Raw genomic sequence first — 112,587 nt, 5'->3', positions numbered from 1 at the left:
GCCCCTCCCCTGAGCCTCCGGACCCCGCCCGCCCGTCACCCACACCCTGGCGGCCCCCAGTCTCGTTGCCAACGGCGCAGCGCCGGTGGATCAAGGCGGCCTGAGGAGGGAACAGACGCTGGGGACACCAGGAGAGACGCCGCGATGGGGGAGACAGACACAGGCTTCTGGAGGCAGAGGGAGCAGATGGAGGGAGACTGAGGCAAAGAAAGGCCTGGAGGGATCCAGATGAAAGCGACAGTCAGAGACGTGGACATACAGAGACGCCAAGACGAGGGGAGGGAGGGAGCAGAGGCAGAGAGCGCAGGGATTCCAAAGGAGCCCAGGCGGGGAGACACTTTCCAGAGTCAGATGGCCAACAGGGAGGAATGCGGGTGCTTCAGACACAGAGGCTGGGGCTTGAGGGGAAAAGGGGTTCCTGTCCCCGGGAAAAACAGCAAGGAGGGATTAAGAGAAGGGGGTTGGGTGGGGCAGGTGGGAGGTGAGGAGGGTTCGAGGAAGTGGCTGCCCTCCCTGTGGTCTTTCCCTAGCCCCTCTGGCCTGGGCCGCTCACCCTCACCAGCTGCCTGTCCCTCCTGTGGTTCCAGGGGCAGTGGGAAGGGGCCCTTCTCGGCCCACTGGCACCCCTTCCTCCACCAGAGCCCCTTCCTGCCCCACACTCAGCCTGCCGGCCTCCTCCATGGCCTCCCCTGCTCCGACCTCCTGCCCCCCAGACCCTTGCCCCTGCCCTGCCTGTCATCCCCGGGGCCACCCTCCCCACGGCAGCCCCCAGAGCAGGAGGGGTTGGCACAGGGGCTGTGCCCTAACTGCTGCTCCTGGACACCACCTGCTCCCGTGCACACCACCCCGCCTCACTGAACAAATACTTCCTGAGCACCCACTGTGTGGCAGGTCCCATACAAGGCCCCAGGGCACCACTGTGACTACAGCAGACCCTGTCCACATCTTTTGAGACCAGTCTCCGGGAGGGTGTGCCCTGGTGGGGCCAGAACTTCTCCTAGGCCACCCTGGTGGCTCCAGACCTCTCTGGACAGCTCTTTCTGAGGGCTTTTATCCAAGTGGCTTTTACCTTTTCTGTAAAGTGGGACCAATAACCACACCTGTCTCCTAAAGCCGGAGCTGGCTGAGCTCACACTCGGGTTGCAGTGAATGCGGAAGAGACACTTGTGGCTGTCGTGCCTATTTTTATCTCTTCCCCAAAGACCACTCCCATGTGTATGGGTGCTCTGGGGCCATCAAGAAATACCAGGGCTCCAGAGACCTGCAGGTGTGGGCCCAAGCCTGGCTCCAGCGGACAGGCTAGGAGCCAAGGCACCCACATCCTCTATCTGAGCCTCAGTTTGTTCATCGGCAAAATGGGGATAACAGTAGAGCCTGCACTGGGAGGGCTGTTGTAAGGGATAAAAGACACAATGCACGAAAAGCTCATAGCATAGGTTAGAGGATGTACTTGATATATGAAACTTATTAGCAACTTCATTCATTTAAAAATAACACATGGCCATGCTTGAAATTTTGGGAAATAGGGAAAGTACAAAAGTGAGTACCAAATGTCACCTACAAAGGGGCTTTGAAAGCAGAACCATGTGCTGAGAAAGCTGACCAGGCTGCCCAGGAGGCTGGATCCACACCTTACAAAGAGAGGTTGGCATGAAAAACAACAGCAAAATAAGTAACGTTTGCTGGGCACTCTTACCAGGTGTTCTTCTAGGTGCTTCACATGGATTGTGTCAATCTGTCCTCACCGCTGCACAGAGTTGTCCCTATAGTCTTCTCCAACGCCTAGAAGGGGAAACTGAGCTGTAGACAGAGAAGTTCAGTGTCTCAGCCAGGAACAGTGGCCCTGACCTCCACGGCTGCTGTCCTGTCCTGTCAAGGGGTCTATTTCCCCACATAACAGCGCAGAGGTAGATGCGTGTCTGCAGGACCCGGCTCAGCAGCTCAGGGATGTGAGTCTTGAGAGCCCCTCTGAGCTCATGGTTGCCAGGTGGCGGCTGCAGCCCTGCCATCACATCAGAGGCCAGAAGGAGAAAGGGCAGAGTTTCACGGACATGCCCACGGTCACACACAGTGGGCAAAGAGCAGAGCTGGGACTCAAATCCAGGCAGCCTGACTCCAGGGCTGAGGCCTTAAGCACAGCCTGCTGGCTAGGACTGCCCACGCCGGACAAGCAGTGACTCAGGGGGACCCGTGCACTGTCTGCCGACCCAAAAGGCTGTTCCAGGGGGCAGGGGGGCAGCTGTCACTTACTGCGCAGGAACTAGGCATGAGGTGTGCACAGGAGAACTCTGGGGTCCCTCTGACCCATCTCAGGACTGGGAGCTCATTGAGGGAGGGGACCTTGTCTGAATCTCTCTTAGTCTTCGGGGCCAGCAGCCTGGCACACGCAAATGCTCAGCCAGCGACCAACGCCAGGGCAGAGGCAACCATGATGGTATGAACAGGCTCGGGAAGGTCAGTGAGGCCTCTGGCCTCGCTGGCCTCCTCTGGATGGCATGAGGAAGCCTCTGCATGTGAGCAAGATGATTCCATTGTTCTAGAAGGTTCGGCACCTGCTTGCACAGCCAACAGCCAGGACAGCCCAGATCCTCAGAACCTGGGGGCCCAGTCAGGACGTGGGGCGAGGTGCTGAAGCCCTGTCACAAATGCACTGACCCCAGTAGACACGAGCACACGGGACATGTCCTCAGACCTGAGACCCAGAGCCGGAGAGGCGCTGCAGTGGGCTGGGCCTGCTCCAGGCCCCTTTCCCTCCCCTTATCCCCACCCAGGGCCTCAGTTTCCCCGTCCTCTGCCTCCAGCCTCCAGCCCACCTACACTATGAGCTGCCTCTCCCAGGACCACAGCACTTGTCACTGTCATTGCTCTAGTTCCCAAACTGTCAGCAGCAGCAAGAATAAAGTGCCAATGGCTGCTGCTCCCAACAGCTCCTTTTGGCTCCTGTGCCAAACACCATGTCCGGGACACACACAGGAGACTAGGGACAACGTACAGCAACTCTGTGAGAAATGGCCCAATGTTCACCCCCGTTTTACTAAGGGGAAACTGAGGCCTCAGCAAGAGTCACAAATGCCCTGTAAGCCTGTGCCCCACCCCTGCTGCCCTCTGCCAGCACTGGCTCTTTACAGCCCGGACAACAAAAGCCCCAGGGTGCCCCACAGGCTGGAGGTAGAGCCTGGGACATCTGAAGCCCTGAGTTTGGGGAAGGGGAGGGACAGGAGGGCCTTGGCGGGCCCAGCCCACTGCAGTGCACTTGGATCCATCAGGGAACCGAGTGTGCAGGGCAAAGCACCCCCAGGGCTGGAGAGACAGGAGAAGCCACAGAGTCACGGTGACATCCACTGGCCTGGAGCGGAAGCCCCGGAGCCCTAGCTGGCGGGAAAAGTCACACGGCGACTCGGACAACTGCTGGAGGCTGCGTGTGGACTGCATCGTGGTGAGAAAGTCCGGGGGTCTCCAGTCTAGGGGGTGCCCCACACTTTCCCGGGTTTCCCTCCAGGAACCCCACCTGGTTCTAGCTGAGAAAGACCCTGTAGGTGCCGGTGGGGGATGGGTAGAGAATTTTCCGGAAACACCCAGAAGCTTCTCCATAACCAAGCCTGGGCTCCAGGGGAAAGACTTTCCCAGAGCCCATCCCAGCCGGGGAAGGGACTCGTCTCCCTGCAGCCCCTACAGCCTTCCTGCCCCACCTAAGGTAAAGAACACACACACGCACACACACACACACACACACACACACACACGCACACGCACATGCACACGCACACGCGGTCTGCAGGGCCAGGCGGAGGGAGTTAGGCTGGGAAGTTCCCTGAGCCAGAGGAGGCAGCAGGAGGCCGGGGGACAAGGAACGGCCCTGTAGGGACCCTTGGGAAGGTCACAGCCCCAAGACCCAGGCCCAGGACTCAGACAGAGGCTCCCCATCCCCCACACCACACCCCAGGCTGCCAGCTCGCGGAGGCCCACAGTCGAAAGAGCTGGAGACTCTCCCGGAGGAGGAAACAAGGACAAGGACCCCAGAGAACGTGGAGCCACAGCGAACGCTAAACAGCGCCCGGCTCCTCGAGGGACTGAAACACAGCCGCCCACGGAGGCCTCTGGAGGGGCTCCGCCACCCGCGCCGCCCGGCTGCTTTTCAGCAGAAGCGGCAAGACCGGCCAACAGGCTCGGAAAGCACGACCCGAAGAGACAATGACCAGAATGAGACTCAGAGAGGGCAGACGCCCGAGCCACCAGACAGGGAACCGAAATGGCCGTGGCTAACACCGGGAGGGCTCTAGAGAGAGGGCGGGCAGCTGGCGAGAAGGCGGGCAACCAGGCGACGGCGACTCCAGGGAAGGATGGAAGGAAATGCTGGAACCAAACACTGTAAAACAGGCGAAGACCGCCTCGGCAGAGACCCGGCCCAGCTGAGGAAAGATTCCGTGAGCTTGAAGATCCGAGAATAGAAACTTCCCAAACCTAAGGGCGGAGAGAAAAAAGAAAGGCGTAGCGGGTGTGTCATCGAATACCAGAAGGACATGAGAGATGGAGCAGAAGACATATTTGAAGTAATGGTGGCTGAGAGTTTTCAAAAATTGGCCAGGTATACAAGGGCACACGCTTGCAGTCCCAGCTACTCGGGAGGCTGAGGCAGGAGGATCGCTTGAGCCCAGGAGTTGAAGGCTGCCGTGAGCTACGATTGCGCCTGTGAACAGCCACGGCACCCCAGCCCGGGCAACGTGGCAAAACTCTGCCTCTTAAAAAAAAAAAAAATTAATGACAGGCAGCAAACCACAGATCCGGGAAGCTCAGAGAACATCAAGCAGGATAAAAAGCAAGACAAAACAAACCACCAAAAATCCTCCAAATCTAAACAAACCAGAAAGACACACAAAACAAAAAAATCCCGACAAAAACCAAACACACACACACAGAAACCACACCCTGGCACAACACGGCATTTAAATAGCAACAGACCTGCAAGATCACATTTACGGAATCTATGCCACAGTCGGTGGCCGCAGTGAGGCTGTTCGCTGACGGCAGATTCCAAACAGGTGGATTTGGGATGACGGTGTCACGTGAGCCTCAGCAGCCAAGTTATTTGTGCATCGGTTGCACAGGGTGGGTCTGATCCCCTTGCAGACAAATAAGCAGGTGTCTGTCAAGGGTGACAGTTTTTGAACTGCTCACCTTGTTGTCTTGGATATTCTTTAATAAAACGGATTTGGAAGATTCAAAGACGTGTAGGAGGAACTTTTTGTGTCAAAGTTGAACTGCTAACTAACCACTGCTGAATATAAACGCATGCTTCTCCTAGACAGGCCCTTAGTGGCTTCACCTGAGCCCCCCAGGGCTGAGAACAGTGCCTTAAATGCCGCCGGTGCCAGCAGTGTTAGTTGTGGGTTTTAGCTGCACAAATGACCGCTGGCCGTGGGGAGATGACCTACTTGCTGGACCCTTGTCTGGCGTCTGAGCGTGGAATTCAGCAGTGAACTGAGAAATGAACTTTCAGGTGCAATTTTGCCAGAGCAGCTGCCCGAAGGCTTGAATTCAAAGACTGGGCCAGAGATAGAACGTTCCTCATCGGGATGTGCACAGCGATGGCATCATACCCACACGGAAATGAGTGAAGGAGTAGCACAAGTTGACATGTGACAGGTCTTCATGGGTTAAATATGGTATAAATTACAGACCAATAGCTTGCATGAATGTACACTCAATGATCCTAAACAAACAAAATCAAACCAATTATTATATAAAAAGGATAGATGATACCTCATGACTGTTACGAGGAATCCTGTTTATTCTAGGAATGCAAGGCTGGTTTAATGTTTGAAAAGTCAATCAATGTAAGTCACTAAATTAAAGTGAAAAAGGAGACAAATCACACGATGATCTCTATCAATGCCGTAAAGAGCATTTGAAAAATTCAACACCTATTCATGATAAACTCTCCACAGACTAGAAGCAGAAGGGGAACTTCCTCATCTGATAAAAGGTATGTACAACAAACACACGGCAAACAAAATTAATGGTGACTTTTTGAAAGCATTCCCACTGAGACTACAAACAACAGGGGAAAAAAGCCACTCTCACAGTCTCCTATCAACAATGTCCTGAAGGTCTTGGCTGGTGCAATAAAGCCATAAAAAGAACAAATGGCATAATGATTGGGAAGGAAAAAACACCACCACCATTAGTCATAAATGACATACAAAAAAAGAACCTACAAGCTATTGGAATTAACAAGTGAATTTAAGCAAGGCTATTAGAATCAAGGTCAATATGTAAAAAGAAATTGTATTTCTATAACTAGCAACAAAAAAATTAAAAATGAAATTAAAAGTATCTTTTTGAGACAGAGTCTCACTCTGTTGTCCAGGCTAGAGTGCTGTGGCGTCATCGTAGCTCACAGCAACCTGAAACTCCTGGGCTCTAGTGCACACGCTACCACATCCAGCTAATTTTTTCTATTTTTCAGTAGAGACAGGATCTCGCTTTTGCTCAGGCTGGTCTCCAACTCCTGAGCTCAAGTGATCCTCTCTCCTCGGCCTCCCAGAATGCTAAGATTACAGGCATGAACCACTGTGCCTAGCCAAAAATATAATTTTCAATACAGCAAAACATCAAAACTACAGGAATAAATGGAATGAAAGATGTGTAGCACCTCTACACTGAAAAGTACTAAAATTTATGGAGAAAAGCTGGGCGCGGTGGCTCACGCCTGTAATCCTAGCTCTCTGGGAGGCTGAGACGGGCGGATTGCTCAAAGTCAGGAGTTCGAAACTAGCCTGAGCAAGAGCAAGACCCCGTCTCTACTATAAATAGAAAGAAATTAATTGGCCAACTAATATATATAGAAAAAATTAGCCGGGCATGGTGGCACATGCCTGTAGTCCCAGCTACTCGGGAGACTGAGGCAGGAGGATCGCTTGAGCCCAGGAGTTTGAGGTTGCTGTGAGCTAGGCTGACGCCATGGCACTCACTCTAGCCTGGGCAACAAGTGAGACTCTGTCTCAAAAAAAAAAAAAAAAAAAAAAAATTTATGGAGAAAAATGAAAGAACTAAACAAAGGAAGGGATACACCATGATGAGGGACTGGGAAACTCAATGCTGTTAGGTTGTCAACTCTTTCCAAATTGATCTGTAGATTCAATGCAATCCCAATTAAGATCCCAGCAAGTTTTAAACATTTTTTTGTGGGGGCCAGGGGATTGATAAGCTAATTCTAAAATTTGTATAGAAATGCAAAGGGCTGAGCGTAGACAAGGCAATCTTGAAGAATAACAAAACCGAGGGACTTGCTATACATAAAGGTTCAGTAATCAAGACGGTTTTGAATTGGCACAGGATAGACGCACATTGATAAAACGAGAATGCAGCATATAATCTATTTGCATGCATGGTGATTTTTAAAAAGTTATAATCAAAAACGTTTAAATACGTTGAATACTTAATGTATTTACAGAAATCTGAAGCAAACAACTGTGGAACTCCTGACCCCAGCCTCATACAATTTGGAAACCACTGATGTGGCCTAATACCGAGGAAGGGAAACTGAAATCAAGAGAGGTGACTTATTCAAGTCACACAGCCAAGTCCCAGTTGGGGCAAAAGCCAGGTCTCTGGGCTCTACAGTTGATTGTCCTCTCCCTTTGACTGAAGAAGAGGCAGGGCCGGGGAAGAACCTTTCAAATACGCACTGGGACAGGTGACCTAGTGATGACAGCAGTACCAAGTACAAAGCCATTGCCCCCTTCCTGTCACTGCCCAGCCTTCATCATCCTCTTTCTCTCAAGCACAGAGCTGCAGCCTAGAGCGGCTGGCCGTGCCCAGAGAGTGGGAGGCACGTGGCTCTCTGGGGCTTGCTGTGACCTGGGCAGAATGGCTGGCAGCGAGTGACAGTCCCTGGAGCTGGGGGCCACGGCAACTGCTCCTCAGGGGAAGTGATGATCAGAGAATCTGATACAAGAGGGAGAGACCACAAGGATCGGACCTTTTCAATGTGCATGAAATGGGATTTCCTTCAATGTCATCTTGTGGGCCAGAACGGAGCAGCCTGACCCACCCATCGTCTGGCCCAAGATGCCACCCACACGTGTCACAAGCACGGCCCTGTGTATGGGCTCCTGGCTTCTCTCAGAGTTGTCTCACCCGGCCCTTAGGGGTTGCTCCTCCCCAGCAGCTCAGCTGATGTGACTCCGGGGGACCCCAGTGAGCTGGCCCTGGGGTTGTGCTGTCTTGGGGAGCCCAGGAAAAGCTAGCGGGTCAGTGCTGAGGCCAACATGCTTCTCACGTCACGGGCTGTCCCTGGCACCCATTGTGGAGCAGAAAAAGCCACCAAGGCAGCCAGAAGTCCTGGACTCCATCCTTCCTAGTAGTTGCTGTTCTTAGTGCTCACTGTGCGCTAAGTGCCAGGTGCTGTCCGCATGCGCTGCTGAGCCCTGCCTGGCCCTGCGAGCCACACCTGGCAGGAGGAAAGGGGCGGTTTGGTCACATGGCTGTTAAGGGCTGGAGGCGGGCTTAGACCCAGGTGCAAGCACCCACACAGCCAACCTACACCCCACTGCCCCAGGTGGGCTGGGGCCCCTCGGCGCCCTGACAGCCAGGTCAGCTGTCCCTTGCACTCAGGCCTGGCTCTGGCCCCTGTGGGCGTCGGACTGAGATCTGAGGCCTGGCTGTGCCTCCGGCAGGAACGTGCTCAAACCTGTTTCCTCACCAGAAAGTGAGATGCAGTGAATTCTACTCATCTGTGCCAGTGATGTTGCGTGACGTCTCTGCAGATCCCAAGTCAGCAAACACTGAAACACAGGGGAGGCTCCTGTGAGCCAGCGTCTACACCAATCCATACACAATCTTTTTTTTTTTTTTTTTGAGACAGAGTCTCACTCTGTTGCCCGGGCTAGAGTGCCGTGGCATCAGCCTAGCTCACAGCAACCTCAAACTCCTGGGCTCAAGCGATCCTCCTGCCTCAGCCTCCTGAGTAGCTGGGACTACAGGCATGCGCCACCATGCCCGGCTAATTTTTTTTTTTTTTTTGAGACAGAGTCTCACTTTGTTGCCCAGGCTAGAGTGCCGTGGCGTCAGCCTTGCTCACAGCAACCTCAAACTCCTGGGCTCAAGCAATCCTGCTGCCTCAGCCTCCCGAGTAGCTGGGACTACAGGCATGTGCCACCATGCCCGGCTAATTTTTTTCTATATATATTAGTCGGCCAATTAATTTCTTTTTATTTATAGTAGAGATGGGGTCTCGCTCTTGCTCAGGCTGGTTTTGAACTCCTGAGCTCAAACGATCCACCCGCCTCGGCCTCCCAGAGACCTAGGATTACAGGCGTGAGCCACCGCACCCGGCCTAATTTTTTTTTCTATATATTTTTAGTTGGGCAATTAATTTCTTTCTAACTTTTAGTAGAGACAGAGTCTCGATCTTGCTCAGGCTGGTTTTGAACTCCTGACCTTGAGCGATCTGCCTGCCTCAGCCTCCCAAAGTGCTAGGATTACAGGCGTGAGCCACCGCACCGGCCACAATCCTTTTTTTTTTTTTTAAGAGACAGGGTCTCACTCTGTTGCCCAGGCTGTGCTGTGGTCATAGCTCACTGTAACTTTGAACTCCTGGGCTCAATCGATCCTCTTGCCTCAGCCTCCTGAGTCACTGGGACTATAGGTGTGTGTCACTGTGCCCGGCAAATTAAAAACAATTTATTTTAGGGTTGGGGTCTCTCTATATTGCTCAGGATGGACTTGAATTCCTGGCCTCAAACGATCCTCCGGCCTGAGCCTCCTGAGTAGCTGGAACTACAGGCCTGCACCACTGTGCATGGGCCTGCCTCCATAATCTTGTTTTATGTGTTTCTGTGTAAAGATGCCTATATATATATATATATATATATATATACATATATATGTAATGTTCATTAACATAGAACTCACCGCCAACAGCAGTGTAACTCAGGCCGGAACGAAGCTTCTCTGACATGTCCTGTCTCCGCCCGGCACTGCACAGCCTTCTTGTGCTTAGGCACGAACACTAGACAGTCCTTCAGCTCTGTGCTCGGGGCTCACCTTAAAGAGAGAAACTGTCATTACAAAAGCACAAAAATGGAAAAAATGTGGCACTGAGTAGATTGCAAGCAGAGCACGGGTTTCCAGCGTAAGAGCTGAGACAAGAAGGCAGAGGGTCGCTGTGTTCCACCTCAGCTAGGGACATGTGCATCAGGCAACTCGAATTTCTCACCATTAATGATCGCAAAGGCACTCAAGTACAGATTTTGGGGTTGCGAATACATTTTCGTGAGTAGCGAGTCTGCAAACGGGGAATGGAGAAAGGCGATTGACTGCAACACACTGCCAGGGCCCATGGTTGGCGCTCGGCACTACCCTCTAAGACGGTCTCCTCGTCCCGTCAACTGCCCACTTGCTGGCGAGTGCACAGGACCGCGAGTCCCCCGCCGGCAGCGGCCCTGCTCTCCACAGAAGCCCAGGTGGGGTGCAGCGTGGACGTGGCGCAGCACCAGCCCCTCCGAGCTTGTGTGGACAAGGGCAGGTGGCAGCCCGGACGCTGAGCCCTCATCTGGGAAGTGGAGAGAGCTGTCTCCTCTGCCTCCCAGGTGTGCAGACCACCATCAAAGGAGATGTCTGGAGAGGCCGGGAGACAAAGGACAGCAAAGATGACCGCTGTTTCGGGAATGCTGAGGGCTATCTTCCCTTCCTCTTCCACCCACACAAGACACAGACCCAGGGCCAGCAGCCCCTGCGGAATTGAGTGGCAAGCCACTTTCTGGCCATTAATCTCCAAGCGCCTATCAGGCCCATTTGCTCTAGCCCATCTCAAAACCCCCAGCTGGGCCCCGCTGGACCAGAAGTGGGGCCTGGGAGGCAGCAGTGTCGGGGCCACTGAGAGGCGGCGGCTCCGTGGTGTCCCATGTTCTCCTGGACCAGGCCCTGCACCATGCTGCCTGGGCCCAGCCGACCCTGCTGTGGGGGTGCAGGACGTCATGGGTGGTCGCCACTTGAGAGGGACCCTAGAAATGCACAGCCTCCCACCTGCTGAGAGGCCAGGAGTAGCGATGGAGGCACGTTAGCCTGAGAACTCCCCGCTCCCAGCCCCAACTTCTGGGTGGGGCTGGGATCAGCTCACCAGGGTCCTTGAATCGCCAACTGGGCGGCTGGCAGACACCCAGGGTGTGCGTGTGCTGGTGGGCGGGGGTGGGGCAAGCGTTCTGAAGACAGACTGGGCACGCGCCCGTCCCTGCCCCCTCCCCCCCAGGCTGCCCTTTCCGTGATGACCAAGCAGCTTTTTTAATGGAATACAACCGCTGAACTTGGTACATTTCAAGCACTTTAGCCTTCCAGGACACCAGACTGCTGATGAAAACCATCTTCCTCGGGCGCCATGTTAATGAGAGGCCAAATTTCATATGCTTGCAAACTTTCCCCCCCGCCCCCGCCTCTTGCTGCACTGCACCCCCTCCCCCCCAATAAAAGATTGCATCAGAGAGAAAGAAAGAGAGATTTCCATAATTTATAGTATGGGCATTTCACTGGGGACAAGCGCTAATCTGTACTTACCGATACATTTAAGAAAATGCATCCTCCCACAAGCCTGCACCATTTATGACTCTTGGCACAAACCGCAATGCTCAGTCTTCAATTAAGGGACACCTTAGGGTTCATTATCACACAATCGCTCCCTGTGAACCATGCCAAATGCTGTTTTGGCACAGAGCTTGGAAGATGAATTAGAAGGAAGTCTTCTCTGTAATGCCCTCTCCGAAGTCCCATTACCGTCATCGGCCCTGCGCCCTCCTCCCGCCAGCCCCTCCCCCTTCTTTCCAAGTGCCTTTTACTATTCAATTTCTCAACGTCAAACTCGATTCTCTAGAGGTGTAGTTAAAGATGCCACATCTCCTTTTTGTCTTCCGGCTCTCAACAGGCCTGGAATGGCCGCAGATGGGCTGCTCTCCACACCCCTTTTCAGCCTAAAGGAGCTGCCGCAGATGCTTTTTTTCCCCCACCTCTCAGAGCCTGGGGTAGAGAAAAGACAGGGGCCAGGACTGGAAAGGCACACGCCAGCTCGGGTCCCACGGGTCTCCAACAGGGACCTCAGCAGGACCCTGTGCTGAGACACAACTCCCACAAGAGGGCAAAGGGAGGCTGGCACACTCAGTGCCAGCAGACAACCGTGTCCAAAGCCAGTCGCTCTGACCAGTGGGAAAGGAAAGGAGGACCAAAAGCAGAGTCAAGGGCTGATCTTAATGTCCCACACTGCTGCCACGTGTCCTGAATCCACAGGACCCTCTATGACTTAGCCCTATGGGGAAGGACACCTCCTTTGTTTCTTTAATGAAAACACCAACACAAAATGAGTACCTGGGCTGGCACTTCCCAGCTCTCTTGGAAACCCAGGGCGTACCAGGGGCATGGGGCTGAAAGAGTTAAGTGCCACCAGAGCCACAGGTGAGCAGAGGCCAGGGAGGAGAGGGTGACAGGCAGCAGCAGCAGGGAAACCCTACCAAGCCTTGGTGGGTAACCTGATTTCTCAGGTGAGGGAGTGTGCACGGGCAGGGAAGGGCCAGGGCGGGGAAGGGGATGCGGGGAGAGAGGCCTGATTTGGTGCGCACCCTTTGATGCATCTTCCAATCTTCCAGCTCTGCTCACGGATGACAGTGAGAGAAACTCCACTGACTGACTTCTTGGTGTCACCACCACTTAGAGACGCTTAGATGTGACAGGGAAATGGGGCTGAGCGTAAGTAACCAAAGCTCTCAAGTCAAGCTGTCAAATTATACAATGTCATTAAAATAAAATTAGCTTAACGAAGTAGCAAGACATCTAGGCTTGGCACCATCTAAGTCGGCTAGCCTAGCTGAGACATCAGGAGGATCCTCTTCCCGGTTCAGGCGCAGCGGCAGGGGCAGAGGCGGGGACAAGGGGACAAGCGAATGGAGCGCACACAGGCTGAAAATACTCTGCCCACAAGACGCCTTGTGGAAATTTTATTATATAGAGTGTAAAATGAATTGTCAGTCAAATAAAAAGAACACTTTTAAAACAACATGCATAACATTTTCCAATTGCCTTTTTTAATAGTTAGACATTTCAAGCATTATAAGAAAAATACAGAGCAAAAACCAGGAATTGTAACTTCAGTACATTTTAAACGGAATGTCCCTCAGGTCAATTAAAAATGCGAGAAAAAAATAGCTTCAATTCCGTTTTTTCCTTTAAAAATACACGTTATCTGTACAACATACACTACAGTAAACATTGAAAACCATATTATCCCTTTTATTAAATCAAAATTATTTAATTCATACTGTGGTTAATACTAGATTTATTTATTCATCTAGTTAATTTGACAAATATTAAGAAAATATTTAAAAGGAAAAAGCAAAAAACACCTTGGAATTAAAAAATAGTTACTACATTTTTATACGGTTTAATGTTCCACAGTGTTTGTTAAAAGTTATATTGAATTTCTTAATATTAAAAATAACAGTATTTATATTTCTGAGAGAATAGAGAAAGGTTTTTTGTTTTGTTTTTAAAACAAGCTTGGAGGTCTTAGATACACAGTTGCAACTGGTAATGGAGACATGAAAAAACGTATGCTAAACACATGAACACATTTTTATATTACCCCTTTAGAACTCTAGAAATTATACAAACCCTATAAAATTCCCCCCTCCCAATCCCTGTTGGACAGCAATACAATTATCTGTCTCAATTCAGAATTCACATAATTAATTACAATACATAATAGTTCAGTTTTTTAAAAAATGCAATAAAACCAGACAGCCAAGATACAAGAAATTAGAAGTAAAACATTTAATGAATTTACACATTTAAGAATACTTAAATACTGTTTAAAAATTTTAAAAAAGAATTTGTTACATACTACCTAAGACTTCCAAGCCACTTTCTGTTGCAACAGAAAAAACTGTAAATAAAAAGGACACAAAACGAAACGAAACAAAACAAAAAACACCATGTTGAAATGTCACTGCTCTGAGGCACGTTCTGGTGCCTGAATTTGCAGGTATTGCTCCAAAAAGAATCCCAGAGCTTACACAAGTAACAAATAAAAATAATGAAGCAAAAATGATCAGCAATTTTTAGTAACTAATTTCCCCGATTTTTAGAAAAATTCTGTTAATCTAAATATAGTGTTTCACAGAACAAAATAAAGGTTCTTCATCAAAAGGTTTGCAAATCTAAAAACCTGTTACAAATAGGTTTTCTTTCACAATGATTCGAGAGGAGAGGCGAGGCCAGCTGAGAGCACACTGTTCTACTGCTCCTGCGGGAGGAAGGGGAAGGAGTTAGTCTGTGGCGGCAAATTCTCAAGTCCGAGAGCGTGTCGGTGGGGAGGTGGCAGGTCACCCTCTCCCTCTAGCTCCTCAGCAGGCGCCAACACACAGAAGTCTAAGTAAGAACCGTCCCCAGGGCTCACGTGAGGGGATCCAGCCGGGACAAAACCTCTCTTGAAGAGGTGGTCCCAGGGCCTCTCTGCCCGCCAGAGACGCTGGGCAGGGCAAGGGGTGCGCATGAGTGGTTCCTCTCGGTTACCACCGGCCCTGCCGCGGTTCCCCAGGACTAGACGACAACTTGGCAGTGAGATGCCCAATCAGCTCTGAGTCCAGGGCTGGAGGTAACTGGCACGTTCTCCACAGGGACCCGACTGGCATCGGGTCACCTGAAATATGCTCTGGGGGAACATTTGGCCCTCCTCCCTTCTTTAATAAGAAATCCACTTTTGGCTTCTGGACAGAGCCCTCCCGGTTTCTGTGAGGACGGAGCCGGCGCTCACCCCGCCCGGCCTGCGGGGCGGAGATGCACCCCTTGCTGCCCAGGATGAGGCTGGTGGCCTGGCCACTCTGCCCTCACTGGGAACAGCAGCTGCACGTGCCCCAAACAGTCCCTACTTGTGGTGCCAGACTTGCTGTCTTCTAAGCCTCTCATTTACAATTAGGGAAACTGAGGCCCAGAGGAAGAAGGACTACTCAGCACTGAGGTCTGGTACATAGATTTGAGGGAAGATCAGACACTTCCTTGTGGGCTGCACAACCAACTCTCCGCCCACTTGGCCCAAACCCTCTGTCCCTGGAGCAAGGAGGGGAAGTCAGCGCTGCGGCTGGGGCTCTCACAGATGGTGAGGAGTGGTCCCTCCTCGGCCCAGCACTTTCTCCCTGGGGTAGGAAACACAGAGAGCTGGAGTGGGGGCTTGGGGTGGGCAGGGAGCAGCAGCAGCGCAGGGCAGGCTACAGACCTGGCTGTGGGCCTGAGCCTGGCCTAGTGTCTGCCCGTAGAAGGCCACCTGCTGCCTGTAGTACTCGGCCCAGGCCATGGTGTAGTCCGGTGGGGAGCTGGCCTGAGGGGCGGTGCTGGCGGCATGACCTGATTGATGAAGGAAGAAACACAGGTTAACGGCAGTGGGGATGCACTGAGGTGTGTATGGGGTTCCTTCCCAAAGGCCCTGGGTGTCTGCTTTCCCCCGGACGCTGGAAGGTAAGGCCACGTGCGAGGCCACCACCTGGGAACACCGGTGGTAGTACACAGTGCAGTCTGGCGCCACTGAAGTGCCGTTGCCCTTTTGTTGCCTGTCACTGCTATGTCCCACGTGAAGACAAACCTTTGCATCCGTCTTCTCTCACAAAGCACATTCCCTGCACCTGTCTGCCTGCCCCATCAGCGCCCAGTGCCCGACGATGGAGGGCCGGGGGTAAGAACGGAAGGGCTTAATCTGGGTGCCTGTGTTGGCGTCCAAATCCCTTGAGGAGCTTGAAACACAGACTGGTTTGTCTGGGAACCTGGATTTGGGAGGTCTCTGGCACACCTGGCCTGAGCTTTCACCAGGCTCCCCACAGGTCAGGGGACCCCAACACCCCCATCCTCAGCCCCAGCGATGATTCCAACACAAGGGCGAATGTTTCTCTGGCGGCCTCTGACCTGAGCCTTTCCAGCCAGCAGGTAACATCTCAGATTAGGCACAGGAAACATCCCTGTGAACACCCAGATGCCCTGGTCTAGTCGTTCTGGCACATACGAGTTCAGTGTGAGTTTTAAATGATCCACCATAGGTTTTGTTTTTCATTGTTAGATCCCCTCTCTCCCACTCGTAGAGATGGATTTTAATTTATGATTCAGTTAAATGGGCTTAGGAAGAAAAACTGACGACCCAGCACCTGCTCCAACTTTAGGCTTCTGTCCCTGAGTTTTGCTATCTTTCCTCTCTCCTGCCCTGAAACTGCCCCAAAGAGACGGCAGCACCGAGACAGACAACAGGACACTCTGGCGGTCCGTGTCCGGGCCCGGCAGCACCCAATAAGAATCATTCAGTTCCAAAGGGGACAGCCAGGGCCAGAAATGAGTGTGCACTTCCAGGTGCCACGCCCACCTCTAGGTCCTCTGAGTCCAGCAGGAAGAGACCAGAGAAGAGGAGGGTACGGCAGGCCTCTGCCAGGCAGAAATGCAGCACCACAGCCACTGACTACGCCCAGGCTCCTCTGACAGAGACAGACAGACAGACAGACAGACAGACAGACAGGCAGGCAGGCAGGCAGGCAGGAACGGAGGCGGCGGACAAAGCAAATATTGAGGTCATGGCACTTGGGGAAGGCATTAAAGGAAAAAAGACGACAGCAAGCCACGGACAATTAAGCCTCCAGGCTTGAGGGGACTCTGTCACTGGGGACCTGCTTGTCAGAAAGGCCATCGCACTCACTCTGTTTTTTGTAATAGTCTTCCCAGGCCTTGCTGTAGTCGGGCTGGCTGCTCTGCGGCTGGCTCTGCTGGCCTGTGCGGAGAACACAAAAGCAGTCAGGCCTGCCTGGTTTCCTCACCTCGGCACCTCAGCTCCCGGCCTGCAGCTGCAGGCCCTGCTCTGCGCTCACTCCTGGCCACACATGCTCCACAAGCCCCAGAAGGCGGCAGCGGGCTGGCCATGGGAGGTTACGGAACCCACAGTGGCACCTGATCTCCATCTAGACTCAGGCCTCTCCGGGGTGGGAGAAGAGAAGAGGGAAACAGAGTGTTCAGCACCTCCATTCTGTGCAGAATCCGGGCTGCATCCTCTGCCACGCTGGCAGTGGACTGGGGTCAGGGGAACGGAGCAGCAGTGCCTTGCCCAGGGGAGCAAGAGAGGATTAAAGGACTTGACCACGGCAACAGGTCAGGACCTTCCTTTCTGTGAGGTCAGGGCTAGCTCAAGTGTCCACCTGCCATGGCCCACAAAGACCCCCTTCAACGTCCCTGCTGCTGTGAGAACCACAGTTCAAAGCAGGCAGGATAGCCGGGCGTGGTGGCTCACGCCTGTAATCCTAGCACTTTGGGAGGCTGAGGCGGGCGGATTGCTCAAGGTCAGGAGTTCGAAACCAGCCTGAGCGAGACCCCGTCTAACCAAAAATAGAAATAAATTAATTGACCAACTAAAAATATATATACAAAAAATTAGCTGGGCATGGTGGCGCATGCCTGTAGTCCCAGCTACTCGGGAGGCTGAGGCAGTAGGATCGCTGAGCCCCGGAGTTTGAGGTTGCTGTGAGCCAGGCTGACGCCATGGCACTCACTCTAGCCTGGGCAACAAAGTGAGACTCTGTCCCCAAAAAAAAAAAAAAAAAAAAAAAAGCAGGCAGGATGAGCCCCTACACTCACAGCAGAACGTTTCTCTGCTAGTGAGTCCACTGCAGACTGAGGAGCACAAGAAGTGTGAAAGGGGCTGGAGAGAAGGTGGAAGATGCCCTGTTCTTCCTCCCACAGGGACAGGACAACAGAGACGGGAGGAGTGAGGAATGCAGGCAGTAAAAATTTCCTCAGACACAGAGGAGCGGGCAAGCAGGACTGCTTCCCAGCAAGATCTCACTGACCAAAACCAATTCCCAAATCCTCCTAATAGAATAAACAAATAGACTGGTCTCGATGGCTCACACCTGTAACCTCAGCACTTTCGGAGGCCAAGAAGAGGATCCGCTTGAGGCCAGGAGTTCAAGACCAGCCTGGGCAATCTAGGGAGACCCTATCTCTAAAAAAAAAAAAACATAATAATTAAAAAAAATTAGCCAGGTGTGGTGGTACACGCCTGTAGTCCCAGCTACTCGGGAGGCTGAGGTAGGAGGATTGCTTGAGCCCAGGAATTTGAGGTTGCTGTGTGCTATGACTGCCCACTGCACTCTAGCCTGGGTGGTAGAGGGAGAACCTGTCTCTTGAAAAAAAAAAAAGAAAGAAAGAAAGAAAGAAAGAAAGAAAGAAAGAAAACCCAACCAAAAAACAAAATAAGCCAAGCTCAACAACACGAGATGAAAGCTCTCAAACAGCGGCAAGATAACCAGGCTTCCTTGTGTAGAAGTTTTTTTTTTTTTTTTTTTTTACTCATCCCACAGGCCTTTGCCTTAGCCAGTCTGCCCGGCCCCGACGCCAGCAGGGTCGCCTCTGAAAACCACGGCCCGAGCCGTTTCTCCTGCAGGGGAAGGACATATCCCTTCTCAGGCCTCAACGTCTCCAGGGTCTGGGGTGCCCTCAGATGCAAAGGGCATGCGACACCCGGGCACCGTGGGACCGCCTCCCACTGCGAGGGGAGCAGACGGAGTCGGCAAGGGAGTCAGAAATGGAGAACAAAACATGACCAGGCTCCAGGACAAACAAGCACTGGGGACACGGGATCTAGATGGTGTGCTGGTGTTTCCTGTCGAGTCCTCTACAATGTCTGAAATGTTTCATAATAAAATATTGGGGGGAAAAGGGAAAAAAACCTACAACCATTTCAGCGCTTGCAAAAGTACTTTAGAAATCAAACCCAAACTCTTCGTTTAACATGTGACCAAAGTAGAGCCCCAGAAAAGGGAGAGGCGTGGCGGTGCCCAAGGCCACACGGCACTGGCCTCCAGACTAGCTCAAGGGAGAAGCGGAAGAACAGCCGAGAGCAGATGTCGTCCCTTGCGAGCGAGGCCACCACCCTGCTCCCGGAAGGCCCTCCACACACAAACAGATGGAGCCTTCAGAGGGGTTAGAAGAACCCGATTTTACTCAGGTAAGGGCTTGGTTTTGTTTAGGCTGGGCACGCACGGTGGGCCACGCCACGACAAAAGCCAAGAACGATTGCTGGCGTGGCAGGGGCAGAGTGGGCGGCGGCTATGACTCCTCCCGGGACCTGCTCCTTCAAAGCCAGTTTCCCTGGGGAGTGGTGCTCAGCAGAACTGATTCTCCACTGCTTGCTCCCCGACAAGTTTCAGGAGACAAGACCACTCACTCCTTGCTAAGAAGATGCTGGGGAGATGAGAGGAAGGAGGTCACCTGCGGCTGGAGGGGTGGGAAGGGTCCCCGGACGCAGAGCTCTGGGCCGCGAGCCAGTCGCCCTCAGAGCAGGAGGGAGGGCAGGGGAGGAGAGGCACCAAGCCAACCACACCTGTGGCCCACCCGCTTGTGGGGACAAAAGCACAGGTGCCCACAGATCTGAGAAGGCCGGGTGGGCCAAGGGAGCGCCAACTGCAAGTCCCCACCCAGGGGAGGCTTGAACCATTCCCTTTGCAAGCCCTCCCTGTGCTTGCAGGCGCCTTGGTACAGGCCTGCTGGTGGCTCCCAGTGCCCCAGGAGGCTCCCTGACCTCTCTGGGAGGGGCATCCTGGGCCTGCCGGCCAAGCGCCACAGCCTCCGGGAGCCCCAGCCTTTCTAGAGAGCGTGCACAATCCCCTCACCCCACAGTCACTTACTTGGGACCTGCTGTGTGGGCTGCTGCCATGCCTGGTAGGTGCTGCCCCAGCCCTGGGTCAAAAAGGCTGGAGGACCACTGTGGATGACAGAAGAGTCATTCGTTCCAGTGTGGGCCATGTCCCCCCATCGCCCCCTCTTCACGGCTTACCTCCCTCACCCCAGCCAAGCGCCATGGCCCCTGGCCCCCTTGTGTGGGCAGCACCCGAGTGATGACCCTAGTGCTGTCTGCCCCCTGGCTGGAGTAAGAGCAGGTCACCTACCTCACAGGGGCACTGTGGGGGTTCCCATTCACTTTAGCAGCCATGTTTGGGAAGCAGCCTGAGCTCCTCGAGGGAAAGGTGCTGTAACGAGGGACAGCCATAAACCACACAGGCTCTGCAAAACTGCCCTCCCGCCCAGGTGGCAAGCTCCCCTTGGGGACACTGGCAGTGACTGGGAGGCCCTCTGCCCTCTGGGGAGGGGCAAGTCAGTTAGTCCTGCCCATACCCTAGAACTTCAGGCCGTGGCCAGCACGCCCTAGAACAGCCGAGCAGGAGGAAAGGAGGCCCTCTTGGGAGCAGATGGATTCGCCCAAGCAAGACTGGCAGCAAACGACTCACTTTTGATGAGGTGCGGCAGGCTGGCTGAAGGGACTCTGTCCAAAGGCTCCAGGTGCTCCGAGACTGGTCCCCTGTGGTGGGCACAGAGGAAGCTCTCACCTCCTGTTGGCTGCACCTCTGTCCTCTGCCCAGACCCACCCCGAGGCAAACCCCAGCTTTTGAGGAGACGGAGTCAAGTGAAATAGAGACACCTACGGCACTCACACTAGCCTTCCTTCCCCACAGTGGCCTTCGCTTGCGGAAATGGCTTCGAGTGACCAATACCACACACAGCCGATACTGGCACAACCACAATTGCCCTGGCATGTCACACTGAGGGTAGGGACCAACCTGCTCGACTCTCCCGTCAACTTAGGCTGGCCCAAGGCTCTCTCTGCCATTCTACGTCCCCAATGAGGTGAGCAGTGGCCCATCTGTCCTCCATCAACACTCCCTTTCTTTATCTGCTTTGAGGTGCCTGAAACTAAAGCCAGAGTCAATGAAAACTGCCTGCGGGGCTGGCCGCCAGACAATGCAGCGCAGTCCGGGGGCAGTGCTGGGGGAGGCCGCCTCAGTGCTCATCTAAGCCTGCAGAGGACGGGGCTCTGGGGACTGAGCTGTGGTGGCCATGGGAGTTCTGCCCAAGGCTTCCTTCATTGCTTCTGGGCCTGGCCCTGGCATTCCCTGGGTCTCCGACCTTCCCCTTGGCAAAGAAGGAAGGGGCTGCCCCCATGTGACGTGTGGACCCAAAGGCACAGGAAGCACAAGGTTCTGGGGAATAACAGGTACCTTGGACATCCAAAAGAAAACCCAGCTATTATCAAGCTAGGTGGGAAAGAACCTGGTACGTACACCAACTTTCTCATCTATGAGATGCCTGGCCACCTCGATCTGCTGAGGAACGCCCCTGATGGTGAATATTCGCAGGTTGGGGTCGGTGTTGGGCGGGGGGTTCCGCTGAAGCTCCACATGTGCTCCTGACTGCTGATTTATGCTTTTGATGTTCTCACCCCCTGCAGGCAGAAGAAGGGAGACAGGAGAATGAATGGCAACTGCAGCAACCCAGAGGCTTCCTTCTGAAGAGGGTACAAGGGTATTTTCTGCACATTAGCACTTGCCCTGACAGTAGAGAAGTACTTTCTATTTACTTTATAATGGTTCTAACAAAATACAGTACTCTCTATTTGCAAAATCAGCTGTTTGGAGCCAGGCTAAGGCCACAGATACCATTTGGCACCTGCATGTAGAGGCCCCAAGTGGCCCAGGAACAAGGTAGGGGGCCGAGGCCTGCTGTCTGCATACAACAGAGTTCACCGCTAGGAGGCCTCCTGCAGTCCTCCTACTCCAGCCAGGCAGAGGCACTGTGCCCTTCTCAGTGCAAGAATGGCGACCCAACGGCCCCGCCATGGCACAACGGGGGCCTTCAGCCTGGGCGTGCGCCTCTACATTGCCTGCCTCCCTCCCTCCACAGGTCAAAGGCATGGCCACAGGCTCCAACAATGCCTGGACCCCACTCGGGCCTTTAATATCTCATCCTGTCACTCCTCAAGTTCTCACCTCCTCCATGGTGGGGATGGGTCTAGACAGAGGCAGTCCAAGCATGGGGGTCACAGAGGCTTGGGTGAAGAGGGACTAATGAAAATTTAGTTGGACTCTTTGAAAAACCTGTGAGAGTCCCAGTCTCTTAATGAAATCTGCATGACAAAAGGCTCACCAGTATAACAATAGTTGGATTCTTCTTTTGAAATTCCACAGAACTTATAGAACAGATCTGCTCCTCAATAGGGGTGGGAGGTGGCATGGGAGGTATGGTTAAAATGAGCCAGAATACAAGGAAAACTTAATGGCACAGAGTTCTGCAAAACTGGGAAAAGACAATCTACATCTGTTGAAAATCAGGGCAGCAGGGAGCCCCACAAGCAAAAGTAGGGCCTGAGGGCCAGAGTCTGCCACCTCCCCTGCCCACAGCCAGAACTGACCCCGAGTGACAGGTGCCACTTCACTGTGACAGTCTACAATTCTCCACACACTCCAGCCTTCCTTCCACTTCACTGCTGTAAAGCCACGTCTGAACAGCCTGCTAAGCGACAGGGAGGGGACACTAAGGGCAGAGGCAAGCTGCGGCCTGACAGGACCCTCAGCACCACAAACATGGAGCCTCAGGCTGGCAGTCCTTCCCGGGACTGCAGGAGCAGCCCTCACGCTGCAGGGAGGACACCAGGACACTGATGACGTGTGGCTAAATAAAGCTTTAGGTAAACGTCTGCTTGGGAAGGAGGTCAGTTAAGTTTAGGGTGGCGGAAAATCTCAACAAGATAATCTTATGTCCGTGACTTTCTTAAAGTACTCCTAGTGCTTCAGAAAAGCAGCCCTAATGTCTTCTAACCCAGCCAGGCCTACTTGTCTTGGGGACGCACGGGCCAGTGTGAGCAGCTGTGTGTGGCCTCCAGGCAGGCCCAAGCCCCTGCTGGACCTTTCGCCAGGCCCTTACTCAGAAGTCATGGATTCCATCTTCTTTGAACCTAAAAAAGCACGCAGCTTGGCTCCTGGGCAAAGGTTTTGGGGGAGCAATGAAGAGGAAAGATTAGGTGGAGGCCGTTTCCACAGGCCTACCTGGGACCCAAGGGATCCTACCAGCCGCCACCAAGACACCACTTGGTCTGGAGGCCGGAGTGCGAGAGGCCAGACGGCCAGGCCTCCAGCCCTCCCCATTGGGCCAGGGACCAGCAGCCCCAGAGAGCCCTGACCAGGGCCTTCGGAGCATGCTAATAAGGTGAGGAGGCGCCACAAAACTGCATGGGGCCGGAAGGAGTTAATTTAAGTTCATCTTTCTTTAAAATGAGGTCACCAGCTTGGCACATGGTGGCTGTCTATAGACTCATTCAGCAGTCCGTTCCATTCTTCCACCTGACGGGGGGCAGAAGCGACCCACCAGCGGCCCCCGGCTGGACGTGAAATCGTAAAGCAATTAATCAAACAGCCTAAAAGGCCTGGCTGACAAGAGCCGGCCAGCCTCGCTCTCTGCCAGTGCTGCCGTGTTTATCATGGAAATCCGGCAGGGGCCCGGGGAGGCCTGCGTCTGTCCAGAGCTGGAGCTGGGGACAGCAGGGGCTGGCTGCGTGGGGCCCTCTCCTCACCCAGGCACCAGGCCCAAGGGAGAGAGATGCCACACACCAGTCCCGAGGGTGCATGTGCGTGTGTGTCGGGGGTGACACAGACAGACCCTCCCTATGTCCAGTGAAATGTCTACCAGGTTTCCCTAGGCTGTTATTTGAACACAGGGATAAGCAGCAGTCGCTGCTTTGTTCTTTCGTGATTGTCTCTAGTGACTGTCCTCTAGGAGTCACTCAGGATGACTTTGTGGAGGGCAAGTTACAAGGAGCTGTTCTGTGAGCACCAGCCTGTGCCACGAGGACCTGCCACAGTGAGGACAGCAAGGCCAGGTCAGGGCTGGAGGAGACGCACATGCAAATGAAACCTCGCTGTTCAAAAGGCCAAGAAACCTAGGTCTACCTAATCCTCAACCGACAGGTGTCAAATGGACTCAGTGCAGTCAGATGGGCAGGCTGGGTGTACTTTGCGAGGCCAGCAGGACCCACGCGGCACACGACAGGTACGTCCCTCCAGAAACGTAAAACAATCTCCAGTGCTCCAACCAGCCCCCAGTGGCTAATAATCTAAAAGATGACATGGATACAGGAGACACACATTCTGACAGAGCACAAAACCCACGCTGGCCACAAGCAGGGACGAGTGCAGCTCCCGACAGGTAACCTGAGGGTGAGGACTCCCACCCACCCCAGTTCCTGCGCGCTGGGGTGAGGACACTCCCAAGTCACGCTCCCTGCAATGTGAGCTGCGATCAAACCGCTAAGAGGTATTTGGTGATCAAAGAAATTTGAGAAACTCTGGGGAAAAGACTATTTATTTCCTCCATATGCTGTCGAATACATAACAAAGGCAAATATAAAACCCGAAGACAAATGGGAATCTGCCGTTGGCAGTGAGGGGTGGCTCAGAGCCCCCTTGGAGCTATGCCCCGCTGGGGGAAGGGCCGCGAAGCCAGCCGTGCCCCTGCTCTTAGCCGCCTTCCTTGCTTCCAAGGCCGGCCGAGATGGCTCAGCACCGATGGCCCAGAAACCTGCCCGTTCTCTCTTGTTTCTCACTGAACGACGGGAAGGAGCTACATTAGCCATTAGTGAGGGTTTCTACCTAATGTTCTCTAAAATGCCTAGAAACAACTAACAAATCGATTTTTATTTCCCTCAACAGGGTGTCTGTTATTCACGGTGAATGTGCTGAAAGGACAAAACTATCTCACATGTCGTGTCAATAAAGACCAAATGCCCAAAACCCGTGAGGGAAAGAGGGACGCATGGTCAGAAAGCACCTTCATGCGGACTGGGTCTTAACTGTCCCCTCAGATCCCTGGAGGTGAGCTAATGACCAGTCGGTCAATCTACAGAGGTGCTGAGCCCCGTCTTGCGCAGGACATCCTTTCAGCAATCTGAGCTGCTTCAATAGGCTGCGGTCTTACTTCTCGTCTATTCACACTCAGTAATGAAAAATTTGCCTTCCCCTACCCACGACAGGCCCCCAGCGAGCTCAGAGAAGACCCACACAAAGCGGGGCTCAGCAAAACGCAGCTGCTGCCAGCCTTGGCAGCCTCAGCAAAGAGCCTTCACCTCAAGCTCCACGACCTGCCTCCCCCCAAGCACAAGGCTGGCGGGGGATGTGAAACTCCAGCATTTGCCTCTTACCTTTGCCTATAACGAGGCCACACTTATCTGCAGGCACCGTGTATGTTATCTCTTGGACGCCACCAGGGGTTCCCACGCTCCAGTCACCTCGGCCGCGGCCTCTTCCTCTGGCTACGGCCAGGCCTCCGAAACCATCTCTTTCCTGGGAAGGAAGCAAGCCTCTAGTGGTGATCTCTGCCACTGCTGCAGCACCGCCCATCTTCTCCAAGGAGCAGGGTAAGTGACAGGATGTAATCAATGTCACACATGAGAACCGAGCACCGTTCCACATTTCAGATTCTGAAGCACTCTTTCAAACCAGAATTAACACAATCACAGGTGCGTTCGAGGAAGTCGTGTGCAGATAAATCCATGTGGTTACATAAACAGTACAAATAAACCCAACTAAAACAGGCAGCCAGGTATAAACCCCAGGTCTGAAGCCCAATGGCCCTTTGCCTAGAGTTTTAATTACTGGGCCCTAATCTACAGGCATCAAGGGTTGGTTTTTCCTTAAAGAGAAGGCTGCTCTTTCCTGTGGCTGACACATGCTGGGCCAGATGTGAGGTACTAATGAGCGCTGGGCACTTGAAAGTGACAGGCGTGACAATGTGCCTGCCCCTCCCCGACCAGGCTGCAGGGAAGACCAATCCAGTCACTGCTCTGAGCCACCATACCTGGCAATCCCCAAGCAAAAAGGATTGTAAGAAAAACTGGTTGTCCTGGCCCCAAGAAAAGGCAGAGATATGTTCAAGAGTGATCACTCAGGGATGCTTCAGAAGGGAGGGACAGAGGCTGGAGGCAGCAAGTGCTGCCATCCGTGGTCAGGGGCCGGAGAAGTCTCCACATCTTTCTCACACTGCTCGCCTAGCACACAATAAAGCCTAAATCTAACACCTAACAGAGGACGATTCCTTTCATTCAGAGGGTAACAAATTTCATTCCAGCCTCTGTTCTGAGTCACTTTAGAGCTCCAGTATTTAAAATCTTTTAAATATCGAGGGCAAACTTGGTCTGGCCAAGAGCCATTTCATGGAAGGGATAAGCTGAACAGGTTTTCAACACAGTAAAGAAATGTTTGTCAAAACCTCCTCCTGTCGATTAAGAGTAAACTGAACATTTACCCAGAATCTGAACCAGCAGAAAGCTGAGATAACTGAAGTGCTTTTTTCCCTGCACTCTCCTTTTATGAGAGACAACTGACAAGTAAACAAGGCAATTTTAGGGATTTATGTTAAAACATACAAACACACGTATATATGCGTGCGCACATAGCCAATTTTTTATGGATCTTGAGGACAAGGCTCTTTCTCAAACATCTTAGAGCCTCTGCAGCACTGTTCATAAACTCTTACTATAAAAAATGATGTCAGAAATCATTTAGTGGCTTTTCCAAACTTATACAATCCTAAGAATTGCCTGGACTCTAGTTAAAACCTAAGATCTTCCAATGGATATTCTGATTCAGTAGATCTGGGATGGGCCTACAAACTTGCAGTCTTAGTGAGCACCCGCAGACAGCTCTGTGGGGAGCGCGTCCTGGTGCCATCCTCTGGAAGCTTGTCCAGGGTCGCATGGCTACTGGCAGAGCTGGGACTACAATTTCCAATCTAGCGCTTCTATTCTTTAGCTCTGCTCAGCCTCAAGTTTTTCTTAGTGCCACATGCTCAGAGGACACTGCCAATCCATCATCAGTTACAGAGGCTCCCCAAGGCAAGTCACAATGGGGGCAGGTAGAATTTTCGGTGCTCAAAAGGAGATGCTAACAATGTTGTGCAGCTGCTCACATTCCAAAGATGTGCAGGAAATCAAGTACATGCAGACAACCTTAGGACTTGAGGGTTCTGAAGTGCTTCCTAACACTAAGATTAGATTTCATTTAATATAGTTTTATATTATAATAAGTATACTGAATTGTTTGAAACGTGGCAATCTGCCTGGTATTTACCCAAATAGTTTAAACTGGTTAGAAACTCACTGTGTGAAGACAATCTGGATTCTGGAATAATACAGGGAGAAGAGTAATAAACTAGTAGGAAAAAGAGGTAGATGTAGAGAAGCCACTGGTTTCCAGTGTGATCTGAGAGGGGTCACTGCTCTGTGGTGCTGCCTTGAGAGCCCATGTAGCACTTTCTGTACCCAGTGTAGCACTATAGCCTGTGTAGCACTTTCTACTTTTTTGGGCGAGAGATCTGAACTCCAGAGAGCTGGACCCACCTGGGCTGTAAGAATCAGCTCATTGATGATGTGTGCTGCATGCTGACACCGATCTGGAGGGCCCATGACCTGTGCAGCTCTCTCTGGACTGATCCCATCATCTGCAGAACCAGGTGAGAGGTGGGATTAGGAAAAAGCCCGACATTACAAGGAAACAAAGGTCAACGTGATTCATAACCAATATTCTTACCAGCAGTACCAAAAGAGGAAGTAATAATATCACCAGCTCCAGGGACTCTTTTGGAGTGGTTTGACTGATAAAGAAATGTGTATGATTACATCTTTTTGTACGTTCTAGGTCAATATTCATTTCTTATATAATTACAGCCATCTAAAAAGATATTATTAAACAAATAAAACAAAACTTGAATTAAAAAAGCCAGAGAAAACAGAGTAAATGGCGATAATTTCCAGAATTTAGCCCATCATAGCTTTCTTGACTTCAGACAATGTAAAAAATTCTGCTCATAAAGGTAAATGTATACAATTTTAAAAATAGGCTTTATTCTAAGATATATATGTCCCTTTCTGGGTGGTTTTAAATGATTTCCAATTTTATAAAATCAAAATAATGGATGGCATTATTTTTTCGAAGGCTTTACTTGGCAAAATTCAAAAGCTGAAAATGCTATGCTTTTTACTAGTTCAAGAAAAAGGCCTGGAAACCATTCTGGAGAAAGGTGACTGAGCTAACATACATCCAAAGAGAGACATGAGGGCAGGAGAAGAAATTTAGATTGGTAATCTAGTAGCAGAAAGTTGCAAAGAAGAGAAACAAAGAGATCATAAACATGAGCTAATAACAATGTTAAGTGTTTTATAAATCTTCGTGGTACTAAAGATTTTTGAAAATAATCAAAACCAACCTGGTTTAAACTGAATCCTCACACCGGCATCATTCTGGATCTTTTTGATCATTTCCCCGTTTCTTCCTATAACAATCCCAACAGCAAACCTAGGCACGGACACCTAGGCACAGAGACAGCAAACCTCATCAGAGCTTTTTGTAAAGCTATCTTTTTTTAAAGGATTTTTTTTTTCTTCTTTTTTTGAGATAGAGTCTCACTCTGTCACCTGGGCTAGAGTGCCATGGTGTCAGCCTAGCTCACAGCAACCTCAAACTCCTGGGTGCAAGCAATCCTCCTGCCTCAGCCTCCTGGGTAGCTGGGACTACAGGCATGTGCCACTACACCTGGCTAATTTTTCTATTTTTAGTAAAGACGGGGTCTCATTCTTGTTCAGGCTAGTCTTGAACTCCTGACCTCAAGCAATCCTCCTGCCTCAGCCTCCCAGAGTGCTAGAATTACAGGCATGAGATACCACACCTGGCCAAGGACAGATTTTTTAAAATAGACAACTTGGTTTTTATTACAGTTCATTCCTGGAGGTGACATAATAAAGCATTTTTTTCCTTTATGCAATTGTAGTAGACAATTGCATTCTTGACCATTAAATGAATCCAATACGTCTGAGATTTGACCAAAATAGTTATAAAAATGAAGTAAAAATAAACCTTATAGACAGGTAAAAGATTAAAAATGGTAACTTTACCTTCCAAAGTCCATGAAATTAGCATAAATCTATCATATACATTGATTATACTAGTGGTTCTTTAAAATGTTTTTTCCATTTTTAAAAATTGTGGTAAAATATACATAATATTTATAGTTTAACCATTTGTAAGTATACAATTCAGTGGCACTAAATCATTCACAATGCTGTGTAACCATCTACACCCAAAATGTTTTTAGCACCCCAACAGTTCTGTATCCATTAAAGAGTAACTTCTCTTTCTCCCAGCATCTGATAACTTCTACTCTACTTTCTGTCTGTATGAATTCGCTTGTTCTAAGTACCCCTGGTAAGTGGAATCACACCGTTTGTTCTTCTATACCTGGCTCACTGTACTAAGCATATTGACTGCATGTTGCAGTACATACCAAAATTTCACTCTTAAGGATAGATTATGATCCCATTTCAACCTCATCAATAAAACAGGCCGCCAAGTTTGATACAATCACAACACAGATTGCCAAGAAAACCTGGACTTTGGTCTTCACCTAGGCAGCAGGCTAACCTTTAAAGAAAAAATTTGAAAATAGGGGGAACAGCCCCCATGCTCTGAAATGTTCCCTCAGTGTGGGCTGAATCTGTCCCAGTCTGTCCTCACGCTCACCCTGGGAGGTCAGCACATTCTAAAGGTTTCCTGGTTGAGACAGAAGTTAAATAACTTGCTCAGGTTAAAGAGCTAATAGAAATGTGACCTACAACTTGAACCCTAATCATCTGCCTACTAACCTGTAATTTAAGCATACCTCTATACTGCCTCCGCCCATTCGGGAGTTGAAATCACCACGTACACCTCGAAAGTCAGCCTGGTCTTTTTCCCGGATGATTTCCAGTACCATTTCTCTTGCTTGCTGTATAAACACAAATAAAAGGCATTATGGGAAAAAAATCCTAAAAAAAGACATGGTACTGGGTGAAATTTCAAGATCAAATCTTCCCACATGTGCTTAAAGATTCAGAAGGTGCTCAGCTGTGGGAGAACTCACTTGTTACTTATGGGGCATGGGAAAGGCTGCCACTGAGGGATATTTATATCAAATCTTAAATGATTTCTTCACACTGCCTGTCGCACATGGGAGTGTCTTGATGTCACTTCTTTCTAGCAGGGAGGGTGGTCTGAGAACTCCCACTGGGGTAGGTCCACAAGAGAGAGGTCCACTGTAGGTCCACTACTTTGCCAAGGCTGCACGTCACAGAGGCACTCCAGAGAAGTAAAGAGAAAAGACAAGCCAGCGAATGGGAACATAGCTCTGCTCTGACACTCAGAATTCTTATTTCTGCAACCGACTGGCAAGACTTGCTCAAGGATCTGACTGCACATGAGGCAGATTCAGCTGTCCTCTCCCAAAAGAAAGCACCTTGTCCAGTCTACCCTTGCATGCTGGCCAGCCCACAGCTGTACCAGCCTCCCAGGAGTCTGCACTGAAGACCTACTGTACCTAACAACTCAAGGTAATGTGGGAACAGATTGAATCCTGGGTCTGGGAAAAACAAAACCAACCCTGAAGAGCAATTAAAGTCTTAGGACATTTGGAGAAATGTGAGTATGGACTGGATATTAGACAATGTTATGACATTAGTTAGTTTTCTTAGGCCTGATTATTCTTAGGAGACACATGCTAAAGGATTTAGGGGTAGAAAGTTGTAACATCTGCCACTCACAAATAGTGAAGAAAAAAACACATGTGTGCACACACACGGCAAAATGTTAGGTGGAGGATATATATACAGGTGCTCATTATACTATCTTTTTAACTTTTCTGGATGTTCAAAGTTTTTCATAACAAAAAGTTGGGGAGAGGAAAAAAACCAACAATTTACCCCAAATATGACAGACTGCTTCTGTCAAGTAAATGTAGAATATACATAGTTTTTAAATTAAAATACTAAAAATTGTAAGTAAAAATTATTTTCCTGCAAATTTATGAAATATCAATGACACACTTTTTGCTTGTGGTTTTTTTTTTCCTACAAAAGACAACCTCTCACTATAGCCTGGGCAATAAAGTGAGACTCTGTCTCAAAAAAAAAAGACAACCTCAAAGGCTGCCATGGAAAAGACGGGGGTGGGGTGGGGTGGGTGGGTGTGGGTGCACTCTGTGCCCCACCCAGCCTTCCCAGGTTTGGAGTGTGATGCCATGGAGACCATGAGCTGGACCGCACGAGCTAAGTAAGGCAGGATGAGATGCAATCTGATTTTTAAAAAGCCTACACTGAAAGAAGGGTGGAAGCTTTGGGGGAGGCAGGCACACGAGGGACCCTGGCTTGAAGGAAGTAAAGGATCTGGGACACGATCATGTCTACTATTGCCCTCAATCCTGTTCTAAAACTATTATTTTACAGGTGTACCTTATCAGTTTAGCCGAATGATAGGGTTCAGACTTGGGGGAAATATTTTACCAGAGACTGGTAATCTTCACTGGACCAGAAACTAATGCTCCCAGAGAGGACTGGCTGTTGGTGGTGGTTTGGCTCACCAAGATGCGTCACCCTGGAGCTACTCTGAATGCAGCAATGGCAAAGCAGGCTGCAGGTGGCAGATAAAAATGCATTTCTATCTCACTGAGGACAGACATAATCCTACATACCCACAGCCCACTTGCATTCTGGTATCAGCAAGAGTTAGAAGGGTAGGACCACTCCAGGGCATTGAAAACTAAGCCCCTTACTGCTTTCAGCCAGTAGGGCTGTCTTCCCTGGGAGCTCAGGCCACAGGACGCCTGCTGTGAGGCCCCACATACACTTGTGTGGTTCTGGCACCAATGTGCACCTCCAACCCAGCTGAAGGGCTTGCAAAATGGGCCGAGAGAGAGAACAAGCAAATTAAAGCCAAATGGAGGCAGCATCTAAGCTGGCCACAGGTCAGCAAATCAAAATTGCACCTGATCAGCACTATCCAACAAAACCTTCTGCACCAATGGAAATGCTCTGTCCAAAACAATCACCACCAACCTCATGCTCATTGTTGAGCACCTACGTATGGCCAGTAAAAATGAGGCATTTTTATTTAATTTAAATAGCCACATGTAGCTAGTAGCTCCAGTTTTGAGCAGCACAACCCTAGATTCTTCTCATCACCAAACTTCATGCAGGGTAACAGCTTACCTTAATAAAGGAACATCAGTTTTACAATTACTTGAGTAAGATAAAGACTCTAGGTTATCACCAAGTGACAGCCCCACATCCAGGACTCCTCCAATCCATGGTTTCTGTCCTACCTGTACTTTGAATGGGTCCCCAGTAATGCGAAGAGGCTTGTCTGCTCCTGTGGGCAACGGGCCATCCTGGATCATAACCATCTTCACACCTGTCCGCTCCTGTGGGGAACACATCAGCAGGGCTCTCACTGTCATGAGTGAGAACACGGACAGCACAGGCGGCTAGACTGGGACATGCCCACAGTAAGCCCACGTGCTACCCGTCACCAGGCACTGCTGACCCTGACCATGAAGGTGGCTTCTGTGAAGGCAGACATACATGCCATGCGGATCACATCCAAATGGGATACATAAAACCATCTCCCCAACAGTCTTCTTTCCTCTTTTTCTAGCGCTTAGAATACCTAAGCATTAATGAGCTACACACTGAGCTAAGGATTCTAACATTATTTGATTAAAACTTTTGAAGAACTATGATGAAGTGTCACCATCTCCCCATTTCACAAATAAAGAGGGCTCTGAGAGTATGCTGCCCAAGGATCCAGAGCTGGGATCCCAAATCCTAAGCTCTTAGATTCTACACTAGGATGCCGTCCTCATAACAAGGATCTGAGGACTGGGTTATGAGAGCACACAAGGCAAGTCACAACCCCTTATTTGCAACTGCAAAAGCCCTACAGCTACTAAAATAAGAGTTTGTTCATAACTATTTGGCAGCAGAACTGAACTCATGTAAGTATATTTCTAGTCTTTCTGTCATTAAGTCTGACTACGGTTGTGTTTAGCTATAGAAATATGCATTTGATTTCAGGGTGCAGTCCTAGAACTTGCTGGGAGTATGAAATTCTGAAACATGTTTGGCCCTAAGTGTCTCAGATGAGGGCTTCTGTTCATGTAGCACTAAGTAACAGGCTCTATATAAAAAAATAGAAGAATGAATATTATTTTAGCTTCATTACAACAGTGAGGCCAGCACTTACCCTTTTTTACAGACAAGGACCCTGAGCCTTCGAAAAGTGACTGAGCATATTTATGATGACTCAGCTCATGCGTGGGAGTGCTGAGTCAGAGCCCGACGCCAGACACTACTTTGCTGTGAGCTGCTGTCCTCTGATGTAAGAAGCAGCTCACAGCGCTTCATCGCCACAGTGGTTGCAGAAAGTTCACGGGGACTCCTGCCAAGGCACACCTGCCCAGTACTTGGCATCAGGCCTGGTCTCAGTACATGTTCGGAATCTATCTATCCAACGCAGGAAGGAAGCCTCTCCTGGCTGGCCATGGAACCACGTGGGCAGAGGTTCAGACGGAGCCTCAGCACCACGGTGTGCAAAGCACGGCCCAGCTAGGGCAGGCCCACCCTGACCAAACCCCCAGACCGGGCAGCCACTCTGCTCTGCGCCGTTCCAGTCTCACGCACCTGCAACTGCTTTATTGTCTCCCCTCCTTTGCCGATGACCAGACCCACTTTAGACGCAGGAATAAGAATCTCCTGGATTGTGCTGTTGCCGTCTATGTCATTATGAAAGCCAGGTCCATTCCGACAGCGGTCCACAATCTGCCCCAGGAGCCGTTTGGCTTGTCTTTGGGAGGGAAAAGAACCATGAGAGAATCAGCATTAAACAAATGCTCTGAGTGCACAAGAAAGGGAAACAGCAGCAGGGGAAAGCCTGAAGGAGTCAAGGCAGCCCTCCATCCAGCTCCAGCTCCTGCCCCCACAGCCCGGGAGGTCTCTGTGCCATCCGCCAAGCTACTAGGCTGGAATTTAAAAACAACACAACACGATACCAGCATTCCAACACGGAGCCTCGATGAACAGGCTGCTGCCAGACACGATCCCTTTCAAGTCTGCCTCTGCTCACGCTTGTGTCTCTACAAACGTGTTGTCTCCAGTTACAGTGACAGCCGCTCTGGTAGCAGAGACCACATTTTATCCCTTAGCATCTCTCTCTGCTCCCCAATCCAGCATAAACCTTCTCACAGAGTACACGCTCAACACATGTTTGTTAAATATGGGCAGGAAAGAGAGAGCAATGAGAAAGTAGGGAAGCAAGAAAGCAAGGGTTAGTACTCGCCGGGACTCCCACCCTCCAGGGTTCTTCTCCACAGCCAACAACACTGCTCTGTGGCTTCTAAGCTAAGGCTGCGAACCACCAGTTTGGTTTCAAGAGGTGGGAAAAGGGGGAGGCAGTGTCAGATGCAGCTGTGCACTCAGACACCTGCTTTGTGCTTTTCATGTCAGCAACGTCGGGACCCTGTATTTCATGTGTCATGCTATTCATGCTGATTTACTTGGTGGTGAAGGAGGGAAACTGCAATGTTGTTACGGCACAACCTGGACCACCAAGGTCATCTGTTGGGCCACTTTCCTTTTCTGCACCAGAATCTCCTCTGGTTGTTATCTGCAGTACTTATTCTCTGTATCACCACACACAATCTATTTTTTGGTTCCTCTAATAGAGAAGAACTCAGCTACTAAACAGGCTGGCTGTACAGCTCACTGAAGAAAATGAAACAGTTTCCTCCTGAAGTTATGATCCCAGCGTCTCCAGTCCTTGGGTAGACACAAAGCAGGAATGGTTAGAAGAGTAGGAAGAAAGAAAAGAAAGGTAGGAAACGGATGTTGACTTTTGTAGTCTTGCGTCTTTGTGTACAGAATCAGCTTCATGTATCTTCTCGGTTATAGCAGCTTTTTAATATTTTGCTTGTGTACTAGATTAACCTGTGTTGGAAGAAAACTGCCTTGACTCCAGCAATACCATCCAGCTTGCCCTATAATGTACACCTGCCAGCAATATTTATTCTGGTTCACTGCTTGCAATGTTATAGCAGAACAAGAGAATTTAAACTCATCTAGACTCCCTGAGAAATGGAAACAATAAAACAACCCTACCTATTGAGCCAGACATAATCTTAGCACCCTGTTCCCAAATGCAACGCTACTCTGTAGAATGAAAAAGGAAAGTGAGCAACCAGACTAAGTCAGTATGCCCCTTTCCAGAGGGCCTGCATCTGGCACAAGGCTCTGAGCATGCGTGTACCAGGGTAGAAAAGCAATGCTGGTCTGAAGGCTGTTGCAAAGGCCCCAAAAGGCAAGACATCTTCTTGCTGGTCCAGACAGCCCTCTAAATTGAGCCAAGGCCATGAAGATTCTATTCATTTAGTTCACAAATATCAGAAGGGTTATGGGATCAGCCCCAGGCCAAAAACCCGGATACCCAGTAGGTACCAGTAGTTCACAGATAGACTTATTAATCCAGACCTGCTCAGGTAAAGGAGGTGTTAACAAGGAAGAAGCTATTTAGAGCATTCAGGTGGAGTGAATGTACTCTTTAAGACCTTGGTTTATGAAGATGTTATGACAGCTATGACAAATTCTGTAGGGTTTGGAAAAAAGGGGACACTCTGTGTATTTAAGGTAACAGAAAAAGTCCCCTGGTATAACAACCTCCCAGACTTTCTTCCTATAGAAGCATCTGCTTGTGTGGCCAGACTGCAGCATAGATCGACAGTGTTCAATAACAGTTTTGCCCTTCCATTTCTCCCCATGTGGGGAAGGAGGAAGAAGAGTGAAAGGAAAAAGTAAATAAAATAAACTTACTCAATACTTTCTGGGGTTCCGGTAAGTACACAGGGCCTCTCTGGAATCCCAGAACTCTCTATAAGAAGAATCAAGAAGACGAGGTGTGTTGGTGAGCACCAGGCAGCCGTGTGCCTTTGCCTCTGTGTACAGATTCTCTCTGGAGCGGGCTCCTACACTAGCCCCAAAGAAGCCCAGTCCCCAGAAAAAGACAGTTTGCTTCTGACTGTAGATAGACTATTAAGCTGGTAGTTGCACCCCCTGTTCTCAAAGTGGAAACGAGTCTGGCAGGGGAAGCGGGAAGGTCTGCGAGTGGTCCTCACTACCCGGATTCCGCTTCACTCTGACCCACTCACGTGCTAGGAACTGCCTGAGTTCCCTTTATCGTGCTGTTCTCCAGTTTCTCCATATATGGAGTAGTGTAATGGTCATTTGCACACAGCAAAAAGCCAGGTACACTGGTAAGGAATTTCATGATATGCACATTAGGATCATGACCAGTTACTGCACGAATATCCTAAGAGATCAGTGACATCTATGTGGAACTGGTTCTGGGCCATTTGACAAGAAAGGAAAATCTTACTTTCCAACACCACACATGATGCTTTGCTTTGTTCCTAAAAAAATTGCTTCTTAGCATTCCTCAAAAGTCATTCCTCAAAAAAATGAAAGAGAAATAGCTAACAGTAGTTACTGCCTTCAAGACACTATAATAAGTATCTTTTTAAATGATAAAACATTTCTCTAGTCAAATGTCCTTCAAACCTGTTACTCCACAATGAAAAGAGGTTGAGCTCAAATTAGACAACAAAACCAAAAAGAAAATAAAAATTATTCTTCAATCTCTTTCTCTAACGTATGGTCAAAATAGACTCAGCTCAGAAAGGTCCTGAAATGTGTTTAACACGTGCTAATTTTGTCAGAACCCCAGATGTCCTCTTTCCACACAGGGAAGGGATGGTCTAATCCAGGGGAATTGGCATGCAGTCCCTAAGAGTGACCCCAAAGCCCTAGGACTCCTGCAGGCATAACATTCTGGTGCAGAAAACTCAGGTCTTAGAGCAGGTGTTTGGGAAGGGGCCACACCTGGCCACAAAACTGCAGGAGAGTATACCCTAAAAGCCAGATTGGAGGCTGTGTTTCTTGGCCCACTTTTGCTCTGATCATTCTGGTTCTCATTTGGGAGTTCAACTCCAGAAGTGCAAAGAAAACACCAATCGCATATACTTACCCAAGCCCCTAAACTTCTAAGCAAGAGGCAAAGCTACTGAATGAATCTGGGAAATTTTGCAAAATATTATTTTCTATTAAATTGAGATCTATAAAAAAAAGAAGCCCTTACCTGAAGCAATCTGAATTTTGCAACCAGATTCTGCTTGAATCCGTGAAATCTGCTCACCTCCCCTGCCGATAACTGAAACAAATTGAACAAGGTCAGAATACGCCCCCCATCCCCTATTTAACCATGTACAAATGACCTAATTAATTCAACAAACCATTATACTTGGCTCACAGAACAACAAATTAAGATGGCCTCAGTGAGCCCATCTCAACTCTTTGGGCATTACAGCAGCAAAATTCTACGTGCAACATAGCAGACAGGCATAGGGTCTCCCAGCTAAAGCGAGGAGAGGTGGAGGGCTGGGGAGGGGGGAGATCCACAGCCCAAAGCTCTGGTTTCTCCCTCAGTCTAGAGAGAGAGCTGCAGGGAACACCACGTGAAAAACATTCTACTACAGGTGACACATGACAGAGATTAAAAGGGGGGGGGAAGGACAGCAATTAGGGGAAAAGTAGATGATGCAGGTACTTACTAAATCCAACCATTTTATCAGGCACTTTGAATTCCTCTGTTATTACTGCCCTAAAAACAAACAACATTTTGGAAAAAATGTAGAACACAGAATTTTGCAGCCATTATAAGTCCCCAAACTGCTCGTATTGGCAATGTTGTAGGACAAAAGCTTAAAATAAATCATGTCAATTTGGCCAACATACACAATCATCTACAAAGAGTGTCATTTAATGAACCCTTCGGTCAATCACTTCCGGAAGAGATTTGAGCCTCCCATCTCCTTATGTCAGAGAAAGAAACCTCTGGTTTTTCATTAAACCATCAACCCCTCTAATAACGGCCCTCTCTTCACACAGCTCCTCAGTGCTGCTCAACTTAGATCTTGTTAGGGTCTCTCCAACAAATAGGTCATTAATCCCAGGACACTTACAGAGCCTCTTGGGTTCTGGGAGATGTTTAGACTTCTAGTATGTGTCCTCTCTAGATGAAGAGATGCTCAACTTGCTGCAACACTCCTTGTTTCCCAATCTTTTTTATTGTTTTCTGGCCTCTCTCAAATTTATCTATGTCTTTTAAAGTGAGATGCTCCAAATGGAACCAGCAACCAACAGAGCCAAATCAGTGTTGACCAGGACAGAATAATGACTTCACTCACTCTTACAAGGTACTTCTGTTACATGCTATCCCATCCATTATGTGCTTTTTTTTTTTAAACAACCACTGTACTGGCTCTTTGAGACAAACCTTCATATTTACTATACAGTGTATTGTGGACAATATCCAATTTGCCCAACACCCCAGAAAGCAATTAAATCTGAACATTTACCTTAGGAGGAAGCTAAACGCAAGTAGTTGGGGGCGGGGGAGGCAAGCATTTTTAAACATCTCTCACACAGCTGGATTTTTTACCCATCATGGAAAGGATTGAATAAGTGCATGTTTTTAGGGAAAGTGCAGCACTTAGAAGAAATGCAGCAGCATAAATAGCACTTGCCACGGCATCACTGTGATGGGAGCGCAGTCTTCTCCTTGTGGGGCGTGCGTCCTCAGGCTCATGCATGAGGAGGGATTCTCTCTACCTATCGGGGTATATGTGGTCTCCCCCAAACCAGGCAACTCCCAGCTTCTTATCCGTAACTGCGGATGCTGATGCCAGGCCTCGCTGGTCTAACACATCCTGCAATAGATGCAGGGTCCCTGTCAGGGTGTGCGTCCCGATTCTGTGGGGAAGAGTGACAGCACTCACATGTGTGTTTGCCATGAGGTTGCTGCCCACATCCTGTGTAGCACCAGTTGTCTACTCTCAGAAAATGTTAGTTGGGAATTGACTAGAGCAGCTTCAACACTACTGTAATACAAAATGTCACAAAGCTCAGCCCTCAGAAACAATTTTAACAGACTCTGAGGAAGAAACATACCAAGACATACTGCTTTGGGATTCCTGGCAGAAAAGGTTCTATTCTAAATGCAAGGCTAAAACTTGTCTAATGCACAAAGTATAAATATTTTGAAAACTAAAATCCTGACTAATTATAGCTTAAAGCAAAAGTCAGCACTTGATATTAACAACCACCTCACTTAAATTGTTTTAATTCATTAACAAACAAAACAAAGCAAACAAACAGCAGCAAGGAAACCCAGGATAAGTCTTTTGGTTAACTAATGCATGGTGATTTCTAGAAACTCCCAAACATCTACACAGAATACAAAATGACAGAATTGTATCGCTGGTAGTGAAGGTTACTGGCTAATACGTTACAGTAACAGATAAACAGCACAAAATTTCATCTGGAAGAGAAACTGTGGCATAGAGTTTCCTGTGTATTTTTTTCCTTTTTGAAGGAACACACTGTGATCACAGATACCCTATCTTACAGACTGGACTTGGGAAAGCTCAGGTCTTCCTATCTTTCTAAATCCTCAACGTTTAACCAAAGGCTGTGAGAGGAAATGGGCAGAGAATCACCGGGGCACTTAGCCGAGGCTCAACGGTAAGTCCCTATCACCACGGCAGGGGTGGAACTCCGGCTTCTGCCTTCCCAGCCACTGGCTGCCTCCCACACTCCTTGAGCACCCAAAGCACTCCCTTGTGAGAGCCCAACACCTCACACTTTAGGACATTTTTTCTCAAGTGAAGGGGCTAAGGATTCATAAAACACAAGGAACATCATAAAACCAGGAAGAAAAATTTCACATTCTCTCCATTTAAAATAAATTACATCAGCAAAAAGAGCAACTCCAACATTCTAAAAGTCTTTTGAGTTATGAACAATAATGGATGATTTTTAATACCTTGTATCAGCTTATCCCTTGAGCTTATACTGTCTTGGAAAGGGCTAGCAAAAAACTTGAGTCTTAAAGAAATCTAGCCCATGGTTTTTCACATTCTCAACCTCTGACTTCCTAACACTCTAGTACAGATGGTGGATCAATAAACAATTAGAAATGATCAATAAATAATAAAACATAACCCACTGCTTACCTTTGATGTACCAAGGCCCCTAACTGGTTACCTACTGTGGCAAAGAGAAAGAGAAAAGAAAAATCAAAGCATTAGCACGGATAAACTAACTTCATCCTTATACGAGTTCTTACCATTTTGGGGGGTGGGGGGAAAGAAAGGCAGAAAGAAAGCAAACAGTAATTTAGGCTCAGTGGCTGAAATGAATGCGTTATATGATATGAAACAGGAGGGGACATCTTGATCAACACAGTCTCTAACCCAGTGTCCAGCTGAACACAGGATAAGAAATTGATCTGTGTGTCCACATGCTGAGAGGCCTGGGAGAAAATCCTGCTTGCCTAAATCCCTCTAACTTCCTACCTCCCTCCTGCTCTGGATCCAAACTCAATGCAAGGATGGAGAGGGTTCCTTCCCTGTCTTTTAAAAACAAATGAGAAGATTTAAACTCCTCAGAAGCATTGTTAAGGACTGCTCCACAGCAGCTGTATCACTAAGAACATGCACATATGTTCCTGCGGGCTACGGGGGAGGAGACCCCCCACGCCCCCATAAGCATCTCAAGGACAGAATCTGGCCTCCTCCCTCCCTGGGCCTCTTCACTGACTCACCACAGCAGTCCATATGCAATGGACACTAAGAATCAGCAACTGCCTTTCAAGCCCATTTCACAGAGACAACAGTGCCAAGCAGCCTCTTATTATTAAAACCAACTCCGTAATCACATTCCCACAAAACCACTTTAGCTACGCTTTTTGTTCCAGTTTCTCCTCTTTCAGCTATTGATGAGTGTCTCCTTCACCAGCCATCAGCAAAAATGATTCTGTGGTGTTTCTCTTTTGGAAAATGCAGCTCAGAAAATGTAGTCAGCAGACAAAAAAAATATATATATATAAATCTGAAACATTACAAAGAACTGAATGAATCTTACAAGATGCTAAAAGGAGCATTCAAAAATATGTCTTTGGGGAAAGTAATTATAAGGATAGATATGAGATAAGTGGCAAAGGATCGATTACATCAACTTTAGGACAAAGACTGAAATGGTTTGACATCTGAAATACACAAGTCCAACTGCTCTTCTTTCTGTTCAAACTTAGCCCTGCCATTCTCTGACTAGACAGTGAAGAGACAAAGGAAAAGAAACCAGATTCTGACATTTAAAAAGGAGAAGAAGGCATAGAGAAACAATGCAAGCAAAAAGTAAACGAAGCTCCTGAGTCAATACCATATTTCTTGTGGATCAATAGCAAGATAATGGTCTGCTGCCAAAATATTGACACTATATACTATTAATCTGCTTACCTCAGATAAGTAGAATAATAAGAGATTGGGGTAGGAGAACGGTCTTTATTAACTCTCACAATTTTCTGTTTATATATCTAGTTTGAATGTAACAAACGCTCTTGCTTGGGACAGGTAGTATTCATGATTCCCATTTCACATGAAAACTGGACAACCACCAGCTCAGGAAAGGCATCCTCATAGACTCACAGTCCCTGAAAGATGTGAGAGGAATGTCTGCCCCCCACCTAAGGCAGTGGGGAGAAAGAGAAACACACCAAAGGAGGATGCCAGTGGACAGTTTGCTTAGTTGTTCCTAATAATGGGCCAAGCTCAGGCCAAGCCCTGATTACCGTCAGAATTCCTTTGAGAGGGTAAAAAATCTACTGAAGACAGAGGAACTAAAATATGCTGAAATGATGAGAACACAGAGGAGAGGTGCTTATTCCTCCACCAGGGCAATGAAGCCAGACTGTGGCTCCTGGTCCACTGTGCTGTTTGGTAAGAGACATCAAAAAGCCAATGATCTTCAGATATTTCTGTCTCAGCCAGAAAAGCCACAGAAACAGAGTAAAGGGCCACGCTACTATAAAGAACTTTATGAGATTCCTAAGAACATTCAGAGGGCTCCTGTTCAAAGGCCACTGGAAATTTTGTGCCCATTGCAAAAATGACAATTCCTTTTTGCTAGCAAAGTACATGTCATAGGTGCCCCACAAACAACACCCCTTCTGCCAGCCGCAAATGGAGGCGCTCACAATGACTGGAGATGAAAGTGCACACGCTGTCATCCCACAAACGCATGGGCTGTTGAGAGCCGCGTCACCTGAGGGGAAATAGGGTCAACGCCAGAGTCAATTCTGACGGCCGGACGCTTAGCAGGAAGGATCTCCGTCCTCTATGCAAGTGCTGTGGTCCAAGGCTGAAACGTGTGATTTAAAGTTTCATTGCCTTCAAAAACATTCCCCTTTGGTGCCTAAAAATGAAAACCAGCAGCTAGAGAAGGGGCGTGGAATGCTCATATGGCAAACTGTTAGGCCCAAGTCCAGTACCGGGAAGGTCTCCTTAGTCTTCACAATACGGAGAGCAGATGGGAACAGCCATCACGTTCAGTGGAATGGAACTACAGTCATTTTACTGTGAAAAGGGGGAAATGCTAAATAAAATCGGCCTGCTTCCGCTAATGGCGCACGCTGGCCGACAATGCCTCATCTTGCCTCCAAAGCTCCCCTTAGCTCAATCCCAGCGCACACAGGGCACTTCTCACTTATCTTGCACGCCGTGTAATAGGAAGCCGCCTGGGCTATGCATGGAAAAATGAACTCCTCACAGTTCAAAGAAGTCATCCTACAATATACGAAATTCTTTATGAATAGTAATACTCTGCCAATTTCAAAAACAATTTTAAATAAAGTGGTCAGGCACATTTTTTCCCATTAGTGAGAAGGAAAAAAGACTTCATTCTTTTCCCCCAAAAGAAATGCTAACAAATTGTCCCTGGGAAATGCACCCAACTTTATGATATGCAGCAGTTTCAGCAATTCACCACCGCCCTAACGCCCAAGCGACAGAAGCACCAAATCCCCCTCGCAACAGCGCAGACAGCACGGGCCGGCCCCGCGTGGTGCTGGCCGCGGCAGGTGTGCGAGCTGGTCAGGAGCGAAAATGTCAGTAGCTGCTACATGACTGGCAAAAACAAATAAATACACCAAAACTTCCTCCCTGCCCCTTCCTTGGGTTCCTGGTTTCTTCTGAGTCTGGCCAGCGCCCTCCCAAGCCCAGCTCAGGTAGGTAACACTCACGGTGAGCTGTGCTGATTTAGGGACAATATAAAGGCTTCCCTTGCTCTAGGCAGCAACTCTCACCCCAGGGCCACAAAACACTGATAGCTGAGTTCAGCTGAAAGGCCCTTGGCAAGTAATTTGTTACTAATTATGCAAATTACTTTTTAAAGTGAGAGTAAATTCATCTCAAGCATATCACTCTTACCTGTAGTCTTCTATCATGTTTTCCCGAGCAGAAAAGAATACAAACACTAGCACACCAGGTGCTTTTCTAGGTGTCTCCCCTGCACAGATCCACTTACTCCTACAAGAGCCCTCCCCAGGAGGCAGATGCTGTCCCACTGTACGGAAGAGGAAGGCGCAGCCACACCCCAGCCCGAGTCCCCAGAACAGGGCATAAGGCAAGTTTTTGTGCTCATGGGCACTCTGCACCCATCATATTTCCCTGTTGTTTATGTCAGAGGGTTCTACACTATCACTATTTAATTCTGTGGTACTAACTCTCTTGGTCATTTTTCACCCCACAAGTCAGTGACTTTCAGGTGATGAACACTTTGCCAGGTCCCAGTGATAAAACGGTAATAAACAAGGTAATCTTTGCCCTCAAGGAGGTTGGAGTCTAGCTGGGAAGGCAGAGAGGGAGCTACCTGATCAGAGATCTAACCTTACCTCCCAGGGATGGGGATGCATTAGGACCCGCACCGCCTCCTCCCCAGAACAAGTGCCAATCCGAGGCCTGACCCAGGGAGCAATGGAGTGACATTAAGAGGAAAAACAATTCAATGATACTATACTCACAGCAGGAAGCTTTATTTTAAGCCAGTGGTCATGAAATCAATATGGGAGTCACTACAAGTTTTATTAAATGAAATAGAGACCGGGCGTGGTGGCGCACGCCTATAATCCTAGCACTCTGGGAGGCCGAGGCGGGCAGATTGCTTAAGGTCAGGAGTTCGAAACCAGCCTGAGCAAGAGCGAGACCCCGTCCCCACAATAAACAGAAAGAAATTAATTGACCAACTAATATATATAGAAAAAATTAGCCGGGCATGGTGGCGCATGCCTGTAGTCCCAGCTGCTCGGGAGGCTGAGGCAGGAGGATTGCTTGAGCCAAGGAGTTTGAGGTTGCTGTGAGCTAGGCTGATGTGGCACTCACTCTAGCCAGACTGACTGGGCAACAAAGCCAGACTGTCTCAAAAAAAAAAAAAGAAATAGAAACAGAATGTACCATATATAATAAGGGTATATATTTAATAGTTCATAAAAATTTTATTTCAATTACATGTCTTTTAATACATCTGTACTAACTGGTTCTGATGGAAATATATTTCTCACATTGTGGCATTTTTAAAACATTGAAAAAAACTTGATATAACCCTTATGATAAAATCATGAGGTAGGTATTAGCTCCATTTTACAGGTGAAGAAATAGAGGCTCAGAGACATTAAGCAATTTGCCCAGAGTTGCACAACCAACTGGCAAAACTGGGATTCAAACCTGGATCTATCAGACTTTGAAGTCTATATTTTCAAGCATTACATTATTACGGCATATAAGAAAGAGACCCAGGTTCAAGTCTTCCTTTCGTCATCTACCAGGTATCTGGCCTTGGTCAAAACACTTATTTCTCCAGACACTGGTTTTCTTGTCTATACAATAAGGAGTGTAAAAGCTTTAGGTTCCCTTTTAGCTGTAATCTTTTCTTATCCCCTTCACTGCTCTATCCCCAGCCCCTGGCAACCACTAATCTGTTCTGTATCCCAAAAATGTTACATAAAGGGAATCATACAGTGTGTAATCTTATGTAATTGACTTTTTACCCTCAGTATAAATCTCTGGAGATTCATCTGAGTTGTTGCATGTGCCAAGAGTTTGCTCCTTTTTATTGCTGAGTAATATTCCATAGTATGGATGTATCAGTTTGTTTTAACCATTTGCCTGCTAAAGGGCATCTGGGCTGTCTTCAGTTTGAGGGTACTGTGAATAAAGCTGCTATGAAGATTTGTGGACAGGTTTTTTATGTAAACATCAAGTTTTCTTTTCTTGGGAATAAATGCCCAGGAGTGCAACTGTGGATTGTATAGTAAATGCATGTTTAGTGTCACAAGACTGCAAAACTGTTTTCTAGAGAGGTTGAACCCTTAAGATGAACTCTGAAATACTATGAATCCTCTTTTAATATGACATCTAATTTTTTTTCTAGGTTAATAGCTGCAAAGAATATAATAGGCATAGTATATGAGCGCCAGTTATATTTTTATCCCAACACTGATGCTGCAGATTCAGCTCATTCATTTTTGTGGAAAATGTCTCCTATTTCACCTAGCTGGCTTAGCAAATTGTCAACCGACCAGTCAGATCATACTTTGCTAGGGGAAAAAATCTTATTCCCTTTTTCCAACTTACACATGCACCCATGTGACTAACACCTCAGATCTGAATTATAATTCTAAAATGGACTGATGGGTGAAGGGAGGGAGGGAAAAAGGAAAAAGGGTGACTGGAGTGGGGGCTGGGCATGGCACCTCTGCCATGAGTTGTAAGCTGGATACAATCAGACCCTGGCCCCTTCAGTACTTCTCACCAAGACTATACTTCACCTTGGCATTTCCCATCCAGAAACCTTGACTCACCCTCTGCTTGAGGATTTCACCACCCCTGATGATGTACCACTGCCAACCAAAAGCGGTAGATGTGAGGAGGGGTGCGGCGAGGACAAGGGCACAACCTTTGCAGGCAGACACAATTCTCAGGGTGGACAGAAGCTGAAGGAAGGGCTGGAAAAGGATTCCTTTAAGCCTGTCCACAGCCACCTAAGCCCTGGGAAGTCTTCATGCCCCTAGTGTGACAACTGCAGCCCAACATCCCTGACTCACTTTACCTACATCACAAAAGGCAGATCTCCCTCCCACTCTGTCCTACTATCAGTAACTGGGTTTTAGTGTTGGCTTTCCATCCTCCTCAGCACCTGTCACTGTCCTCTATTCAGGGAAAGTATCGGCACCTCTGAGATTCATTTTTCTCTCACTTTCCAAAGTGGAGAATTTGGTGCTTGCAGCTCCTGCCTGAGGGGGTGCAGGCCATAGGCAGCAGTCTGGGCAGCAGCAAGAACTGTGGCCCTCACCACCATCCAGCCCTTGTTTGTCTTTAAAGTCTGAAGATTTTAAATTCTTTTTCTCCTCATTGCTTTTTTTCCTCCTTCTCTTTGGCCTATGCTACAAGTGCTGAGACAAAATTTCATAAGGATCATAAAAATATTCTATTTCAATCCCATTATAGAAATAATTCATTTGATATCCAAGAATTCTTCCTTCATCCCATAAGAATACAGCAGTCCCCCCTTATCCATGAGGGGCACATTCTAAGACCCCCAATAAATGTCTAAAACTATGGATGGTACTAAACCCTAAATGTACTGTTTTTTTTTTTCCTATACAGTAGCAGGTGGGTAGCACATACAGAGTGGATACACTGGACAAAGAGATGGCTCAAGTCCCAGGTGGAATAGCATGAGATTTCATCATGCTACTCAGAATAGCATGCAATTTAAATATTATGAATTGTTTATTCTGGGATTTTCCATTTAATGTTTTTAGACAGTAGTTGACCATGGGTAACTTAAAATGCTGAAAGCAAACCATGGATAAGGGGGTACTACTGTATTATCAGAATAAAATTAGAAAGCACTATATAAAAAGGTGCTGTGCTATATAAATATCAAAGACTAGGCTTTGGTAGAAAAGGCAGGCATATTTTCAAAGTCATTTGCATGGCCTTCTCCCCCCTCTCCTCATGGTGAGAACAGGGCTTTATTCACCCAAAGTTCTAGTTTTGGTGCTGCCCTTTACATAGAGGGCAGGGAGAGCAGGGCATGTTTGGTTCAACTAAAAAAGTTCAAAGGGACATGACCCACTAAAACTCTTCCAGGGAAGAAAAGTGGAGAGGCCACACTCCTTGGCCAGCAGAGACACAAAGGGAAAGATGAGAACTGAGTTCTCCATCTGTTAGAGGCTTTGGTGAAGCACGAGAAACCATTTGTCTCAGGCAGTCAAGGCAGTTAGATAGTAGAACCCGAGACGGAGAGGTCTGTTTAAGGAAACTGAGGGAGGGATACTCCCTGTACAATTCCCCAGCTAAAGATCAAGAAAGTGTTAGAGACCGGGCACTGTGGCTCATGCCTGTAATCCTAGCACTCTGGGAGGCTGAGGTGGGTCGTTTGAGCTCAGGAGTTCGAGATCACCCTGAGCAAAAGCGAGACCCTGTCTCTACTAAAAATAGAAAGAAATTGGCCAACTAAAAATATACATAGAAAAAAATTAGCCGGGCATAGTGGCACATGCCTGTAGTCCCAACTACTCAGGAGGCTGAGGCAGAAGGATCACTCGAGCCCAGGAGTTTGAGGTTGCTATGAGCTAGGCTGATGCTATGGCACTCTAGCCCGGGCAACAGAGTGAGACTCTGTCTCAAAAAAGAAAAAAGAAAGTTAAGAGTTAATCATTTGATGATGAGGTTGATTTTAGACAGGGACTGGCAAACTATGCCCAAGGGCCAGCTGCCTGTTTTGTAAATAACATCCTACTGGAACACAGCCATGCTCCTCACATATCCTCTATGGCTGCTTTTGCACTGCAACGACACAGCTGGGGAGGTAGGACATAAGGCCTACAAGCCTAAAATATTTACTATCTGGTCCTTTAAAAAAAAGCTTGCCAATCTCTGATTTGGATGAAATTTAAATTTGTATTTCTAAACCATTAGTTATTATCATTCTCTTAAATGTGGAGCTTACTTTTCTTTCTTTCTTTTTCTTTTGGAGACAGTGTCTCACTCTGTTGCCCCGGCTAGAGTGCTGTGGCGTCAGCCTAGCTCACAGCAACCTCAAACTCCTGGGCTTGAGCGATCCTCCTGCCTCAGCCTTCCAAGTAGCTAGGACTACGGGCATGTGCCACCATGCCCGGCTAATTTTTTCTATGTATATATTTAGTTGGCCAATTAATTTCTTTCTATTTTTAGTAGAGACGGGGTCTCACTCTTGCTCGGGCTAGTCTTGAACTCCTGACCTTGAGCAATCCACCTGCCTCGGCCTCCCAGAGTGCTAGGATTACAGGTGTGAGCCATCACACTCGGCCTAAAGCTTATTTTTCAAAAAAATTTTAAAATCCCAATCATAGCAGAGAAGAGAGAACTTGAGCATGCAGAGTTTACTCATTCATGATGTAACATCTATAGGGAAAGGAAGACAGTCTCTATGACCACGGCACGTAGATTCCAGCAAGAGAGGTGCAGGACACACCCCAGTAACCACAGAATGAAGGAGTATACTATGTGCTCTGAGATGAGGGGACAAATGAACTGCTTTGGTAGTTCAGAGCAGAATGTGACTTAATCACTGGCGAGGCAGTTGTGGGAAAAAGGGAGGAGGAGGAGAAGCAGAAGGAAGGAAGGACAAAAGGGGGAAAGAAATCAGGTAGCTAGGCACTGAAGAAAGCCAAAAGATGAGGATGGGGACAAGTTTCTAGGAGGAAGCAGGCTGAACATGAGCTGGCCAGGTAAAGAGGTGGGTGGAGAGAGGTTCAGAAAAAATGAGAAGAGACAGATGATAAGGCTGTTGCAGAGAGTGCAGAATATGGATGAGCCTGGAAGGGCAGGCCAGGTTAGCAAGATCTGCACTGCAGTTACCGGCCACTGCCTTTGGTCTTGGAGAAGAGGAATGGAACTGGCTGGACGGCCTCTAGGAAGAGGCTTTAGCTGCAGTGAGGACAGTACTGGAGAGTATTTTACACAACTGAGACTAAAATGGACAGGAGGGGTTCCTGAATTGGTGGGGTACCAAGGGTGCACCTCAAAGACTGTCAGAACAAGTAGGTGTCAAGACTGAAGATGCTAAAGGTGAGAGTGACCGGGCCTGAAGCTGGGGCACAGTGGAATGACTGCTCTTCCGAGGGAGGAGCACCCAGGCAAGCTTTGAAATAGAGCTCCAAGTTCTGCGGGGTTTTAAGCGGGCTCATAAACCAGCAATCTGATAGGCAGCTCCAAATTACCACTGCCTGAAACACAACTAACCCAAATCCGTTTCTAAAACAGGAACAAACCTTTTCCCTTGTTCCACTGTCTAGTATATTTTTTTTCTTAAGATTATGGAGAAAAGTATGGAGGGGTTCCTCAAACAACTACAAATATCCGTCTGAATGGAATAGCATTGAAAAAAAAAAGAGAAAAAACTACAAATAGAACTATCATGTGATCCAGCAATCCCACTACTGAGAATTTATCCAAAGATAAGGAAATCACTGTATTGAAGAGACATTTGTACCCCTATGTTTTTTTGTTTTTTGTTTTGAGACACAGTCTCACTCTGTTGCCCTGGCTAGAGTGCCGTGGCATCAGCCTAGCTCACGGCAACCTCCAACTCCTGGGCTCAAGCAATCCTTCTGCCTCAGCCTTCCGAGTAGCTGGGACTACAGAAATGTGCCACCATGCCTGGCTAATTTTTTTCTATATATTTTTAGTTGACCAATTAATTACTTCTATTTTTAATAGAGACGGGGTCTCGCTCTTGCTCAGGCTGGTTTCGAACTCCTGACCTCAAGCAATCCGCCCGCCTCGGCCTCCCAGAGTGCTAGGATTACAGGCATGAGCCACTGCGCCCAGCCTGTACCCCCATGTTTATTGCAGCACTATTCAGAATAGTGATATAGAATCAACCTTGGTGTCCAACAGATGCATGGATATAGAAAATGTGGTATATATTAACAATGGAATACTATTCAGCCATAAAAAAGAGTGAAATCCTGTCATTTAGGATGCAACTGGAGGACATTATGTTAAATGAAATAAGCCAGGAACATAAAGTTAAACACCACATTTTCACTCACGTGGAAGTGAAAAAAAATTGACCTCATAGAAATAAAAACTAGACCAGAGGATACTAGATGATGGGATAGGCAGGGGGAAGGGAGGGATAAGGAAAGATTTGTTAAACTAAAAAATTATAGCTAGATAGGAGGAATCAGTTCTAGTGTTATATAGCACTGTGGGATTACTACAATGAACAGTAACATGTAGTTTCAAATAGTAGAAGGAGAATACTGAATGTTCCCAACACAAAGAAAAGGTAATGTTTGAGATGATGGAGGTACTAATTACCCTGATCTGATCACTAAACATTATATGCACTAAAACATCTATGTACCCCATGAATATGTACAATTATTAGTTATCAATTAAAAAAGAGACTAGTCAAGTGCAAGCAGTAAGAAGAGTAGAACAGAGTTTGATCTGTAACCAACTGTGATCAATTGAGATAAGTCTCTGCCTTCAGACCAGCCTGCCTAACTACATTCTTAAATCCTCCAATGTTTGCAAATCTCAATGTCCTGAATAAATTTTTTTTTTTTTTTTTTGAGTAAGAGTCTCACTTTGTTGCCCAGGCTAGAGTGAGTGCCATGGCATCAGCCTAGCTCACAGCAACCTCAAACTCCTGGGCTCAAGCAATCCTCCTGCCTCAGCCTCCTGAGTAGCTGGGACAACAGGCATGTGTCATCATGTCTGGCTAATTTTTTCAATATATTTTTAGTTGGCCAATTAATTTCTTTCTATTTATAGTAGAGACAGGGTCTTGCTCTTGCTCAGGCTGGTTTCGAACTCCTGACCTTGAGCAATCCTCCCGCCTCAGCCTCCCAGAGTGCTAGGATGACAGGCGTAAGCCACCACGCCCGGCCCTGAATAAATCCTATGTTAGTGCTATTTCTAGTTAACTTAAGAGTTCAAGTATCTTTAAATCGACCTGAATTAACACCTCCGAAAATTTCTAGAGGACTGAAATCTAACTCCCTAAAGGTTAAAGAACCCTGCTTCACAGGAAAGTTAGAAAGTTCATATTGCTAAAGAAGTGTTCCAGTGAGCTTCTGACAAAAAAACACCTAAGGCAAACCAAATAAACAAACAAACAACTGCAAAGCCTTTGGTAATCTTTATTGCTAAGAAAAAAAGCCAGAATTCCTGCTTCTTGTTCTGCCTCTGCTTTTCTAATCTTTTATTGCACCAACAGCAAGACTGTGAATCTTCAAAGGCTAAGTAAACATGAAACATCACTCTCCTTAACAGAATCTGTTTATTCATATATTTATTCTCTTTGGAGACTAGAACTGGCCCAATGACCTCACCCTCATCAGAAGATAACTGACAAGGGCCCATGGCAGGCCCCAAATACCCAGGGTTCTCACTGAGCTCAATGCAATCCTTAAATTCTACACCTGAAGACCAGCTTGGAGAAAAAAGCAATTTATGTAATTCTGTTATTTAAACAGCGCCCAACAGAAGAGAGGATTAATTTTATTAAACTCTAATGCAAAATGTGAAAAACCTGAGGCAAATGTCTTATTCTTCAAATACAGTCTGTTGAAACATAAGAAAAGGCATCCCGGGATGACAAGAGATCTGGCATGAGCCAGAAAGGTTCTTTCCTGTTATAAGAATGCTTAATATTGAGGAGGAAAAAGAGAAAACATGTTCATTTTCTGTCTATAAAGACTTAGTCCCCAAAAGGTAGACATGCAAAATATTATGGTTATCAAAAAAAGAAGTGAAAATATACAATAATGAACTAGGGTTTTAAATGAGATTCTGAACTTACTGGGTGATCTTGGTAGAGTCAGCTACATCCACCTGTGGCTTAGTTTTCTCTTTTTTTAAATTTTTAAAAATAAATAATAAAAAATAAGACTAGAAATTCATTTTTTATTTTTGAGACAGAGTCTCACTCTATTGCCTGGGCTAGAATGCCGTGGCATCAGCCTAGCTCACAGCAACCTCCAACTCTTGGGCTCAAGCGATCCTTCTGCTTCAGCCTCCCGAGTAGCTGGGACTACAGGCATGTGCCACCATGCCCGGCTAATTTTTTCTATGTATAATTTTAGTTGGCCAATTAATTTCTTTCTATTTTTAGTAGAGACAGGGTCTCACTGTTGCTCAGGCTGGTTTCGAACTCCTGACCTTGAACAATCCTCCTGCCTCAGCCTCCCAGAGTGCTAGGATTACAGGCGTGAGCCATCACGCCCGGCCTGCCCTAGTTCTCTTTATCAAAACTAATAATCTTTTTAGCAATACTAATTTCTCCTCCAGAACTAGGTATAACTGGAAAAAAAAAATACTGATTTCTTGCAAATGGGTATGCAAAGGATTGATTCGAGAAAAATGTCTGCAAAATGCCAAATGGTTTCATTTGCAAATATTTAGGTGTTCCTTATGCAAAAGACACAGGGGACAACTTGTTCACTGTGTACACAAGTTTTAACACTTGAACTCCATTCAGCAGGTGAAAAAACCAAGGCTGAATTGTGAAATTGTTGTGAAAGGCTGAAGGAGTTGTGAAATGTATTGATCTCGATTTCTGGAAACACTGGACCATAGAGACACTGTCCATTAACGAGACATGTGCACATAACCAGACAACTTAGTTCTATTTTTACAATGGATGTCCCATAGGAAGAACTAAAGCACAATTGTCTTGAAAAGGTAAAAGGTCACTTTGCATCACAGCTTTTTCACGAAGGCAAAAATGCAGATAACGTAATCAGTCATATTTAGTCTAAGAAATCACTAACACCAAATATAAAGATTGCAGGATGCCACGTTAGAGTAGCAGTTTAAATAGTTATCTCAGTTCCAATGGCCCTGGGTATATTTTCTGTGTTTCATGATCACGAACAGTTTTTAAAATAGACAAAAATTTTTACTCAAATGAATGTTGTCCCCTTAAAATCATCACAGTGTGAGTCTAAATAGTTATTCCAAAAATACTCCCACATTTAAAAACAATGGCCATCTCTTTTAGAATTCCTAGAGACCAAGAAATCATTGTCATATCCAATTTTCTTTTTCTTTCTTTCTTAGTTATTTATTTTTTAGAGACAGGGTCACTCTCTGTTGCCCAGACTGGAGTACAGTGGCACAATGATAGCTCACTGCAACTTCTACCTCCTGACTACAGGTGTGTGCCACCATGCCTGGTTAATATAAAAAAACTTTTTTATAAAAATAGGGTCTTGCTATGTTGCCCAGACTGGTCTCTAACTCCTGGCCTCAAGCAATTCTCCTACTTTGGCCTTCCAAAGTGCTGGGATTATAGGCGGGAGCCACCAAGCCTGGCCTCAATTTTCTTTTTCTGAGGCAGAATTTCACTCTGTTGCCCAGGCTAGAGTGAGTGCCATGGCATCAGCGTAGCTCACAGCAACCTCAATCTCCTGGGCTCAAGCGATCTTCCTGCCTCAGCCTCCCAAGTAGCTGGGACTACAGGCATGTGCTACCATGCTCAGCCAATTTTTTCTGTATATATTTTTAGTTGGCCAATTAATTTCTTTCTATTTTTAGTAGAGACGGGGCCTCACTCAGGCTGGTTTCAAACTCCTGACCTCAAGCAATCTGTCCGCCTCGGCCTCCCAGAGTGCTAGGATTACAGGCATGAGCCAGCACGCCCGGCCTATTTTTCTATGTACGTAAAAACATGCACTTTCTTGGAAAAGATTATATAATACATACTGTTCTATATCTTGATTTTTTCACTTAATAATACATCACAGAAATACATACACACACGATTGGGTGCCTATACAGATCCACAGAAAGAACAGCAGAGAAGACACTGACCTACCCAACCACATGTAAATTCACGTGCAATCTAGTGTATTTCACTATCCCTATTATAGTGATTTGTAGGACACAAAATATGATAAAGGAAGTCTGAGCTCTCTGCAGAAATACATCTGATAGATACTCTTTCCCAAAGTGGTGGTGATTGGGCACTTTTAAGGGGTCTCGAGTTCTTTTGGGAATGGAGGAGTGTGTACAAACAAACCAACAAAACAATAAATGAATGAATGAAAAATGGATGTTTCTAGAAAGAGTTTGTCACAAACGGGAATGGTGAAAAACCTGGCACATAGATTGTAGAAGGTCACCATCCTTCTTCTAATTCTTTAAGGTCAAGATGTAGCCACAGCTTCCTGAGAGCCATACACCAAATCCTAGCTTTTCTTTGGAGAAAAGTGGAAACTTCAATTCCCATATGTGCACTGGAAAAGCGGAGGACTAAATGAAACCAAATTTTCAAATAGGTCCAATTACTTCCAAGCTGATGCTCAGGGGCCAAGTCTTTACCTTAGAGCCCAGCTGAAAAGATTCCTACATTATCAAGGCAAATAGGAACTCAAATGCCTAAGAACTGCTGAGAAAAATCACCCTAAATACTTCCCCTCAACCATTCCTCTTAACAGAGTGACATTTGTAAGAGCCGTTAAGGAAATGGCTGACAGATTCAAACCTAACTGGCAGGTTCACTACTATCTGAAAGGCAAAGGTATTTACAGCAACTTACCTCCATCATCCAAGGGCCGTTTCTGTACTCCGTATCCATACACAGAGGGGTCCACTAGAGGTGTGGAATTATTCAAGTGAGGAATTGAATCAATTTTAGCAGCAATCTACAGAGAAAATCAGATTTAAATACTCAGAAACGGACCACAGCTCTATCGGAGGGAGAAAGACAAGAGTCCTCTTCAAAGGGCTGTTATCCCATTTCTCCCCAATCTAGATCACGCAGGGCAGTGTCATGATAAGACAAACAGTTTTCACTGTTGAGTTTTCTTTTGCTCTTAATAATAACGTGTCTTTGGAAATCAAATACTTCCAAATATGTGTCTTCTGCAAGCAAACTAGTGTTCTTGCCAACATATATAGGTATGTTGCTTCTTAAGAAAAAAAAAAAAAAGCAGGCCAACCATATGAAGAATTTTGTTCAAAAGGCTTTCTCACAGGGTTCCCTTATGCAACAAATTCCCCCAAGAATATTTAAAAGGCCTTGTCTGCTCAAATTTGACAACTCTTCAGAACTGTACCCATCCTATAAACTTTGTATATAAACTGACGATATGAGCTACAGGGATATAAAACAATAAGCTCCTTCTGTTCACTGGAAGCGTCCAAACAGTTTCAGAAGGGTTCCTGTACCGGAGAAAGGGAGGTAATCTCTGAGAGCTATTTCAACTTTTTTTTATTATTATTATCAGTGAAAGAACAGAACATAGCTATTAAATTTTTTCCCCAGAAACAAACGGCATGCAGAACTTCTTACTTATCTACTTTGTTCTCAGCAGGAAATTAAATGTGATCTTCATAATAAATCATTTCTTTCATTTAGCCAAAGGAATATTTACAGCAACTGCTCCTGAGATTAGTCCCTTAGTTTAAGAACAGGGCTGCATCGAGGGGCAGGGAGCACAGCTATCCTCCAGAGCAAAGCCTTTTCCTTTTTTATAATTTAAAGAGGTTTATTCTGAGTGTGTGTGACCATGGCCCGGAGAGCCACACCCAAGAAGCCTTGAGCTAGGGGTCTCCCAGAGCAAAGTCTTAAGCGGTAGTTCTGAGCTACTGCATTTTCCCAAAAATAAGCAGGGTCTTATATTTATTTTCCTCAAGAAGACGCCCTAGGGCTTATTTTCTGGGCATGTGTTATTTTCCCCTCAAAGCCTCAGCCTGCAGAATGCACAGGATGGCTGGGACCTGACAGGGGGAGCCAACCTGGTCGGTGGGGCTGCCCGCACCTTTCTGGTCACCTCTGGGATAGTAGCTGTCACAATGGGGCAGATGAGAAGGGCTGCTCGTCTTCTTTACCACTCCGGACGAAATGCATGGGTTGTGCAGATACACTGCATAGCCACGCCCATCACTAGGTCTTATTTCTGGGGTAGGGCTCATATTGCGCACATGCTTAGAAATCCTGCTAGGGCTTATTTTAAGGGTAGGTCTTATTTTCGGGGAAACACAGTAGTCTAAAGATGCCTAAAACTCTAAGACCTGGGACCAACAAAGATAAATTACCTGAAACAAACCAAAATCAAACACAACCATGATACTGTAAACCAAATGTAGGATTTAAATGTCAGGCATTCTAGTATTTATTAGTTTTGTGAAATTGGGCAAGTCTCTCTCCTCTCTGCATAAGATCCCCAGGGTATAATACCATTTGTTTCATAGTTCTTGAAAAGATAAGATATCCTGAAGGCAGAGAAGCTTTGAATACTAGAAAGCACTTCACAAATACCAGGGTTGTAAAACAAGGCAATTCACTCAACAAATGTTAAGCACCTACTGTGTGGCCTGGGGCATGGTGGCTCCCACCTGTAATCCTAGCACTCTGGGAGGCCAAGGCAGGAGGATCCCTTGAGGTCTGGAGTTTAAGACCAGTCTGAGCAAGAGTGAGACCCACCCCTACCAAAAATAGAAAAAAATCAGTCTCTACCAAAAATAGAAAAAAAAAATTTAGCGGGCGTGATGGTACGTGCCTGTAGTCCCAGCTACTCAGGAGGCTGAGGCAGAAGGATCACTCGAGCCCAGGAGTTTGAGGTTGCAGTGAGCTGTGATAATGCCACGGCACTCTACCCAGGGCAACAGAGTGAGACTCTGTAACAACAACAAAAAATGTACCTGCTGTGTGACGGGCTCTGTTCCAGGCACTGAGGAGGTCCCCGCTCTCCTGGAGTCAGCAGCCGGGGCAGAGTTACGAGGTAAACCAGATAATCAATAAACTGATCATTTCAGCTGGTGATGTGTATTATGATAGTAAAGAGAAGATAATAACTCAGAGTGCTTAGGAAAACGGCTTTAAACAGGATGATGGGAAGGCCGCTGTGAGGAGGTAACATCTGATCTGAGACCTAAATGATGAGGAGGAGCTAGCTACATGAAAATCTGAGGCAGAATATTCTATGTAGAGGAAACAGCTTGTACCAAGGCCCTGAGGCAGGAGCAAGCTTGGTAGGTATGAGCCTAGGAGAAGTCAACGGGTGCCAGCGTGGAGGGAACTAGATGTGTTCCAAGAAGTACAGGCAGTTCACACAGGGCCTTTCAGGTCATGATAAGGGGCTTGAATTTTATAGGAAGCTGATAGGAAGCTACTGTAAGTCTTAATCAGGGCAGCAACATAATGACTTGTTTTTAAAAGACACCTTGACTGCTAGGAAACAAGAGTAGAAGACCATTTAGGAGATACTACCATAGTCTGGGCCAGGGATAAGCAAACTAAGGCTGGTGAACCACCAGCCTTTGTAATTCACGTTTTGTTAGAACAGTACCATACTCAATTGTTTACGTATTGTCTGTGGCTGCTTATACACAACAACAGTGCAGCTGAGGATCTGCACAGAGACCATGCAGTGCGCAAAGCCTACAGAGAACATTTACTATACAGACCTTTAAATAAAAAATTTGCTGAGCCCTGCCTAGGCTACAGATGATGGTAGCCTGGATGAGTATTTGTTTTAAAACATTTTTTTAGGCCGGGTGTGGTGGCTCACTCCTGTAATCCTAGCACTCTGGGAGGCTGAGGGTCAGGAGTTCAAAACCAGCTTGAGCAAGAGTGAGACCCCCATCTCTACTATAAATAGAAAGAAATGAATGGGCCAACTAATATATACAGAAAAAATTAGCCGGGCATGGTGGCGGATGCCTGTAGTCCCAGCTACTTGGGAGGCTGAGGCAGCAGGATTGCTTGAGCCCAGGAGTTTGAGGTTGCTGTGAGCTAGGCTGACAGCCATGGCGCTCACTCTAGCCTGGGCAACAAAGTAAGACTGTCTCAAAAATAAATAAATACATAACATAATCTAGAATGTAACAAAAATAAAGATAAACAAACAAACAAAAAAAGACAGAATGCTCACAGGAACCCTACCTCCTATATCCAAGTCTCAAGGCAAGGGGTCGACTGCTCTAGAATAAAGGGCCATATAAATCTTACCTGGCACATTCTACCACCAACTTGAAATCTCACTTTCCATATTTGTTCTGGATAAGCTTGTAGAGGTTAGCTACTTACTAAAGATGCAAAAGCCACCTTTAAGGACTCAGCTGATGAACAGGTGGATTTAAAAGGTGAGAACACCACAGCAGCACAAACTTCACAAGGATCCTTTCATCTGCCACGATGAACTGAGCAGTAAATGCCCAGCGTGGGGACTCTCACGATTATTGACCCTGTTGTTTTTTAAAGATGGCCCAAAACATTGCCAGCCAATAGTGAAGATGAGTCCAAAACACAGAAGACAGGGGTAGAGAGGACTGTGATTCTCAGGAGTCCCCCAGCAGCACGTGCATGGAGTCACTTCAAAGACAGAACCCAAAACACAGCTCTACACACCAGACACGTGACACTGTGCCCATGCCCTTTTGATGATGCCTCTTGGCTTACAGATCTTTTCCCTTCCTTCTAAAGTAGCTAAAATGCATTCCTGAGTCCCTGGCCTTCCTTATAATTTACATAATAATTTCATATGTGGCTGGAATGTAATTTTTTTCCCCAAAGTTGACATGCTAAAAGTATTATAACAGTTGGCTATTCTCATTTTGATTAAATCAACAAGCATCCTTCTCAAATGACTGAAGCTTTGGATTTGTTCTCAATCCATGCTTGCTTCAGGTATCTATAATTTGGGAAGTTTCCACTAAAGGAGAAGCAGTGTAAGAATAGTTAAGAGGCAGAGCTTTGAAGTCAGTAGACTGCATTTTAAATCCTGGCTAAGCAAATGTTAGACATGAGTTCAACACTGTAATACAAAATTATAATTTACATTTATATACATTGTACATTATACTATAATATACTGTAAAAAAAATGTATTCTTTTATACACACACATAACCTTGTTCTAAGAAATGATTTTAAGTATCTAATAGAACAGTAAGAATTAAAAATGAGGCCAGGCCTGGTGGTTCACGCCTGTAATCCTAGCACTCTGGGAGGCCAAGGCAGGAGGACTGCTCAAGATCAGGAGTTTGAAACCAGCCTGAGCAACAGTGAGACCCTGCTTCTACTAAAAACAGAAAGAAATTAATTGGACAACTAAAAATATATATAAAAAATTAGCCGGGCATGGTGGTACATGCCTATAGTCTCAACTACTCAGGAGGCTGAGGCAGGAGGATTGCTTTAGCCCAGGAGTTTGGGGTTGCTGTGAGCTAGGCTGATGCCACGGCACTCTAGCCAGGCAACAGAGTGAGACTCTGTCTCCAAAAAAAAAAAAAAAAAAAAAAGAGTGCTTACTATGTGTGAGGTGTTCTAAGAACACTTTAAATATATGCTATTTCATTTATTCCTCACAATAACTCTCTATGAGGCTGGTATCATTATTTCCATTTTAGGACAAGAAAAACTGGGGCCCAAAGAAGCTGAGTGACCTGCCCACAGTCACCCACCTTACAAGAGGCAGCTAGGCCTCCCTGATAATACAGTCCATGCTCCTGACCACTTGGCTAATTCCCTTTCTTCCATGTAATACATATTTTAATTCTCAAGGACTTAAAACCTAATGACTTCCAGTGCACAGAGCTCAAGCAATTCTTCACATCATAATTGATCATTTTAAACAGTAGCTACTTAAGGGAAGTGAGGTACAGCCCTCAGTTCATAATGGTGTAGGCCAGGAGATAAGAGCCAGGATATTCCAACAAAACCAAGGCCACTCTAGTCCTTATCTGCAAGTATGACCTTGAGGGGACTCAGCTACTGATTTTCTACCACAGGAGTCATTTTCCCCCTTTCTGAGGGGAGGTAAATGGGTTATCTTACTACCTGAGCTATTTTAAGTGTAGTGATAGATGAAAAATAAAGTAACGTCATAGACAATTAGCCACTGCCAGTGGTTAGTGGAAACTTGGGGGAGGGGAGCACTGGACCAGGAATCCCTCAAGAGTCCCAGTTTTCCAGCCAGCTCTTTCAGTGTATGACCTTGGGTAAGGCCTTCAAGAGCCTTGCTCCTTGCTATCTTCACCTGTAAAATGCAGGGGAAGATTAAACTGGTATTCTCAAAGAGGAAGACACAAGGCGATTTGGGGAGGTATGTTTTGTTTTGGGAGGTTGAATGTTTTCAAACTTATACATATACTGTCCTTACAGTTACCTTCTATGCATGGCAAAGTTTTACATTTATGATAGGGATTTAGTTTCACTTTAAAAGATACTTTAAATAAATCTAAATTTAAGAATATTAAGCAAATAGTATACTGAGGGTTCAACGATAGGGCAAAAATCATAAAAGTGGTACACAAATCACTAAAGTTAGGAAACATGGCAATTAATTATTCCCACTGCACATTTTTGAGACTAAAATTCTGACAACAGGTTTGTTTCATAATCAAAGTAGTTCACCTTATAAATCCCAATTGGAAGCTGTAATTATCTTCACAACTTCACTTATTAGAACTTTATACTAACCAGAAATAGACAAAGCTACCTGAATGCCTGCATCCCACTACCTAATATGTTACAAAGAAGACAGTATATCAAATTTATTGCGTACTTACTAAGTGCCTGACAGTGACCTTATAAAGTAGCTACTACTCTCATTACTGTGGGATTTGGAGCCAGTCTGCCTGGAATCATGTCCACAGGGATAACAAGATAACAGATGTAAAGCACCCAGAACAATGCTGGGCACATAGTAAGTAATCAGAAATGTTTGCTATTTTAACATTTTATTGAAGCGTAATGCTAACACAAAGAGCACATCAATCCTAGGTTTATAGCTCGCTCAATTTTCATACTAAAATGCCTATGTAACTAGCACCCAAATCAAGAAACAGAACATGACCAGCACCCCATAAGCCAGCCTCACGTCCCCCTCCATTACTACTGACCCCAAGGTGACCCCCTAATTTTAATATTAGCTATTATTTTTTTAAACTATTACTACTAGCAACTAACATGTTTCCATGTCTCAGATGAAAAAAACTAAGGTTTGGAAAAAAAAAAGAGGAAAAAAAAAGAAGTTAAAATAACTTGTCCAAAGTCACCAAGCCAGTAAGTGGCAGAACGAGAACTTGAACTCATACAGTCTGAATCCAAAGTCTATCTCTTAATAATCACTTCACGATACTACCCCTGGGGATTTTGTGACCATCAAATAAAAGAACATATATAAGAATCCTTGCCTGGCACCCAGCACAACATGGACTCAATGAATGGTAGCTATTGTTGTCATCAGCGATGGGGCCCTGCCAATCCTGCCCTATTTACTGGCATTAACTAAAACAAGGAATTTTATGACAATTGAATAAGATGTCGGCTCTTCTCAGGCGCTTTCTCTGACAAACTCATCCCACCCACATTTGGGCAGAATTAAATACTTCCATATTTGCGTTTGCCAATCACTTTATAAACTACCTCTAAATAGTATAATCATACTAAGGAAGTTATTGGTTATACTCTCTCCCTATTATAGAGCGCTCTTTGAGGAGTGGACCCATCTCAATCATCTTGGTACAGGTACCCCCTAGGTCAAAGTTACCTTAACTGGGAGCCCTGTGGTTTAGCTTTAGAGAATTCATGAACTTCTTGAAATTACATAAAAACTAAACATTTCTAGGGAGAGGTTCAAAATTTTCGAGAATCTCAGAAAGGTCCATGTTCTGAAAAAGTAAAAGAACTTACTTAATGCATAACAAATGCTTGGCACATAGAAGGTGCTCATTAAACAACTACTAAATTTAAGAGGATATAGAAAAGTCCATCTGTAGGCACAATGCTAAAATGATCAGTAGAGGCTCTATGTTTACTATGTTACTCTATGTTGTCTATACTATTCCAGGTGGAGGTTTCCCCCACCAAGGGCCCTAAAGATAACATGCCTATTAGCTTTTTCCCCTGCATTCTTTTTTTTTTTTTTGAGACAAGAGTCTTGCTCTGTTGCCCTGGCTAGACTGCCGTGGCATCAGCCAAGCTCACAGCAACCTCAAACTTCTGGGCTCAAGCGTCCTCCTGCCTTAGCCTTCTGGGTACCCGGGACTACAGGCACATGCCACCATGCCCAGCTAATTTTTTCTATTTTTAGTAGAGATGGGGTCTTACTTTTGGTCAGGACTCAAGCTGGTCTCAAACCCCTGAACCTTAAGCAATCCTCCCTCCTCAGCCTCCCAGAGTGCTAGGATTACAGGCCACTACGTCTGGCCCCTCCGTTCTATTTAATTCCACCAGCATCCCTTCAAATGCTTCGTTCATCTGCTGTAAGCATCTTACTAAGATGGAAAACTATCCAACTATCTCTGCTAAGGAACCAAGTCCTTCTTAAAATGCCGAAAGCATGGGTCTAAGAACTACTGCATATACTATTTGTGTAGTTCTGAGAAAACTGCTTTATCTCCCTTTGGCTAAATATTTTCAAATATGAAACTCATCCTGACTACCTTACCTGGTTGTTGTGAGGATCCAATTCCACAATAAGATAAAACCAGCTACAAACTTGTCTTACTTATTTGTGCACTGGCCCCCCCCACCCAGCAAGAGCCACACTCAGCAGATCCTCAGTGAATGGTAAGTAATCTGAACCACATCACTACTTCCATTAACACTACTCCGTCTTGCAAGTGATTCATTACCATCTGGTATTAGAATAAAAGTGTAGTCCGTGTCTCCAAAAGAAGAATTGGCTATCCCTTCCCAAGTGTCTTTATAATAAGGCTCCAAATCCAAAACATTTTCAGTTGGGATGATTCTAAGGAAAAGCAACAGAATAAAAAGACCACATAGGAAAAAAAAAAGCAGGTAGAGAGGAATTTGAATAGATATCCAATACAACATGTGAGAAAACAAAAGAGCCAAAATAACACAGTCAAGATTGTTTTCAGATCCAGCTAGATGGAAGCTCTGAATGTTCATGAGTTTGAAGGGACTCTTAAGATTACCTAGTTCAGCCAGGTAAGGTGGCTCACGCCTGTAATCCTAGCACTCTGGGAGATCAAGGTGGCAGGATCACTCAAGCTTAGGAGTTTGAGACCAGCCTGAGCAAGAGAGACCCCGTCCCTACTAAAAATAGAAAAATTAGTCAGGTGTCATGAGGCTGAGGCAAGAAGTGAGGCTGAGGCAAGAAGATTGCTTGAATCCGGGAGTTTGAGGCTGCTGTGAGCTATGATGACACCATGGCAGCACTCTAGTATAGGTGACAGAGTAAGACTCTGTTTCCAGAAAGAAAAATATATATATATCTAGCTCAGCATTTCCTGAAGCTTGATCCACAGAATGTAATTTGGTTCCATGAGAAGAGGGCATGAATGATACAACTTTAAGGTATTTACAATACACACCCTACACCCTTATAGGAGTTAATGCACATAAGCATATTAAAGGCTCTGAGAAATCTCCAGTACGGAAGCCAATTCACCTTCGTTTAATCCTGTATTTCCCAAGAGCCCTTTTCCATGGAAGATCTATTAACAGCCTATAGCTCAAATGCTAGGAAAGACCAACCTAGCCCAAGGTCATGCAGCTACTTGCATGAGACTCAGATCTCCTAACTGGTCATCCAGAGCTCTTTCCATTAGGAATTTCAAATAAAATCCCGAGGTGATGGGCTAACAATGTGGAAAGGATCAGAAAAAAAGGTGTCATTTAGCCACCCCAATGGGCAATGTGAAACAGCAGCAAGGCGGCAAGAATGAAGACAACTCAGAGTGATGCCCCACATGAAGGGGCAGCAGCTACTGGCTCCTGATGATGGTGCTAGGACGTGGTTCCCATGCAGGACGTGGGAGCAGTGTGGCCAGATACTTTCTAGCGAAGACAGAAAACTTTTACATGAAAGTGCTGGCCCTGTGTAGGTCAAAGGAAGCAGGCCTGCAGGCCCACTATAAGCCTTCTCTAGCCCACAGGCTGCTAGTTTGGTAACTGTGATCTAGGCAAATTTTTATCTAAGAAGAAATCAAAGTTTTATTATACACACAGACTAGCAGATTTTTAAAATAAAGAAGTGTCAGTTGAAAACAAGAAAGGCTTTAGAGGCATACAGTGGAATGTATATCTATCTACTTTTTAATACCAAATATGAAGTTCAGCACTTCCCCGTTACCATGTGGTGACCCAAATGAGTGCAGTGTCATCACCAAAACCTTTTAATAAGGAATCATGCTTTGCAGGAGACTTTACTGGGTTCCATCAAAGCAAAGACACAGGAGTAGCCCATGGATTTCCTGCAGACATTGCTTTCCTTCAGATGTTTCAGAAAGCTACAATGAGTGTACCAGCAGGACTTAGTCCCTTGTGAAATGTTGATTTGCAATGTTCACCCATGTGTCCATGTCTTGGACATGTCCAAGATAGTCTCAGTGGAGTACAACTTAGACCTCCCCAACATTCAGCACACTTGACTTTGCCGTGAGTCAAAAACATATATTAAATGAGCAAAGGCATAATCTCACAAGCCATATCCAAAAGCCGATGAATGGAGGAATTTTTTTTTAATGGTAGATGTACAGTGTTCTCTTAAAGGAAATACACTGCTGTGTAAAAGTCAGGATCTCAAATCATTAAGCCCCAAATCAGCCCAGGGTATCCAGCACACATCCCAAATTATCTACTGCTCAGATTCAAAGTGTGAAACAGCAGCCCTAGGAGGCATTTTCTGGAGGTCTGTGGAATTTCTGAGGCCCCCACACCAATCAATATTTTCCAAAATAAGTGCTAGTAAAGAAGACGTTCCAGCTGTGGCTCACGCCTGTAATCCTAGCTCTTGGGAGGCCGAGGCGGGCGGATTGCTCAAGGTCAGGAGTTCAAAACCAGCCTGAGCAAGAGCGAGACCCCGTCTCTACTATAAATAGAAAGAAATTAATTGGCCAATTGATATATATATAAAAAAATTAGCCGGGCATGGTGGCGCATGCCTGTAGTCCCAGCTACTCGGGAGGCTGAGGCAGAAGGATCACTCAAGCCCAGGAGTTTGAGGTTGCTGTGAGCTAGGCTGACGCCACGGCACTCACTCTAGCCTGGACAACAAAGTAAGACTCTGTCTCAAAAAAAAAAAAACAAAAAAAAAAAACAAAAAAAAAAAGAAGACGTTCCAGGTCTAATCTGGTAAAATTTAGCAGCTAAATGGTTACTTTCAGGCCTGGTGCAGTGGCTCACGCCAGTAATCCTAGCACTGAGGGGCCAAGGTGAATCGCTTGAGCGCATGAGTTCAAGACCAGCCTGAGCAAGTGTGAGATTAGCCGAGTGTGATGGTTTATGCCGGTAATCCCAGCTACTCAGAAGGCTGAGGCAGGAAGATTGCTTGAGCCCAGGAGTTTGAGGTTGCAGTAAGATATGATGACACCACTGCACTCTAGCCTGGGGGATAGAGTGAGACTATGTCTTAAAAAAAAAAAAAAAAAAAAAAAAAAGGTTACTTTCTATTGATTCTACAAAGGTTTGGTCTCACTCATTTGGGTGTAGGGCCACCATGCTGCCAGCTCCATGAAGCACCATTCATACTATGTTCTATATGAATAGAATACTCTGGAGTTATACAATGCAGAGGCATTGACTGAGTCTATCTAGATCAAAAAAGGAGCTTAAAGTCTTAAAAAGCCTCAGCAGTTTCACAAGAGAGCTTCTACGAGGTGATGATTGACAGCTTGTAGAAGGCTGCTGGGAATCTGTAATACACTGACTGTGGTGTTCTACTATTCTGTTAACATACAGTTGCTTGCACTTGATGACAGATGCTACTAAACCCTCAGCAGTGAAATTTGGGGGACATTTTAAAATATCTTTGGGAAAACCAAACCAAACCAAACAGACTTGCATCTACTCATACAAATCTTGGTGAAGTCCCCTTGTAACCTAGACAGTCAGGATGAAGGTGCAGAGTATGACTATGGAACAGGATGCCCTACTCTGGCTTTCAGTCCACAGCCCACATTTATTAGGATGCTGCCTTCTCTAAACTAGTGAGGAAATATTTTAACCAGCCAATGATTTACGAAAACTAGACATGTTTTTTTAATATGCACCAGCTTCTAGGTCTTCATCAATGGGACTGAATCAGATCACATTTCTACTACCCTTCAGAATGGATGTAAATTACCTGGTTATGCCAACATTGTTAACTCTCTAGCCTTCACAGTGCCAGGGAAAATTTTAAATTTTATTTGACATCTTTAGAGATCCCTTTCCAATCTAAGAATACCATGCTCAGAGTGAACTAACAACGATTATTGGTTCACTTTGTTGGAAAGCGTCCAAAGGATATAAAAGGAGGCTTCAAGATGCCAGAAGGAAAGCTTAGTGGATTAGGTGCTGGACTCCACATACCAGACTTAACAGCAACTTCAGGTTCATATCCTAGCAAGGTCAACTCAGAGGGCCTCCCTCTATTATGATGTGCCAGAAAAACAGACAACTTATGGCACTCTGGCAAATTTAAGAGGGACTTACAGACTGTTGCTGGGGTTTATGAGGACACATAAGGCAGGGGGGGGGAGGGGAAGCTGTGCAATCATTTATGTAAAGAAATATACTGTTGGCTGGGTGTGGTGGCTCACGCCTGTAATCCTAGCACTCTGGGAGGCTGGGCAGGAGGATCACTCAAGATCAGGAGTTCAAGACCAGCCTGAGCAAAGAGTGAGACCCCATCTCTACTAAAAATAGAAAGAAATTACCTGGACAACTAAAAATATACAGAAAAAATTAGCTGGGCATGCCGGCTAATTAGGGTGGCGCATGCCTATAGTCCAAGATACTCAAGAGGCTGAGGCAGAATTGCTTAAGGCATGAGTTTGAGGTTGCTGTGAGATAGGCTGATACCGCAGCACCCTGGCCTGGGCAACAGAGTGAGACTCTGTCTCAAAAAAAAAAAAAAAAGAAAAAAAAGAAATATACTGTTTTTTTCTGGAGAAAAAAAAATCATATCTCTGCAATATGCTGTGTATAAAATGTAGAATTAGAACCATCACCATCCAGAGGCCCATATGAGATTCTTCAAGGTAAGCTTTACCATAAGTATGCAGTGTTATAGATTTCTAACATTCCACTCTTGCTCAATGTCAATTTATAAAATAAACCTAAAGTTACCCACAAACCTGTGTTTTCTTTAGCTTTTAAAGGCCATCAAATCCTTGGAGATAGTATGGACCTCCAGCTGTTAACACTCAGAAGGAACACACTTACAGCCCTGTCTCCATTGGGCTTATTACTGCTCCAGTCAATGGTGCATTTCAGAGCTGAGAACAATTCCAATGAAGTTTTCACTGCCAGTAGTAAACACCACTGCTTCAACAATCCACATTAGGTCAGCATTTAACAGAGGGTCTCCCTCTCGAGCAGGTTGTCCAAGGATATGAGTTCAACTACTGGCTCAAGAGAAGTGAAAAGTCTTCTCAATGGTTCAAAATTCATTTTACGTTCAACTACAGGCCTTCTGCCAACTGAGGATCTGAGCTCTTTAGGGTAGTGACTATAATTCTTCCTGTACACAAAAGGCCAACAAGGTGACTGTCACACATCAGCACAGAGTGAAAGCCATTATATGTATTAGTAGCCAGTGAGAAACAAGGTTCAGGACCCTGTACTGTAGAGTAGAGAGTACTGTAACACACCAAGCAGAATGGTGGAAGGGGAGCTGGGTGGCATGTTCATCCATACAGCCAGTGGGTGGCTTTGAAGTCTAAGTAAGATGGATACTCACTACTGTACTGGTTGGCACCTAGACAGTAAGTAACAATTCAATTCATCAGATAAAATTTTAGGTGGAACCACAGGTTTGGAAAGTTCTGGGATCCAGTATGTCTACAGATGCATCAGTATTAACATGAAAAGTCAGTATCTGGGAAACAGATAGGGGTCCCTCCCCTGGAATACTGGAAAGAGATGTAAAAACCATATCTTCAAGCGCCCAAGTGGAGACCTTCTTCTAACACAATGAGTCCTGTGGCTTTCTGTTAGGAATCAAGCAGTAATTAGTTATAGCTCAACTTTTAAAGTATCAGTTCACTTACAATTACATAGGAAGGGATGATGAACATAAGACATTCAACAGATAAGTTTAAGTGTTATGGCTAACTTGTCAGTATGTTTTAGACACAATACAAAAACACGTTCTGTTCTAAGCACCATTCCAGAAGCCAGCGAGTATTTTTGGCAGGTCCCATATTCATTCTCTAGGGAAGCTTGCAACCTCTTAAAAACCAGCTGACAAAATGCACGACACTGTCAGATGGTAAAGTTCCACCATCAGAACTAGTCCACATCACGTTACTCCCAGTAGAGGAAAACTACTGCCATAAGCAATTTCTACCTCTTGGGGACCATTCACTCCCATTTAACACCTCCCTCTCTCCCCTCTCCAAAGAGCACCCTCAAAAATAAGATGCCTTCACCGTCCTTCCACTCCACCCTCAAAATACAGAAAGTTTTAACAAGCTGCTGGACGTGAAACAGCTGCCTTGTGTTTCTATCCAAATCCACACCGTGAACTCCCTAGCCCTCTCCCCTCGCGAACCTCAGAACCCCACGCGGGCTACCCTGTGGGTCTGCTCCGGGCATAGGGGTGCTATGGGGCCAGGCGCTCTGGGCAAACCCTTTCCCAGCGGCTTCAGGCACCTGGAAGACCCGCCCGACAGGCTGGGCCCGGCCTCTCGCTGGCGCCTCATCCCAGGTTTCTCTCGGCTGCACGAGCCCCACGGAACTGGCCGGCCCAGCTGAGGCGTCGGCCCAGGCTGCCTCCCGCCCCCTGGCCCGACCCCCTCTTCCCCACCCGCCGGCCCCGCCTCGGGTTCCCGTACTCCTGCCAGCCGGCCGCGCCCGTACCTGCCGGACTCGGTGCAAGGCGTCCACGAAGCCCTCGGCCTTCATGCCCACCGGAGCGCTCTGCCCCTGCACCAGCTCCGCCATTGCCGGCCCCTCCGCCGCCGCCGCCGCCGCTCGGCTCCCCGGTCCGGCCTCCCGCTCCGCTTGGGGACCCGTAGCCGGAAAGGGAAAGTCGCCCTACTTCCGGCGGAAGGGAAGCCGGGACGCTCGAGGAGAGAGGAGCGGCGGCTGCGGGGGCGGAGTCAGGGCACGTGACCGCAGTCCGGCCGGAAGTGGGGGGCGGGGCCGCCGCGAGGGGCGGGCCCAGAGCGCAAGGCAGTCGTCTGGTTTTGAGGGCCGCGTCCACACGCCGCCGTTCCACGAGGCGGGTTGGTCCAGCGCCATCGAAGATGTGATGACAACTGGTCCTTGAGGCCCGAGTGTGGTCCCAAGGTGTCCGGCTGCCGGCCGTTTGGAGTCTCAGAGAGGAGTGACGTGGCTTTCCCAAGACGGCACCCCAGCTGTCATGGCTCACTAAGAGCCTGACCCTTGGCAGCCCTCCCTGAAACGGACTTTGGTTTGGAATATTGGGACGGTCGCTTTGTAATGGCACCGTGAGCACCAGAGTGAGGCATGGAGGGCAAGGGACCGCACCACAAAATGTCAGTGTCCCGCCTGTGCAGGGCGTCCCGGGCCCAAGTTCTGGCGCGACAAATCAGTTTACACGAGGATGGGCCCACGCCACTTCTCTCTGGGGCTGCCTGGTGACACCGCTCAGGAAGGACGCTCCCACTGGAAAGCCAGCGTGGTGTCTTACACATTCCTTCACCAACTCTGGGCTGCTGGGGGTGTAGCAAATACCACAGGACCATCATTGCTTCCTTGCCTGCTGAGTCAAAACTGTATTGCAAGAGGGCTTCTTGGAATGCTTAACTTTTTTTTCTTAATGACAGTTACTAGGTATAGTAACTGTCTATACTGTATCTATACCTATACTAGGTATAGATCTTCCAAGTAAATGAGTCTTGGTGCTGGAATACACCTGAGCCTTTGATGTGGCTCTTCTTACAAATGAGCAACCCCCTCGACACCCACAAAGTAACAAGGCTGAGGGCCTTCCACACACATCTTGTTAGTGGCAGATCCAAATCATCTGCCCATCTTTGGATTAACACGATTGCCCTTGTGTTTGATATTTCCCGAGCCCTGTGATGCCCAGGAGTTGGAGTTTAATGGAGAACCATGTTGTCGAGCATTTTACGCCCATCTTGAAGTTTTGAAGGAAGATAAGCACCAAGAAAAGAAAATAAATAAAATCTAATATGACTTCTCTTGATGATTTTCTCTACCCCCATGTCGGTATGCTAGGAAAGCCTTGGGTTTTGGAAAGAAGCATGAGGAATACCTGGCTAATAATCAAAGCATAGTTCTTATTTGTTAATGACTTCTCTCCTAGACTCTGAGTTCCTTTAGAGCAGAGACTTGTTTTTCTCGTATCCCTAGAGTTTGGTACATTGTAGGTGTTTAGTAAACTTACTTTGAATTGAATAATGCTAAATTGGAATAATTCCTAGATTATGACAAAATTGCAAGATTGAAGATGATCACTTTCAGAAAAAATGTTTCGGCTGGGCTCGGTAGCTCACGCCTGTAATCCTAGCACTCTGGGAGGCCGAGGCAGGAGGATTGCTTGAGGTCAGAAGTTTGAAACCAGCCTGAGCAAGAGCAAGACCCCATCTCTACTATAAATAGAAAGAAATTAATTGGCCAACTAATATATATAGAAAAAATTAGCCAGGCATGGTGGCACATGCCTGTAGTCCCAGCTACTTGGGAGGCTGAGGCAGGAGGATTGCTTGAGCCCAGGAGTTTGAGGTTACTGTGAGCTAGGCTGATGCCACGGCACTCACTCTAGCCTGGGCAACAAAGCTAGACTCTGTCTCAAAAAAAGAAAGAAAGAAAGAAAAAATGTTTCAGCTCATATTGGAAAGTACATGGTTGGCTATGTTGTTGTTGAAGTGCTGTCATGAAGCAGGACCATGCCAACACGTCTATTTGTTGCCCAGCCTGGGTGTGTTGAGTGTTTTAACTTTGCTATGCTTGTAAAAGTCAAGGATATGATGGAGTGGTGGTCTCAAAAAAAAGTCAAGGTTATGGCAATGGCATCAACCTTCATGAAAAGAGAGGGTTCAACTGAACCAAATATCAGTGATACTTCTATTTTGAGGTGTGTGTATGTGTGAATGGTGACAATGTTGACTGATCCATATTCCAGCTGGCTATCCCAATGAGTATGAATAGTGAAAACAGGGTTATTGGACCAAATATAAGTTACATTCCAAGGTTTGATCCCAAGACTAAAGAATGCCTAAGCAGGAAGGTAGGGTTCTGGTTCCCCTTCTTTTACTGGTTGAATAACTGTGATCAGTCCCTTGTTAATGGGAGTGCAGAAGAGGATAATGACCCTGAACTGGGCAGGTCCACTGTTAGATGTTTCACTAATATTCTGGACTTCATCATTTTAGCATTTACCACATTGCTTTTAAATCATCATGCAATTATTTGTTTATTGTCTCTCTTTCCCACTAGAATAAAACAGGGCTGGGACAGGGACGGCGATTACCTTGTTCACTGCTCTTCCCAGCACCTAGCATGATGCCTGGCATTTGGTTGGCTCTCAGTATTTGTGAAATGAATAAATGAGAATGATTTTGCCCATAGAGAATAAAGATTTTCTGAGGTTAAAAAAAATCTACATCCTGTGGTTGTTGACTAGCTTAGCATATGAGACTATCATCTAAATTAACCACCCCACTCTGAGATTTGGAGATACATGACTGATGACATTGAAATGCTTTTTCCTTAGATATTGCCAACTAGAAGCCGCCTTAAAATGAAAGTGTATCATTAAGGAGAGTCTAGGTTATGCTACAGCAACAAACCTTAAAATCTCTGTGGTTTACAACAACACAGTTTTTTTCTCTTTCATGCTACGTGAACGTAGCTGGTCAATTGGGCTTCTGCTACATGTCCTCGCTACTCCTCACCCAAGGCTGATGGAGCAGCCTCTGTCTGGAACATTAAACTTCGTCAAAGCAGAGGAAGAGGAGAGTGGCGCCAACTGACATTCATGCCGTCTGTAAATAGAGACATTTTATTTCTACCTTTGTAATACATGTGACTTCTTTTTCTTGCCTGTTGCCCTGGTTAGGACCTCCAATACAGTATCAAATAGGAGTGGTGAGAGCAGGGATCCTTGAAATGTTTCTGATCTTGAGGGGAAGGCATTCGCTCTTTTGCTATTATGTATGACTTAGCTGTAGGTTTTTGTGTGTGCCCTTTATCAAGTTGAGGAAGTTCCCTTGTTTTCCTAGTTACCTGAGAGTTTTTATCACGAATGCATGTTGAGTTTTGTCAAATGCTTTTTATGTACCTATTGAGATGATATGATTTTTATTGTTTGGTCTGTTCATATGGTGAATTATATTGATTGGCTCTCAAATGTTGAAGCAGCCTTTCTTTTCCACAATAAACCCTCTGATGATTATCCTTTCTGCTAGATTTGATTTGCTAATATTTTGTTGAATGTTTTCGCCTTTCTTAGGAATATTGGTCTGTAGTTTTCTTTTCTTGTCATGTCTTTGGTTTGGTATCAGGGCGATGCCAGCCTCATAAAATGAATTGGGAGATCCTGTTGATGTGGTGTGAGAAAAGAAAAAGTAAAAAAAATAATTAAAAAAAGGAATGATATTTTGATTCAAAAAATAAAAATAAAATAAAATAAATGAATTGGGAGATATTACCTCCTCTTCTTATTTTTTTTGAGACAGAGTCTCGCTTTGTTGCCCAGGCTAGAGTGAATGCCATGGCGTCAGCCTAGCTCACAGCGACCTCAATCTCCTGGGCTCAAGTGATCCTGCTGCCTCAGCCTCCCGAGTAGCTGGGACTACAGGCACACGCCACCACGCCCGGCTAATTTTTTTCTATATATATATTAGTTGGCCAATTAATTTCTTTCTATTTATAGTAGAGATGGGGTCTCGCTCTTGCTCAGGCTGGTTTTGAACTCCTGATCTCGAGCAATCTGCCTGCCTCGGCCTCCCAGAGTGCTAGGATTACAGGCATGAGCCACCACGCCCGGCTGCCCCTCTTCTATTTTCTGGAAGAGTTTGTGTAGAATTGGTCCTATTTCTCTCTTAAATGTTTTGTGGAATTTCCCAGTGAAGTCATCTGGCCTAGAGGGTTTTTGTTTGTTTTTCTTGTTGTTGCTGGAAGATCTTAATCTATGAATCAATTTCTTTAGTAAATATAGTACTATTCAGGTATTCCAAAAATGTACCCAGAATTCATTTTAATCAGGTATGGTAAGATGTATAGATATGAAAATGATTATCATGAAGGAAGATCCCTAGAAACTAGACAGACACCACACAGGGCCACGTGGAAAAGGACCAGGGTAGGCAGGAGGCAGAGGGTCAGGAGGGTGGTGTTTTGTCTCCTTGGTGAATTGATCCTTTTATTATTTTGTAATGTCCCTCTTTATCCCCAGTAATATTGTTTTGAAGACCATTGTGTCCGATATTAATATAAACACTCTGGCTTTTAAAATAATTATTGTTCTGTGGAAAGCAATATGGAGATACCTTAAAGCGATACAAGTGAATCTACCATTTGATCCAGCAATCCCATTGCTGGGCATCTACCCAAAAGATCCAATGACACTCTACAAAAAACACACCTGCACTCAAGTGTTTATAGCAGCACAATTCATAATTGCAAGGCTGTGGAAACAGCCCAAGTGCCTATCAATCCAAGAATGGATTAATAAAATGTGGTATATGTATACCATGGAGTACTATTCAGCTCTAAGAAACAATGGTGACATAGCACATCTTATGTTTTCCTGGTTAGAGCTGGAACCCATACTACTAAGTGAAGTTTCCCAAGAATGGAAAAACAAGCACCACATATACTCACCAGCAAATTGGTATTAACTGAACAGCACCTAAGTGGTCACATAGGTACTACAGTAATAGGGTATTGGGCAGGGGGGAGGGGGAGGGGGGCGGGTATATACATATATAATGAGTGAGATGTGCACCATCTGGGGGATGGTCATGCTGGAGACTCAGACTTGTGGGGGGAGGGGGGAAATGGGCATTTATTGAAACCTTAAAATCTGTACCCCCATAATATACTGAAATAAAAAAAAATCAAAATAAAAAAATAAAAAAAAATCATTATTGTTTGCTTTCTGTATCTTTTTTTGTTTGTTTGTTTGTTTTCTGAATCAGGATCTTGCTCTGTTGCCCAGGCTGTAGTGCAGTGGGGTGTCATCATAGCTCACTGCAGCCTCAAACTCCTAGGCTCAATAGATCCTCCCACCTCAGCCTCCCAAGTAGCTGGGACTACAGGCACATGCCCCAATGCCTGGCTAATTTTTCTAGTTTTTGTAGAGACCAGGGTCGATCTTGCTTAGGCTGGTCTCGAATGCCTGGCCTCAAGCCATCCTCCTGCCCCAGCCTCCCATAATGCTGGGATTATAGGCATGAGCCACTATGACCAGCCTGCTTTCTGTATCTTTATTCATCCTTTTACTTTTAACCTATCTGTACTTTTACATTGAAATTGGTTTCTTCTAAACAGCCTATAACTGTTCTTTAAAAAAAATCCAATCTGACAATGTCTTGTAATTGTTCTTCAGTCATTTGCATTTAATGCTGTTGTTGATTTGGTTTGATATAGGGCTACCAATTTCTGGTTTATATTCTGTTTATCCCCTCTGGGAGTTTTTTGTTTGTTTGTTTGTGTTTGTTTTAGTTGTTGTTGTTCATCTGTTTCCCCTTTCTGCCTTCTAGATTATTTGAATATTTTTTAGTATTTCCTTTTAATTTATCTATTGGCTTTTTCGTTATATTCCTTTGTATGATTTTTTTTGGTGGTCACTCTAGGGATTAAAATAAACATTCCTGGCTGGGTGAGGTGGCTCACACCTGTAATTCTAGTACTCTGCGAGGCTGAGGCAAGAGGATCGCTTGAGCTCAAGATTTCGAGACCAGCCTGAGTAAGAGTGAGACCCTGCCTCTAATAAAAATAGAAAATTTAGCCGAGCATGGTGGCATGTGCCTGTAGTCTCAGCTACTAACGAGGCTGAGGCGGGAGAATCCCTTGAGTCCAGGAGTTTGAAGTTGCAGTGAGCTATGATGACATCACTACACTCTACCAGGGGTGACAGAGTAAAACTCTGTCTCAAAAAAAAAAAAAAATATATATATATATATACATATTTGTATACACACACACACCTAACTTCTAAATTTGCTTAGATATTTTACCACTTTAGATAAAATGTAGATTTCTTACAACTATATAGGTCCTATGTTATAGTTGTCATATGTGTTACGTCTACAATACTCTGAAACTATCACCATATAAGGTTATAATTTTTTCCCCTTTATTTGAAAAGATCTTAATTTTATCTTCATTCCTAAAGGATGTTTTTGCTCAATATAGAATTCTCTACTGAAAGGCTTCTTTCTTTTGGCACTTTAAAGGTATTCTTCCACTGTCTTCTGGCCTCTGTGGTCTCTGATGAGAAATCTTTGATATTTTTGAATCATCGTTTCCCTATATATCATGTATTATTTTTCTCAAGTTGCTTTCAAGACTTTTCATTTTCAGCAGTTTGTGATATTTCTTGGAATGGTTTTCTTTGAGTTTAATCCTGTTTGGGGTTCACTGACCTTCTTCTCATCAAATTTGGCAAGGTTTTGACCATTATTTCTTCAAACATTTTTTTCTGCTCTAATCTATTTTTTTCTCTCCTTCTGTCACTTCAGTGGCATGTTTGGCTTTTAGATACTGTCACTGAAGTCCCCAAGACTCTGTTTATTTTTTCAAGTCTTTTCTTTCCCTCTCTATTCTTCAGGCTGAGTAATTTCTATTAATATACCTTCAAGTTCACTGGCTCTGTCCTCTGTCATCTCCATTCTACTGTTTAGCCCATTCGGCGATTTTTAAATTTCAGATATTGTTTTCTCATCTTCCTATTCATTTCAAATTTACTTTTTCCCATGGAGCATGGTTATAATAGCTGGTTTCCAGAGTCTTCTCCTTCCCTCACGTGGATCATTTCAGGGTTGCCATCTGTTGTTTGTCTTTTCCCTTGACAATTGGCCACATTTTCCTGGTTCTTTGTATGCCCAGAGATTTTGGACTATGTCCTGGACATTGTGACTAGTATGTATGTCGACTCTGTGTCCTGTTGGAATCCTCTAGAGAATATTTATTTATTTTTTAGTAGACCATCAACTGGTTTGCTTGTTCGTGTTTTTGGTCTCACCCTCTGAGGCATTCTATAGGACAGATTTCCACCCTCCCCTGTGGCAGCCTCATCTAGGAAGATTCTTGGCTTCTGATCTGCTTCATGAGTTGCTACTCTGCCATCCAATCTGTGCCTTCTAGGAATCTGTTAGTATCCCTTGTCAGCTGTTTTTCTCCCTCCTAAGCACTGTGATGTTGTAGCTTTTTAACTTTTAATATCTTTACTTTTTTTTTTTTGGTTTTTTTTTTTTTCATTTTTTTTTTTTATTTTTTTTATTCAAGATGCTCAAGTTCTCAGATACTTTTTTTTTTTTTTAAGACAGAATCTCACTCTGTTGCCCAGGCTAGAGTGAGTGCCGTGGCATCAGCCTAGCTCACAGCAACCTCAAACTCCTGGGCTCAAGTGATCCTCCTGCCTCAGCCTCCCGAGTAGCTGGGACTACAGGCATGCGCCACCACGTCCGGCTAATTTTTTCTATATATATTAGTTGACCAATTAATTTCTTTCTGTTTATAATATTTACTCTTTTTTTAATGGGGTCTTTAAACAGAAGAGCTACTCTTGTATATTTAACTGACCATTGTAAGCAGAATCAATTCTGACCATATGATGTGGCCTGATTTTCTTTTTCTGTTTTTTATTTTTATTTTTAATTTAAAATTTTTATAATATTTTACTTTTCTCAATCGCATTGCTCGGGGACATATATGGCCTGATTTTCTGCTTTAGGTCTCAAAGTAGTCTTTCAAATCTACCCTCAAAAAGTCTGAGAACCCTCATTTACGAGTTTATTGCAGCAAGTAATGGTGGCAGCTGACAGATGCGTTGGGTGGGGTTATGCCTGTGGGTAAAAAGCTCACTGGCTTGCAGGAAAGCTCTAGCCCACAGAAAACCTTGCCCAACCGGGAACATCACCATCGTGTTGACCAGCCCCGGATGTTGCATTTAGGTTTGATTTTTCACATGATCTGAGAGCCTTTTTACTTCTGATTAGAATAAATTTGTTCAAGCATGACATTTGTCAAAAAACTAGCTGCATATAAAATGCTGGGAAGCATATAAAAATAATTATTAGATAATTAACTCAAAACATACATATTGGCCTGGCGCGGTGGCTCACTATAATCCTAGCTCTCTGGGAGGCCAAGATGGGCAGATTTTTTGAGCTCAGGAGTTCGAAACCAACCTGAGCAAGAGCGAGACCCCGTCTCTACTATAAATAGAAAGAAATTAATTGGCCAACTAATATACATATATAGAAAAAATTAGCTGGGCATGGTGGCATATGCCTGTAGTCCCAGCTACTCAGGAGGCTGAGGCAGGAGGATTGCTTGAGCCCAGGAGTTTGAGGTTGCTGTGAGCTAGGCTGATGCCATGGCACTCACTCTAGCCTGGGCAACAAAGCAAGACTCTGTCTCTAAAAAAAAAAAAAACAAAACAAAACATACATATTGGGGGAGGAGGGGATGGGTATACACACACCTAATGGGTGCGGTGCGCACCGTCGGGGCGATGGACACGCTTGAAGCTCTGACTCGGGTGGGCCAGGGGCAACATACATGTAAACATTTGTACCACAATAATATGCTGAAATTAAAAAAAAAAATAAAAAAAAAAGAAAAAAAACCCATACATACTGAACACCTACTATGAGCCAGACCCTGCTAGACTGTGTGTTCTCAGAGGGCAGAGGCCATTTCCGGTGTATTCATCACCTTATTCTCAGTTCTAAGTAGACATGTAGTAGGTGCTTAGATGATGTTTGTAGAAAAACATTAGTGAGAATGACTTTACCAGTTCTGAGGCAAAAAAGATGAAAACAATGTCATGTTTTGAGAGTTTCTACTTACCTATTTATTCCATATCTCCTGCCTACTAAATAGCTTTTATATCCTAAACCCTGCTATCTTAAATTATTACTGTAATTCTCCTGACAACCAAGCCCTGACAGTGTGGAATAGTACAACAAGTGTAATTCATTTGCTAGCTCCCAGCCTTCATTCCCACCGAGATTCTTCCACTCAGAATTCCAAATGGGTCTGGTGCTACATTGAGGTTGGATCATTTATTCTTGGAAGGCCAGAGGGTGTCTGGATTTAAGGGTTACAGTTTCTCCTTCCCTATATTAGTTAGAAATCTGGTTGTCTAAAACAAAAACCGTCACTGACTCACTGGAACAAAAAAAGGCATCTGTCCTATACCAATGTCCATAGCAGCATAATTAACAATAGCTGAAAGGCAGAAACAACTGAAATGTCTGTTAACAGGTGAAGGGATAAACAAAATGTAGCATATAAATACAATGCAATATTATTCAGCCTTAAGGACTGAAATGTTGATACATGCTGTAACATGGGGAACCTTGAGAACATTATGCTAAATGAGTTGAGCCAGACACAAAAGGACATAGTAACAATTCCACTTATATGAAGTACCTAGAGTAGTAGTCAAATTCATAGAGACAGAAAGTAGAGCAGAGGTTACCAGGTGCTGGGAGGAGGGGGGAATAGTGAGTCATTGTTTAACAGCACAGAGTTTCTGTTTGGGATGATGAAAAAGTTCTGGAGATGAATACTGGTGATAGTTGTGTAACAATGGGAATGTACTTAATGCCAATGAATTGTACAATTAAAAATGGTTAAAATGGTAAATTTTATGTTATTTATATTTTACCATAATGAAAAATGTAATCTGGCTGGGCTAGGTGGCTCACATCTGTAACCCTAGCGCTCTGGGAGGCTGAGGCAGGAGGATAGCTTGAGCTCAGCCTGAGCAAGAGTGAGACCCCCATCTCTACAAAAAATAGAAAAATTAGCCGGATATCATGGTACATGCCTGTAGTCACATCTACTTGGGAGGCTGAAGCAGGAGGATCACTTGAGCCCAAGAGTTGGAGGTTGCTGTGAACTACGATGACACCACTGCACTCTACCCAGGATGATAGTGGGAGACTCTGTAAAAAAAAAAAAAAAAAGTAATGAGCCTTGGAAATAAAATGTTGAGGAGCAGGAAATGGAGGGATCTGTTGGAATGGTGCTGGGAAGCCTGTGAAATGCATGCCACACAAAGACCGAGGTGGGTGACAGAGAGAGAGTGACAAGTCAGGAAGTGCTCTCTCTTCATCTCTCTCACCTTGGTAACTCCCTTGTGTCTCCTTTGGCTTTATCCTTCTTTCCTGTGGCCAACATGCTAGTTTTTTTGTTTGTTTTTTTTGTTGTTGTTTTTTTGAGACAGAGTCTCACTTTGTTGCCCAGGCTAGAGTGAGTGCCATAGTGTCAGCCTAGCTCACAGCAATCTCAAACTCCTGGGCTCAAGCGATCCTCCTGCCTCAGCCTCCCGAGTAGCTGGGACTACAGGCATGCGCCACCATTCCCGGGTAATTTTTTGTATATATATATGTTAGTTGGCCAATTAATTTCTTTCTATTTTTAGTAGAGATGGGGTCTTGTTCAGGCTGGTTTCGAACTCCTGACCTTGAGCAATCCGCCCACCTCGGCCTCCCAGAGTGCTAGGATTATAGGCATGAGCCACCACAGCAGGCCCAACCTGCTAGTTTTGTTCCTCGCACTGGATGATGGAATATTTTTTTTGTTTTGTTTTGTTTTTTTTTTGAGACAGAGTCTCGCTTTCTTGCCTAGGCTAGAGTGAGTGCCGTGGCGTCAGCCTAGCTCACAGCAACCTCAAACTCCTGGGCTCAAGCGATCCTCCTGCCTCAGCCTCCCGAGTAGCTGGGACTACAGGCACGAGCCACCATGCCCAACTGATTTTTTTTTTATATTATATATATTAGTTGGCCAATTAATTTCTTTCTATTTTTATGGTAGAGATGGGGTCTCGCTCAGGCTGGTTTTGAACTCCTGACCTTGAGCAATCCGCCCGCCTCGGCCTCCCAGAGTGCTAGGATTACAGGCATGAGCCACCGCGCCCGGCCTGGATGATGGAATATTGAAGCAAACATCCCTGCATGACCTCAAATGACCTCAGTTTCAGCTACCTGAAGAAAAACTGACTTTGAAATCTCAGTTCCAGAATCCGAGGTCAAGATTCTGATTGGCTGAGAAAGGTCAGGTGTCCACTGCTAAACCCATCAACTGTGGCCAAAATTGGAGCCAAATCAACCATAAAGTTGGAGTGAAAGGGGGGACCGTCCTCTCCCAATGCACCGTATTGCCGGGAGTGTTTGCTGAGCCGACAAAACAGTCAGTGTCTACATAGAGTTACACAAGGAGGAAGAATTGGATTTATGTCTGTTCATCTTTCTTTTGAGGTGCTGAAATTATCTCTTATCTTCTTGCCCTTTCCAACATCCTTGTGAGGCGAAGTAAGTGAACATCAGATCCATTTTAGAAGTAGAGAAAGTAAGGCACAGTGAGGCCAAGTGATGTATCCAGAATCCTAATAGAAACTAGACTACATTGTCTGTTTCCCCAACACCGGGCATCTGCTCCGTAAGTAGACTAAAGTAGGCTGAGTGGATGAATTCCAACCTATTAAATCCCAGAGTATTACCGGTTGGGCAGAGTCCCCCAGGCCCTCTGCTAGAACTGAAGCAGTAGCATTGATTCTATCCAAAGCTGTCCCACTCCTTGCTGGCAAAAGAAAAATCTCTTTAGCATATTTTTCTGCCCTCTATAGCTGATTAATAGTTGCTGAGTATAGAATTTTAGATTGGAATAATAATTTGCAAGGTATTCCTTCATTATCTTCCATCAGGCATTGCTGTGGTTGTGAAGCCTTATGCTATTCTGATATATGATCGTGTGTGACTGTTCCGTTCTCTGGAAACCCATAGAATCTTCTTCCTTTTTTGTTTTTTCCTCCAGTGTTCTGAAATTCCATGGTGAGATTGTGTCTCGGGCCTCCCTGTGTGTAATTATGGAGCAGCCTGCACAGCAGACAGCAGAACCCTGGCTGGCTGGCGAGCAAATCTGCCTTCTCTTTCTGTCAATGAGCCCATCATTCCTCTCTGAGTAATACGCTAAGTGCCGCGGAGACAGAGGTGAGGCCTCCTGGGGTTTATCTTCCTGGAGAGCTAGTATGTACAATGTCCTGTGAGAGAACACGAATCAAAATTCAATTGTATTGAAAGCAGGGATTCAACAGATATTTGCTTACCCATGTTTATGGTAGCATTATTCACAATAGGTCATACAGGCCAAGGAACTTGCCACGGTCACCCAGCTTTCTCCTGTGCCCTTCATAAGATTGCGTTAGGCAGGGCGCGGTGGCTCACGCCTGCAATCCTAGCACTCTGGGAGGCTAAGGCAGAAGGATCACTTGAGCTCAGGAGTTCGAGACCAGCCTGAGTAAGAGTGAGACCCTGTCTCTACTAAAAATAGAAAAAAAATTAGCTGGGCAACTAAAAATAGAAAAAATTAGCTGGACGTGGTGGTGTGCACCTGTAGTCCTAGTTACTTGGGAAGCTGAAGCAGGAGGATCGCTTGAGCCCAGGAGTTTGAGGTTGCTGTGAGCTAGGCTGATGCCATGGCACTCTAGCCTGGGCAAAGAGTGAGACTGTTTCAAAAAAAGAGATTGCATTAGTTATCTGTTGTTACATAACAAATGATCACAAATTTATCTCACAGTTCTGAAGGCCAGAAGTCATGCCAGAGTGTAACTGGACTCTCTCCTTGGGGTCTCGTAAGCCTGAAATCAAGGTGTTTGCTGGGGCTAAGTTTTCATGTTGAGGCTTGGGGTTCAAGCTCATGTGGTTTTTGGCAAAATTGGAGGAGTGGTGTATCCATGACCAGCAGGACTGCTGCTCTCTGACCCTTTACCTTCTCTTAAAGTCTCACCTGATTAGGTCAGGCCCACCCAGGATAATCTTCATTTTGATTGACTGCAAGTCAACTGATTAGTAACCTAATCACAGGAATGCTGTCCCATCATATTCACAGGGCTCACACTCCAGGTGGGAGGTCATACAGGGTGTATACAGGAGGGGACAGGCACCTAGGGGCCATAACTAGAATTCTGCCCACCATAGGAACCAATGAAAGTGTCTCTCTTCCATGTGATGAAATAAGATTGGTGGGGTTTGGAGGAGAAGGTAGGTTAACCAGCCATTCAGGTTTGCCTGGGAATGTTCCTGGGCTGTGGAATTTTTCAGTGCTAAAACTAGGAAAGTCCTGAGAAAATTGGGATGAGTTGGTCATGCAAGGAGTAGAAGAAACAGACCCATGAAAGAATACCCTTGTTATATGCCAGTCTGGTTGCCGTAGCTATTCCCGATTGTTGCTTTGGGCTTTGGGAAGGGAAGACAACTGGAAGGGAGAGAAAAGCACAGGAAAAAGGAGGGGACAGGTGGGTGGGGAGTCAAGAGGGGGAACACACCGTTGATTGCATCTCTGCCAAAGTTGGGATGTAGACATTTGGGAGTGGAATTAAAGGTACTAAATATACTTATTTGTTCATTCTTTCATTCAATGCGTTTTGACATCTTTATTTTTTTTTTCTGAATGCAAAAGCAATATCTGTTTTTATAAAGGGTTACAGGAATATCATATGCAGAAAATTAAAGGTTTCTGTGCTCCCACCTCCAGAACTCTCTACCAGTAAATATTCTCAGAGGCCATATTATGTGAGTAATACCAAGATCAGACATGGATTCGGGTACAAAGGAGCTTGCGGTTTTATAAAAGAGTAAAGCATAATAATAATAATGATGATGCACGGTTATAAAGAACGTATGCTGAGGCCGGGCGCTGTGGCTCACGCCTGTAATCCTAGCTCTTGGGAGGCCGAGGCGGGCGGATTGCTCAAGGTCAGGAGTTCAAAACCAGCCTGAGCAAGAGCGAGACCCCGTCTCTACTATAAACAGAAAGAAATTAATTGGCCAACTGATATATATATATATAAAAAAAAAATTAGCCGGGCATAGTGGCACATGCCTGTAGTCCCAGCTACTCGGGAGGCTGAGGCAGAAGGATCACTCGAGCCCAGGAGTTTGAGGTTGCTGTGAGCTAGGCTGACGCCACGGCACTCACTCTAGCCTGGACAACAAAGTGAGACTCTGTCTCCAAAAAAAAAAAAAAAAAAAAAAGAACGTATGCTGAGAGACACCAGCCACATTCAGCACCCAGATGAAGAGGAGGCCACTTTGGGGTGGGCACAGACAAGTCAGGAGAGAGCAGAGAGCATTCGATGGAGAAGGCAGCATCTGAGCCGGCCGTGTGGACACGCGGGAAGGGGCAGGAGGTGTCCCTGGAGAAGGGGGCATTTGGAAAAGGAACAAAGGCAGGGAGATGGGAGTTCTCTGTTTGACCAATCTGTAGCCTGCGGCAAGGACTCAGGCAATGTCTCTGAGACCTGGCTTCTCTGTCTGCCTGGCGTCCTACTCCCCCTGGACGGAGCCATTCGTAGATTGGCGAGAGGACGGATGCCAACAGCAACAGAGAGCTCATCTCCTCAGGCTCACATACATGCGGAAAATGCCTGGTTTGGTCCCAGCTTTCCTAGAAAATGACCCATGGGCTTGACTGGGTCATGTACCTGTCCCCGAAATAATCTCTGAGGCCTATGTTAATTTCAGATTTACAAATTAACATATTACATACTAATCAAAACCCCATTAAGAAAATAGCCAGGTATGATGGCTCCTGACTGTAATCCCAGTGACTTGGGCTGAGGCAAGAAGATTGTTTGAGGCCGGGCGCAGTGGCTCACGCCTGTAATCCTAGCACTCTGGGAGGGTGAGGCAGGCGGATCGTTTGAGCTCAGGAGTTCGAGACCAACCTGAGCAAGAGCGAGACCCCGTCTCTACTATAAATAGAAAGAAATTAATTGGCCAACTAATATGTAGAGAAAAAATTAGCCGGGCATGGTGGCGCATGCCTGTAGTCCCAGCTACTTGGGAGGCTGAGGCAGGAGGATTGCTTGAGCCCAGGAGTTTGAGGTTGCTGTGAGCTAGGCTGATGCCACGGCACTCACTCTAGCCTGGACAACAGAGTGAGACTCTGTCTCAAAAAAAAAGAAGATGGCTTAAGTCCAGGAGTTTGAAAGCTGCAGTGAGTTATGATTATACCCCAGTACTCCAGCCTGGGTGACAGGGTGACAGAGTGAGGAAAGAAAGAAAGAGAGAGAGAAAAAGAAAAAGAAAGGCAAGCCACAGACTGGGAGAAAATGTTTGCAAAACATGTATCTGACAAACGAGTGATGTCTATGATACATGTATATAAACTCATACACGTATCGCTTCTCGGCCTTTTGGCTAAGATCAAGTGCATAAACTCATACATCTCAACAATAAAAAGACAACCCGATGAAATGGGCAAAAAAATTTGGACAGACACTACACAAAGGAAGAGAAATAAACACAAGGAAATGTGTTCAACATTATTGGTCATTAAGCAAATGCAAATTAAAACGACTACATACCAACCCAAATGGCTAAAACTAAAAGACTGATACCACTAAATGTTGGCAAAGTTATGGAGCAACTGGGTTCCATGAACCCACACATCGTTCGTGGAAATGTAAAATGGTACAACCACTCAGAAAAGAGGAGCAGAGTATTCTTAAACTAAAAATATAAACACTTGATAAACCCAGCAAGTTTACTCCTACATATTTACCCAGGAGAAATGAAGATATGTCTCTACAAAAAAAGTTGTACAATAATTTTCATAGCAGTTTTGTAATAGCCTGAAACTGGAAACAGCCCAAGTGGAAAAGTCAGAACAGCAGCTGCTTCTGGGAGTCGAGGGTGGAGATTTACAGGAAAAGGACATGGAGGAACTTGCTGGGGTGATGTTTGATATATTGATAGGGACCTGGGCTACACAGGGTATATAAAGCTCAGCAAATGCCAAGGTTTGTATATTCTCTTTTTTTTTTTTTTTTTTTTTTGAGACAGAGTCTCGCTTTGTTGCCCAGGCTAGAGTGAGTGCGTGGCATCAGCCTAGCTCACAGCAACCTCAAACTCCTGGGCTCAAGTGATCCTCCTGCCTCAGCCTCCCGAGTAGCTGGGACTACAGGCATGCGCCACCATGCCCGACTAATTTTTTCTCTACATATTAGTTGGCCAATTAATTTCTTTCTATTTATAGTAGAGATGGGATCTTGCTCTTGCTCAGGCTGGTTTCGAACTCCTGACCTCGAGCAATCCTCCCGCCTCAGCCTTCCAGAGTGCTAGGATTACAGGCATGAGCCACCGCGCCTGGCCTGTATATTCTCTTATATGCAAATTTTACAATAAAAGAAAAACCATGTAAACAAATATCTGACTCTAGCCAATGATACATATTTAGGAGGAAGCCTACGATTTCTGCAATTTACTTTGAAATGCACCAAAAATTAGATGGGTGAATTTGATGGAGGGATGGATGGCTATATAGACATGAGATAGAGCAAGTGCAGGAAGATGTTAATAGTAGAATCTGGGTGGTGCGTTAATGGGCGGACACTATTAAATTCTTTCAACTTTGCTGTATGTTTGCAAATTTCATAATATATTGAAAAAAAGATTCCATGATCCATGCTTGAGGGAGGGAGTTGAGTCATAAATCTCAGCTGTAGATCTTTAAAATTTCAGAGATTTCAGAGATCTCAGAGCCATAGATCTTGAGGTTGGGTGAAGGGAACAGTCCCACAAGGAAAATATAGCTATTACTAGAAGAAAAATGGATACAATGGAACAAAACAACTCTTACCTGCTACAAATGATGGCACCACCTGGGCATGGTGGCTCACACCTTATAGTCCCAGCACTTTGGGGGGCTGATGAAGAAGGATTGCTTGAGGCCAGGAGTTCCAGACCAGCCTGGGCAATGTAGCGAGACACTGTCACAACAAAAAACTTTTAAAAAATTAGCCAAGCATGGTGGTGCGCCTATAGCTAGTTATTTAGGAGGCTGAGGCAGGAGGATTCCTTGAGCCCAAGAGTTCAAGGCTGCAGTGAGCTATGTTTGTGCCACTGCACTCCAGCCAGGGAGGCATAGCAAGACCCTGTCTCTATAAACAAACAGTGACACCAAACGGTCCCAGTCTGAAGGTATAGGAGGAGAAGCAGTTTTGGGAAGGGAGGATAAATTCAAGTGTGTTATGCTCACACGGCATCCAAGAATATGTGTGCCCCTGTTGGATGTATCCATCTTCCCTCATTCCTACCTAAACACTGGACAGAGTTGTCTTGCTCCCTGGCTAGACCAATGTAAAATTATCCAGTTGCCTATGAAACTGCTTCCTTTCCTTTTGCATGTAGAGCAAACGAAAGTTGCTTGTGCTTAACTTCCTTCTGTCCGTCCATCCAACAAGGGCCCTTCCTGTGGATGAGTTATTGAGTCCAGCGTCTCTGAAAGGCCTTTGCCTTCAACAATCCATCCTCAAGAGGAGAGGGGCTGATACCGGGAAAAGAGAGCTCAGAAGGGGACCGGGAATGAAGTCCAGGGCCAAGCTGCGAAGGATACAAGATATTAACCAGGCCACGAAGAAGCCAGCCACTGATGTCTGTGGCTGCAGAGAGACTCGCGTGAGCAGGTGGAGACGGGCGGGGTGGTGGTGGGATGCAGGTGAGCACTGCACCGCATCAGCTCGGGCTCGCTGCCAGTTATGACAGGGAAGGACAGTTCTAGATCCGTGACTATCCAAACCTGCATTTGCTCTCTTTGTTATCCAGAGGTTGTGTTACCTCTTGACTTACGCTCCCCAAAAGTAGGGACATAGTGAGAACCGTGTGTGGGTGTGTTGGGGGTGGTGAATCGGGCTGAGGCTGGGAGTATCTGGGGTGGGCAAGAGCAGGCAGGCCCCCCTTTCCCGGTCACGTGGCGGCCTGGGTCTGCCTCAGACGCACCTGAGGAACGCTGGTTTTCTGCTCCGCAGCTCGGCTGTTGTGCTTGGCCCAGCTCTGGCCCTGGAGGCCAGGAGAGAAACAATGACCGCTTCACCAGGACAAGGCTGTCAGGAAGCAGGAAAAGTGTGAAGCTTCCAAGGAAAATTCCACCCCTTACGGCAGCAGGAAGTAACCTGGCCACGTCTTTACCAAAATGCCACTTCTGGTTAGGACCATTTCATCTCTTGATCAAAGTCAGTGGCTGGGATGGCCCAAGGGTCAAAAAGATCCCCTAAGGGCCGGTTCTTAGACGTGGGCCAGTGCCTAGAACGTGGGCCAGTGCCTAGAACGTTGTCCTGCTCCAGGGTTGAGTCACAGGCGACCTTTGTAATGCTTGGTAGATACGCCACGCTTTGTGGGTGACACGTGCCTTTCTGGTTTTTCTTGTTTATTATCACAGCTTCTAAAGGACTCGGGGCTCAAGGAAAGAGGCTGGAGCTGAGGACAGGCCCTGGGCTGTGCAGCCCCTGCTCTATCTTTCCACAATCTTGTACAGAACAGCTGAATGTGATGCACAGGGTCACGCACTGAATAGCTAGAGGGAGAGGAGGACGGTTTTATTTTTAGTACCTGTGGCTTACGTGATCCAGACAAAAAGCAGATTGCGGTTTGCAAAGACAAACTGGAGGATGAACCTCCGGAGAGCACAGGTGGGCATTCTAACGTCAAGCGTCCCGGTGAGCAATAAGTGGCTGGTCAGTCGAGGGCCCCCCGTCCTACAGTCTGTCTGCGCAGCTTCCAGACCGGACGCCCTGCCCCCTCCTTCCTTTTGCACTGGCATTTGAAAATCACGAGATGTGTTGTTGAGTAAAAAAAAAAAACAAGTTGTAGAATGATATGATCAGTCCGATCCCTTTATGTAAAAACAAATCAAATACTCATAAAGCACACTGTTTATGTCCGGGGATAAGCACATACGCATGCAAATGCTAGGGAAGTGCCTGAGGCAGCCAGCCAGATGATAACAGAGATTACCTTCAGAGCAGGGAGGGGACAGAGATGAGCATGCGGAACAGGCAGTCAAGAGATTTTGGCCTTACCTACAGCATTAATAGTGTTTTTTTAAACAAGTAGTATGTATTTGTGTACTACGTATGTAATTAAAAATCAATTTTTAAAAAGACCTTGGTTTCTAGTCTACAGTAAAGGCACCAAATGTGGGTGAAAGACACATTGCAGATTAGATAAGGGAAGGAGAGAAACTGACGCCTGCCAGTGCCTAACATCTGCCCCTCATTTTTACAAGTAATTCCGGTGGTGGTGAGGATGACGTTAGTTAATGTTATTGGGCTAGGGGTAGCCTTGTGTTAAACCGTTTATCTACATTATCTAATTTAAGCCTTACAACCTTATGAGTTGGGTTCTATTAATTATTCCCACTTTACAGAAGAGGAACCTGAGGCTCAAAGAGGTCAAGGCACTTGCCCAGGTTAGTGAGTCGCAGAGCTGAAATTCAAGGCCATGTCTTTGGACTTCACACCCCCCACTTTGGACTGTGATGTTTGCCATTTTCCCCAGCAGGGGAGAGGGCCCTGCTGACTCTAGACCCACTTCCCTCCAAGGATGTTAGAAGGTGGTGGGAGCTGGGGAGGGAGGGAGGAAGAAGGATGGTGCAGCGGAGGAGAAAGGAGGACAGGGCAGAGGAAACAGGTGGCTGGGAGCACCTTGGGGCGAGGCCTCAAAAGCCCTGATGGTCCTTAGCCAGGCTGGGAACCTCCGCTTGACATCCCCCCTAGACCTGGCAGTACTGCCCAGTGGCTGGGAGCACATGCCCTGGAGTCAGACCCAGCCCCAATGCCAGCTCTGCCACTTGGTCACCATGGGCAAGTCCCTTAAATCTCTCACGGACCCTAGTGTCCTCCTCTGTAAAATGGCTATGTCACAGGCTGTGCCCCAGAATCCACATGGGATGTGCACAGACCACTCTGGCAGATGGCAAGAGGGTGCTCAGAAGAGCCTGGTGTCAGGACTGGCATTGCCAACAGGGCTGAGGGCTGGGTCCCGAGGACTGAGCCACCAAACTGTGAGTTTTTCCACTCGGTGGCAGAGACCATTGGGAGGCCAGGCAGCTTCTGTCCCCTCCTGTCTTCCCAGCAGCCCGGCCTACCTCTGCTGCCTGCGGGTTTCCAGAGTAGGTGCAGATGCCCTGAGGGCAGATCAGTCCTGGGTGGGCCCCTCCAGGTGACGCCACCCCGCAGGAGAGACGAGCTGGACTCTGCCCACCTGGTCCTGCAGCAGCTTCACCATCCACCACGTGGCAGCGCCCAGGGGCCAGGGCCTTCCCTTTGGGGGGCCGGGTGGAGGTGGTCCAGGTTGCTGAGCCCTGGCTATGGCTCCCAACAGGAGGTCAAGAGGTGTCAGAGGATCCACACACTTTAACCCTTCAGAGGCCACAAATCCATGCTTTTAGGGACCATACAGCACTGAGGCGCCAGGCGGGGAGATGAGGGCTGGCCTCTCCAGTGTTCCTGCAGGCATGACTGGCTTGGTGAGAGACAGCAGCTAGCTAAGGGGGAAAGGTTTTGTTGACCAGTTACCCTGCTGCAGGACGGTCTTCAAATTGGTGCTCTGGTTATTCTTTTTTTTTTTTTGAGTCTCGCTTTGTTGCCCAGGGCTAGAGTGAATGCCGTGGCGTCAGCCTCGCTCACAGCAACCTCACACTCCTGGGCTCAACTGATCCTCCTGCCTCAGCCTCCCAGGTAGCTGAGACTATACAGGCATGTGCCACCATGCCCGGCTAATTTTTTCTATATATATATTAGTTGGCCAATTAATTTCTTTCTATTTATAGTAGAGACGGGGTCTCGCTCTTGCTCAGGCTGGTTTCAAACTCCTGACCTTGAGCTATCCGCCCGCCTTGGCCTCCCAGAGTGCTAGGATTACAGGTGTGAGCCACCAAGCCCGGCCTGGTTATTCTTACTAAATAATAAATTACTCCAAACTTTAACACCTTAAAACAAGCATTTTGTTGTGCTTACTTTGTGGGTCAGGAATTGGGAAGGGCTTGGCCAGATGCTTGTTTCTGGCATGGGGGTCTCTCGAACATGGGGCTGCAGTCAGATAACTGGAGCTGAACAGCACGGATGGGGACATACGCAGCTGTTGGGGGGCTCTGGGACCGCTCGGGGCTCAGTGAGCATCTATGTCTCCTCATGAATCCCAAGTCCTCTCCACGTGGCCTCACGTGGGCTAGATTGGGCTTCCTCATAGCATGGCAGCCTCAGGGCGGTTGCGTGCTCATGTGCTGGCTGAAGGCTGCTTTGGGAGCAGGTATCCAGCAAGCAAGGTAGATACTGCTTGCGTTTTCTTTCTTTTTTTTTTTTTTTTTTTTTTGAGACAGAGTCTTACTCTGTTGCCCAGGCTGGAGTGAGTGCCGTGGTGTCAGCCTAGCTCACAGCAACCTCAAACTCCTGGGCTCAAGCAATCCTCCTGCCTCAGCCTCCCGAGTAGCTGGGACTACAGGCACTCGCCACCATGCCCGGCTAATTTTTTTGTATATATATTTTTAGTTGGCCAATTAATTTCTTTCTATTTTTAGTAGAGACGGGGTCTCGCTCAGGCTGCTTTTGAACTCCCGACCTCGAGCAATCCGCCCGCCTCGGCTTCCCAGAGTGCTAGGATTACAGGTGTGAGCCACCATGCCCGGCCACTGCTTGCCTTTTTAAAATTTTTTTAAGACAGGGGTCTTGATGTCACTCAGCCAGAGTGCAGTGACAGTGTCATAGCTTGCTGCAACCTCAAACTCCTGGGCTCTACTAGTCATACCAGTGACTACTGGTATGCACCACCGTGCCCAGCTCATTTTTCTATTTTTTGTAGAGATGGGGGCCTATGTTGCTCAGGCTGGTCTCCAACTCCTGGGCTCAAGCAATCTTCCTGCCTCAGGCTCCAAGGTGCTGGATTACAGGTGTGAGTCTCCGTGCCCAGCCTTTTGGACCTTGGCTGGGACATCCCCTCTGCCTTTCTGTATTCCTTGCAACAGTCACAAAATCCCATTCATATTCAAGGGAAGGGGACAAAACAATCACTTCTTGAAGGGAGGAGTGTCAAAGTCACCGTGTTGATTAGCACATGGGATAGGAGACGCTGTCGCAGCTATTTGTGAAATGCAATTGCTCACATCCTGCCAAATTCCTAAGCAATAACCTAAATCCACTCTGGGTGGCTGCCATCCTGAAGGGTGTGGCCGGACTTCCTCGAGAGAGAGATCTGGGACCCAGGACTGCGAGTGAAGCATCACTGAGTTCTTTGGGATGAAGGTGGTAGATAAATGGGCTGGCTTTGGCCGCCATCATGGGGTAATTGCTCATAAAAAGGGTTACCTCCACAGAGGACTTCCTTCTTGCCAGGCGCTCTGCCACGGGGCAGCCTCTAGGAGGTGGGACCGTTGGTATCCAGGTTTTACAGGTGAGGAAACTGAGGCTCGGGAAGGTTAGGGACTCACACAGTGAGTGACATGCTGTGAGCCCTCAGACACGGGCTCTGAGACGGGCCGCTGGGTGTGAGGAGTGCGGGTGAGGGGTGGCGAGGCCAGGAGGGAGGGGAGAGGGTGCAGGACGCCCGGCAGCTGCTGGGGGATTTATAATGGCCACAAACTCATAAGAAGAGGTCGAGTCCATGCCGCCTTCCGTCGAATCTGGGTGGGCTCGTGACTGCTTCAGCCAGTCTAGTAAAGCAGAAGAGACAGCACATAACTTCCGCCCAAGGTGAGGTCCTAAAAGGCAACGCAGCTTCCTGCCTGTCCACGGGAACCCCTGAGCTGCCACACGAGAAGTCTGACTACCCTGAGGCCACCATGCAGTGAGGAAGCCCAAGCTATCCATATATGACGAGGCCGGGCGCGGTGGCTCACACCTGTAATCCTAGCACTCTGGGAGGCCGAGGCGGGAGGATTGCTCAAGGTCAAGAGTTCGAAACCAGCCTGAGCAAGAGCAAGACCCCGTCTCTACTAAAAATAGAAAGAAAGTAATTGGCCAACTAAAAACATATAGAAAAAAATTAGCCGGGCATGGTGGCACATGCCTGTAGTCCCAGCTACTTGGGAGGCTGAGGCAGGAGGATTGCTTGAGCCCAGGAGTTTGAGGTTGCTGTGAGCTAGCCTGATGCCACAGCACTCTAGCCTGGGCAACAGAGTGAGACTCTGTCTCAAAAATATATATATATATATATATGACGAGACCACAAGCCACCCCTGCTCAGCTGCGTTTGAGTAAAGATGCCTCCGGATGGCTCCTGGCCCTGGGCCTTGAAGCTGCCCCCGGCCACTTGAGCATTCCCGGCTGGAACCCCCTATATGCTCTGCCTGAATTTCTGATCCGTAAACCTGCAGCAGAATAAAATGGTGGTTTTGCAGCAGCAGTCATGTGGGGCTCAATTTTTCTGGGTGTCCTCTGAGCCCCCATGTGGGGCTCACCTCAGAATCGCCCCACCTCCTGCCACTTGTGGGCTGAGGGTCACTGCCGGGGCGTTAATGCCCTGGCATTCCCGGCCTGCCCCTCACGTGGGCCGAGCACTTCTGCAGGCGGAGGAAGGCAGCCCCGGGCAAGCGTGGGCCGGGCTGTAGACAGGCTCAGAGGCAGCTAGCGGGCTGCTCAGCGATGGGGCCAGGGTTTGAACCCTGCCTCCACGGAGCCAGCCCAGTACTGCTTTTGGACTTCTCTGGAAACCGTGAGAAGCCCCTGAAACACAGACGGGAGAGAAGGCTCTGGACTGAGACTGCAGAAATTTTGTGAGATACATCCACTCACAAGGGCCAGCCCGTCCACCCATGCGTCCTGGGACCTCCCTCTTCCCATCCCTGGGCCGTCAGCATCTATTCCAATTCCCGCCCCCGTCATCAAAGCAGGAAGCCAACCGAGGTCACATTCCAGGATATGGTCTGCACGTTTGCCCCGCGTCCATCTCCACAACCAAACTGGGGCCTCCTGGTGGGCCAGGAGTGGGGGCTTCCATCCCTGGGGACCCTCCCAGTGCCCGGGCAGGGGCCTTGCCTCTAGCACCCAGCTGGCAGTTCTGTGAGGGCAAGGGCTCCGCCTGCCTTGTTCACTGCGGTGGCTGTCACCCGGCACACAGTACATGCCCCATAAATTCTTTTCCAAGGAAGAAGAGTCGGTGCTTGGTTTTGTCTCACATGTGAATAAATAAATGTATGAGCAAACAAATGAGACTTTTCTGACAGCCCTGTCCACACAACCTCCCCCTTTTCTCTGGTGGTCTCAGCATTTAACGCCTGCAAGGAAGGGGCGTCTGTCTACGAGTCTATTCTCTGGCTTATCCCAGGTGGCCTTGGCTTTACCTCTGAGCAAGAAGCAACCAGGACAGCAGCGCCTGCTTCCACCCAGGAGGAATAATTACAGAGACTCGACAGTTCCCATCTTTATATCCCTCTAAGGATCTCTACGTGGAACTGCTGAAAAAAAAATTTTAAATTTTTTCAAGATAAATTCCTGATTTACGCACATGGCGAGTTATTAAGAAAAGTCAGAAATGGCTGGTGCGGAACCCTGATTTTGTGAAAATAACATGTGGGTGGATTAACATCATGAGAATTTATTTCATGACTTTTGCACCTTTGTTTATAAGACAGGGCTTTTCTTTTTCTGTGCAATCTCTCTTAGGATTCAGCAATGAGGTTATGCACATTTTATAAAATGAATTAGGAAGCTTTCTTTCTTTACTGTGGAAGAGTCTAAATATTCTTGTTTGTTTGTTTTTGTTGTTGTTTCTTCTTTTTTCCCCCTTTTTCTTTTTTCTGTGTCTGAATCTTGGAAACTATTCTGTGAATATCTGAAATAATCCAGACATAAGACTACCAGGGCTCATATACTTTATTTTGAGGGGGAATTCCTTGAGAAAATTGTCTATTTCTTTCATAGTTAATGTATTATTTGGTTTTCTACTTCTTCTTTTGTGTTTTCTTCCCCTTCAACACAAGACAGGCAGAGGTTTTCTACTTTTTTTAGGGGCAGTTTTGATAATTTTATATTTTGGAAATTGTAAATCAATCATTTCACCCAGATTTTAAAAATTTTATTAGGCTAGAATTAGATCTACACTTGGAATCTTCTACTAATTTTTTTTGAGACAGTCTCTCTCTGTGGCCCGGGCTACGGTGCTGTGGCTTCAGCCCAGCTCACAGCAACTTCAAACTCCTGGGTTCAAGTGATCCTCCCACCTCAGCCTCCTGAGTAGCTGGGACTACAGGTGTGCACCACCACTCCCAGCTAATTTTTTCTCTTTTTAGCAGAGACAGGATCTCACTCTTGCTCAGGCTGGTCTCAAACTCCTGAGCTTAAGTGGTCCTCCTGCCTTGGCCTCCCAGAGCTCTATGATTACCAGGCATGAGCCACCGAACCCAGTCAGACTTTTATTAACTTAAAAAATTTTCAGGCTGGGTGCGGTGGCTCACGCCTGTAATCCTAGCACTCTGGGAGGCCGAGGTGGGTGGTTCGCTCAAGGTCAGGAGTTTGATACCAGCCTGAGCAAGAACAAGACCCCATCTCTACTAAAAAAAAAAAAAAAGAAAGAAAGAAAGAAATTAATTGGCCAACTAAAAATATATAGAAAAAATTAGCCAGGCATGATGGCACATGCCTGTAGTCCCAGCTACTCCGGAGGCTGAGGCAGGAGGATGGCTTGAGCCCAGGAGACTGAGGTTGCTGTGAGCTAGGCTGACGCCATGGCACTCACTCTAGCCTGAGCAACAAAGGGAGACTCTGTCTCAAAAAAAAAAAAAAAAAAAAAATTTATTGCCCTCTTGTGTGTTTCTCCCCAAAAATTAAAAAAAAAATTTTCAATTGTGGTAAAATACACATACAAAAAGTTTACCATTTAAAACATTTGTAAGCATAAAGCATACAAGTCAGTGGCAGCAAGTACATTCACAGGGTTGGACAGCCATCAGCACATCTGTCTCTAGAACTTTCTTCATCTTGTGAAACTGAAACTGTCCCCATTAAGCACTAACCCTCCATCCCTCCTCCCTGCCGCTCCTGGCAACCTCCATTCTACTTTCTGTCTCTGCAAATTTGGCTGCCCCAGGGACCTCTTCCGAGTGCAATCATACAGGATCCGTCCTCTTACGTCTGGCTTATTTCACTTAGCGTGATGTTTTCAACGTTTATGTGTCGGGTCTCCCTTCCTTTTAAAGGCTGCATAACATTCCCTGGTGCAGACAGACGCCATTCTGTCTATCTATTCACCCATCGGGGACCGGGTCGCTCCCACCTCTTGGCCATTGTGAACCGTCATCAGCAGAGGACTTTTGACGTCACAAAGAAGCGGCAAACCAAGAGCTGCCCTGCTGGTTTCTTGCTGGGAGACAAGGTTGAGGGAACCATTGATTGGCAAAGACCTTATCATCTCTTCCACAGAGGAGTAAATGAGGCTCAGAGAGGACAGGCAACATGCCAGAAGTCACACAGCCCGGAAGTGGAGGGGGAGTCAGGATTTGAACCCAGGGCTGCTCCAGGAGACTCTGCTGCCCACCCACCCGGCCACTCTGTCCGCCCCTTCTTTTGGGCAGACGGCTCAGGTCTCCAGTTCACGCTGGTGCCCGGCCAGCCACGGGCCTGTCGGTGACCCAAAGCCATCCCGGAGCGGGCGGCTCCTCTCGGCGCTGGGCGGCCGGCTGCGGGAGTTGGGAACCTATTTTGTTCATTACGAATGAAAAGCAGATGTGATTTTAAATGTGGTGCTGTGGCTGCCAGTGCCGGGCGGAGCAGAGCCCCGCAAGCAGTCACACCAAATAAAACATATTATTTAGGAGTGATTGAAAGGCAGACAAGCTGAAAACATTGTGCACAGAAGGGCTCCTGCAATTCGCTCATGAGCATCAAAATCACTTTCCCCAGGCTCGGACGTGGATTCACATTTAGAGCAATTTCCCTCACGGTGGCTCGGCTCCATGAGTGGGCTCGGGCTTGTGGAAGCGATTTCCCAGCCGAATGGCTTCCGGCCTCGGCACAGCGCCTCCCTGGATCTGCTCCCTGCCGCCAAGTGACATGTTATCTCGGAAGCGGGTCCTGACACACCAGGGCAAGCAGAGAGAGCCCTGACCCCACGCACTGGGTGAGCACCTAGTGTGCACCATAGCCAGCAGGGTTGGCAAAGCAGGAAACTGAGGCACAGAGAGGTTAAGGTGTGTGTCTGAAGTCACACAGCTCTTCCCCGAGAAAGCTCCCAAATGTTAGGAAGGCACGGCTGTCTAGCAGGTGCAATCCCGCGTGGTACTGGTGCCACTCTTGCAGAAATTTAGAGGGAGGAGGCAGTGCAGCAGCACCACTCAGATTATGGCAAAGAATTTAGGGGGTTCTTTGGCCCCCCTGAAGCCAAATCCTACGAGGACTCTGCAGACTCCTAGGTAGGAACTCTGCACCAGGGGTCTGAGGCATGGCTGCAGGCTGGGGGTCCTGCAGTGGGCAGAGGCAGGGCTGGTCCGTAGCTACAGGGATGAGGAAGGCCACGGAGGCCAAGAGCCACCAACCAGCCTGAGTATCTGCTGATGGGAGACGACAGGCAGCCCGGCCCTCAGGGACTGCAGGTCTGGGAGGGGGCCCTGACCCTCCAGACGCAGGTGCCCAAGGCATCGGCATGCATTTCCCGAGCGCCCGGTAGGTGCCGGGCCCCAGGAGCTTGCACTCTGGCAGGAGGGAGCTGTGGAGCAATGGTGACAGATCATTAACCAGGGCCTTCTAGGCACCAAGCACTGTGCTGGGCGCTACGGAGAGATTCACGCTTCAGTCCTCACGAGAGCCTGCTGGGGAGTGTGCTCATCACAGCAGCCTAGCTACCTTAACAGTAACCGTTACCTGCTCCGGTCACCGTCCGAACAGGTATTGGGTGTGGGGTCTGCTCCACGAAGTCAATCACTGGCCCAGCTCCAGAGCACCACGACGACGGGTGCAGGAGGTTTTAGGAGCCAGGACTGGAAGTGGCGACATCACTTCCTCCATATGTTCCATTGGCCAGAACTGAGTCACATGGCCCTACCTGCCTGCAGGGACTCCTGGGAAGTGTAGTCAGGCTGTGCACCTGGGAGGAAAAGGGAGACAGCAGCTGATAATTGCCACTGGTAGGGACCATCGTATTCCCACTTTGCAGGTGAGGAAACTGAGGCTCAGGGCAGTCTGGTTGTCCAGCGGGGGGGGGGGGTAGAGCTGGAGTTCGGCCATAGCCTCTCTGACTCCAGACAGCGTGCACCTGACCAGCAGGCTACGCGGCCCCTCTGGAAGGGAGCGCTGCGTTGAGTAAGTGGGTACTGAGTGCCCTGGGGCCCTCATGGGGCGGTACGTGTGTTTTGAGAGTGAGGGCTCCCGCCCAAACCTCCTGGGCTCAACCAATCCCCGACTCTGCCTCTTGCCAGCAATGGGACTTTGGGCAGGCCGGGTAACCACTCTGTGCCTCAGCTTTCCCTTCTGTAAAATGGGGACGGTGAAGTACCTACCGCACTGGGCTGCCCTGAGGAGCCAGCGAGCTATTCCATACAGAGCACCTGGGCCGGGGCTGGGCAGGTGGCAAGTGGGTCATTCTTCTCAGTGTGGTGACCCAGTGACCCAGCCTGAGTCACCTTAGGTAATGGCACTGGTCAGGACCCCTGCCCCTACCCTGGGGAAGAGTCCTGGCCTTTTCTAGGCCCTTCCCTGCTCTCCTTCAGGGACAGCTCAGGCAGGGGAGGGAGGCAGGACGGCAGGAGGAAAGCAGCTCATCCCAGCAAGCTGCGCTGGACCAAGGGGAAGGAGGGGTGGGTTCTGCACCTGCCCACGAGCGCCCTCACTGGGTGACGCCAGCCCCAAGCGCCACTTCTCCCTCTGCTGCCTTGTCCCAGTGTGGACGTGTTGTTGCTCACTTCCTCATTTATTTGTTTGTTTGTTTATTTATTTGGAGACAGAACCTTGCTCTGTCGCTGGGGCTAGAGTGCCGTGGCGTCAGCCTCGCTCACAGCAACCTCACACTCCTGACTCAAGCGATCTTCCTGCCTCAGCCTCCCAGGTATCTGGGACTACAGGCATGCGCCACCATGCCCAGCTATTTTTTTCCTATTTGTAGTAGAGACAGGGTCTCGCTGTTGCTCAGGCTGGTCTCAAACTCCTGAGTTCAAGTGATCCTCCTGCCTTGTAGTCCCAGAGTGCTGGGATTACAGGCGTGAGCCACCGTGCCCGGCCTTCACCTCCTCCTTTAAACGGTGCCTTCTTGGGGCAAGGCAGCAGCATCTCTGATGCCTTCCAGCCACCCCACTTCTTCCTCCAGCCTGTGATTGGTGTCCTGCACACCAGGGTGTCCCACGAGGTCTGTGGCTGGCCAGTTTCTTCACTCGACAAACTGGGCAAGGCCCGTCACAGGGAGGCCCTGTCTGGGCCCTGGAACCCACTGGTGCGCAGAGCCAGGCCCGGCCCTGCCTAGCGCTGGCAGGAGTGGGAGTGGGAAGGGGAGGCAGAGGGCGGAGGAGAAATGGTCTGACTCCCACTCAGCGCCTTCTCTGTAACCAGCGTGTGCATTTAACCAAACTCATCCCATCCCTTTTCCTTCCAGCTCAAAGTCCTCTGTGCCCTCCCCCGCCCTCCACCACCCTGCAGGTAATGTCCCTGGCACACGGGACCTGGCCCCACTGTACTCCACCCCAACCGTCTCCGCTTTTGAACTCCAAGCTCCCGCCTTGCTCAATTACGTGCGCTTCTCAGAACACGCTGTTTCATGTCCCCACCTGCATTCCTTTGCTGGGGCGGCTGGATCACAGCACGCGCCGGGGGCTCACACAACAGAAGCCCGTGGTCTTGCAGTTCCGGGCTCCAAACTCTGAGTTGAGGTGTCGGCAGGGTCTGTTCCTTCCTAAGGAGAATGTGTTCCAGGCCTGTCCCCAAGCTCCTGGCGGCTGCCGGCCATCTTTGGCGTCCCTTGGCTTGTAGAAGCCCCATCCCAGTCTCTACCTTTACCTTCTGCCTCTGCACATGTGCCTATGTCCACATTTCCCCTTCTCATAAAGACTCCAGGCATTTTGGATTTAAGGTTCCTTCCTGCATCAGTAGGACCTCATCTTAGCTAACTACATCCACAACGACACTATTCCCAAATAAGCTCACATTCTGAAGTACAGGGGACACAAATTCCACAGGTGAATTTGGTGGGGGACACAAATAAGCCCCTAAAAGAGGCTTTGCTTGTGCTGCTCCCTCTGCCTAAAACTCCTCCCTCCAGGGTGTCGAGTGGCAAGCCTGTGTTTGCTTCTAAACATGTGCTTACAAGCACTGCTCCTTGGAGAAGACCTTGTCTTAGTCCATTCTTGCTGCTATAACAAAATACCTCAAAAATGTGTAATCTACAAACAATAGAAACTTATTCCTCACTGTTCTGGGGGCTGGGAAGTCCCAGGTCAGGGCCTCGGCGTCTGGGGAGGGCCTTCTTGCTGTGTCCTCACATGGCAGAAGGTGGCAGGTGAGAGTGGACAACTGCCTTTCATCAAGACCAGCTACAGGAGGGCACCTAACCCCTTCCAACATGGAGGGGCCCTCATGGCCTAATCTCCTCTTTTTTGGGGGGTATAGAATCTCACTTCTGTTGCCCGGGCTACAGTGCCGTGGAATCAGCCTAGCTCACAGCAACCTCAAACTTCCTTCAAGCTCAAGCCATCCTTCTGCCTCAGCCTCCCTAGTAGCTGGGACTACAGGCATGCGCCACCATGCCTGGCTAATTTTTTTCTATATATATTTTTGCCAATTACTTTCTTTCTATTTATAGTAGAGATGGGGTCTCACTCTTGCTCAGGCTGGTCTGAAACTCCTGACCTTGAGCGATCCTCCAACCTTGGCCTCCCAGAGTGCTAGGCTTATAGGCGTGAGCCACTGTGCCTGGCCCTAATCTCCTCTTAAGGGTCCCCCCTTCTTGATGCTGTCATATTGGCAACACCTCTATCTTGGAGGGGACACATTCAACCCGTAGCACCCCTGTCAGCAGCTGGGCTGGAAGGGCTCCTCCCTCCTTTGTGGGCCCCTGTCCTTACACAGCCACCAGCAGCACATCCGACACTCTCCACCATCCACCTGGCTTTTTGTCTCCTAGACCCCACTAGATTGTCATCTCCTCAGGGGTGAGGATTGTGCTCACTCACCCTGCGTGGCCAGTACCTTGGCAGGGCCGGCACACGGGAGGTGGCTCTGGGTCAAGGCCCGCTGGACAAATGAATGCTCTAACTGAGAGGGGACGAAGGATGCAGCAAAGGGCGGAGAAGATGGGCAGAGTGGGGCTGGGGCAGATCATGGCACTCGCTGTCTCTGTCCGTCCCCTCCACTGGGCACCTCTTCTCACCAGGGAGATGGACCTGGCTCCCAGGGCCAGGCAGAACCTCCAGACTCGACGTGGTGTCTGAGGTCTGGATCTTCCCTGGTGACGGCCGGGCGGGGGGCTGCAGCCCAGGAGCAGGAGGAGCGAATGGAGGCCGAGGGCTGGGGGGTGCATGCGAGTGGGGAAGGAGCCAGAGCCAACAGGGCAAGTCCCCGCCTTCCCCAAGAGCAGAGCGCAGTCCTTAAACACTCCCCCAAACAAATTTGTGATGTAAATCTGGTTTTGAAATAATAACAATAATGAGAAATAACAAGAGTGAGCGGATGCAAGAGGGGGGGAAAGAGGGCTCAGCCGGGTCCCCCCCCCAAGTGGGGAAAGCACATGGAAAAATTGAAATTAGTTGTGACAGCTGAAATTCTCTGCTCTACAGACGACATTTGACAGGGTACTTAAAAAAATAATAAGGAAAGGGAAAGTGGTTTGGGTCGCTGCAGAGGGGGGGAACGGGGGATTTCAAGTGACACAAGACGCATAATTCAAGCTTCTTAGATTGCAAAAGCTCTTCTTACCTAAGGGGCCTGCTGCCTTTATTTTTATCCAAATGGCTCAATTACTGCAAAGCCCCACAGAGAAAATTACGGATGTTTGCCTCTATTTTTCTCCTCTTGTCTCGACAACTGTAGATATTTTGTTTTCCTTCTTTCTCTCTCTCACTCTCTCGCTCTCTTTTTTTTTTTAGTGGTCGGGGGGCGAAGAGAGAAGGGGGGTGTTTGGATGAGCTGAGGGGCCGGAGGCTTTTGAATTGCTGGTAAAGCCCGAATCACACGCGTGCACACGGCCCGCGATCGTGGGCCACACGCCACAGCTGGTCTTTCTGTGTGTGTCCATTTAGACATTTGTCCTTTCTGTCTTCCGCAATGACCTTGCTGTCCCTTTACTCCCCTCCCTAGTCTCCTCCTTCACTCCCCCCCGCCCCCCCCCAGGGTCTCCTCTCCCTCCCAGCCCCTCCAGTCGCTCCTCTTCCTCCCTGCACTGGCGGCAGCTTCTCCGGGCCTCTCGTCTGCCCAGCGGGCACCCTCCTAGCGGCTCTCCTCTCATCCCAGCTATTTCCAAACCCTGCAATCGACGCAGGGAGGCGCAGAGGTGCCCATTTTCCAACCTTCGTACTGGCTCTCCGCTTGTCATTTTCGGAATGGGCGCTCCGGGGAGCCGGGGCTGGAGGCTGCTCCTCTCGTTGCTGCCACTCTGCCAGGCGAGGGGCCTGGCGCTGCAGCCTGCGGCAGTCTCCGGAAAGGCCTCGTTGGGGGCTATGGGCACCCCAGGCCCTGGGCTGCTGGTGGCGGGGACACCTGGGGAGGCCCCTTCAGCCATGGCCCCTCTTACTGGCCTCTCTCCATCCCCTGCCCTGCCTCCGTCTGTGCCACCTCCCCCACCTCTGCCAGGAGGATGCCCGGGCCCCCCACCCAGCTCCCGGCCCCCCTTCCCGCCCCTCCCGCCAGGCCAAGCCCCTCCTTTTCCTAGAACCCCTTATGAATAACATTGACCTTGGGATACAACCTCTCATTGGCCCGGGATCAAAGCCAAGTCTCTACCCCCGGCACACAAGGCCCTGCGGGTCTGGCCCTGCCCCAGCTTCACGGTGAATTCTCTCCCCAGTGCACAGCTCCTGCCTGCCGCCCGCCCTCGCAGGTGCGGCCGCTTCCCCCACCTGCTCTCCCTCCCTCTCTCCAGGGCCGGGCTCCCACTCAGCCTCGGGCATCGCTGGACCATACCTCCCCCGGCCAGGCTCTTGTGGGACAGGCACAAGCAGTCAGTGTGGGTGCTGGCAGGGGCCCGGGGGTGACACACGTGCCACATGCAGCAGGGCCAGGTGAGGGAAATGGACTCAGGAATAATCCAGTGTTTTAACCACTGTGGGCACCAGTGGCAGTCAACTGGCCTGTCCTTGTCCCTGGGCTTCCGGGGTGACAGATGGGAGTGGGACTAGGCCCTTTCTGGGGACCACAAAATTCCACGTCCACCAGCCCCTCCTACGCCTGCACCTGCAGGGGCCTTAGCCACATGCGGCTGCCAGCAGGGTAAGGAAACCGACATGGAGCGCAGCACTCGTGGGCTCGTGGCGCCAGGGTTTGCCTCCAAAGCCTCCCAGGTCAAAGGGCCTGGTGCAAATTCCAGGCCCAATGCCTTGCACCTCTGTGGCTGTCGGATGAGCTATTTTATCACTTGCCTCCCGTCGTCAAGAGGGTTCCCCGTTCGCCCCTCCCACCCACCATCCGCTCAGCAGCCGCTTCTCCGTCCACTGGACACCCGTCCGCGGAGCTTGCAGCGCCACCTCCTGCAGGCTGGGCCCATGCGCCACCGCCCCCTGACTCCCCCACGTCTGTCCTCAGTAGAGCCTGTGGTTGTCCCCATCTGACAGCTGGAGAAACCGAGGCTCTGAGAGCTCGAGCACGTCGCCCAAGGTCACTTAGCTCCTGGCAGAAGCAGGACTCCGACGGGGGCCCCTGGGATGCCAGATCCTGAACTTCCAACTGCTAACCGCTAAGGCTTCTCCTGCGAGATTTCTCTATTTGCCCTTCAGATCGGGTCACTCCTTTGCATAACCCTCCTGGGTGGCCTCCTAACCCCCGAACTCCCCACCCAAGGGTGCTTGAGGCCCCACCCCCGCCCTCATCTTCTGCCTCATCTCTCTCCTGTCCCCCTTGGGCCCCTTCACCCCGGCTGGGTGCCTCCTCCTGCCACACTGATCCTTCTGTTCTCAGAGGGGACTCTTACCGCCCAGCCTTTGCACGTGCAGATCCTTCTGCCCGGAACTCCCTTCCTCACTCTCCGTGTGGCTACGGCTCCTCCAGGCCTTGGCCAGCCCTGACCTCTGCAGGGACGCTCTTCCTGAGGCTGCGAAGCGGCCCGCCTTCACGCTGCCCGCTGGGCTTGCCAGTCCCGGGCTGCTACACCAACCCAACCCCAGACCCACTAGCTACCTGGCTCCCCTCCGGCCTGAGCTCCGAATTCCCCGAGGCTGGGGCCCTGTTCTGCCTTTCTCACGACAGGAGCTCGCCACTTATTGCTAAATGAGCAAATACAAGAAAAATCGTAGCAGCTGCTCTCATTGTCCGCTCGTCTCAGCCAATCTGCGAACGCGAGCCGTAACCGCAGGAACATGGTGGTTTCCTCGCGCTAACTGAACGTGGGCCGCTCTTAACAGCAGTTTCGGCTTTATATAAACTTGCCATGGCCGGGGACACGTCTCAAAATGAGCATTGCATTAGAAAAGGTGTTTGAAGACTTGTTTCCTCTTTAAAAAATAGATGTGAACAACCTGGGAAAGATCCATGAACTCCCTGGCAGAGAGCACCGTGGCCATACGCCCCAGGAAGGACCCAGAGTTGCGTGCGGCGGAGCCGCTCCTCGCTCCTGGCCACTCCCGTGGTGACCCGCGTGGGTCCTGTCCAGGTTAACCCAACCCCAGGGCTGCAGCGTAACGCAGCTGCCGTGCTGGGTGTGCGGCGGGGCCAGGCCCAGCGCCACTGTCTAACCACTCCGCACCCCTGGCCCGTGCTGGGCAGAGGAGAGGCCCCTCGGGGGCTGAGGCCCCGGCTGTTTCCAGGGGTGAAGGGTGGAGACTGGGGTGAAGGTGCCCGAAATGCTGGGGGGTCTGCCCGGGGAAGGTGGGGAATCAGGCAGGAGGAGCCGGGCAGAGCAGAGGGAGATGGTGGAGGTCCCTGGGGGATGGCGAGGGGCTCAGTGACTGCCCTGGGACCCCCCAGCCCAAGTGTCTCCAGGGAATGCCACAAAACCCATGGTGCTGGTGTTAGTGCCAGCGTGAACTAAGGTGGACCCCCAGGGACAGAGTAGGAGGCCAGGAGGGACATCCTCATGCCCCCAGCACAGGCGTCACATCCCAAGATTGGGAGTCATGCTTACAGTCAAGCAGGGAGGCAGGGCCCCTGCAGACATCCATCGGGTCGCCTTGGAGCTGGGGCCCAAAATGGGGAAACGAGGACAGCAAAGGAGCCTCCCTGTGGAGGCTCTGATGTGAGGCCCACCAGACTCCCCTGCGGAGGCCGGTCACGCTGCCGAGGCAGATTGCCCCTGCCCCAGCCCACGGGGAGGGTGGTGAATACAGGCTCCAGAGCCACATGCCCTGGGTTCAAGTCCTGCCTTCGCTGTTTAGTTGCTAAATCTCTGGCAGGTGACCTTCCTGTGCCTTTGTTCTTCCACCTGTAAAGTGGGCGGTTGTGAAGATTCGACGAGAGGAGGTGTCGGCTACTGGTCCCGGCGGTGGCTGCTGTCCTTCTACGGTGCTTCCTCTGACCCGGGAGGCCCTGCCCTGGACACCCAGTGTCTGCCTTTGAGAGAACTGGCTGGGGCAAGATGATGTCTGGTCGGTGGCCACAGGCCCAGGTCAAGTCCAAGGCCCAGGGCCAGAATCCTGAGACCCAGAGGGGGAAACTTGTGCAATGTCACCCAGCAAGTCACAAGTGGAGTTGAGATCCTGGCCCTGTCCGAGGCAGAAACAACCAGACACACCCTCCCTGGAGCCCCAGCCAGGAGCCCAGAGGGTGGGGCTCAGGGAAGGTTTTTGAAGAACAAAAGAATCGTAAAACTCGGGTCATGTCACTTCTGGCTTAAAACTTCCTCCAGCCTGCAGGCCTGCAGGAGCGGCTTCAAACACGTTTGCTGGGAGCCCTTCAAATGAAATCTTACCCCGCAATCTAAACGAACGACCAATGAAAGTGCAGCTCCCCTGAGACCAGGGGTGGGGGCTGGATGCAGCTCCGCGTGCTGCCACCCCCCTCTGGTTCACCTTCCTCCAGGTTGCCAAGGCACCTCTGAGGAACCCTGAGGATTCCAGGGGGCTCAGTTTGAACTGTTGGTTTAAAGCTCAAGTCCAAATGCCCAATCAGCCAGTGCAAGGCGCGCCACAGTGCAGCCAGCTGACCACCCCCCCACCTCCCAGCCCTGTCCCACCTGTCCCTGTACCTGCCACTCCGAAGAGCCCGCGGTTCTCCCGCCCTGACTCACACCTTTGGCCAGAATCACGCGTCTTTGGTGCTTTCTGCCTGCTCTCTGTTGGACCCAATTCCTGAGCGTCCTTTGCAACCTGCTAGAGCATCATCTCCTTCAGGCCCCCGGGGTGCCGGCACTATTCTTCCCGTCCCAGGCATGCCTTGCTGAGAGCATTTATCCCCTGCCAGGAACCACTGAGTCATGCAAGGAGGAAAACCCGCATAGGAGCTCCGAGCTCTGGCCTTGACCACATGGGTTCAAACCCTGGCTCTCAGCTCGTCCTCCGTGGTTCCTTGGGCAAACTGGTCGGCACTCAGCTTCTGCATCTGCAGGTCGGGTGATAACAACACCCACCTCCCACGGTCGGTGTGAGGACCAGACAAGTTCACGCACGCCAAGGGCTTGGCAGGTGTTCTGCACACACAATCCGCAGCAGCTCCCTCCCTGCAGGCACCTAGGAAGCCCCTCTGGGGAACAGTAGATGCTGGGGTTGGGGGTAGGAAGAGACAGAGGCCGTGGGTATACAACAGCCTACGCTGGGAGAAGGAGTCTAGACACAAGGCAGAAAAATAACAAAAAGTGAATTAAATGCAGGCAGCAGGGGATGAGTTCAGATGGCCAGATCCTTTGTCTTGGCCCAAAGTAGATGCTCAATAAATGTTTGTTGAAATGAAGAGAATTCAGATCAGCGGGAGGGAAGAGGGCTCTGGGCTGCAGGAGTCCGGGGCTCCTCTGTGGGGGGGAGAACCTGAGCTGGTGTCCAGGGGTGGGTAGTATGCCGGCGGGGGAGGGAAGGGAACCCCGGGGGTGTGGCTGGGGCAGGTGGGAGCACCCCAGTCTTACGAAGAGGGGGGCCTCCTCCCACTCTGCTGCAAATTACTCAAGGCTGCTTAAAAAATGATCTCATTGTGTTTCCTCTCTTCTTTCCACCTTTCTGTAGTGTCTGGATGCGTTTCATAATGAGCATGTGTTACTCTGAAAATCAGAAAAAGCAATTACGTTAATTTCATTTGCAAGATTTTCTTTTAAAAAATCACACTCACACACACACACACACACACACAGAGAACAGTTAAAATAAAGTTTACCAAGAAAAAACAGAGGAGGCATCAGAAGCAAAAATGAGCGGGGTGTAATTATACTGGGAACCCAGGAAGAGTGAGCTATTTTGAAGAATGATTCACCTTGACTTTGAGCTTCCAAAGACAAGGCAGAAAGGGAAACTGGCAGGGGCGGGATTGGGAGTAATAAAAATAACCCACTTTGCGGGGTGGGAAGGAGTGCAGGACGAGCAGAAATCCTGACAGCAGCTCCAGCTTGCTGAGCACGTGGCCAGATCTCTCCACGCCCCTCTGGGGAGGGTGTCATGGCTGCCCTCCCCGTGCAGGTGGGGGACGGAGCACTGCGTCAGAGGTCTGGGAGCAGGAAGTGGCAGAGGTGGGCTTCACACCTGGGCCGCTCAGCCCGCGGCCCCACACGCGCCACGCCGACAAAGGGGCGGGCAGAGCCCCACTGCAGCTTGAGTGGGCAGAGCTGTCCCCAAGTGCGGTAGCAGCGGGGTGAGGGCTTGCTGCTCTCGTGACAGCTGAGAGCCAGCGCCTCGGCCTCCCTAATGGAGTCCTGATATAGTGCACGGAGGTGATGGTTGAGCCCAGAGATGGCAGGGTGCATTGTGTGTGACAGGTCACCAGCAAACCTGCAATCCTTTGATTTGCTTTGAGGCTGTAGTGCTTAACCCCTGCCTCTTCAGTGGGGCCAGCGAGCACCGGCGGCTCTGTCCCCTCCCGTCCCTTCTGCTGCCCAGCCTGACTGCTGGAACAGAGTAGGGAGAGCTCCCTCTTATGCTCCAGAACCTGCCCCCCAGCTCCTTCTCCCCTGGGTGCCGGAGGGTCTTTGAGAAAGACACCTTGCTGCTCTCACCACCTCCGTGGCTCCCTATTGCCCTCAGGATAAAGCCAAGCTCCTCGCTGTGGCCTGTAGGGGCCTTCCGACTTGGCCTTGCCACTCAGCCAGCCCTTCCCTCTGGGCTGCAGTCCCATTGGCCTCCTTTCTGGCCTCCAATTCAGCCCTGCCTCAGGGTCTTAGTGCACGCCGTCCCTGTCCCTGCCGGCGCCCTGGGTGCCAGGTTCTTACACATCAGGTCTCAGCTTAACCCACCCTCGTTTCCAAGATGCATCGGGGGGTGCCCTGTGAGGGCCCGGTGTCCTCTGTCCATCCTGCAGACTGTGGGCTCCTGGGGGCAGGGGAGGCCTGTGCTCACCGGCTCCTCCATCCCTCTGGCCCCAGCTCAGTGGATTCTCATGGCTCGAGACCAGGGCAGGCGCTGCCATTATCCGGTTTTCCCGAGGAGGAAACATGCTCAGAGAGCCCGAGGCTGCAGGCCAAACAGCCAGTCTGCAGCAGAGCCAGGATCAAACTTTGGGAGCTGGAAGAGACCTTAGAAGCCACGATCCAACCCGCTTGTGGTATGGGTGGGGAAACTGAGGCCCAGAGATGGGCAGTCACTCCCAAGGCTCCCACAGTAGGTTGGAGCAGAACAGGGAAAGAACCCTGCCATCTGTCCGTGAGCCCCCAGGCTCCCCCCAGTAAGCAGAGCCCCGAGGTGCTGAGGCTGGGGGCAGGAGGCGACGCCCCTGGGCCAGGTCCCCTTCCATGAGCTGGGCTCCGGCTGGGGAAGCAGAGGGGCTCCCAGGTCACCTCCCCACCCTGCCCCCAGCCCTGCTGGCAGCTGCTTAGCACAATTAGCCAACAAGTGGCTGTTTTGTGGAGTTACTGCTGATGTGTTTTGAGTGGCTCTCCGAGCGAGCGGGAGCCGGTCGCAGGAGAATCAGGCGGACAAAGGGAGCGAGTGCATTAGGTTTTATGGTCTGCTCTGCACACGTCTGACATCACTCTTTCAGGCAAGTTCTGCTCGGCCCTGGGAGAATGATAAAGAGATGGGGGGCGGACGCGCCGTCCCCCGCTCCCTTGCCCTCCTGCGCACACGCAGGCCTCGAGTGCGGCACAATGGCCAGACACGCTGGAGCAAAGTGCCTGACAGATGGGGCCGCCCTGCTCTGAAGGGGCGGCTGGCGCAAATGAGTCTTCAGGTGAAGCAGAATGACTGGAGTGGCCCCCCATTGTGCGGCGAGAGCCTCGCGGGTCTGCCTCTCCCTAATGGCTGCCCAGTTGCCGGAGCAAGGGACCTCTTCTGATCACGGACAACCCAGGACAAAAGTCAGACACACACACACACACACACACACACACACACGGGCACACACACACATGCACGCACATACACACACGCACACACACACGCACATACACACACGCGCACACACACACGCACACACACACGCGCACGGGTGGGAGCAGGGAGGAGGGAGCCTGCACCGCCCACACCCTCCGGCTGAGCGTGGACAAAGGGCCCGTCTCCTGGGCACCTTTGTGCTCCGGGTTTGGTAAAAAGTCATGAGCAAGAAAGTCGCCACCCGGAGGGGGCCGTGGGCGGGGAGGCTGGGGGCGGGGGTCCGGAGGAGGGAGGAGAGTGGCAGAGTGGCAGACAGGCTGTGGTCACCTGAGGGTGGACGGCGGGGAGGCTGGAGGAGAGTAGCTTTGCTTAGGCCTCAGTTCAATGCAGGCCTCAAGGAAGGTTTCTGCTTCCTTAAGAGGACAGTTGCTCTAACTCGCTGTGCATCTGTCCATCCATCCATCCAAACAGTCATTCGTTTAATAATAATAATTATTATTTTTTTAAGACTAGTCAAGTGCAGTAGTGAGGAGGGGGAAAGCAGTAGAACAAGGAGTTCGATCTGTAACTGACTGTGAACAATCACGTGAGATAACTCACTACCTTTGGACCAGCCTAATAATACTTTTTTTTAAGAAAGAAAAGGTTAAAAATATTTTGCTTTGCCACACACTTGGTTCCAAGGCTCTGGAGCTGACGTTCCCTTCCCTGTCCCCCCACTTCCCCCCAACTCGTCCGTGGTCGTGGTGTGCCATCTCCCGGGGAAACTCCATCATTCCATCTCTGCTTGTTGAAATTTTTTTTTTTTTAGACAGAGTCTCACTCTGTTGCCTGGGCTAGAGTGCCGTGGCGTCAGCCTAGCTCACAGCAACCTCAAACTCCTGGGCTCAAGCAATCCTCCTGCCTCAGCCTCCTGAGTAGCTGGGACTATGTGCTGGGACTACGCGCCACCATGCCTGGCTAACTTTATATATATATATATATATATATATATATTTTAGTTGTCCAGCTAATTTCTTTGTATTTTTAGTAAAGATGGGGGTCTCACTCTTACTCAGGCTGGTCTTAAACTCCTGACCTTGAACGATCCTCCCACCTTGGCCTCCCAGAGTGCTAGCATTACAGGCGTGAGCCACCACCCCCGGCCTGCTTATTGAAACATCATCTACTTTCAGAGCCCACTTTACATGCCAGCTCCCCGTGTGCCACTTGCTCAGATTTACTCATCTCTACATGATTTCTACATCATTTGACTTAATAAGCATCTTTTGAGCATCAGTTACGGGCCGAGCATCCTGCCCGGGGGTGGGGCACCGGGGAACAAGAAGCGCCCAGGCTAGTGGGGGACAGACGACGAATGAAACCCCCCAGGTGTTACTGTGAATCGTAGCTGTGACGCGTGCTCTGAGCGCAGCCGCGCAGCAGGCCATCCTAGACGGTGGCCCCTCCTTGGGCCCGCTCCATCAGCAGCCAGCAGGGCCCTTGACAAAGCGGCAGACCACGACACTTCTCTGCCCAAACCCCCTGGTACCTCGAGTCTCACTCAGCAAAGGCCAAGCCCTCCTCCCGGCCCACCAGGCCCCGCTTGGGCTGCCCGCCCTCCTCTCTGCCGTCCCTCCTCTTCTCCCCCAGCGTGTCCTCCGGGATCTCCGTTCCACGCCCCGCCCACGGCAGCAGTCTCTGGAAAGCCCCAGATAGTCTTGTCCTGGGCGTGTGCAGCCCAGACAGTGGTCAAAGACTGGCTCAGAAACCCGCCCTGGAGCATCCTCCTCTCCCGCCCCACAGGTCCCGGCAGCTCCACGTCCTGACCTCCGCCTCCCCAGCCCGGAGGGAAGATGGAGCTCTGCTTGGGCCCCCACTTTCTGGTCCGTGGCTGGGAAATTGGCCCCAACCCGAAAGCTGGTGACTGCGGAGCTCACCTCACGGGTTTCTCTTCTCCTGGGATCGTGGTCTTGTGCTGCCCGCTGACCACTGCCCAAGAACCGCGGCCTCCTGGGCTGTGTCCACGTTAGCGGATGGGTAAGTAAGGAGGGCTAGTTGTGCACCTGTTACTCCACCGCGGCCCATGGTGGGTGTTTGCTAGCAGCTTTATTTTTTAACAAAACATTTATTTTGCAATAATTTTAAATTTACGAAAAGTTGCAAAAATAGTACAGAGAGCCTCTTTATTCCCATCACCCAATTTCTCCTACAGTTAACATCTTCCTTAACCACGGCCCCACTGGTCAGAACTGAGAAATTAACATGGGTACAATGTTACTAATTAAACTACAGATTTTAATCTGATATTACCAATGTTTCCATTAATGTCTTTGGATTGTTCTGGACTCCCATGCAGAATCCCACCTGCAAGCAGCTCTGTTTTTTGTGTTTTTTTAAATTTTATTTATTTCTTTTCTTTTTTTTTATTAAAATTTTTTTTATTTCGGCATATTATGGGAGTACAAATTTTAAGGTTTCAATAAATGTCCTTTCCTCCCCTTTCCCCCACAAGTCTTAGTTTCCAGCATGACCATCCCCCAGATGGTGCACATCTCACTCATTATGTATGTATATGCCCACCCCTCCCCCTCCCCCCTGCCCAATACCCTATTACTGTAGTACCTATGTGTCCACTTAGGTGCTGCTCAGTTTATACCAGTTTGCTGGTGAGTATATGTGGTGCTTGTTTTGCCATTCTTGGGATACTTCACTTAGTAGTATGTGTTCCAGCTCTAACCAGGAAAATATAAGATGTGCTATATCACCATAGCTCTGTTTTAATAGCCAGAACCTGGGACAACTCTGCGGAGGGCGGGAGAAGTGTGGCGTGTCCCTATAGTAAAGTACGTCGCAGCAGCAAAAAGGAGCAAGGGACCGACGCAGGCGGCAGCACCGATAGATCTCACGGACACAGGCTGGGTGAGAGCAACCTGACACAACTGACTGATGAGTTAACAAGTCCATTCAAATTAATAAACAGACACATTGACTAATTTCTAATTGACGATAGAGGTTAGAATAGTCATTGCCGTTTGTGGGAGACAGACACTAAAGTGACCCCCACTGATTTCTAACGCTGAGGGTTACACCTGTGTCCTCCCTTCCTCGTCGATGGATGGGACCAGGAATTTGCTTCTAGCCTATGCAACATGACCAAGCTGGAGTTCTGCAGATATAATTAAGATGCCAGAGCAGTTGATTTTGTTTTTTTTGAGACAGAGTCTCACTGTGTTGCCCAGGCTAGAGTGAGTGACGTGGCGTCAGCCTAGCTCACAGCAACCTCAAACTCCTGGGCTCAAGCGATCCTCCTGCCTCAGCCTCCCAAGTAGCTGGGACTACAGGCATGCGCCACCATGCCCGGCTAATTTTTTCTATATATTTTTAGCTGGCCAATTAATTTCTTTCTATTTATAGTAGAGACGAGGTCTCTCTCTTGCTCAGGCTGGTTTCGAATTCCTGACCTTGAGCAATCCGCCCGCCTCGGCCTCCCAGAGTACTAGGATTACAGGCGTGAGCCACCTTACCTGGCCAACAGTTGATTTTGAGTTAACTGAAAGGGTGGGCTGCAAGAGAGAGGCGTGCTGGCTGTGACCGTGTGAACTGCCTGAGAGACGGCCACACGTCCAAGGGGCCATGGGCTGACAGCCAGCAAGGACAGGACCCCTGTCCTACACTGCAGGGAACTGAATTCTGCCAGCAGCTGAGATGCCCGGGAAGAAGACCTGGGCTCCAGGAGTGCATGCAGCTCGGCTGTCGCCTTGATTGCAGCTGCTGAGCCCTGAGCAGAGGACCCACAGAAACTGCGAGGTAATAAAGAAGCTGCTAAGTCTGTGGTGACTTGTTATGCAGCAGTAGGTAGCCACTAAGCATGCAGTGACAGTGACTGGGGGGGCATGCGGGGCTTCTGGAAGGCTGGAAATGCTCTGGCCGGATTCGGGTGTGGCTACACGATGCATTCGTCCCGCTATGCACTTGAGACTCGTGCAGCGGACTGTATGGAACTTACGCCTAAATTTAAGAAAACGCCGGTGGTAACTAACATGCATCATCACCTGCACTGGCTTTCTATGCCAGCCCCTCCCTCCCTCCACCTTCCCTTACCCATCCAGACACTCAGGACCACCAAGGCCTCCCTCCCCTCCCCTTCCCCACTATCGGTCATTGCTCACTCTGGCAGCTCCTTTCAAATGGTCATCTTCCCAAAATATAAACCGGAACATGTCGGCCCCCTGTCCCAAGTCCCCCAGTGGCTGAAGACCCTGGATGACTGGGGTCCTGTCTAAACCACCAGGCTCATCTGGGGCCTCTCCTGGCCGCCTCCCCAGCCTCCCTCTACCTCCTCCAACTGGCCAAGCTCCCCTCCACCTCAGGGCCTTTGCACTTGCCGTTTCCTGCCGGGAGTGGTCTTTCTCCAGCTCCCCCGAGCTGGCGTCTTCTTGGCCATATGTCCAGCTCATATGTTCCCATCTGAAGAGCCCTCTTCCCTCGCCTCCAGCCGCACTTCCT

The 112,587-nt window shown here is 48.2% G+C and overlaps 1 protein-coding gene across 7 annotated transcripts; it reads right to left on the bottom strand.

The window, feature by feature from the left end:
• Positions 1-12,951: 12,951 nt before the first annotated feature.
• On the bottom strand, positions 12,952-68,632 carry FUBP3 (far upstream element binding protein 3). 7 transcript variants are annotated; one of them, XM_012754516.3, is made up of 19 exons: positions 68,452-68,632; positions 54,227-54,332; positions 39,805-39,838; positions 37,342-37,391; positions 36,870-36,941; positions 35,549-35,606; positions 33,368-33,530; positions 32,011-32,109; positions 29,539-29,643; positions 28,090-28,192; positions 27,224-27,324; positions 25,028-25,169; positions 21,120-21,280; positions 20,289-20,359; positions 19,950-20,030; positions 19,689-19,765; positions 16,709-16,780; positions 15,254-15,381; positions 12,952-14,284 (listed from the first exon to the last, which is right to left on the bottom strand). In XM_012754516.3, exons 1-19 carry the CDS (start codon positions 68,533-68,535, stop codon positions 14,276-14,278), a joined length of 1,716 nt encoding a protein of 571 aa, XP_012609970.1. In that variant the 5' UTR covers positions 68,536-68,632; the 3' UTR covers positions 12,952-14,275. The 7 variants fall into 7 exon arrangements, with proteins under 7 accessions (XP_012609970.1, XP_012609971.1, XP_012609973.1 ...); XM_012754517.3 differs by having other exon boundaries at positions 39,805-39,835; XM_012754519.3 differs by lacking the exon at positions 16,709-16,780.
• Positions 68,633-112,587: the final 43,955 nt, after the last annotated feature.

Source organism: Microcebus murinus, chromosome 12 (assembly GCF_040939455.1).
Source record: "Microcebus murinus isolate Inina chromosome 12, M.murinus_Inina_mat1.0, whole genome shotgun sequence".
Classification (NCBI taxonomy): Eukaryota; Metazoa; Chordata; class Mammalia; order Primates; family Cheirogaleidae; genus Microcebus; species Microcebus murinus.
This window is presented reverse-complemented; position numbering and strand designations above follow the sequence as displayed.

Coding starts and splice junctions, on each gene's coding strand:
- FUBP3 (XM_012754516.3), bottom strand. CDS start 68,535: ATGGCGGAGCTGGTGCAGGGGCAGAGCGCTCCGGTGGGCATGAAGGCC. Junction 33,531..35,548: donor GGAACCCCAGAAAGTATTGA/GTAAGTTTATTT, acceptor TCCCTCCCAAAG/ACAAGCCAAACGGCTCCTGG. Junction 20,360..21,119: donor TCATAGATGAGAAAGTTGGT/GTACGTACCAGG, acceptor TGCCCACCACAG/GGGACCAGTCTCGGAGCACC.